General features: G+C 42.3%; 6 protein-coding genes across 9 annotated transcripts; 3 read left to right on the top strand and 3 right to left on the bottom strand.

Moving 5' to 3' along the window:
- Positions 1-59307: 59307 nt before the first annotated feature.
- On the bottom strand, positions 59308-78560 carry LOC120800646 (homeobox protein unc-4 homolog). Its single transcript, XM_040146896.1, has 4 exons — positions 78462-78560; positions 64119-64437; positions 63224-63399; positions 59308-60441 (listed from the first exon to the last, which is right to left on the bottom strand). The coding sequence occupies exons 2-4, from the start codon at positions 64381-64383 to the stop codon at positions 59308-59310; spliced, it is 1575 nt and encodes a 524-aa protein (XP_040002830.1). The 5' UTR covers positions 64384-64437; positions 78462-78560.
- A 2510-nt stretch (positions 78561-81070) lies between these two features.
- LOC120799832 (ubinuclein-1-like) lies at positions 81071-99462 on the top strand. 3 transcript variants are annotated; one of them, XR_005708896.1, is made up of 16 exons: positions 81071-81352; positions 81571-81600; positions 82111-82209; positions 82447-82548; positions 83015-83155; positions 83383-83474; positions 83594-84188; positions 84327-84397; positions 85473-85602; positions 85710-85834; positions 86326-86448; positions 86617-86760; positions 86897-86944; positions 87112-87741; positions 98501-98774; positions 98897-99462. XR_005708896.1 is itself a non-coding variant. In XM_040145243.1 (15 exons), the coding sequence occupies exons 1-14, from the start codon at positions 81125-81127 to the stop codon at positions 87713-87715; spliced, it is 2532 nt and encodes an 843-aa protein (XP_040001177.1). In that variant the 5' UTR covers positions 81071-81124; the 3' UTR covers positions 87716-87741; positions 88417-88876. The 3 variants fall into 3 exon arrangements, 2 of the variants coding, with proteins under 2 accessions (XP_040001177.1, XP_040001178.1); XM_040145243.1 differs by lacking the exons at positions 98501-98774; positions 98897-99462 and adding an exon at positions 88417-88876; XM_040145244.1 differs by lacking the exons at positions 81571-81600; positions 98501-98774; positions 98897-99462 and adding an exon at positions 88417-88876.
- On the bottom strand, positions 89034-95688 carry LOC120799834. Of its 2 annotated transcripts, none has more exons than XM_040145247.1 (7): positions 95477-95688; positions 93592-93799; positions 93029-93104; positions 90809-90947; positions 90393-90722; positions 89951-90178; positions 89034-89757 (listed from the first exon to the last, which is right to left on the bottom strand). In XM_040145247.1, the coding sequence occupies exons 1-7, from the start codon at positions 95529-95531 to the stop codon at positions 89687-89689; spliced, it is 1107 nt and encodes a 368-aa protein (XP_040001181.1). In that variant the 5' UTR covers positions 95532-95688; the 3' UTR covers positions 89034-89686. The 2 variants fall into 2 exon arrangements, with proteins under 2 accessions (XP_040001181.1, XP_040001182.1); XM_040145248.1 differs by lacking the exon at positions 95477-95688 and adding an exon at positions 95354-95450 and having other exon boundaries at positions 89035-89757.
- A 1186-nt stretch (positions 99463-100648) lies between the features above and the next one.
- LOC120799833 (protein GPR108) lies at positions 100649-112890 on the top strand. Its single transcript, XM_040145246.1, has 18 exons — positions 100649-101336; positions 101663-101785; positions 103528-103578; positions 103785-103876; positions 103990-104060; positions 104189-104379; positions 104458-104520; positions 104613-104714; positions 104791-104924; positions 106716-106791; positions 106959-107032; positions 107117-107234; positions 107329-107459; positions 108364-108407; positions 108500-108549; positions 109078-109161; positions 109687-109808; positions 111146-112890. Exons 1-18 carry the CDS (start codon positions 101241-101243, stop codon positions 111231-111233), a joined length of 1710 nt encoding a protein of 569 aa, XP_040001180.1. The 5' UTR covers positions 100649-101240; the 3' UTR covers positions 111234-112890.
- A 1152-nt stretch (positions 112891-114042) lies between these two features.
- On the top strand, positions 114043-119926 carry soul5l (heme-binding protein soul5, like). The gene is made up of 7 exons (XM_040146532.1): positions 114043-114148; positions 115229-115288; positions 116634-116715; positions 116834-116954; positions 117045-117184; positions 118155-118318; positions 118727-119926. Coding segments are annotated over exons 1-7 (1059 nt in total). The 5' UTR covers positions 114043-114146; the 3' UTR covers positions 119217-119926.
- A 2584-nt stretch (positions 119927-122510) lies between these two features.
- On the bottom strand, positions 122511-141755 carry LOC120800277 (calmodulin-regulated spectrin-associated protein 3-like). Its single transcript, XM_040146266.1, has 19 exons — positions 141620-141755; positions 135593-135870; positions 134591-134731; positions 133504-133590; positions 133301-133336; positions 132723-132770; positions 131514-131652; positions 130975-131114; positions 130359-130452; positions 130191-130242; positions 129524-129585; positions 129401-129431; positions 126748-129226; positions 126518-126639; positions 126105-126391; positions 125905-126004; positions 124691-124806; positions 124453-124571; positions 122511-124227 (listed from the first exon to the last, which is right to left on the bottom strand). The coding sequence occupies exons 1-19, from the start codon at positions 141753-141755 to the stop codon at positions 123898-123900; spliced, it is 4797 nt and encodes a 1598-aa protein (XP_040002200.1). The 3' UTR covers positions 122511-123897.
- Positions 141756-143712: the final 1957 nt, after the last annotated feature.

The raw sequence follows: 143712 nt of genomic DNA, 5'->3' as shown, positions 1-143712 counted from the left end.
CCAGTAGCACGTAACTCAGCACTAAAATCCAGTTGCAGGGCTGCTGGAGACCCAGACAGACCAAGTCAGAAAGAGACGAAAGAAACTCCACACAGGCTTTTGGATGAAAGAAACCAAAACTTTTATTTTGTACGAGGTAACAACGCCACTTTCTTTGTTTTTGGTTACCTTTTTTTGTTTTCATGCATAGCTTGTAAGATTTCAAAAATTCCTCTGTCCATGCAGTTGTGTAAGTTGATTACAGTTATCAGTGATTCTTCTGCTTGCTATTTTTAATGTAATGTTTATATGTTCATTTGGCAGATTCTTTTGTCCAAAGTGACGTACAATTGTTTTTCCATATACAGGAATTGGGAGCAACTTGGGTTTCAGTATTTCCTGAAGAACGCTTTGACATGTGGACAGGAGGAGCCAGGGACCGAACCACCAAAGGACACCATCTACCAGCATTATCATTTTGTGCTCTCAAGGGAACAATATCTGTTCAATGAGCATAAACTAAGGGATATCTTCTAAATGGGACATCTGAGGTCTCTTTGCATCTCCCACACTTACATTTCTTAATGTAATGTAGTGCTGCACTTTCAGTTTGGGCTCTTTTTTTTTTTTAATTGAAAAACAACCATAAACATTAATTCATTTCAGTTCAGTTCAATATAACTTAAATATACGTGTAACAGTTCAAAATAACTAATTTTCACAATAAATAGGAGGAAAAACAGTGTTAATCACACAGCTAAAACCGTCAAAGGTTATAAGATTTAAAAAATGTCTTTAGCTGTGTAAAAAAAGATAAATTACCATGACCTATCCATCATGCTAACAGGATTTTAGATGGATTTTAAAAGTAACATATTATTTGTAAATAGCTGATTAATTTTTTCAGTTTTTCCAGTTGTTTCTGCAACTTGAGTGACAAAACTACGATTTTCACAGCTGGTTTTCAAGTGCGATATTTTTCTGTAATGCATCCTCACCCGATACTGCTAATCATCATCTAGCATCTTAACTTATTCCGATTCACCCATTTTTGTTACCATCGCTCAGAGGAGATTCGTATGTGAACATCAAGTAGTCAAACAGTATCATTCATCTGTATTGACAGTGAATTTGGAAAATGAGAGCATATTATGCACTATTCTCTGCTCTGGTGCCCTTATTTGACATTTTCCCTCCAGCTTTGATTTGGCTGCAGGATTATTTTCTGCAAGTTGATTATCCGCCTAAAGAGGATATTTGTGCATGTGCGGAAGTGATCAGGATAATAAATGTGACAGATTATTCGTGGAGGGTTGTCGGCCAGGTGAGACAACATGCAGGCCTTATTTTGTTAGTTTGCTGACAATGAATGTGTTATATTATTAGAGAAACGTTATTATTCTGCAGCTCTGGCTCCAGCCTGATGGCCTGCATCTTCTGCCTTTTATGGACATGTTTTCTAGTTAATTAATGGTCATGTTGGCCATTACCAAGATGCTTTAAATCTTAAGTATTTGGTATTTTACTTTCTTACTTTACTTCTGTTTATCCTGCCTCAAATATCTGACCATAAAATATACCTCTTAACAGCTTTTGGCCATTTTGTTAATAAGTGAGTCATGACAGCAGTCAGTTCAGCTACAGACTGAAAATCACTTGTGACTGTCACTGAATGGGGCCTTTGAAACCATAAGATGGAATTTTCTCATGTGCGTTCCTTCCCGCTCATGTGTTTGCAGTGTTTGTACAGTTCTGTATGTTTTTACAGAAAGTGCGTGTGTGTGTCGCGTGTGGCCCGTGTGTGTTATGGTTGGACGATCGTCACAGGCTCATGAACTGGCCGTGATCCATGCTGGTGCGTACAGTATGTTTACGTACGGTACAGTATGTGTCTGCATGCGAGTGTGACCGTTTGTGTGTTAGTGTAATTGTGTGTGTATATTCACAATGACCCATAATGTTTTTTTTGTTTTTTTTCTCTCCAGAAAACGAGGGGAGGTGAGCTGAGAGTCAAGCCCTGGTTTGGGGCTCCACTGCTGGGGTGGCCGGGTGTCCCATAGGGCCTGTGGGTCCGGGTCTGACCCGAAGAACGTTACAGATCTGTGAAGATGCATCAACCATAGAGGACAGGTTTGTGTGTGTGTGTGTGTGTGTGTGTGTATGTCTGTGTGTGTGTGTGTGTGTGTGTGTGTGTGTGTGTGTGTGTGTGTGTGTGTGTGTGTGTGTGTGTGCATCTCACTGATTAGCCTGACAATCTGCTTATTGATGTACTGGTTAATGTTGTTGACACAGACAGAAAGACAGATGAAGAAGAGGAGGAAGGGGGAGGAGGAGGAGGGGGAGGGTGGTTCATGACTTTAATAATCTACTATAGATGGAGAGAAAAAGAGCACAGACATCCTTGTAACTTCATCACCCAAAAGCAAAGTAATTTTTTTTTTGGTTTTTATTACTTAGTTTCTTTGGGCAACAAACAGTGACTTTGTTTTTAACTGACCACTCAGTTTTGTAATTATGAGCCTGGCTGCCAAACTGTTAAGATGGTGAGTGCATATCTAGTAAACATGTCAACTGAACGTAAAAGCTTCTTTTCAACACTGCAATGATTTACCTTTATTAAATTAAATAAAAGACCTTTTTCGATTATTAATCTTACTTCTCTGTCAAAATAAATGTCAATAAGCCCAAGAAATAGATTTACATATTACAAATTTACATATAAGATAAACATTTACATTTTTTAAAGATGAACGAATAAAAGAAACAACTAAAGGTCATGTAAAAATAACCAGAATTCATACAGTATGCAGTGCAGTCCTTTCAGAACTCAATCAGACCTGCTCATCTGTGTGTTGATACAACAGCACAACAGTTTTTTTGGGCAAATAATCCTCTTCTTGCTGTGCTCTACAATGCATTGTGCGCCTGGATTCAACACAAGAAAACACAGTATTTCATGCACAGTTCAGGCTGAACATACATTTTGGGCAGAAGTCTCACTTGCCCCAGAGTGAAGAAGTCAATATCCTCAACAGTTATTATGCCTAAATTTGGTTTTGTTTAATTACAAGCCTTTTTTTCCCAGCCGACATTTTGACCGCTCATATCAGGAAAAACACAAGTGTAATTAATAATATTAATTGAGGCTACATTCCATTAAAGTTTTCCAGTTTCAAGGCCCACATATTAGGCCATAAATACCGGCTCAACATGGCTTATTAAGACACTTTAATGGAAATGAGTCATTGTTGGTTTCATTAGTTTCACCTCTGCTTTTCTTGTTATGACAAAACTACATGTGTCCCGTGAAAAAGGTCTTTTATTACGAGTATTGGCCATATATCCCTGGATCCACCTAATGAGTCATTCAAAAACAACTAAATGACAAATAGCTAAACTAAAAATGTCCAAAAAAAAAAAACATCATACTGATATAATAGAGTCACTAAATATCCAGTTCAAATAACATTTTATTTATCATATTTGACAGCAGTTCATAATAAACATACAACTGACTGGCAGTGGTGGAATAGTAGCAAATCAACACTGTAAAAATACTCTCTTACGGGTTAGTTATAGTGCACAACTGCTGATTGATTGGGCATGTTTTTAGAGCTTCGACGACTAGTCGATTACTAATTACTAATTCATCGGCAACTATTCAATCCATATCAATCAATTCTTTCAGCAATTTTTCAAGTAAAAATGCCGCTGGTTACAGATTCTCAAATGTGAGGATTTGCCGCTTTTATTTGTTTAAGTTTAAACCCATTGAGTTTTGGATTGTTGGTCGAATAAAACTTGAATTCTTCCCCTTGGGGTTTTTTTGGATACTAAAATGGGTGTTTTGCCTCTGAGATTCTGAGATTCTGTAGACAAAATGTTTGAGAAAATAATCTGCAGATTAAGTGATAATGGAAATGGTTGTGATTTGCAGCCCTACGTGTTTTTAGAAAATTACTACGAAGTCATCAGACTTTCTCTTTGCCATGCAGTTACATCATTAGGTTCAGTAAAAGTTAAGGACAGTAAACTACAGTTACCCACGAAAACATCAGCAAAAACATGCTGCTACCTTTCTAAGGAAGCCAGATTTTGAGGGATTTATTTTTAGGCCTAACATACTTCATCAGAGTTACAGACGTGGCTCAATCACCAAGATTAAAGGGACATTCCTGCTACGTGTGTTTACTATATTTACATCTGTCTGTGTCTTGCAGTTTGGAGACTATGCTGTCTTTGATTGTATGTTACCTCATATTGTTTAAATCCTCCCGGGCACAATAATCCACTGTGTGTGTTTACATGTTTGTCTGTCTACATGGGTTTGTATCAGTGGGTACATGTGTTGTGCGTTCATGTATGCAGCCGTGTGCGTGTGCGTGTGTGTGTGTGTGTGTGTGTGTGTGTGCTGTTGGTGTATAGTCCCTCGGTGGCTGTTCCCCTGCTGTAGACGCCTGTTCTGGCGATAGCATTGTCTCCATGTCCAAAGACCTGCTGGCTGCCCTATTCCACCACGTCTTTATCATGCTAATACAGAGAAAGAAGGAACGAGGGAGGAGGGAAAGGGGAGGAGAGAGAAGGGAGAGGGAATGATAGCTAGACAAACAGAGAGAAGGGGTAATCTTTCCCCTCCTCGCTCCGTCCTCGTCTCTTCATTCTCACTACCTCCTCCGTTCTCTCTATCCCCCTCTACTTCCCTTTCTTCTTGTCCCCGCACCCTCTTCATCTGCCGCTTTCTTATCTTCCCCCTTACTTCTTTGATAATCCCTCCGAACATTGTCTTCATAATTACACACAACAATGATTCCCATCCTTGCAAGAGAAAAGTGCGCTGTGCATGGAGAATATTTCATAGATGAAGACTAGTGTGTGAATTAATAACTTGGGTCTCTCATATAGGCTGGTTTCTGTGTGTGTGTGTGTGTGTGTGTGTGTGTGTGTGTGTGTGTGTGTGTGTGTGTGTGTGTGTGTGTGTGTGTGTGTGTGTGGGAGCACACGTGTGTCTGCGTGTTTGAAGGGGGAGCACATAGAGCCCAGTGTTGTTTTAACACGACTGTTACATTATGCATGCTGACAGCCCTGCCTGTCCCCATTAAAGGCCCATCTTGTTTCCCCATTATATCTGGTTTCTCTGTTAATAGAGCTCTTTGTGTAGCACTTCCCTTTATACTGGGGGTGTTACAACAGAAAGGTCAGCGCCGGTACAACCTGCCACACTGCTGTGGCTCACACCAGACCCTGAATGACTACAACTGCATAGTACTCCCACCTCTCACAATCCAGCTCTGGTTTTTGGAGGAGGTGTGTTACACTACTTTCACTCATTCGCCATTTTTTCTTGTGTTTTGCGCACATATTAACTTTCTTTCTTTCTTTCTTATGTTACATTATATTACATTGCATTATGGGGCTTGCAAGCTGTAACTAACGGCTCTATTAATGGTTAATAAATAACTGATGAATGCTTTGCAGATTACTAGCAACCAGAAAATAAGAACAACTTCTGTTTGTGAAAAATCCACTTGGCTGGTGAATATCTTCCTCCAGCGTGAGTTACTACTTCATCAGAAAGACCTCATAAAGGGCAACTGTGTCTTCAATAGATGTGTATAAACTGATTTGGTTTGCTAAATAAATGGCTGTCGGAGCATACAAATCCTGGTACTCTGATGCCGGAGACTGGGGATAGATTATTTTGATCGATTCATTCATTCAATTTGTAAAAAAAAAAAAAAAAAAAAATGTTCAAAAACAAATGCAAGAGGCTTGAACTGAAGGAGTGGGATGAATTTTTTTCCTCGTGCACTGACACTGCTGAAATCGAGCTCTGCATGCAAAAAAAAAAAACGCAGCCCTCTCATTTATTTCAATGTGACACAGCAGGGATGCCAATTCAGGGGGGCTCCCACAAAAACTAAAACACACACACAGAAAAAGTTGAACCTGGCCCAACTTTTGCTACAAACTAATGCGTTGTCTTCTGGCACGGTGCTCCGCTGGCCAATCGCACACATGCAGCTGCACATTTGCGGTGGATTACTTTGTAATGTGGACCGAGTGTTTCTCTTGTCTACCTCACGATCGTTGCAACGCAAGGTAAAAGAAGCAGGTTTTATCTCAGTGTATTATAAACAACTCTGCGGTGTTTTACCACCTATTAAGCCTTCAAACGGACATTTCTGTCAAACCGAATTTCCTGGCTCACATTTCGTCATTGCACTGGTACCTGAAGATACACACCATTGCAGCCCCTTGCGTTGTTTTAATGCGGCGCTGATATCAGTCTGAATGCACGCCTAAGGTGAGGAAAAGACCATAGGATTGGGGTTTTGTTCAAAAATCACAGTAAGGTCAGCGTTTGGATAAAATAAAAGTCAACCTGTCCTTCTTTTTGCTTTAAATCAGTTACTTAACCTTTAAGTGCTTTGAGAGCCTAAACAAAACCACAAAAAACGTAGTCATTTAGTTGCCAGGAGCGGATGCTGCAGGAGGAATAAATTAAATATGCTGACAAGCGGAAAGTGCGGAAATGTGTTTGGTATATACGTGTCCTCGTTGTCTTGGCAAAAACAAAACAAACAAATAAAAAAGCCCAACATAATTCAGGTGGTGTTATGTTTTCTACAAAACGCATTTACTGTTGAAAATGAGTCTTATATGAAGATCCTTTTTTTTGGAGTCAGGGTTTCCCAATGGTCAGTTCAACCACCTTCTGGAAAAGAGCTGCATAACGTCCAGACCAAAATCCATTTATTATGATGTGCATGTGCAGACGTGATGGAAATCACCAACATTCCTCACTACAGGTCTAATGTGAAAATACTGTGACCCTCTATTGACGACTCCCTTTCTAATAGCACATCAAGCCTGCTCTCATAAATGTTTTCTTCATCCATCCGTCTATTTAATCAGTCAGAAGCTCAACAGATAAAATATGAAACGTAACATCTGGTGTCAAGCTGAACTCCCAAATGAAATAAAGGCCAAATCCATGAATCTTTCCTTATTTTTGGGCGCATAATTCTGTGGCTCTGAGGCATGTTTGGACACGTTTTCGTCCAACTCCTGTCACAACTAGAAAGATGCAGCAAGTATGTGTGTGTGTGTGTGTGATTATATTTGCAAATCGAATCCATCAAGCGGTTTAACATAGCTGCTACTTAGAAGTCCTCCATCATTACAAACGCTGTGGAATGACTTCATTATAATAACTGCATAAAATAATATCCTGCTCCTGCTGCCATCTCTCCTCTTCATTCTCTTCTCCTTCCTCCCTCCCTTTTTTTTCCTTCCCTGGTACCTCTTTGACCTCCTCGTCGTTCCTTCCCTCTCTCATCTGAGCCCACTGTGTGCCGGCCTCGCCCAGTGATCCATGGACGGTAATGGCCATTCCTGCTGCTCCCACAGCACACGCCATTACTGCCGGAACACCCAGACGGACGGCGACAGGCGGAGAAGGACGGAGAGGAAGAGACCGAGAAACCGAAAGAAACAGAGACTCGGAGAAAGAGACGGACCGACAGAATATAAGGGAATATTTTTGTAATGAAACCAGGAGCATAACAGCATGTGTGGATGGTGAATGGATGTGTGACTGTGTGTGTGTGTGTGAGAGAGAGAGAGAGTATAGATCATTTCATGGTGAGGATTAGAGAGGGCCAGGTAAGATATCTTGTTTCCTGTGACCTGCTCAGTGCAAGGTTTCCCACACTCATCACTTCACTCTATCACATCCCTCTTGCTGAGATATAAAACATATAGGCATTGTTCCCTCGGACACCCAAAACACACATGCAAGGACACACATACACACACACACACACACACACACACGCCGTTACATCACACACTTCCCATATCTTTATATGCTGCTCAGCTGTAAATCCAAATTATCTGCAAATAGCTCATTCATACTCTCACTTTCAGTCTATCCTTCTGTGTGTGTGTGTGTGTGTGTGTGTGTGTGTGTGTGTGTGTGTGTGTGTGTGTGTGTGTGTGTGTGTGTGTGTGCGCAAAGCTATATTCCTGTCACACTGCAAACTTGAGAGATGTGTGTGTTTCCTGTAACTCACTGTGGGTTATGATAACAACCGTTTCTCCTGTCAACAGCCTATAATGTCAGATTTACAGGGTCGCCCCCAGTAACCAGCCGGGCTGGCGTGGCTGAGTGATTCTACAGCATCTGTCAGAGCTAGAGAGGCCATCTATCACACACACACACACACACACACACACACACACACACACACACACACACACACACTTAAACACTCACACACACAAAAACACGCACACTGGCACTCACATACACATATCTAACGTGTCTCTCGCACAAATTTTCAGTATAAGGGGGATATGACGTCAGCATAAATTACCCGACACTCTCTTTCTCTCGCCTGAGACGGTCCTCTCCAGAAAAACGTCAACATCGGTGCCGTTGTTAGCGAGCGATTTCCTCGCTAAACTTCTCCGATGGTTTAATTGAATCAACTCTTAAACGCTCAAAGAGGTAAAGCGGTCAAACATTTCACAAAGAGGATGAGAGAAAAAAGTCTAGAAAACAAACTGAAAGGCCCCTGAGATTTATCTGGTGACTCTTTGAAGGGGCCTGACCCAGAGATTGGGAACCACTGCACTACAGTAGATAACTGTATATAAAGTAGTGAAAGTTAGCTCCTCAACCACCTGCAACAGTAAAATTTTGGGTATACACTGATGTATCGGTATCAACTATCTAATTGAATATATGATCATATATCAGAGACAGAGGCCATTTTTCTGCCTAATTAGTACTTTTACTCTTGATACTTCAAGTATAATTTGATGATAATACTTGCATACTTTACTAAAGTATACTTTCTATAGTATATAGCATACTTAAGTAAGATTTTGAATGCAGGACCTTTACATTGTTGTGTTGGTGCTGAAGTAAAGGATGTGAATTCCTCCTCCACCACTGTCTGAAACACTGCCCACATCCCAAGTTTGTGTGCTGTTTCTAATGGATCTGTTGTTGTGCTCTCTGACGGCTGTTTCCCCAATCTGAAAAACAACCAAGTCGGTCAGAGCTTTGGCAGGCAGGGCTGAGAATAGGGACGTCATCTTGTGTGTTACAAAAATGGCAGCAAGAATTGCAGCAAAGCAACACTGTGTAAATGAGAGTAAAACAGCTGTACAGTTTTTGTAGGTTAACTTGCAAATGTAACAACTTTTGAATTGGCAAATATCTCTGATCAACATGGGGAAACTTTAAGTTAACTGCTACTGCAACTTCTAAGACGACATGACTGAAGAATGAAGTGGAAACAAAAAAGACCGATTCAGTCTGATTATCAGCCTGTCCGGAGCTCATCCTGATACTCAATGAAGCTTCAGCAGAAGTTCTCTTTCTCTGGCATTTGGCCTTTATTGCTCTTTTGGTGAACTTTCTATTCCTTCCCGCGCCATCTTTCTACGTTACATCCATTTAAACCCTAACCTTGTCAGAGCTCCTCTCTTCTCTCCCTCTGACCAATCCGCTCTCTACCTCTTGAGCCACCCGGTTGTTGCTAGTCATTGGGTTTCTATCATCAATACGACGCATCAGCGACATAATGTCCAGATTTTTCTTGGCGATCCAGTTTCCATATTCCACCCATTGGCTCTGATCCGCCACCACAACCGGCAGCATTTAGACTGTACAGGGATCCTGTCCAGTCTCCTTGCATTTAATGAAGATGTGGGTGAAGATCATGTTGGTGGTGCCCAGATGCCAAAGTCTTGATTTCTCCATATTGAGCTATCACTTGATGTTGTTTTCCATGATGGCGGTCGTTCCCTAACCTATACTAAGTACTTTTAGTTGTCTAAGCTCAACCACAACCCTGAATGAAAATACTATCTGTCTTTTGAGTGTAAAACTCTCACCGCCTATATGCTTTAAAGTTGGCTATGAAAAGTTGTTTTCTGTTGCAGCTTCTACTTTCAAAGCGAATGGCAACTGTGGGCAGATTGGATTCGCAACAGTTACGACGGATTCCAAACATGAACCAGAGTGGAAAAGTGTCAAAATGTATGAAAATGTCCACAGGAGCTTCTCCAACAACCCCTGCAGCACAGTCCAGTTCTCTGTTACTTGGTATGTTCAGTATGATCAATAATATCTCCACGACATATTTGAATACTTCTGTATTAATGTCGCTTCCTCGTGGGTTTGGGTCTCGGCTGGAAGTATCATACTTATGGATTTTTTTTTTTTGTCATGAACACATGAGTGTTTGGAACATACTGAACATATGAACAGCAGGGAAGTGGACTATGTTGCACGAGTGATTTAAGTGGTTTCGGACCTGCTGTGAATCCAGCCGGTCTACAGCTGCCATCCTCAGTGAAGGAGCGAGACTTGAACTTCTTAGATTCACCTTTTTCAGTCTACTGTGTTTGAGTATTCTGAGGCTCAAAAGCTACATTGCTGTGAAGTAATCCTTCAATCATAGGGGCTGCGGATCAGAAAGACAATTCGTATGAGTTGTCTTTGAAATGTCAATGTGGGTCGCTTTTTTGGAACAACCTACTTAGTTAAGTTATGCTCAGACTGTCCTCCCACTTTTTCCTGCTTCTCTCTCTCTTTGCTGGAGTGAAAGTAGCGCACACTAAGAAAACAGTAAAACTTATGCCTTTCTTCTCAGCTAATATGATCAAAGCTGTGCTTTAACTGGTTTAAATGGGACTCGCTGGCAGGCGTTTCCACCAATGTGAAACCCGGGGGACATATCAGAGGGTGCGATTGTGTACCGCATTCACATTCTGCCTGTTTAGTTCTTATCACACAGCACTATTCTAGATCTGATCTTGATAGACTATTTTAATTCTTATCATAATAGACTATTTCATGCACTGATGCCTTTTCACTCCCGTGCAGCTGTGATGAGGTATAATTGGTTTGCTATGCACATATTCTCAGTCTGCCTCACCGTGCAGCGGACAGAATTGTATTGTGTTTTCTCTTGTTGCTTTTTCTTCTCTTTTGTACTTTCACTTTTGTTGAAACAGCGGCGCTGCCCTACTTCTCTCTTGCTACGTTTTCAAACACACTTGTACATGCAGACACAGACAGATCCAAACATGCACACACACACACACACACACACACACACACACACACACACACACACACACACACACACACACACTATAAAGGTTAATAGTTGTTGCAGCAGTGACAATCACTGATTCTCCACTGAAGCACAACTGCTGTCTCTTCTAATCTTATGCACACTTGCAGTGAGATGATGTCCACTGGGCTTTCTGTCGATTCATCTGTCAGCCAGTAATTTCTCACTCAGTTAAAAGGTGGACAGAGGCTGGAAGGAAATTACAGAAGGTATTAAACAAAGCTTCAAAGGTCATAGAGTAAGAAGTGTAGTGGCCATCTTCTGGCCCAGTGTTTGCCCCTGCTTTAACTTTCACTTCTTCAGCCTCTCTCTCAGCTCGTCTCTGTCTCGGTGTGAGAGTGATTCTCGGCGGTGTTTTGATGCCCTGGTAAGCCTCACTGATCGGCAGGAGTCGAACTGTACCCCTGCACTGCCATTATGGTTCCACTTTTACTTCTCTGCCACCTCAACCTTTCCTGTTCCCGTTCCTCCTCGCCTTCATTCTCTGTGTTAAATTCGACCTCAGACACCCTCAGATTTTAGTCTCTAGAGATATTTGTCTGGAAAGCATCTTGCTGTCACCGAGAATCAGGCCAATTAGTGAAGTACACTCAACGGCCAGTTTATCAGGTACACCAAGCTACCGCAGGTGTTTCTGTTATTTGGCCTATCCTCATTTATATAGATGGGGAGGGAGACAAAATAAGAGACACACTTGTCGGCTTGACACAATTCAGTTTAGCACTACAAACTAAAGCCTCCACAATGATCACACAGTTAAAACAACACCTCTCTAAAACAGTCTATACAAAACTGAATATTATAACCTTCATGAAGGGAGGATTTATTGCAGAATTGTAACTCTGTATTACAGCAGACCTGGAGACCTGAAGACTCGAGACTTTAGACTTGATTGCCTAAAGACTTCAAGTGTCTTTCCCAGAAAGAGACAGTGTCACGCAGTGTTCATATGGACTTGTCTTGAGCTGGGACCTGACTTGGACCCGAACCGAAACGCTTTAAAACTGCTCTGCTCTGCAGCAACTTCATGGCCTATTTCTTACCTGAGTCTTACTAAGAAACCCTCGGTGAACGTTTTCATTCTCCTGATAGCTTGGGAGGAGTTTGACAGCGCCTCCAGAGCACTGATCATGTTGATCTAGTTTGAAGCAGAACCCAAGGACAGCCCAGAGAGCGGCACGTTCATCCACTCAGATGCAGGAATGGTTGAAGTTTGGTGATCTTTGAAGGAAGGGGAGCAATCGTGAGTCATCTAATGAAACTGATCGACTGTAGTTTTGCTCTAGCTAAAGTAATGTCTCTTGCCAGAACACAATCAGTGAAGTGAAACGTTTGTGGTGAATGAATCATTTTTGACTCATGAATAAATTAATGAGTAAAAGGACAAAAAAAAAAAATCTATTTTCATGCAAACTAATTACATCTGGTATACATGTCATTCATAGCCAGACAGATTATTACACCATGTGTAGCAACATGAACAACACCAACAGCTAACACCTCACAAAACCACTGACTGAAACTCACATACCCTACAGGTAAGTCACCACCAGTGTGTGTGTGTGTGTGTGTGTGTGTGTGTGTGTGTGGGGGGGGGGGGGGGGGGTCACTATACACATGCAGTACATATAAACACATCACTTGGTCAAACAAATATCTATAGTTTGTACTATTTTGCCCACAGATCAATACACGATTTCAGATCAAATATCTGTGTGAGCACCAGCTTCGAGAAGACACCTTTTGTCACGACAGACACACACTCACCCCCCCTCTGCTCCTCAAACATGGTAGAACCAGGAAGTATAAATAAACATGAGTTGCTCAAAGACTCTTTTGCTTGAATACCAGAGAGCAGGTGAGTTGTGAAAAATAGATAACACACAGTTATTTTTATTGCGTTAGCAGTGCTTAGTGTACCATCAAACAATAGACAGTCAGCACTACTTCTTGTTAATGTTTCATACAATATATAATGTTGTCATCCTGATTGTCCATTCACTGTAAATCCACTATGTTGTTCTATTTTGTACACACAACCTCTAATGCAGGTCTGTCCGTCCGGGTTCTGTTAATCTTTCTGAGGTTTTTTTCCTGTGAAAAGGATTTTTTTGGGGATATTTTCCTTATATGATTTGAGAGTCTATGGACAGACGGTGTCGCATGCTGTACGGCAGATTGATAAGCCCCGGAAGGCAAGTCTGTGAATTGTGATATTCGACTATATAAATAAAATGTGACTTGACTGACTTTGACACACTTTGAGTAGGACTGACTTCCATGGCTGCCGAGCACCGCTACCGACCAATTCTCCCATGTTGCATAAGCATTAGCACACACAGAGCACGATTACAATTAGCTGCATCATTAATGTTGTTTGTGAAATTTACAAACGCTTTAGTGCTAACACCAGCCCACTATTCTGTATCGAAAACGCCACAACTGAGAGCGAGCTAGCTAGCTGGCTTGCTAACTGACTTAGTAAACCAGCTAGCTTGGAGAGCTACTGTGATTGACCTAGCATGTGACTTGCTGGCTAGCTCATCTTGGTCACTTGCCAGTTTAAGCTAGTTTGTCAACGAGCCCTGCGAGTATCGCTGTCACCAAGCTTCTAGCACTGCTCACTGTATTTTGTCAGGACATGCGCATGAACTTTGTTATGCCACTTTCTGGTGTGGCCGGGCCTTAAAGGATAAGGTTCGCAGTTTTTCAGGTCTGTCTTAAAACAATAGTCTGAGACTGCTGAGACCACCAAAGGACGAAAGTGGTCTCAGACTTTTTGGACAGACAAGTAAATTGGACACTTGTTTCATGCACCGTATGTATGTACTGTTTATTACTGAACCTTGGTCCAACTGTTGTTAACTCTTGTTGGTTTTTTTTTGTTTTTTCTGTCAGGAGGTCATCATCATGTTTTCTAGTCTGCACGTGTCTGAGTTACATTCTTTTTAGTGTGAAAATCCCTCTTTTATCATCCCTCCACTACAGTTTAGCAAGGAAACAATGTCTGTGAAAACAAAGAGGGAAATTTCGTATTATAAAGACCAGAACTTTGAACGATACCCATTTATCTAACTCAGACAACTGAAGCCTCATGTTAACTTCAGATAAACACTGGAACCATATTAAGAGGAGATTTTTTTTTTTCTTTTAATTGGTCAGTGTAAACAGGAGGAATAATGAGAAAAAAAATAAAAACTGCTTCAGTGTACATATTGGCACATGGCTGATGTTTTAAGACGGACGTTTTACAGCAGTATAGCGATAGCATGCTAGTTCCACCTTTTGTGTTAGAGATAGAACGGTCATTATTCACAAGGGGTTGCGTGACAAGAAAATGAAAGCGTAGGTCGCTTTAAGTGGTTAAACAAACCAAATACCACGATGTTTTTCGGGTGAACAGAAGCATAAGACTAAACTTCAATTTTACGAATTGGTAATCAAAATCGTACAGTGTTTCTTTACAGATCCAAGGATCTTATAAATTTAGGCCTTCATACTCAATCCTACTTAAAGTACAACTGTTACGTCTTAACGCGTCCAAATCTTTGGATCACAAGAGGTTAGCGCCTAATGGCAGAACAATAATAACCCATAACAATGTATGTGCACTGTAGTCACCACCTGGGTGTGTGGGATATGTCATGGTGTGTTATGTTAGTCACTGCCCCTCTGACAGCTCATGTCAATAGGTGGGTGATACAGCTGTCATCATATTGTGGTGTGAATGAGCTTGGCTGTGTGAGTCTGTAATTTTGCTGTGTGTGTCTTCGTGCGTGTGTGTCTGCAGTCCCAGACGGAAGCCCAGAGGACAGATGGTGGGTTCAGACGCAGACTGACACACCATAACCAAGCGATTACACACTCAATGACTCCCACTGAAGGGAGAGGGGGAGAAAGGGAGGGGAGGAGAAGATGGAGAGAAAAAGAAGTGGGGAAAGAGATGGGGGGGGGGAGGAAAAGTGAGGAGGGTGAGGGTGGATCAATGCGTGGAAAGTAAAGAGAGAAGATGGAAAAGTGGAGGGCGCCAGTCTTTCGTTTACAATGGAAAATGTGTGGATTTAAAAATGTGAAAAAGAGAAGGGAATGATGGAGAGATTAAGATAAAAGAATGATACAACTTCAGATAAAGGCAGCAAGTGGAGTGGCGTTTAGAGAAGGTGGGTGAAGGGCCCTGCACCAGTAGTGAGGCAAAAGAAGAGATGGTGAAAGAGGTGAGTGAGAAAGAGGGAGCGAGGGATGAATAGAAAGAAAGAGGTCCTTAGGGACACCGGATTACATGATAGCCAATTAGAGCGAAGGATGTTGGAAACTCCCCCGATGAAATTGATATGTGATTGGTTTAGGGTTTATTATGCTCATCGAGCTATCTTTGCCTCTTTAACGCACACACATGCACACATACACAGAGACAGATTAGATATCGTATTAAACTTCTTTTTTTTTTTTTTTTGTCTGGCGCATGATTCTGTTGTGAAGCTGATTATAAACAGGATTTATCTATATATTCAGCTTTTTTACAGATCCTGTATTTCCCATCTAATTTCCTGGAAACTTTCGTCATGATTTCTTAAAAATTTAGCTGGTATTTAGCTACTCGGATATTTCCAGGAAAGACAAACAAAAATTCTTAATTCCAATTCTTCGTGATACATTACAGATCCACTTGGTAATTGGTAAATATGAATTTAATTGACGTTTATGCTGCACACTGGTCGAAGTGCATGTTTACCTGTGGTTTTTCGGCTGCACAGGCAAGCCCTTAGTTTTGTGTTTCCAACCGATGATGATCAACAAATAATACACACTAAGCAGTTACACACATTGCTTCCTACTTTCCACAGACCATACCGTTAAAGGGATTCAGTGTGGCACATTTTCTTTCTAATCGAAATTAAGAATTTTTGTTACACCTTCATGGAAACTGTATCAATGAACTTTCTTTTTTTCCCCACATACTTTCTACACAATTTCCTAGTTTTTTCCTAAAAATTTCTTTATAATTGGTACCAAATTGTGTGTGCCTTTCTTGGGAATCTCCTAGTAATTAAAAACTAAATACCAGCTAATTTGTAGGAAATTATGAGGAAAGTTTCCAGGAAATTAGCTGGAAAATACATATATATACATATATATAAATATACATAATTTATATAAAATTTTAAAAAAAAGCGTTTTCCAATTATGTGATGTGTCAAAGCTAGTATGTGCGCACATGTGAGGGAAGACAACTGATTTTAAGGTGGATTCTAACCTCTGCCCACGAGAAACACTGTTTACATGAGTGAGCCAGACCAAAAACTAACACCCCCAACACACACACACACACACACACACACACACACACACACAAACACTACAGCCACAGCCACAGCCACCACCGCCCGAGTCTAGCCCGGCCCAGGTCAGGTCAAGCGGGATCATGGGAAACCATTCCTGTGGCCCTTCTCACCTTTTTCATCTCAGAGCGTCTCAAAAACATCCCAGACATCATGCTCTCTGCTCTCCCGCTCTTCCTCTCTGTTCACAAGCACACACACAGACACACACACTTTTTTAAGTGCGACCTCTCTCTCTTCCCAGCTTTGAAACAACAGTAGCCCCAGAGGAAATTTCATGGTACTGTGTAGTGGCTTCATTATTTGAGAACTGAAAGAATCAAGTAAAATATGTGTTTTCATTGAGTAAAACGACTTCATTTCCCATGCTTTTCTCTGACTAAGATAAAAATAAAATGTTTGACTGAAAACCTGAAGGGTGAAGTTGACTAAATCTGACAAAGTGCGGTAAAAGCATCTTATATTGCCGTCCTATTTCCCTGTGCGGACTCTCCAGAAAAGTAGCAATTTTATCACATTTGCCTCCAGGATTGGCACATCCCAGTTGTCATGTCTTCTGCGGCTCTGAAGGGAGCTTTCCAATGTAAAGAAGAAAAAAAAAAAGAATTTATCTCAGATTATCTTGGATTGGATTTGAGACTTGAAATTTTTAGTGGAGAGCCTGCATTAAAAACTGGGGGTGTGGATTTTGAAAGGCATTGACATTTACCAAGCAGGGAGGATCTAACAGAGCACACTGGTGAGTTGCATTGTGGGAAGTGTCAGCTTGGTGCTAGACCCATACTAGAGAATAAAATTCAGGATATTTCGGTCTCTGTTGCACCAGTTTTGATTCTTTTGAATATCTGTTTCTCAGTTCGTCAGTTTCATGAGAGTGCAATACTAAATTGCTGGAGTACGCAATCTAATTAAGCACATTTACATTTAAAGATAAAGGGTGTTTGTACTTTGTTTTATTTTCCCATTAAACTGTTTGGCATACATTTATTAAAATTAGCTTGCACATGGTATTGTATAGAGCAGTGATAGTTTTTTCCATAATACCACAGCGCCACTGAGCTCTTTTGCAATTGAAATATAGTGTCATGGCCATTTGGTCATTACTATGATGGTACAGTGCCACGGTACTGGTAAGCAGCAATACCAGTAAGATAGTAAGAACTCCATTTTAACCCACTTGACAAGACGTCGTTTGACCTCCAACTCAACAAATCCATGCCTACTGAGCTGCCATGTTACTGACCGGACCATTTCTACGCTATTTTCATGGCACTTCTTTGTAAATTTGTAAATGAATCTGCAATGAATGCAGATTCATTGTGAAACTTTAAATCCAGCCCTGCGCGGACTTTTGAAGCCGCCGGTGCAGATATTTACAGATTGAGGGATTAGGAAGATGACTCTTATTAAAACTGAGTCCTCATCATTTGACTGTCATTCTGTTTAATCATTACTAAATGGACTCATTAAATTCCTCCCCCAAAGTGTTTCCCTTCAAACTCTGTGGCTTTGATGCGCTGCGCAGGACACACACACACGCACACACACTTATATACACAGAAACACTGCAATGACCTAGTCTATTGAGGAGACGTTTATCAAATGTAATTTATCAACTTTCTAATGCGACCAGGACTTGTGATGCAGTTAATTCTCCAAGAAGGATTAGTTGTGTGTGTTTCTGGGTGTACAGTATATACGTGTGTGTGTGTGTGTGTGTGTGTGTGTGGACTGGACTGCTGTTGTGGGCTCTAGTGAAAAGGGCACGTTCCTTTGGTGTGCAACCGTAGTTTTATGAAATGTCTTTTTCCCCCTAAACCTATTTAATGAATTGAATTTTACACACCAGAGAGCACATGTATGTGCCAAAACTGAATTTTTGGACGGCATGCACTTGCAGTCTAAAAATGTCTTGCATACATTTTTTGTGTTAATAGAAATTCCAAGACAGACTTGTGATTCTCAAATATAACTGGTCTCAAATCCAGTGACAGTTCAAATGAAGTTTTTCAAATTTGTGTTATATCAAAACATTTGGGATTTCCAGCTATTGTGTGTCTCTATGGCGATGTCTGTACCTGTATGACTGTCAGTCCACCGCTTTGGCCCAGACTGAAAAATCTCAACCACTATCATAGGGAGGATGTAGACTATAAATACTTTGGTGATCCCTTGATCCCCCCCCCGTAGCACCACCATAAGGTTGACATTTTTGTTGGTTGACAGTAAATTGTCTCAACAGCTACTGGATGGATTGCATTACATTTTGATGCAGACGACCGTCTCCCCCTCAGGATGAACTGCAGTAATTGTGATGATTCCTCAAGCACCACCATCAGGTCAAAATTCAATTTGTCCAATACTTTGGTTTATGTTAATTATAAATGACATTTGCTGGAATTGAACTTTTTCGTTGGATATTTCTCCAGCCAATGTTTTGCTGGGTACCCTGCATATTAAAGTATCTGATGGAAAGTCGTGTGTAGAACAGCGTCACCTGACCATTGCCTTGCAGGTTGTACTTATCCCTTCCCATTGTGAGAATGGTCAACCTGCTAAATATCAGCGGGTTAACATTGCCACTGTAAGCTTGTTAGCATGCAGCAGAGGAAACAGCTGCAAGCACGGCTTTAGACGGAGTCCTGTTGATGCATAAATGCCATAGCTTGGATTCAAGTGCTTTTTAAAGTACGTTATGAAATGGCTGTCCATATTACAGTAAATATAGTTAAACAGTATATTTTAATAACAAAGGCCTCTCGTCCTCTTCCTCAGCTCTCCTGTCAAATTTTTACCTCTCCTCCCATCGTCCCCTGCTCTACTCATCCTCACCCATCGTCTCTTTTGTATCGCAGCCGAAACGGGTCATTGATGGTTAATAGATTTAGCCACTATACTGGTGGAGAGACAATGAGAGAACCATCAATTTATCTGCCGTTTAACTGCTCCAATCTAACCTCCGTAAACTCACCCGGTGAAACTCATTTCTGTGTTTCCTCGCCAATCTGAAAAGCTATCATCTCGCTAATCTTGGGCTTTCAATTCGCCGGGGGAACACGGGGAGTCAGACCAATCCCAGATCTCGGAGATGATCTGTTAGCCCGGCGTAAATGTTTATAACACGGGCCAATCTCCAGGGTTTATACGTTGATGCACATGCACACACGCATGTCCAGTCATACACACACACTTCCCTCTTTTTTTTCTTTCTTCTTTCCTTCGTGTGTCTGTCTCTCTCTCTCGCTCTCGCTCTCTTGCTCTCTCCGGGGCATTTATAGGGATGTGAAAGCTGTTATTGGGCAGGTCAGTGGAGTGGAACTGTCAGATAATAGGCTAGTTACCGTGGCAGCACATGAATGAGGGATGGAACGGAGGAGGAAGACAGAGAGAATAGAAACGCTCAACTCACTCCTTAATCAGAAGGTAAACTGGAAATCTGGGGGGTTAGGACTCCCTGCTGAAACAGATAGAGGGGGAGGGGGGAGGGGGGAGGAGAGAAAAGCGGGAAGACAGTGAGTGAGACAGAGGATGGACAAGGACAGAGGAAATGTGAATGGTGCATGGAGAAGAGAGGAAGATACAGAGAGAGAGAGAGAGAAAGAGAGAGCTTATTACCATTCCCTGGGAGCCAGGTGTTTATTTCTCTATTTGCAGACGCGGGCTTCATTACCCAGAGTTCAACAGGAGCAGGCTGAGCTGCGGCTGCATCAAGGTCAGACTAATCAGACAGTGAATGGGAAGAAAGACAGAACAGGGAACACAAATTATGTAATGTATCCTCTCTGCTGCTCTTGCCCCCTCCATCCTTGCCATTTCCTATCTGCCTCTGGTCCTCCTCCCTCTGCCTCCCCTCCCTCCCCTCTCCGCTCAGCCTACTCCTCCCCACATGTCCCTCGCTCCTTGGTCCACAGGGAACAACACTCTTCAGACTGTCTCCCACTTTCTCTGATGGAGACTGACAAAGTCTGCTTTGTAGAATGACACTTGTTTTTTGTTTTTTTTTGTGTGTGTACATATATCCTCAGTTTGTCCTGAGGCACTAGCCATCACTCTGGAAAACCCTGTCGTTGCATATTTATTTTCTTTGGTCAGAGCCATAAAGAAAAAGCTTACCATGTTGTGTTTCTGTGTTTGGGCAGATTAAAAGGTTAATATTAGTTTCCGCTACGTCCATTATTTAACTTTTTGAAGAGCCAAACTAACAGTAAGTTACGAATGCAGATAGATGTATTAGTTATCAAATAAGTTAGAAATTTCAGAAATAACTAGGATTACCACCTTGCGGTTGTATGCCTCCGCCAACCAGACAAGTTGCAGTTTATATCTATATTATATTATGTCTGTCCAGACTCATATAATATATGTGGTGATGACTTTGAAGTAATTTGATTTGACTTGAATTTGTTAAACTTTGTTGTTCTTGTTCAGCTGTACGTCTTCTGTATCAGTAGGGAGTTCGTTGAGAGAAACAAAAAAACACTCAAATTCCTTGTATGTGTTCACATGTCTGCTGTCTATTGTCTACTGTCATTACCCTAATGACAGTAGGATACGCTTCAAATATGGATGCAAATGCCACAGTTTCAAGTTGGGCCCACAAGATTGGTGTCATTAATTCAGTATCGGAACACATGTCCCGTTCTGTTTCTGAGTTATGGTGTTGAAAAACGGCCAGAAAAGACTTCACAATATCTTCGCTCAAACATTGACCTTTGCCCTTTTGGAAATAAAATACCATCACTTCATGATTTTATCCTTTTAGGTATTTTTGTCTCATAAGTAGCGTATGAACTCTTGAGTTATGGCCAAAAAGGTGTTTTGTGAGGTCACAGTGACCTTGACCTTTGACCTTTGACCACCAATTTCTAATGGATTCATACTTGAGTCCAAGGTAATGTTTGTGCCAAGTTTGAAGAAATTCCCTCAGGGCGTTCCAGAGATATCACATTCACGAGAATGGGATGGTCCAACAAACATCCCGGTAACATAACGCCTCTGGCCACAGATGTCGCTGGTCCGGAGGCATAAAAACCACATCAATTTCTTTATATTCATCAGAAAAGTTAGCTAGCTTACTGGCTAAACAGCCAGTAGCTACCTTAGACTAGTTTCTGGAAGACATGTAGATGGGTTAAGTATTTGTACTTCTTACCTTAATCACTAAACTCTTAGCTAGCCCCACAAATGCAGATCAAAACAGAGAATGTACTTACAACAGTGTACCCAAGTTTAACCCTTATTGCTAAACAAGCATTTTAGTGTACTTTTATGCCTTAATCCTTATTGGCCCGTCAAAAGACTATTTCATCATTTCAAGTGAATTTCTTTAAAATGTGAAACCAGGGATGGCCATGGATTCTTGAAGTTCATTGGATTTTGTTTTAATGCTTATATGATGTACATTCTGGTAAAACAAGAGCAGAGCTGGGATGTTTGGGCTCTTTTGTTAGTTCCCAACTTTAAAGGGTGGGGGGTGGGTGTGAAAACTAACTGAACGCTCTGCATCTTTTGCTAACAATAAACCTGATGGATTCACCTGTGCTCTTAGCTGTTATTTAATGTATTTACTGTTTGCAACTTAGAGCAGATGAAGAACTACCTGCACATTTCCTTTTTATGTACTTGGTGGAATGTTCTGGTGTTATTTTCACTCGGATATGTATCAGGTGTGGAACTCTGAATGTATCGAGTATTTTGAGTAGTGCGTGTTGTGCAACTTTCAGGACACAAGCGTGCAGGACACACTACCATGATATGCCAGTATGGAGTGGAAATAAAACAATACCCTTCATCATCCTCCCCAAAATATTAAGCTTTTGGGAGGATACCAACTCATGTGTATATTGTATTATGACATTAGCAGATAAAAGAAATAACCTGGGGATGAAAAGAGTATTTTAATTCAAATGTAAAACAATTATTAACACTAACAGGCACTAAAAGTTGTGTAACTCAACCAAACTGCAGCAGCGAGTCTCTCCAAAGTCCACAGGCAACGGGAATCGGGAGTAATATCCACAGGACAACCGGCACTGAGTCTACTGTCTGACTTTGGTACACGAATGAATCTCACGAGCCCCGAAGCTCCCAAGCGGTCTCTCCGGCATTCTTCAGCATACGGGCCACAGTTCGGCGTGTCCTGGAAGTTGGGGGGCGGCAACTATGTGCGAGAATTGGTATCGGCAGCAGCCAAGTTGAGTTGAGTTTGTACGAGTTTGTTTGGGTTTTTAGTACTGAACGGTCTCTGCAGCGAGCGCATACATGTACCATAAGCCCTGGGGGGGGGTCACACAGTACTCAGGTGAGTTAGTAATGATATTTAAGGTTGTAATGCTTTCATTTACATTGCTGATAGTTAATTTAGTAACACATAAAAGTCGAGTAGCAGGGGACTAAAGCTTTTGTCGCTGTTGGACTTTAGCCTATGAGCATATGGCTTTTTCCTGGAGGCAGTACATACCAGTGTGACCTCAATTCATTTCAAACTCGCATAAATAACAGTAGAAAATATTTGGTGATTCATTTTGGGCCTGCACTAATCGCAGTTTGCTTGTAAGAGCATAAACGATCGCACCAATGCAGATAAATCAGGAAATGCTTTGTGACCATCAGGGGTTCCACCAATGCGTGCGTTTTCAGATTCTTTTTTAAAAAAAGTTTGTTATCCAAGCTGAAAATCCACGAATTAAAAAAAAAAAAAAAAAAAAGACTAAAGCTCTTCTTCCTTGTCTTTCGGATGATAAACATAAAAAATTGTGCATTACCACAATCATCTGGTAAACATTGTGGCTAAACGGATAAATTGTATAGACAGACATAGTCGGATACTCCACTTGGTCTCGGCAGATAAAACGTTAACTCTGTAACATTGTCACCACTTCTGTATTTCAGTGTATCTGACCACACAGCACAAGTGTTCTCCCTTGCACATCTTGATGTTTCTGTTATCGGACAACTGCAAAAGTATAGAATAGTGACATAATTGCAGGTTATTATGATACTTATTAATGAAGCCATATTTAGACACACAATCTTTCCAGAGCTCGAACAAACCACTCAAAACATGCTTGGTGTGATTGCACCCTGGAGTGTGAATTATGGTTGGTATGTGAGGGTATCTGTATGCATGTGGGTGTGTATTAAGATAAGAAAAGCTGAAAAGCCTTTTTTTTTTTTTTTTTTTTTTGACGCACACTTGACTCTACGTGGTATTGTAATAATCACAGATTCTTTTGATGTCCCAGACTTGAAAAAGGCTCTCAACAGGGCTGTTCTTCAAACTGCTAATCTTTCAAAGGTAGTGAAGAGGAGGAGGAGGAGGAGGAGGAGGAGGAAGAAAGAAACAAGTAGAGGCGAGGAAGCAATTGGAGAAAGAGAGGGGAAGAAGGAGGAAGAGGATGGAGAGTGGAGCATGGACGAGGAGATCAGTGAGAAGGAGGCCAGAGAGATGGAGGGAGAAGAGGGCAGAAATGGGAAAATGAATGAGAGGAAAAGCGATAAGAACTCTTGCTTTTGAACTTGAAGAGCTTAATTTGAAATGTCAGGGCTACCGTACCCCCCCCCCCCCCACACACACACACACACACACACAGACAGACACACACACACACACAATAACCCTGCACCCCCTGCACCCCCTGCCTCACTCCGTCTCCTCAGGAGTCCCTGTTGTGCAGTAGTGTGGATTAAAATAATTAAACAGGCTCTGTTTTAATTAAGACAATAAAGCCGGGAGTCTCTAGGTAAGACCGGAGAGAGAGCGCGAGTGAGCGAGGGAAGGAGGGAGATGATAAAGAAGTCGAACGAGAGAGGCGGGATGATAGGAGGTACAGAGGGAGATACATTATCTTCATTACCTATCTATCTTGTCTATTTCCAAGCCTGAGATTTCATTATCAGTCTACATACGTATGTTTGCACTGGTCCCTACATGCACCAAAACCCGTGTGTGTCTGTGTGTGTGTGTAGGATAGGCGTTGAGGGCTGCTTGTGTAACGACTGAGGCCTGTATGTGAGGATGAATGTGTAAATGCGTTTCTATTGCCTTTCCCTTCGCCTCTACAGCGTGCATGTTTGTGTGTTCCTGTGTAGCACGCTCGCATCTTTATGTCGTCTCCCTCTCAGCCTGCTAATGAAATATTTATTTATTTCTCAGAGCGAGGGCGGCGGGTGGCGAGAAACTCAAATGAAATGTCATATCTCATTGTGTCTCCTCGTGAGGAGAAGGGGGGGACAGAGGGGAACAGAGGAACCGAATTGCCGCTGCATTATATACGGAGGATTCAGAGGGGAGTGATTACAGGACAAAGAGGGAGGGGATATAGAGAGTAAGACGGTGAGAGACAGCGAGGAGGTGGGAGAAACAAGTCATTCATCTCACATCACTTATTGTTTGATGTGTCGTGTTGCTTCTCTGTCACATCATCAGCCTGCGGTTCTGAGCTTCAGAGGTTGAACTCTTATTGTTATGCCCTCAGTTTACTGTAGTACTCATGCATGCGCACACACACACACACACACACACACACACACACACACACACACACACACACACACACACACACACACACACACACACTCTTAAAAAGTGAGCCACAACAGTGTTTTAACACAGCCCATTTAGACCTACCAGAGGGACCAGCTTCTGCTTATCTAGTAGTAGCTGTTATCATTGCATATAGAACACACACAAACACACACTGGGTCTTGCCACTAACCAAGGGGAGATTAGAACTTCCTAATCTTCTCTCAACCCTACTTGTGTTGCACAAAAATGCACAAACACGCACTCAAACACACAGTGCTGGTTCTTAATGCGAGTCTTTTAAGGGACCGCTATGACCTGCAACAGATGGCGTCACGCGACAGACGGAGGGTTTCAGTACCTTACTCTCCGGTAGCCTTGCTAGGTTGTCCGCTTGTAATGTAAAAAGAAAATCACTGAAGAAAAGGCCTGACACAACTGTCCTCAAATGATTTGTAAAACTTGCGACAGCGTAGCACAAGATCACAACATTTTTTTTATCATTATTATTATTATTATTGATGTAGGATGTATTTCCGTATAGTGTGCGTACCAATCATGACAGGAAAGGAAATGACACTTAAAAAGCTGCAACCTAATTCAGGGCATCATTCGGAAGCAGCAGGTTTGACTGCAAAGAGGAATTGTTTCGGATTTTTTTGGATGACAGCACAAGCGAAAGTATTTGGCAAAAACGGGCTGGAAATTGGTCCGACGGCGAGACCGGAGAGATGCTCTCCTTTCGCGCAGAGGATGAGATAACCAAGCACTTTAACAGGACAACAAGGGGTTTCATACATTATATGTAACTTCCTGTACTGTCTAGTCTTGCGTGATAGATGCCAAATATTGCGCGCGTACTGTGGCTCTTTCCATAACTCCCTTGGTATGTCTGAATAAAGCTGTAAGGAACATTAACATTAAAGTCACCCATGTCTGAGTGACACAAAGCCATTACTTTGACAGCCTGATAAAGCCAGCAATATTCATTCAACTGCCTGTATTTAGTTTTCGCAAAGCAATTATCACTGTGATTTAAATGCCATCAGTGCAAAAAAATAGACATAAATAAAGACTTGCACACGTCCGTCCACAACATTGCATATGTATGCTAACAAGACTTCTAAGCGGATTTTGAAAAACACGCTCAGGAATACCTTCAGTATAAGATACTTTTCGATTTGTAGCGATGCTATCGACACGGCTCTAGGGATGGCAGTGTCGGTTGATACGCCACTAGTTCTGGGTCCCAGAGGATGAATCCCTAGCAACTTTTCTGATCACCTGACTTTTGCTTTGGTGCCAGCATGACGTTGACATTTCTGGTTGGGAGTGAAAGGTCTCAAACAACAGTTGGATGGATTGTCATGAAATTCGGTGCACGCGTTCATGTCCCCTTCAAAGTGAAACTGAGAAAATGTATTGTTAATAAATTTCAAAGGCAGTAATGGCAAGCCAGCAGTGAACATGCTAGCGGATTAGCTTGCTAGCCCGAGTGCTAGCTCCGCACCCCCATCATGTGACCTTCGACTTTCAGGTCTTAGCGGTCTCTGTTCCCTTGAGAGTTTGTTAAGATGACCATGTCCTCCCCCTGAGCCTTTCTCACGACCCTACATGTCAGCCGCAGGTGCAAAAATACACCAATAAACAAACAAACTGTGAAAACAAACACAGGCTAATGACGGGACAGCTGTGCTCTGCTCACCAGGGTTCTCTCCATTATGAGATAAATGCTTCTTTATGACTTTCCCTTAAGGAGTTAAAGTGTCAGGAAGCGAGAGTGAAGGTGTGTCTTTAACACCTTTGGCTTCAATAGGGCACAAGTCTGAGTCAGTTCTCCATCTGTTTGGAAGATTTCCATAGATCAACACACTTAAACCTGCACTAAAAGAGGGAATAAGACATCAAGCAACGTGAACAGTTGTCACCTGCAGGCATGCATTTTAAAACTGTTGCAGAATAGAATATCATTTATTTATTTAATCCATTTTTGTACTTTTTTTTTTGCTTGCTGTTTTCCATTCAAGATTTGTTTTCTGTATCTGCTTTTCATACATTGTGAATAATAGAAACAGAATAATTTACTTTTTTTCATCCTCTCATCACACAGTATTTTTAAGTTAAAATGCATAGAGAAAGATGCATGAAATCGTAAGTAATTTCCACACAGCTCTGCAACAAACCACTAACTGAAACCTATAAATATTCAGACCCCTGGTAGCACGAGAGCATGACCAAAGAAACCATTTGCAACAACAGACTGAACCGTCACATTCTCACCTTTGTTCAGGATCAGGAGAGAGGAGCTGATTTAGACAAAACTGTGGGATATACGGGTGGGGTAGTACAGCGAACTGATACACTGATCTGTTATCTTCTCTATTAGCGGTTGAAAAACACTCCACCCTCTAGGATGTTATTCTAGAGGGTGTTCTATTTTAGTCTGGGATCACCAATAAAATACAGGGGCCACATTTGAGGGTGGAACGTCGGTCTGAAATGAATTTTGCGGGTGAGAATATTGCTGCACCGTACTCAGGCCGGGGGCAAGAAATGAGACTGTCACACGGACAATATTCAATAACAAAATCCCATCATTTTCCACTGCAGGCCTGCCCTAAAACTATGCCAGTCAGCTACTGTCACTTCCTGAAGTTCAAGAAATTATTTGCAGAGGGGTGAAGTCTTTCAATTATTTGGTGAGGTCGGACCGTATCCTATTTACGTTATGCATTTTATGTTATTCATGCTGTTAAACTAGCACGGATTTTTAGTATTTGTGAGACCAAAGACCAACTGTGAGCTAAAATAAGACAAGTCACTACTATACAGTACATACATGACAAAATAGTTCCACTGAAAACCGGACGTAAGCACTCCGCTAGAGAGTTGTCTGATACGCAATTAGAAAGCTCACCTGCCAAATCTAATACATAAACACAGTAAAGACACATTCTTTTTAGTCTGATGCAGGATTAGCATTTTCAACCAGCACTTAAATAACCTTATTGTGTTTGCCATTAAAGCATGTGAAGATATGTTAGTCAAATATACCTGTGACGTTTGGTACTTTGAATAATAGTAATTCTGTGACCATTAACAATAATCTAACATTTACTTAATGATTTACTATGTCAAAAAAGAAAATTCTATGTACTTTTGACCCGTAGCAACATTTGAAGGCGGGATAACTGCTCGTCATAGTAAGGTGGTAGTACAAATCTTAATAGTACATTTTTTTACAGTATTTTCTGTATGTGTTGCAAACCAATTCTTCGCATATTTGAAAGATGATTAGTGGAGTCTGTCTCGGCTGATGATAACAACTCGCTCCAGATTATGTTTGCACTCCTTCCATCTCTTCTCTGAAATCACAGTGCCTCTCTATTGCCTCCAAATGTCTGACCCAGTTGGTACAGCTCGTCACTGAACACGGACAAAGGCGGAGAATGCGAGATCCGAAGAATGTGGAGAAAAGAGCTCACTGACAATGCATATCATTTTTCTTCCCTACAATACCCGTTCATGGCAACTAAAGCATGATTAATAGTTATGTTCAGGCGGCTCAGAGAACTTGGTTAAAGTTATATAATGATTGTGGTCTTGTCTGGACGGTTTGAAAAGTTGCTGTCTGGAGAACAGACCTGTTTGCTTTTTTAGTATTAAACCGAAACCACAGTCTTTCCTCAACAAAGTGATGTAGGGGCCTAAACCTAAGAATATGGGCCGCAAGACACGAATCCCACTCTCAGGTGTCAAGCCCCGAACTCTGTAAGTCCACCACCCATCCTGACCCTGGTCCCCCCTCCGAACACCAGACCACTATTATAATAAAAATCCTAACCATCCTATGATAGATGTCCTATTGTTATAGATGAAAAATTTAATTTAGAGTGATTAGATATAAGAACGTCATGATTGACCGTATCAAATGCTTCATGCAAATCTAAGAATTCCCCTCTAACTACTTCTCCCATATCAAGCCTAGATTTTACTTGCTCGGTTAGGTGTAATGTATTGGCTCTTCCTGGAAAGAAACTTTGGCAGTGAACATAATTGTGGCATAAACAAGTTGTTATTATGTAAACTATTAATTCAGAAGATGGGACTGACTATTTATTTGGAATTTTGGGAAATTTACACAAAATTTGGCTACGAAAGTAATTTCATTGCAAACCGTCTTAACCCTTCTTGGAGTGTATATGAGCGCTGAGACCTACATAAAGTTTTTAATACACTGAATAAAATCCAAATTCTGATGAATGAGTAGCCACTGTACAGCCAGCCTGGGTATAGAGATTAGCTTCTCCACAACGTCATTTCAAAAGAATAAAGAAAAAAGGAATCTTTATTCTTGTGCTGGGAAGGATGTGAGATTGAAATGTTCAGTCCCGCTGTTTGGTAAAACACAGTGCAGCGTGTTGTTTTCTATTTGTTGACAAGTGCTGGTGTCTGTGCTTATCTCATGAATAAAGTGAGGTTATAATAAAGCTACGCAGAGAGCTGGCCTCAGTCTGGCGTGTATGGAAAAGGCTGCAGAGCTAGTAATAGCAGCAGGCATGTGGGAGTGTTTAATGGAGAGTGGAGTAATTTGCGCTTTTTAATGATGATTAGAGGAGGAAATTGGCTCAGATTTACAGTGTCACTCACCACTGAGACAGAGGAGGGAGAAAATAGAATAAAGGCCTCTAAATTGTCTGATACTCATGTGTGCGTGTTTGCATTTGTGTGAGTGTGTGTGTGTGTGTGTGTGTGTGTGTGTGTGTTTCAGTGCACAGGTGTGAGACAGCCAGAGAGACCCGTAACGTACGACTGACCCACCTCACAACACCCACCCACACACCTCCACGTCCAGAGGAAATGTATCACTTAAACCAACTGCAGCTCAGCTCACAGAACCTAATGAATCTGGACTCAATTTTACGCCTAGCTGCCCTTCCAACTGACACACGCACGCACAGACACACACACGCACACACACACACTCTTGTTCACACACATACACACACACGCAAACGCTTAAATACTGGGGCAGTCTTGCCTATAGCTCGGTGGTAGTCTTAACGTAAAGAGGAAATTGGAAAAGTGTGGTGATGGCACTGATTAGCAAAAGAGTCTTTTCTCAGTCTTTTCTGCCTTCTCATCAACACTGTATTCTCCTTTTGATCTATCCATTATCCAAAGACAACCCCAAAACTTACAACTTTGGCTCTTCATGGCCATTTATCTTTCTTCTACACCTCTTGGTCCCACACCTTTTCTCCAATGACGGCGCTGTTTGCTAAATTAATAGAGTATAGGAAAGTGCAATGGAGGGAAAAAAGGACTTTTGCTTGAATTTGGTTTATATATTTATTAAATGCACAGGATTTTGTACGTGGTAATGTTTCGAATGCAGGACAGTTAGCTTGATGTTCAGACTGAAAAGCCTTTGTGTTTGCAACAAAATCATGCAGTCTGACACTGACTTTTTGTTTGTTGGTTGTGGGGGGGAATATTTAATTTTTTTCCCAAAAGAATCAGGGAAACATATCCAGCTGCTGACATGTCATTTTCAGTCGTCAAGGAAGCTGTGTAACCTAGCTTTCGGTTAGCATAGTGGATGGCAGTTGATGTTGTTTCTACCAAAACAGTTTGCTGATTGATTATTGTGTGACGAGATGTTCTAATTTGTACGACATCGCCCCCACCACTTCTCACTCGCCGCTGTGGACCCTTCAAAGTGTGAGAGCTAGGGATCAACATTAGCTTGCTCATTAGCAAACATTAGGCCTCTCTCATACTGCGATATTTTCTGTACTTGTGTTCCTGTGGACTTGTGAAGTCACGGCCCAAGTACTGTCCCAAGTCCAAATCTAGCCAGGCACAGATCATATATCCAGAAGTGTTCTCGCTCCGCCTGTTTTCTAGAGGACACTTTGGGAGCTGACTTGTGTGGACCTGGGGCAGCTAAGTGTCCCAGAATAACAATGGCAGAGAAATTCTATTCGTAAGAACAGGCATTCAATTAAGGACTTTTTAGTGATAATGTGGAGAAAAATCATTTGGTCTGGACAGGAGCAGGATTTGCTAGCTAACTTTTAAGCTAACATACGTCGCACATGCAAAGGTAAGCGAGCCAACATAGTGAGTCTGTGTATGCCTTTGTCTACTAATACTACATAATAAACTCACTCGCATAGAACAATAAGTAAATACTTGATTATATTTTAAAAAAAAAAAAAATGTCCAGCATGATGATCGGACTGAATGGTCACATTTGATTCCATTGTTCAGGCTGACTTTGTGTTTATGTTGGGTAATTTTTATGTTGACACAGATGTTGCAGAAGCAGTTACAAAGAGTAGTTAACAAATTGTATAAATATGCTAATTTAATAGTTATTTCTGCAAGTTCAGTTACAACAACTTGTACAGCTGCATCAATCTCATCGAAGCCTGTAGCCATTTTTGTGGCCATCTTCTGTTATTTTTCTAGCTCTGGCAAACTGGATGATGAAGAACCAGGCTAGTTGAGATTTCCCTGACTTGGACACAGCTTGTTAACGTCACCAAATTAAGTCAACTAAGGTTCTGCTGGTTCTTTCTCCAACCAGGGAAACAGCCAGTCACCAGAGCAAAACCAAACGTTTTTGAATCACTGCCAAAATTTGAGATGTGGGCAGCGACTGAGAGGGTCTGGAAACGAGGTACTCACAAGTCTCTTCAAAAGCATTGTGAAATTTTTAAAGCTGGATGTCATCTTTTATATGTTAATTGTGAATATTTAAAAAAAAAAAAAAATCTTCAGTTTGGTGAAAACAAGCTGGGACGACGCTGAACTGGTCTCCCACTTCCACTGAGGTCACTGAGTTTTGAGTGAAAAGCTCTTCAAAATGGTTATAAAAAAATGACATTTAGTGTAAAATCACTCAAACAATTTTGATTAAAGATAACGACTTGAGAGGAGAGCAACACTAAAATACAGGTCTGTTATGGTTCACACAAACCACCCAAAATATCCCCATCAGACCAACACACACACACACACACACACACACACACACACACACACACACACACACACACACACACACACACACACACAAATCATGTCATATACATTCTGTAATTCTGAAGATGAGCTGTGCAGCTTCTTTTTTTTGTGTGGAGAGCCGTAGCATGCATTTCTCCATTAAGATATGTAAATTCATAATCTCTCAAAAGCCAAGCCCATTTTTACATCCATTTCTGTCTGTCATTCAAACAGTCTTCATTCTCTCCTTCTATCGGGCTTTTTCCCTCTTTTTTCTCCCCCCGTCTCGTGGTTTGTATGTCTGTCTCTCTGCTCTGTCAACCTCTCCCCTCTACCTCCATCCAAACAGCAAAACGCCAATGAAGGAGACTTGTCTCGTCCCTAAAGGCCAATTGTCAGGCATAATTACCATCAGAGAATTAGAGGTTGAAAAAGCAGATTAGATAAGAGAGCGTGTGTTTCATTTTTTTCCCCCCTCCTTTTCTTTTTGCATTGTTCCTCTACACTCTTTATTTTTCTCATTATTATAGCATTAGAGAAGAAAGAAATAGAAAATTAAGAGTGCTTAAAAACAATGTAGAAAAATGTGCAAGAGAAAAAATAGTAGTTTGCGTTAGGGCTGCAACTAACGATTAGTTTTATAATCGATTAATCTGTCCATTATTTTTTACCACTAATTGTTTAGTGTAAAAAAAAAAAAAAAAAAAAAATATCATAAAATAGCTAAAAATGCCTCTTAACACTTTCCCAGAGCTCAAGGTGATGTCTGTAAATGTTGTCTTTTGTCCCTCTAACAAGCCGAAAGAATTCAATTCAATTTAGAAATATACATAACAGAGAAAAGCAGCAGACCCACACATTTAAGAAGGAAAATACAGAAAATGTTTGGAATTTTTGCTTGATAAATGAGTTGATATTTTTATAACAATATATCAAACGACAATGTGAGCCCTACACGGAATTATCCCTTGAATTTGCAGCTTCTCTCGACTCTATGGAGCCTTATAACGACCTTCAGCTCATTGTTTAGCCTTCTGGCCCACAATTCTACTGTTTTGGTTCAGTCTCTCCACTAGCTTGTTTTCAGCCACAGCAGGCAGCTGTTTTTTGAGAATAAGCTCTAAAAACTGACTTTGGACTACCTGCTCAGCATCAAACAGCAGACACACACCTTTTAGCAACTAGCTGGTGAACATAGGGGAGCATTTAGCAGCTGAAAGGCCAGATATTTCCCTCAGGAGTTGGTAGAGACCAAAAACAGAGATAAAAGGGAACGAATATTGAACTTCAGCCGTGGACAGAAACACGACTCCAAATGAATAATGTTGCTCTGCAACTGTTGGATGTGCAAACAGGACGCTGTGTCCTAACAGGTTTCTCCATATCAGCTTTAAAAGATGAAATGTCAATGTTGCCCTCACGTCTTGTTTACACTCCCCCCGATTGGCCAAAAAAACAGTTATTGCAGGTTCAATAAATGACAAAACATGCTGACAATTAATTTTGGTTCCAACAACTAATGGGCAAATGGCAGATCAACTAATCATTTCTTCATTTGCATTAAAGTTAGATGTTGTTCAAACCTGCGCTTTTATGGTCTAAGAATAGAAACTCATGTGCATGCATACAGACACACACACTTATTGATTGACTGGGCAAACCTTCAATAAAGCTCCCCCCGCTGCAGCCGTTTGCCCACCTCCAACAAACACACAGACACGCAAACTGCATACTCACAAGTGTACACACACACACACACACACACACACACACACACACACACACACACACACACACACACACACACACACACACACACACACACACACACACACACACACACACACCTCCTAGAATCAACACAATAATTGAAATATTTTCAACCTGATTAGGTCTGGCCTGCTGGCTGGGTCGGTTGCTAGGGCTGTGCTCCCTGGTTGCTAGGGGGAGTAAATCATCTGGCATTATTTGATTTCTGTTCCAGATATGAAACCGTTACCGCGGCGATTAAATGTCTCACAGCTTAGACACCTTGAGGGTGGAAAAGACTGAGGAAGAGAAAACGGAGAGAGACCGAGAGAGATTAAGTTGAGGAGGGAGGGAGGGGAGGCGAGGGAGGGTGGGAGAGAGAAACCCCTCGTGAGAAAGAAATATGTGAAAAGGTGAGGATGATAATGCCTAAATACAGAAATACAGAGAGTGTGTGTGTGTGGGTGAGAGAGAGAGAATAACAAGGTAATAAGGAGGAAATGTTTTCCTGCACTTCCATGTCTCCGTTGGCTGTTCTTTCCTCCTGACGACTGACAGGTTAGTGTGTGTGTGCGCACGTGTGACCATAACTCAAAAAATGCTTGCATGCATGCACAGTTTCCGACGGGTGTGTGTGTGTGTGTGTGTGTGTGTGCGTGCGTGCGTGCGTGCGTGCTCTGGAGTTGTTTGCACTGTGTTGATATAGCGATGTCTACAGAGTCACGGTGAGGGCACAGGGATCCGCCTACCAGTGGGAGCTTTGGGCGTTCTCAAATGTTTATAAAACACAAACTGAACCAAGTACCCCCACTGGAACATGTGTTGTTCACAGAGAAGAGGGAGACGAGCAGAGAAACAAGAAAAGACGGCATGAAGGGGAATGACTGCTATTTTACTTTTTTTTTTAAATGTAATTATTCAGTAAATAGTTTCATGCAAGCACAGCCACTTATATTATTATCTTTAGTATGTATTAGTTAATAAGCTATAAGCTATCATTTCAATGTTTTACATGTGAACTGACTTCAAAAAATATGCTTATAATATGCTGTATGTATGCATTACAGCATACATACAGCATACATACATTATATTATTTACATTATATACATCAGCCACCATCAGTGTACTGTATACAGTATACATTATATAATATACAATATACAGTGGGTACCAACTATAGATATACACGCATCAGCCACAACGTTAAAACTGGTGACCGGTTATTATGTTGTGGCTGATGCGTGTATATACTGTATGTCCTAACTAGTACAGTGTAAGACATACAGTATATGTATTAGGCAAAAGAGCTAGACTGAGGATAATGTGCTGTTTGGTGATCTGCAGAAAAATGGCAATAATTTGACAAAATATACATACATGTGTTCATATGTACGGCTGAGTATCAAACCTAAACGCCATTTGCGTAACGGCCAAAATGTGTGTTCGACTCTGGATCAAGATTACTGTATGGTGACGATCCTTTTAACCTGCATTGAAACAGTTGCAAGGTTAACAGCAGAACTGCTCTGTTCATGTTACAAAGTGATGTGCACATCTACGCATTGATTGGCCGATTGCAATCGTGTTGCAGTTGATGCTTCAAAAGTTGGAGCCTCTTTGCCGTAGCCCTGCATCACGCCGGTCACATGCTTAATGTGCGACGGCAAATAGTTTGTGCGAGGTCGAGTGCAGAAGGAAGAGCAGCAGACGATCGGAACAAAGCACCCAACCAGACGTTGTGAACTGCATCGGAATGTAAACAATCACAATAGTAATTTAATTTTCTGTCTGTATCTCTGCCCTCTCTGATATTTTCTGTCGTGTTTGAGATCCAAGCCGTGCAATAATTGGAAAATACAGTTGCGGAGGTTTGTGATGTCAGAGATGCACAAAATGAACTTTTCCAGCATTCGTCCCTGTTATAGCTCTCATAATTGCCGCCGTCCATCAATGCCAAAACGCCATTGCCATGCACATTGTGGAAGTCTACCTATTTGTGGTCAAAGTTCAATTTAGTGTAATTTTGTCTGCTAAACCTGACAGAAAATGATTTTAGTGCTTGCAGCCGCAGCTTACACACTGCTCTTTATGCAAAATAATGGCTTTGCAGTGTTAAACTCAATGTATTCAGCAAGTGGCAAAAATGCTTTTGGTGTGAATGCCTGTTCAGGAGCACCTAAGCCAACACATTGGTCCAATATAAATGAATGAAGAAGCAGTCTGAACGTGGCTTTAGTCTTGTTATCGCCGCTAAGGACATCATGTTGTCACCCGTGTCTGTTTGTTTGTTGGTTTGTGTGTCTGTCAGCAGGATTACGCAAGAAGCACTAAACCGAATTGCACCGAACATGGTGGAGAGACGGGGCATGGGCCAGGGAAGAACCTATTAAGTTTTGGGGCAGATCCAGATCATTAACTATGAATTTCCATTTTTTCCTCTAAGGTCTGGTGTATGTTTTTTCACATTGGCCTTGGCAGAGGTCTGCGCTCTGCTGAGCGCATTTTCTAGCTGGCTTGTTTGTTTGTTGGTTTGCTTATTTGTCAGCAGGATTACGCAAAAAGTACTGAACCGATTTGCATCAAACTTGGTGGAGGGATGGGGCATGGACCAGGGAAGAACCCATTACATTCTCATGCGGATCCGGTTAAAGTGGTGGATCCGGTAATTTATTTCATAACTTTCCAACATTGTTTGATGGAGTATTTTTCTACTTTGCGTTGGTATGTGCTCTTTTTGAAGTTTTGAACCAACTCTGTCTCCTAGAAACGATGTTTATATACAGAAAATGTGCGGCAGCAAATACGTTTCGAAGGAAACATAATGCAGACTGGATTACATTTGTCACAACAAAGTAACTGCTAAATCAATTTAGTACTATATAAATGTCATTCGTAGGATACAGGTCTGGTTTTCATATTCAAAGCAAACACACTGTACATTTTTACAGAGAAATTTTTAAATTCTTGGAGTTATTATAATTTTTATTGAGCATCAGAACAGCTGCTGTAACCATTTTCTCCTCCACTGTGTATTCTGACCTCTCACAGACCACATGAAGCCAGCAAGCCCTGTCTGATAGGATTACAGCAGTAAGCGCTTGTATTTGTATGTAGCTGTCTATGGCTGGCTCTCTGTCCTCTTCTCCCTCTCCCTCCCTCTGTGTGTGTGTGTGTGTGTGTGTGTGTGTGTGTGTGTGTGTGTGTGTGTGCGTGCGTGTGTGTGTGTGTGTGTGTGTGTGTGTGTGTGTGTGTGTGTGTGTGTGTGTGTGTGTGTGTGTGTGTGTGTGCACACAGCAAAGTGTTTGTAACGGCAGTGAACATCGTTGACTAACATAAAGCTGCTTGAACTCTCTGACAGATGGAGAGATGAAAATGAAAGAGGAAGAGAAACGATTGTGTACAACTCGCAGCACTCCACATGAAGAGCCCCCACACCGTTTTATGTCAAGCACCCCCAAACAGTTCTGTATTTGATCACAGACCCCCTTTTTGATAAGTTTTGCGTGCCTACCCCACATTCACAATGTCAGCAGCCTGGTTGATGGGTTGCTCTGGTCTGTAGCTGGTTTGAGCAGCTCTGATGTTAACGGTGTGGTGGTCGAGTGCGGTTCAGTGTTTTTACAGCCGTAGTACAGCCTTACACAATGATACAGCCTTCTTTGGCCAGCTGTAATTATCGAAAATGTAGATAAAAATTCCTGCATGCATCTGTTCCTGACAGTTCTTCAAGACTCTTCAAGACTCTTATTCCTGGAAAATGTATAAATTTGAATGGGTAGAACTTGTTCATAAAGTAAAATCACAGAAACAAGGAAGCGTGAATATCTGATTTGTTGTTGATGCCCAGCGACTGCAAAACTTTCCTCAGCCAACAAGGTTGTTAACCCACTGACCTTACAAACAACAGTTGCTCAGCTCAATTGGAAATTAATGGACTTGTAGCGACTTGTTGATCGGGTTGGTTGCAGTTTACACATAGGGATCCGAATTGGGGAAAGGTTGCTTTGTTGTCTTTTGTCGTTTGTGATTTAAATGTCATGCAATATGAGTTACAGTAGCCAAATTACTATCCTGTTTTTAAGTTATTTTCTTTATTTACATTTTATTTGCTTGTTATATACCTTGGATTTACCACTTGCCTCATGATAAATTTCCTACTCTTGATATAAAATGAATTAATAAGCAAGTATTCGCTATCTTCATAAAAAATTGTTTTCGTTCTTCCACCTCACCTACTGACTGAGAAGGAGGGTACAAGTTTGAATGCCACGGAAACCAAATAATAAACTGAAATGCCATTTTCTTCATCCGGTGCATTTACATACCATTGGTCATCTTTCCCCCATTAAGCTAACTTCTTAACTGTCATGTAAACAAGAAACATGGTTTCTGTATTTGTGGTAGGGGATTACAGGAACCCGATTTCTCTGATGTGTACACAGGAAACTGGGAAAATCCAATTGATGCGTCCTCATATTTAAAAAAATGATTCTGTCCAAAGTCCGACTCAACTGAAATGAAACACGAGGTATCCTGTAGAAGCCTAAATCAGTCTGTTTCCACCACTGAACGTTTACTACTTGTAAGATACAGACACTTTGCCCCCATAAGGAAAGTCTCCGCTCCGTCTGCTGTACGCCTTCTCACTGCGCTGTCGTTCTGCTGCCACAGACACACACAAAACACGTGTGGAAGCAGCATCATGGCATCGACCACTACAGTCAAAAGAAGAGAGCCGTGCTTCCAAAAGAGCTGGGGTAAGGGAGAAAATCTGATTACTGATGCTACATGTTTACATGTGTTTACAGTTACCAGGTTAGAACGGTACAGGTGCGTCGTCTGATTACCCTTGTAACCTGTTTTTCTCTGTGTAAACTGGTTTCTTAATTGTCTGTAAACGCACTGATTGTTTGTCAAGCTGAGCCTGCTGAACTAACTCCCCAATCATAGTACTCAGGTGGGAGAACGGCAGGTTCATTTCCTCAAGGAAAACTTCCCGAATGGTTCAAAAAGTAACTGCCCAAAAAAATGCTTTACCTGCCCAATTAAGTAAAAAGTCGCCACATTGTGTGGAAACACATCCAATCTGGCAACACTGATATAATAAATGCAACCTTGCCTTTTAGAAATTATGGTTTCATCATACTGCAGTAAACTGACTCAACTCACCTGTGAATTTGCAGTTAATTGAAGATAGTGGTTGGCTCTGAAAAACAGCACATGGGTTTGCAAAAGCACAACTTTGTGCCTTCACAACCACCAAGCAATAGACACAGGAGTAGTACACAACAGGCATGACAAACGCTGTACCACAGCCAGCGTCGAAAGACGATTTTAGATGAAATTGGTGAGTGTTTGTACATGTGTTTGTTTTGTACTTCACTTGATCTCTAGGAAGAGGTTGTAAACCTTTACTTTTCTTGTGAGTTGCAGGTCTGATAATTGTATTGATGCAAGTGCTGTGTTCAACAAAGTGGCTTGTTTTACTTTCTTCCATTGATGCAATATTAGTCACACTTTGGAGGTAGTTGGCTAACTGCGGTGAAAAGGATCATAGTGGGTTTCTGGCGGAAAGTACACTACTCTAATTGCCTTAAACCTGTTTCACCCTTCAACCGGTCAATATGCCCACTGTGTGTGTGTGTGTGTGTGTGTGTGTTCCACTGGTCAATAAAGCGTGTGCTAAGAGGCAATTGGTTGTTTTTCCTCAACTTGACACGTTAAATGCAGTCACACTTCAGGTAAACACACACACACGCTCTTACACACACACACACACATACACACACAGACAATGCGCGCAGACATGCTCCGAGGTGATTGGGTAAATGGTATTGATTATGTCCTGTTTTCAACTTATTTTCTCTTATAACCCCTTGGAGCTCAATCACACTCACTGATGAGCATGGAGAGTCTCTTAAATCACACCCACATGCAAACACAAACATTTATTCATAAGTGCAAATGCACCAACAGAGAGAGACAAAGCGCTGTCGTAAATGCCATTTGTTGACCCAAATGGAAAACAAAAATTTCCACTGATAACTTGAATCATTTTAAAAACCACTCTTACTCAGTCATTGTATTGTCTTTTGCTTCCAGTCGATTGTGTTGTGTCAGCCCGATTTAATTGGTTTAGGTTTGAGCTGCTTGAATTGAACCACCCAGTCAAGTGGTGTTTGTATCAGTGGAAAAGAACGACTGGTCACACGGCATGTGCCAGTGTGTGTTCGGTAAAACTTTATTGCCAGACAAAATGGTGATGCTAGAGGATCCTCTAAAAGCTTGATTACAATAATTGACAAGGTTTTTTGAACATTCAGTACCAACATTTTTTTATAATTATTTATTCATATACAACTAAACTGTTTTCCCAGTTAAGGTTTTGTTGGCCAAGTAATCGCTGGCTGGATTAAGCTCAGAGGCAACCTTGTTTTTTTCTTTTTAATAAATAAACTCTACATTTATTAACGGCCGGCAGGTTGCAGGGACGGGGGTTGGGGTTGATGGCGGGTGTACAAAGTGCCTGCCTGTCACACCAGAGATTGGTGTTTGCACCCAGGGTCCTGTCTTTTGTTAGGTTTGGGCAACAAAAGCACTTTGGTTGATGTTAGTGAAAGATGGTGGTTTGGGTTAAATGTAAGTGAACATGTTGTGTGTCAAGTACTGTGAGCTTTTTCTGTATTTAACCACGATCTTTCCCTAACCTTAGCCGAGTGCTACCAGTGCCTAACCATAACAGATATTGCACTGGAAGGTCAGATATTTTCGGTGGAAAACAAACGCGCTGTCTGTGAACATTTTACTGATACGTTCAGTATCAGCGTATTTGCAACTTGCCAAATATGTAAATTAACAACATTTTCCTCATTACGTTAATAGAAAACCCAATCCGGTTGCAAATGCGTTTCCTTCAAAATGAATTCACTGTTGCAAATTAGTTGAACATTAAAGTAACTTCTGGGAGACAGGGTTGCGATTACAGTATGGTATGGTTTAGGTAAGGGAGAGATTGTGGTTATAGTGAATAAACTATGTTTAAGGTATGGGCAACTAAAACACTAGATCAGGGAAAGATTATGCTTAATCGCACTCCAGTGCCCAGCATGAAATCCGGACGCAAAACGTGCTAGTCCACCACCCCCACCACCACACCCTGACGTCTCTACATAAGGGGCACACTTCTTGTAGGACTGGCACTGAAGGTAAATCTTTTAAATGTGAGTATATATTGGCTCTTAGAGAAACTGGGCTGGTTTCATTCTTACTGTTACACCCAGTAAGTGTTTATATTTAGATTTTATTTTTGTAGTGTGGGCCAACATTCCTATCATCAACATTTTTACCTAACAAGTTAATTGCTGAGATTTTTTCCATTGAATTTTAAATTAAAGGAAATTTAAGGTGTTTTGTTTTGTTTTTTACAACCTGGGTCTAATTTTAATACATCATGCCCTTTTTATAATATACAGTATAATTGAGAGATCTGATGTTACAACCTTTCACAGCCTTACCCAGTTGGCTTCCCTTCCAGCAATGTAACTGCATTCCCAGGTCTCACCAATTAACTTGTGTGTAAAACGTTATTATCGGCGATACGAATTAGGGTAAAAACTAAAAAAATAAGACCCAGGTTGGACTTTTTTTTCCCCGCCTCAATAAGATTCCAGTGGGACCAGATGAAAGACACATATAACAACAACATAGGTTATATCTGATGTTTTAAGGCTCTCAAATATGCAACCTGAGCAGGATATTGTACTTTAACTATGTCACTCACCTTAGAGTCACCTGTGTATTCATTTCCATATTGGTAGATATATGTAAGTAAATCTGTTATATTTAATAACTAAAAAAAAATCTGCACTCCAACAGGCAGAGATACAGACAGGAACGGTCATTTTCATGTGCACGTGATAAAAATTCTCATTCTAAAAGAGAGAAAACGACAAAGAGACAGAAATAAATGCCAGAATTTTAATTGTGATTTTTAAGGATTGGTTCACCCAAATTACAAAAAAAATGTTCTGTATAATTCTCACCAAGGTGGTATTTGGCCAAGCAGATAGTTTATGCTTTACCAGCTGAGATGTCTGAGATATCTGCCTCCGCCCCAAAACAATGGAGGTAACAATGGAAGTTCTCATTGGAACTTCTTACCTGCTAACGCTGTTTCTAGAGAGACATGTTGCTGCAGAGTTTTTTTGACATGTATTTTGTCAACGTTGATCACACAGCAAACCAAATTTCATTCACCCTCATTGTGTTGTGCTGGCAGCAGAAATCTCAAAACCTGCGCAAATCAAATAAAACTATCAGTTTCGATGGATAGTACTTGGGACAAGTGAGAATATGTTTTTGTAATTTTGATGAACCTTTTAGGATGCAAGATGACAGTCACACCATACACAGACACTACTACTACTCCAAGCTGGCGCTCATGCAGCAAGGACCAGCGCTGGGATGGGAACGCTGTTTTTTTTTTTTTTTTTTTTTTTTTTTAGAAGCAGGAGTGTGAGCTTTGACACCCTCGCAGCATCCAAGAATAAATAATTAGCGGAGTTGGCACCGGAGAAGACGGCAGACATAGATGTCATTATTTACGCCAGATTATGGACACATACACACACTGACTCACACATGCGTGCATTTACACATTCACACACACATTCTTGCAGATGAGCAGTGGGTGATCAGCTTTTTCATTTGGCAGGTGCCTCTAGGGGCGTCAGATGTAGATTTACATTGTAACGCATCCCAAACTGTAGATTTTTACTGATCTGGTTAAGGTTTGCTTTTCAATTTTTTTGCTCCATTTTTAGTCAAACTCGTGCTGTAGCTCTAGTTGTGGATATTTTGGTTGATCGGCTGGTCCTCCACTTTGGTCCAGAACGAAATATCTTTCCGGCGAATTGCCGTGAAATTTTGTACAGACATCTGTGGTCCCAAGAGGATGAATCCTGCCGACTCTGATGATCCCCTGACTTTTTTCAAGCACCACCATGAGGTCAAAACTTTAATCTGATTAATGATCAAATATCTGCAAAACTAACAACATTCCCATCAGCCTCAACTGTAGTTTGTGTTTAGTGGTAATTAGCAGACATTAGCATGCTAACAAGATAAAATGAAATAGTAAACATGGTAAACATTATACCTTCTAAACATCAGCATGTTAGCATTGTCCTAATGAGCATTTAGCTCACTAGAGCATTTACTAAATACAGCCTCACAGAGCTCCTAGCACGACTGTAGACTCTTAGTCTTGTTATATAAAATCATACATATTAGCATCGCATTAGCTAAATAACTAGTAGAATTGGTTTAAAGGTGATATATATAAGTTTTTGCTATCGCTACATAGCCAACTTTAGCATTAACAGTCGTTTACTTACCAGTGTAGAAGAAACGTTGCAAGTTCAGCATCAAACTTAATTAATTTACGCCTCCCAACTTCTTCTTACTATCTCATGTTTGACTGAGGGCAGACTGGACGCTACAGTTACAAAAGACACGGGCCGGGGCTAGCTGGTTAGCATGCTAACTTCAGTAACAGAAAAGAAGTGATAAAAACAGAAGCAAAAAAGGGATAACGAAGGCGTTGCTTTCCACCGCTGGAGACATTCCTTGGTAAAGGAATGAAGTTGGCTATGTAGCGATAGCAAAAAAACTTGCATATGGCACTTTTAAAATCTCTTTATTTATAGCAGAAAGTTTAAAATTACCTTCATGTTGGAGGTTTAGCAGTCGTCTTTGGTCTGTTTCAGTGATATCGTGGATGTCGTAGGTCCTCTGCAGCTCTTAGCAGCACTGACTTAATGTTGAAATGATCATGTGTTAATAATCCAAAATTTGTCTTTTCATTAAGTGGCTCCTTCAATGAGACAGACTTAAAGACAGAATGCACATGGCCCCGCTAATGTCATCCGTCCCTTTCACTTTCCTTAAAAAAGTGTTTAGTTTTTGAAAGGCTATGAGATCTGTCGTATGCTGTAAGTCTGACAAAAGGAAAAAGACATTTTAATCATTGTTAAAGGAATAAACTCTCCCAGAGCAGCATCATGCTGAATGTACATCCCTTCTTTCATTTGTCACTTGCAGTGGTAGTGACAACTACATATTCAACACAAGTGTTTGACATAGTTTAATGATCCTATAGTCTCTTTGTGTCTTTCAGAATCTCTTTATGCTCACTTTTCTTTTCTCACATTTTCAGACATTTCAATACTCCGATCTTTCTAAATCACTAGCTCTGCCACTCTCTTCGCCTTTTCATCCCCATCTCCCTTCAATCTGCCCCCCCCGTACCTCTCCAACTCATTTCACGCGAACATCCAGACGTCTGTAGAATCACATCTGGAAACAGCATTTAGCTCTGGTTGAGTCTCAGGAAGTTTTCACACTTCACGACTCATTAACCTGCAGACCTGCGGGCCTCCCAAGCAAGAGAGAGGGCAGCGGGGGAAGTGAATGGTGGACGAGGAAGGACAGATAGGGGGATGATGGGTTGGATACAGGAAGGAAAGGGAGATGGAGGAGGAGGGCTGAAACCAAGGAAAATTGAGTGGCCAGGCTCAGGTAATGTGAAAGTTGAATTACCACATTTAGGCACCAAAATGTGCCCGATTCACCTGACTAGTCAAAAACATCTTGGTTTGTTTTAACTGGTAGATGACAGGTGAAAACACTGTCAGTTTTAGCAGCTGAAAGGTAGAAAAACAAAAAAACAAAAAGAGGGATCCTTGAGTAAAAGAAGTCAAAGGACAAGCTGAATATGGAAGACAAACAGGAAGAGGTGCTAAGAAGTCCAGAAAAACAGATCTTACTGCGGACAAGAAAGAGGGGTGATGAATTAAAGACCAGGTGTGTGTGTGTGTGTGTGTGTGTGTGTGTGTGTGTGTGTGTGTGTGTGTTGTCCAGGGTGTCTGTGTCCAGCCCTCTGTGAGTAATGTGTCTGAAAGAGGAGCTTTCCTAATGAAACACTTTTCCCGGAGTGATAATTACACAAGTAGAAAGCAAGAACACCTCCAGTCAATGTGTGAAACTTAGCTTACTAAAACACAAAGCTCCTCCCAGGCTACTCCGTGTGTGTGTGTGTGTGTGTGTGTGTGTGTGTGTGTGTGTGTGTGTGTGTGTGTGTGTGTGTGTGTGTGTGTGTGTGTGTGCGTGTGTGTGTGCGTGTATGTGTGTGCGTGCGTGCCTGTATTAGGGAAAGGCTGTGTATATGGGAGGCTGACATTCTAAGCTTTGCTTAATAATCAGCCCAATAAGTGAGAGCAGACCTTCTCCCAGATGTGTTTGTGTTTTTCTTTTGCGGGGATACACAAGCTGACATTTACATGAGCTGAAGAGGCTGATTTAATGCATCCACTTTCTATAAGCTTATTGTATATCAAGGCTGCTTTCAGTCCCAGGGGGTCAAAAATGATTTTTTTTTTCCCCCCCCTCCCCCTCTCCCTTTGGTTTGTTCTTCCCTTTTCCTTCCGATTTCAATCTGTCTGGCACAGCTGACTGACAGCCTCTGCTTTCACCGCATGTCACAGTGGTTGAAATTTCACTGAGGGGCTCGATGCAGATAAGCAGTGAAGATGTGGATAAGCAGTGACAGAGCCGGGGCTTAGATGGGGAGAGGAGAGGATAGGAAAGATAAAAAAAAATTTCGATATGTACTGGAGATGCACAAATACACAAAAGATACCTGTGCCTTTAATGGATTTTGCAGGAAATCTTGTATCACACTTTGACAGCCAAAGAATTTAGTTAAACAAATCAGACCTAGACCAGCAGAACAATTCAATTATTCTGCGTGGCTTTAATAAATGTTTGATATGCATTACATGGGAACTTTCTAATTCAAATTTTACGATTTAACAGTTAGGGCTTTTCCCATTAATTCTTGACACACAAAGTTACAAGTTTCATTCCAGGCGTTTATTAAATAAATATGAAAAAGTCTAACAAAATTATAGTAGGACCAGGAAAGAGTGGAGATTAGCGCACATGAGTAAAACAAAAGTTTCAACTACCGGTGCATTTATAATACAAACTCCTGGCATGTGCAGCGCTGGAATCTGTCAGATGAAGTATTTAATTCTTTTGTTTAATAGATTTTTCCACCTTTCAGTAAATATGGAAATACCCTTGCTCCTTTGGCACATGCAGACTTTTTATAAAATGGTGTAAGCAAATCTGTCCGTTTGTCCTGTGCTTAGTGTTGATGAGATTTCGAGTCATCTGTAATTCCTATAGACATCCATAATGTTTTCCAACTGGCAGATTTACAAACAGTAGCATCTGGCGACTCTACTTATGGGTGGCTTTAGCTACCTGTTCAAAACTCCCTTAACAAAATTCAAGGATTACCACCCTCTGGGATTTTCTTACCTTGTCCCTTACAGAAATAACGCTTGTCTTTCTTCAGCGCAAGAAGAAGAAATTAAACGCAGAATTCAATGTACCGGCAGCAGTTAATCCAGTATCCCCTCATTCCCTGACTGAAAACACGTGAACACATAACAGACATTTAAAATATGGTCAAATCAGACCAACAAACCTACTCAAAACTGTATTTACAATTCATTTACTCAATTTACATGCGTACTTAATGTCCTTTTTGGGTACATTTACCCTCACAGACTACAGTTTTCCCTCTTTTGCACGTTACCATCAACCCGCCATGTTTCAGTAAGGATTTCACTAAGCACTTTTTATCATGGATAGATTGAATGAGGAGCTCCACCTTAAGTGTCTTCCCTTTAGATAAAGAGAAGTGGGGAGTGACGTGGGCATGGCTGATATAAGCAGTCTGTTGAACCTGAGATCTTTTGCAATTTCATAAAAATTTGAACAGTCTGGAAGGGAAGTGGGTTTGAATGCATGTTGACTATGTTGTTGGTTTTGTTTTCTCGATATAGAACATTTTGTTATATGGACCTGAAAGGACTTTGTCTGCCTATGTGAAACTTTTCTGTTTACACGTGAAAACGCGATTCTTCATATGTGAAATCTCCAAAAAACCCACAAGCTTACGTCTGACTTCATTATGTGAACTCCTGGCTATATATACTTGTCTAACAGATGTTAACTTGTCAACTTCTTACATGTAAAATCAGTTTACATATCACAAATTGACATAACATGCTTTTTTTCTTTTTTTTTTTTTTACCTAGTCACATGTGACTAATTTCATGGGGTATCTAAATCATAAAAACTCAGGACATAGTAGACAGGCAGTAGAAATCGGTGAGATTTCAAGAATATTTGCCAAACAATGTTCCAGAGTGCTTATGGAGGCTGCTGCTTTGGATCATTTCCATACTTAAATTCTAAATTTTAAGACCCTTATAATTTGGGTTGAGGATTTTGACAATTTAGTTTCTACTTAGAAACTGCAGGAAATTACCACATCATTACAAACATTTTGTAAAAGAACACTGCCGGTTGTCCCATTCAGTGTTCAACATTCAGATAAACCAAATATAAAAACAAGTTTAAAATACAGTTTAGAGTTGGGATGCACATGTTGTTCTTTTGAATTCATGAGCAGACCGAATGAAAACCCACTTATCACCTTGCCAATTAGTTGCTCGATGGCTTTCAGCTGAAATTGGCTCATCCACAGCAGCCACTAAATGAAAAGAGATGCTTCAGGTTTCCTGTGTGCCCCCTTGAATGAATCAGATATGAACAAACCACCTCAAAGCTTTTGTCCGTCGAATATTTGATTGCTTGCAAACATGCAGCATGTGAGGAACATGTTACGCCATCTCACCTCTATAGAACAGTGGATAGTAAACTCAGTTAATGGCTCTGGACTCAAAACAACAGTACTGTGGCTTCACAGTAGAGCACAAGGCGTTTCTCCCATTGTATTCGCATTTAACCGTCGACTTTTAATCTTAACTTTGTTGCTGAACATGAAAACGTCTGTTGGGTTGATTAACAATATGTTGTGGCTTCCAGTTACCTTTGCCCTTTATTTTGGGACCTAAAAAAAAAAAAAAAAGGTATAAAAGGTAGTTTATGAACAAGAAATACTGAAGACAAACAGCGCTGGGAGAAAATATGCTCAAATCGTCTGCATACATAAAAGTATTACTCACAAGATGATGGAAAACATGTAGAGTCTGCGGACGAGTCGTCTACAGTGTATACAGGTTAAAGAAGAATGAAGATAATCCCTGCCTAACCCCTTTAACCCCACTATCTTATCTACGAAAATGTGAATGGTCTGGTAGATACACCAGTACACAGATTCCTGGTTAGACATATAGGTAGTCCTCTAAAACACATTTTAGGATTTTTGTTTTTTGTTTTTGTTTGTTTTGTCATGATTAATTCAATCAAAGGCCTCGTTGGCATCTGAAAAACAGGTGGGTATGGTGGAAATGTGACTGTGAGGGATGTACAGTATCTGGGCCCTGTTTGCTTTTAAAGCACAAAAAAAAAAAAATAGACAGACTTTCATTCTAATCTTTCCACTACATTTCTCTCAATCACCCTGACAAGGACGGCAGCAAGCGCCGTTATACTTCTGACTAGTGATAGTCATGTGACTTACTAACTAACTTCATTTAGTGATTTAACTTGGCACAACGTTTATGGCAAAACCTGAAAGCAGTGATATCATAGATTCAGGAAGAATTTCATGAATTTAAAACATGAATATAGTTACTAAGTGGGCACATTTTTGATGCTAAGTAGAAATGTGAAAATGTTTCACATGCCACACATATCATCTTTTTTTAATGGTTTTTAACACTTCACACAGGTCTCGCTATCGTGCCCCGAGAGAAGTCATCAACAGTAAAGACTTAAAAGTAATGCCTCTGCCACCATTTAACTATTTCATCTGTGCCACTTGCACCGTCAGCATTGGGTGGTAAGGGTGCGGCATCGGTGCGCTTTTAAGCGCAAACAAGGGTTTAAGTTTTCCAGCCTTAACCCACAGGATAGAGTTCAGCCACAGGTTCAAGTGAACCGATTTAAACTGCTGAGTTATTGAGTTCTCAGCCCACAATTTGTGTGCGTGGGCAACACAATTTTCGGTTTTGTAATTTAATGCTCGCTGGCACTTGCAGTTACTTCCTAAGGTTTTCACGTACCCACTCTTGCACCTTTGACCTCATCACTTAATCTTTTTTTTTTTTTTTTTTCAACGCACGCTGCTGATAATTCATCTGAGGGAGTTCTCATGTTGATTCGAGCAATGGAAGCGCTCTGAAGCAAGTCACTGAATATCATCGATGCAAAATACAAACAGGGCTTTTACTTCATAAGATCCTGCACCTCACTGTGTTGTTATACGTATGTGCCCTGACACGTTGACAGTCGAGCGGTAAGGAGCAAGTCTCCAAAATCCATTTGAGACATCTCTGTGTAAATGTGTCAGTCTTTTTCCTCGGCACAAAGAACCATAGACAATAAACCTCTGATGAGAAGCAAAAGTGGAATAGAAATATCCATTTTTGCCCCAGTGTAGATCGGATATATTTGGGATGGACTTCCTCACCCCTAAATTTTAAGTGCAGCATTGACACCAAGCAAACTTGCTCCAATTTCACGGGGACACATGGTGTGGGAGTTGTGTTCTTAGTCAGAAATGAAAAAGGAGGCCCTGAAGATGACACAGATACACGTTGCCAAATGCTGTATGTTGGCTGCATATGAAAAGCTGTTGTGCTGCATCTGCTGTGTCTGATGGACAGTGTGAGGTGTCGGCGATCTCCGCCGCTTGAAGCTTGTAATAAAAGAATCGGTGGAGCTGCCCACAATGTCCTGTACCGCCTGCAAACGCTCACGCACAAAGCATCAGGCACACTGTATAACCTGCCAGTGTGACCGGCAACGCGCAAACTAGAGTGGCAGCAGTCTCTCAGTAAAAAATGCGGTGTGTAATATGTTTGGCTGCCTGCGTACTGTGACCCTATAAACAACACAAACCCACAAATTCACATCCTCTCAGCCTTTATGGTGCTGCTTTCGCAGTTCCAAAGAAAAATGTCATGCTCGACAGGAGAGGCTTTTTCTTTCTGAGCGGTTGTAAATGTATATTTTGAGAAGGTGTAAAAACGCCATAGATCTATTCTCCAAGTGTACATGAGGGCCTGTAAAGTCGCTGCTTGTTTTGTCTTACCATGGCTGTCTATTTGTTTTTGGTTTTTTTGGTTGTGGCTGTTTCTTCCTTATACTCACAAAGACAGCTACAGATGTTTAGCCTCGCAGCTGTGCGCGCTGATTTATCCCTCGTTGAAACCGTAAACTCGTAGCAACTTTGCAAATTTGGAATGGGGAATATGGAAATATTGGTCGACTTCCACGGAAAATCACAGAAAACCACAGAATAAAACGTAAAAGTGAGTCTTGCGGCTCGAATGGATGTAATGGAATAGGACACATAGGTGCTTATTATCATACTTATATAATTAGCATGTAATCTGCTAACCAACGTAACTAGCCACGTTGGCAGAGTAGTTAAACTACTTTTTTGTCAGGCAATTTTGCTGTTATCAGGTGTCATGGTTAAGGTTAACAGGTACAGGAATTGCTATTTAGTAAAACACACAACTTTAGGGATATGTACTTCCGACTATACTGCACTCAAAATGATCAGTAAAACATGTAAACCTTTGCTCCCCCGGTGAAATGTTCTTTTTCATCAACAGCATAGAGAAATAATTTGATTTATAGATAATGTGTAATTAAGACAGCCAGGCTTAAAACAGACATTTTTAGCACAAAGACAGTAAGTGTTGGGAACCTAAATGATACAATCAGAGGTTTTCTGTAAAGGCTGCAAAAAAAAAAAAAAAAAAACCCTCAGTGTATTCCTATTTTGACATTGGATCTCTATCCCCAGGTCCATGCCCGCAGTTTGCAACTCTACAGACATCTATATTAGGAGACACTGCCACATCTGACGTACATGCAGCTCACACTGAAGCAAAGTGGGTACCGCAGGAAAATGTTCCATGTGTTAGAATTGTATTTGAAAGTGAGTCTTGAATGTCATGAATTTTGAAATCCAATAACTATTAATCCAGTTTCCAGGTTAGCTGCTATTTCAGCTACAGGCTAATAAGCATATGGGCTGAAAACAACTGAGTCAGCACCTATTGACTGCTGGGTTTTGATTTGCTAATGTTGTTTTTTTTTTGCAACTGAGGACACATAGCCAATTATGCGTTTTAAAACTTTTTTAGTGGGGCTCGATAAATCCCCCCCTTAATGTCAAATATGGCCGCTGTGGTTTCCCAACGATGAGACGAGCAAGTCAGGCTCAGGGAAATAAGTCGGCTTGTTAACTTTAAAGGAGCACTCCACTGATTTTTACATGTGAAGTTGAGTGCACTCGTCACAAGGAGCATGACCCAGAGTGTGAAAACAGTTGTATAATTTCTTCTGTGGCTCTGGAGGAGCTTTCCAAACTCTGAAAAAAAAAAAAAAAAAACCTTTTTGGGCTTGAGGTTTAACCTGTGTCCACAGAAAGCCTGCTAGCTATATATGGGGTTTGAAACAAGCGGGCATTTAGGATGCGGAGGGGATCTAATGAAAGCGGCTGTTGAGTTGCATTGTGGGAAACGTAGGCTCCATTTTTGGAGCTTGACCTTCACATACTAGACACTAAAAGTCAGGATATCTCGGCCTGCGCTGCTGTGATCCCGATCATTCTTCAACGTGCTCTCGTGAGTCTTCCAGGACTTAGTTAAACTGGGCCGCTTGCGCTTACCCGAGTATTTCCGTTTGATGCTACTTTATACCTACACGTTCTCCTCCACTACAGTTTTGACAGCTGTGTTTACGCTACCAATTAAGATTTTACTCACGAAATCTGATTTATGATGAGCTAATAAAATGTGAGGCGCTGTTGTAGATCAAACTGCCCAACAGTATGTATGCTGCTGACACATAATCGGATCTTTATACAAACCTGGTTATGAAGCATTTTAAACAAATTGAATTTATTGGCACTGTTACATGTTTATGTTAAACTGGTGTGATCCACATGGATGGAAATCTCATACGCATTTGAAATACATATATCTTAAATATTAGGCTAAACATTTTTGGAGCGTGTAAAATGGGATATTCTGTGTTGGAAAGTAACGAAGTACCTTTACTCAAGTACTGTAAATAAGAACAGTTTTGAGGTACTTATACTCACTTACTTATACTTTATACTCTACTACATTTCAGAGGGAGATATTGTACTTTTTTTTACTCCGGTAGCTTTACCTGACAGCTTTAGACACTTTGCAGACTCAAACATACGAACAACAGATCAAATGTAAAGTGTTGTTCTCGACCCAGCCATGAATAGAATTGTTCAAATTCGTTCCACGTCGACTAACTACAGCAGTTAAGTGCTGCGTACACGCTGATGTGCCAGTAAGATAATATATATACAGAGCTGGAAAGTACCGTAACTAAGTAAATTTACTCATGTACTGTACTTCAGCAGTTCACCGTTTCTCACGCGTGACATGTGATCATCATGATAAAATAAACTCACAACACAGCAGTTAAAATTAGCTTTAGCAGCACCTTGACCAGCTACAACTGTAAAATTCTGTTAAGACGATAATGCATCAGCAATATTACTCAAATAATATATTGTATAATTACATAACAATCACAGGGGTCCCTTTTTGCTCCTTTTTCTTAATTTTTTGCTAATTTTTTACTTTTAATTTGCTGATTCAAGCTTATTTTTCCTCTACTTTTTGAACGCAGGGCTTTTACCTGTAATGGAGAACTGTCAAAGTGCTGCTTCTCTGCTTTTGCTGAAGCAGAGGCTCTGATTACTTCCTCCACCTCTCGTTATATATATATAAAACGGTCAGGTCCATTTCTCTGCATTGTTTTTACACCGTGCATTTTCGCCAAAGACTTTACCTGCTTCTACCTACGTATCATTTTCAATACAGCAGTTTTACCAGCCGTGGAGTCTTTCTACGTTGTGATAGTGCTAAACTTGCTCTGCCCGGGCAGGGGATCTGACCGCTGCCTCCGCCACTGCTATGGCAGATGCAATGTGAGGCCTTTTTTAAAGGCTGCGGCTAAGCAGTCGAAGGTATAGCCGAGAGAAATATATGGTCAGTATTGATGATCGATATGGGATGAGATTGTTTTGTGTGTGAATCATTTGTCAGGAAATGTATCTCTCACTTTTATGCTTCAGTTAACCCCAATCAGTTAGTGCCAGACCTCTATTGAACAGTTTGTCTCTCTTATACTGTACATAAATAACACATTATTGCTGTGTGTGTGTGTGTGTGTGTGTGTCTGTTTGTCTGTCTGTGTGTTTAACTCTCTGATGCTGAATCAATGCTTCACCTCAGGGATGGCACAGTGGAGGTGGGGGGGGGGGGTGAGGGAGGGTCGGATGCCAGGCTCGTTCTTCACACTTTTTTTTTTTTTTTTATTTCAGGAAGGGTGTGTGCGAAATAATACCCGCTCATTAGGAGCGCGCCGGTCCCCGGTTAATTCATCCTGGACTGTCATGGGCTTGTGTACGACCCCCGGGTAACACATAAATCACACGCGGAACCGACCGGTCGACCGGCGAGCTCCATGCCCCTAACGCGGCTGATTTATCAACCAAATTACTGCCGAGTCCTGCTCGGCACCAACACTTTGCCGAGGAAATCACCGACTAACCCCTGAGCGAACCGATTTATTGAAAAGCTGTCCCCCTCCACTTCCATCTCCCCGCCCTGCCCCGCTTTCTGTGTCACTCCACTCATCTCTCACTGACTTAATTAAAATCTATCCCGTTGGCTCGTTGGCATTTATTACAACCACTGGGCTGACGAAACAAAGAACGCGACAAAAACCAAAGCTGCTTTATGCCCATAAACGTTCATTACACTACAACACACCCCTGCGCGCGCGCGCACACACACACACACACACACACACACACACACACACACATGCGTGCGCTCCTCCAGACTGTACTTATTGGCATTTAAACGAGGTGTGTGTGCCTCAGTCAACATCTAGAAACACCAAATAGGGATTTGGGATTTCGAGAAAGAAAAAAAAAAAAACTACTAGGTGAAAATTAACCCTTGGCCTCCTTCCTCATGCCCCACTTCCGTGTGTGTAAAAAAATGAAAACAATTTCTGCAAAATCCAACACCTTTTTCTTTAAATATATTTTTCCTCTTCCTCTCACCTTATTGAAATCCAAAAATCTAAACAAGCATTGAAGCAGTCGCCCTTCCCTTTGCAACAGACTGAACTTGCACATTTGATAGAGTAAGGAAATGCAAAAAAAAAAAAAAAAGACCATAAAGCCTTGTTATTACACCAAATAAGGAAATGTGTCATGTTTTTTACATGTCATGTGGGCTATAAATGAACAAATATAAACTCACTTTGTTGCCAGAAAGTCATTTGCAGACAACAGTACAGTACGTAATCCAGTGACACTGGGACCCCAGTGAAGTCTTAACTCCCTAGACTTAGAAACTGTTATAAAACTCCAGTAAGAGAGATCCAAATGGACTTAACCTGGATTTGGGAGGGATAATGCTGCATTAAAAAGACCAGTCACGTATCAGAGATCATACGAAAGTTCATTGTGTTTAACCATGTTTTACAGCTGGGGTCTCAGAGACCTCAGACAGAAATAATGGGACTCTTCTGCTGCAGACTCCCGAAACCTGTCACCAGTTCAAGAATCATGCTTAAAAGCAACTCTCGGAAAATTAGGAGAGGTCCTGAAGTAACAGGCGGATAAAACAATGTTAAGCCTGTTTTTTTTTTGTTTGCTTTGTTTGTTTCTTGAGCTGCGAAAGAGGCCTCCAGGAGCCCACACCGAACATCAGGATTAAAAACGAGGTGCAGCTGCACTCAGTTTCAAGAGGAGGAGGCCCTGAACTTGGGCTGAAGGGCCCATAAAGTACTGAACTCATAAGTTTCTCTTATAATTCTAATTAGCTTTCACCTCTAATTAGTTTCGAGAGAATCAAGATTCTCTTTAATGGGTAAGAAGGGTCATTGATTTTGAAATGGCTTAGTGATCAGTCGCTCGTTCGGTAAATTTGGTTTCGGGTAACTCAAAATAAAAATGTCTGATTTAGGGAAAAAGTTAACTTTACTTTTGTTTAATCTGTTTCCTCGTTGGGGCATGAAAGTTGAGTCCGGACCTTGGAAATAGCAGTAGATCTAGTTTCCCGGAGCTTCGATTAGCTGTGGTCAGTGATCCACAGATGAGTAATGAAAATAATAATAATAATAATCATAATAATATCTTTATACATACAGAACCTTTTAAAAAAAACAAAGTCACAAAGTGCTTTACAGTAATGATGAAGACCGTGAGATGTGGTTGAAAGCTCCAGCTTTTTTTTTTTTTTTTTTTGTGACACCCCCTTAATGATTCATTAGATTTAGAGATTTTTATTAGCGCCTACATGGTTGAACTAAAGACATTCAGAGTAAATCTTTCACGCTGAATAAGGTGGAATAAACTCTTAGGCCTATAGCTGTTGTGGCTTTTTAAAATAAATAAATAAAATACCACCTTCAACCATTTTAGCTAGATGGGAGTTTAGGCTCAACATATATCGACGTATCACCGGTTTTGTCAGTCAAGTGGGTCCAACGGAGGATCCACTGACGTCTGACGCTGGCTCTAGGCCCATCCAGTCCGGATCAAGGACGCCTGAACCTAATGAGAAAAGCTGCTAATTGACGTCGTCAGAGTCAGGGAGTGGTAGAGGTTGGTGGGGGGGGGGGGGGGTAGGTTCTTGAAATTACGTCGATAATTAATTGTGCAAATTTGTTTATATTAAATAAAAATAACACGTACTGAAGAACTCAATTAGCGTTAATTAATCCTACTTCTAAATTGCGTCAGAAGAAAAAAAAAAAAAAACCCAACAACCCGGACCGGAGGACTCTCTCTTCTTCTCTGACATTATTTCTGATTCTTTCTAACCTCAGGGCCCCCCCCCCCCACCCCTTCACTCTTGGAGGTTAGGCAGCCATTGGACCTTCTCCTCTCTTCTCCTCTCCTTTTCCCCCCCTGTCTTTCTTTTTTTCCCTTCTCCCTCTTGCCTCCTCTTGAGAATTGGAAATGGGGGAAGGAGACGGGGAATGTGCAAGGTGCTAAATTAGCTGGCTGATCCGCGCTCATCGCCGCATACACATCCCCCTATTACGGCGCCCCAGCGCCGCTTAATATTCCGGGCATGGCGGGCGCGTCTACAGAGCAGATTTATCAAATGGGAAAATGAATGTATGATGATCAGTTAAATTGAAAATCAGCGCCCCGGTGACAGGCCGCACTGACACCTCGGTAATTAGAAAGAAAAATGATGGCGTCCGAATGCATAATAGAGCAAAAACAATTTACACTGTCCCCCCCCACGCCGTAATGATCGCGCGTTCAAATTGAAAATTTCTACCCGGTTGAAATTGAATTCATAAAGTGTGATGCATGAGCGGCACGGTCACAGCGGGAGGGCCTGCCCGGTCCGGGCTCGGCTTGATCGATTGGTTGTTTCTGTTGGTACCACCAAAACGCCCCCCCCCCCCCCTCCCTCGGTCTCTCCCTCCCTCTCTCTCCATCTCTCTCTCACCCACTCAGTCCACTCAGTGTTTTATGTTGTAGCCCTTCAACTAACTAACTAGACAAATAGATCTCTGGCTGCAACTTCATTTTATATTAAAAAACACACACACACACACACACACACACACACACACACACACACACACACACACACACACACACACACACACACACAAAATCTGACATACAGGACTTTTCTCTCCCACATTCGTAGAAAAGTAATGATTCTATTTTGTAGTTTTGACAAGCAGACTGCAGCTCAGTGACATTCATTTCAAATTTCTGAAAAGGAAAATACCAAACAAGTGTACAAAAGCTGGGAAAATCACATAATGTTTTAATAATAGCCTGTGTCTGGATCTTACGTACAGCTGAAACGCAGCGAAGGACTTATCTTGGGGGGGTGATTTCATTATTTCCAAATTAATTAAAGCTACACACACACACACACTTTAATAAAGCGACACACTATTTATATATAGTGAGCTACTTAAAAGTTGAGCTGAGTAAATGTTATGATTTTTACAGTTACATTTTGGTTCCTCGTTTGGAGCTTTAAAGCTGTTCTGCAGTCTGAATGATCCGTTACACCTCCGGTAATGCGGGGGCCCATTTTATGTCCATAGCTTTTAGGCAACAACGTGGTACCTCTCTTTTTTTTTTTTTTTTTTTTTTTTAAAGTTTATCTCTATAATTATTTGAAAAAGTTCATAATTTTACAACAAAGACTCACTTTTCATTCATTATGTCTCCACACACACACACACACACACACACATATTACAAAGGCCTTTGCAGAGGGGAGATCAAACCTATATTTTCTAATTAATCGCACTCTTGAAACTAACCGATTATAACAAAGCACCCCCCACACACACACACACACACACACGCACACACACACCGCTTCCAAAAAAGAGAATAAAAGTAGAAATTTCACACAGCGCACGCGGAATGAACGATTTAATGTGATTGTTTCGGTCGAAGGGGACGTTTCCTGAGGCCTTATGGGAAAATAATGTCCTTATGAATTAAATAATAGGGTTATTACTTTCATTGATTTTAGCTGTCTGGGAATTTAGTGTTCAGCTTCGGTCTTAACCCATCCTCCTCCCGCCGTTTTTCACTCGGGCTCCCTCCTCGCCCCCCTGTCTAATTATTTTCCTATAAGCCCCCCGCTTCCTACAGCGCAAATAGCAGAGTCACTGAGCGAAAATTATGTAAATATTATTAAAGGGACTCAGGCGCGGAAATTCATTTTAGGTCGGCGCGGCAAAAGTAAAGCTCTGTCCCTCGGATCCCCCTCAATTTATTTGCAAATAAAGGCGAGGTGACCGGGAGGGATCGGGGAGAGGCTATTTAGCCGGGCTGTCAGCGCGGCTCCTCCGCGCACCGGCTCGCCAGAATTAATGGTTTTAATAATTGGGATTTTAGTTTCCAGGGAACCGGTGGCGTTTACACTTCATGAGCTAAACGCACTCTTCCCAAAAGAGGGGTGCGCGCGCAGTGGGCGCACACCTGCACGTTTGGGAGAATTCGTCTCGTCTTGTGTGCCTAAACATCTCTAATTCAGCCATTTTTCACTTTCTTCTACTTTGTTTTTTTGGGGTTTTTTTTTCGCGCTCAGCCAACAATTGGTCAAAAATTTTATTTTTGCGAGGCTGGCACATCTCTCGCCTCCTCTCACCCCCCCACCCCCGTATCTTTGGGCTATCTGTCTCCTCCCGAGGGACTCGCAGTCCTATTAGAACAAATGACGAGGGGCCCGGGCGCTTTTGTAGAAAGGCGCAGGCGGGCGGGCGCGCGCCTGTCCTATTATGTGCGACACATGATCAATAGGGCGATAAGGCGGCAACATCAATATAAGCGACAGAACAATGAGGGATATCATCGAACATCTATCTTAATATAGCCGACTACAAGGGCCGTCTGACAACCGCGGCAGCTCATGAAAATTCCGCCCCACGAATCTCCCACCATCTCATCCTCCTCCTCGCGCTCAATACTCTATGCGCACTCTGCGCGCGCGCCCGCACACACACAGACACACACAAACACACGCGCGCGCAGGCACACGGTGCAGCTGGCGCGGCTATTATTTTCTCATTTCAATTTGACACCCCTGCCTTTCATGCTAATTCTATTATTGTAGGAAGTTTATGTGATTCCATATCACTAGAAATCGGTAATGTCTAATAACCCTTTGGGCTGAAAGGAGGGGAGGGAGGGAGGAGAAAAAAAAAAAAAAAAAAAAAACTGCCTCGAGACCCGCGGCAGCCAGTGGGAAAATAATTACTTTCATATCAAAACTCAGCAGGAGGCGCAGGGTCCTATAGCCCGCGGCCACTAACCTCATTCCAGCTCGGCCTTTCAAATGAATAAATTTGTTAAAGCAATAAATACAAACAGCCAGACGGACTTGAGCCCCAGCTCCGGCTCACTACACAGAGAAAAGGGGGATTTATCTGCTGTAACACGACAAAACTCCAGCCGCCATGATCCGAGGTTCTGCCACACAGCGACCCCCCCACCCCCCCTCGAAAGGGCCCTGGAAAGACAGTGATTCAATTTAAACAATAAGTTTATTTATCAAAATGTTTACATATAAATATCATTTTCTCATTTTTTTTTTTTTTTTTACAATATCTGAGGATTTTTGTTGTGTGTAAGATGTTTATTGTAGCCTAGTTTTTGTTACAAGTTGGTCACCAAAAAAAAAAAAAAAAGAGGGAAAAAGAACCTGCCTCTAAAGGTGTTTGGGCCTAAAGCCTGAATATGAGGACAGCCCCAGCTTTTGGGGGCCATCTGGATTGATCACACGTTATGATTAAAAAATAGATGAGAATTAAGTCTCCTGATTCCTGATATGTTTTAGAGTTTCTCAGCAGAGCTTTGGGAATGTTTGAATAGTCTGAGCGGTGTTCCTGGTCCTTTGTTTATGTTTGCTCCTTGCAAGTGTTAGTCCATATCGACATCCTCTCCATCTGTTCCGGGTGTTTCTTGACAGTCTGTGTTTGCCTTGAGACGCTTGGAGAGGTCTGGAGACGCTCGCTCCTCTCTTGCACACAGCTCGGCAGCTTGGCAGCCGTTGGTCGCTGCCTCCGTTTGAACTCTCGGACTCCTCTCCTCGCCGCCGTCGCTGGGCTGTGCGGAGCTCAGCCTGGCCAGAGCTGCCTGAGCCGCACTGTTCGGTGGAGGAGACGCGGGGAACCTTCCCTCGCTGCAGTCGCCGCCACTCTCCTCCACGTCTGCTCCGTCCACTCTATTGCTAACGTGATTGTGGGGATGCTCCGTATGATCCGGGTTTAGAGGCTTAGTGACAAAGCTGGAGAGGTCAGAGGGAGCGGGACTCCCTTCACTTGGCACACACCTCTGTCCCAGGCCGAGCCTGTTAATGTTGTCCTGACACGGTGTGGCTTTCAGGGCTGTTTGGGGCACTAGAAAGCCCAAGGGCTGATGGGTAATGGGGTAAAGCAAGAAGTGACCTTTCCCCACCAGCGTCCTCTGACTGGGCAGCGAAGGGAAGTCCAGCTGAGATTTCCTGCGAGGCGTGGCGTCAGAGAGGAGGCTCTCCACACTGAAAGGGTTTCTTTTCTGCAGGGCAGAGGACCTGGGGCCTCCAGGGCTGGAGCTGTGCGTGCTGCCTGGAGAAACCTGCTCCGGTTCTCCCGCGGTTCTTTGGTTTTGGTGGTTTTGTAGTTGGCTGAAGTCGTGTCTCGTTTGGTCACAGCTGGATTCGGTTTGGTGTCCCCCCGCACCCTTTGTTGCTGGCAGTTCCATGTGAATAGTCCCATTAATGTTTGTAGACTGCTGCTCGCTGTCAGTGAACTGGGAGACCCCGCTGTCACTCTCTGAACCCCCAGGTGTGTGGAAGCTTTCACCCGGGAGAAGTTTGTTCTGTGACTTCAGCAGCTTCCTCTCCTGTTTCCGTTTCTTCTTCTCGGCCCGCTCTCGCTCCCTGCGTGCGATCTCCTCGGGGTCCATGGGCTCGCCGCTGCACGTGGTCGGATGGGAGTTGTGAGCCGGCCGCCCCGGCCCTTTCTTTGTGTTCTCCTTTTTTCTCCATTTAGCACGTCGGTTTTGGAACCAGACCTATGCACGTTGTACACACGTAAACACGCACACACACACACACACACACACACACACATACACACATGAAACACACATATACATGTGTGGGAAATTGGTGAAATCAGATGAGTTTTGCTTGTGTTCTTTTCAGACACTTTAACGTCATACGTTGCTTTCTGCAATTTCGTTGGGACTATTGGTGAAATGATTGGTCGATTAATCAATCAATCGACTGGCAGAAAATGATTTTGATAGTTTATCAGTCATTTGGGTTATTACATGACTTAAATGACTTTAGCTTTTCCAATACTTTGCAGCTTTTCTCTGTTCTATATCTTTGTGGTCTAGACTGTTGGTTGGACCAAAAAAAAAAGAAGCAAATTCAAGACGTCACCTGGGCTCTGGGGAAATGGGTCGAGCATTTTTCAATACTTTCTGACATTTTACACTGTAATACAAAAATAATGGGTCAATTAATGGACAATGATAATAAGTGTTGTTGGCTGCAACAGTTATTGGGACTACAATTATAATATAAATTTGGTAAAACAGTGCGTTCGTTCATCCTGGGCTGCGTGTCATTAACACAGACACCTCTACAATGTAATGCAATCAAAAATAACATCCCTGCAAAAAAATAAAATCGCAGCATTGTGAAGCCTATAATGTTCAGTTTTCACAATTTATCCGAGATGAGTTGATTCAACTCTGTGGTGTTTTTTTAAGGGGCTAGTTTGTGTGTTGTTCCTGATCACTTTCCTGGATTTAGTTCCAAAGCTGTGTCCCTAATATTTAGTCCCCCATCACGACAAACGGAAACATTAGCTGATTCACTGCAGGAGACAAAATGTCATTTATAGTGTGTGTCTGAGACAAACTCAGCCAACAGCAGACCTCACACCTGCCTCAAACCAAACTGATGAGTCAGTGTCAGAGCGGTTATCAGATCAGGGGGACAAAACCAGATTGCCTACAAATCCAAACAACTGCTGGAAAAATCCACAAAGCCCTGAAACGAGTGAAAAGACTGTCCTCTACCTCTCTCTTTCTTTCTTTCTTTCTTTACTGCAGCTTTAAACATCCAAAGGGTACATTAGGTTAATAGGTCACAGCGGTGGACCAGCAGATGCACAGATGTGCCGGTGTTAATCACCAATGAGTCTGCGTAATAGGCAGCTCCGCCAGTAACATTTAATTGCACCGCAGCTAAATCGGCCATATCCCTCCTCTGCATATTCTTTCACACCCGGACCTCCGCTCACATGGGGGCTCTAACAATCGCACGGCAGTCCCCGGCTCTCCGCCCTCCGCGCCGGGCCAAGAGAGGGAGCGTCCCCCGCCTGAGAGCTCTCACCGCCCGGCCTCTGGGCGCGCTCAGGGCCGCATGTTCGGCGCTGATAACGCCAGGAGTTTAGCATGCAGACGCAGGATCCGAGGAACGTTGCATAATAAGGACGGCGCGCATGAATTGTTAATGTTGGTGATATCTTCCCCCCGCAAACCTGGTGATAAAGGAGCGCTAAGCAGCTTGAGGGAACAATAATCTGAGGTTTAGGAGCGAAATCCCCCAACAACATACAGCAACGGCGAGCCGTGCCTCTGTCCCGCGTTCACTCGACCCAGCCATGCATGCAAGCAGTAAGGGGAGAGCACTTAGAAGCACATGAATATCAGGCGACGAAGAAGTGACACAGAACACCATGCTGTTGCATACTTAACAAACAGGCACAAACACTACTGAACCTATTCCTTTCCTTAATTTTCCATTATTATTATTATGATTAAAATTAATGAACCTCTAATGGCGAAAGATTGAATCGTCACCTTTGACAAAATTACATTCGTTTTGTTCCTGTTCTAAATTGCTCAAAGAGACATGATTTTGTTCTGGTACATTGTTAAATAGCAATTATTATACTGCTTATTAGTATTAAGATATTATTATTATTATCTGTTACATTAGATATATGGTGTTGTTATTAACATCTCTACCACTACAAAATAGCATAATCTTAAAGTATCATACTTTTACTATTATCTATTTTGTCTTTAACAACAACATTAAAAATAATAATAATAATAATAATAATAATAATATAACCAATATATAATAATTTAATAATATAACCAATAATAGTGTTATTATTAATAATTATAATGGTGATAATAATGATGATATTAATAATAACCATAATAATAATAACAATAACACCAATAATAATATTATTAATATAATTAATAACAATAATAGTGTTATTATTAATATTAATTATGGTGATAATAATAATAATGATATTAATAATATCAATAATAATAATAATAATAATAATCTAAAATTATCCTAAACCCTATAGTGACCCACCTAAAATTATATAAAACGATTTTTTAAAGGGTAAAATTGTGAATAAATTCAAAAACTTAAAAAAAAAAAAAACTAAGGTAAAGGAAGAATCCTAGTTACCATTTTCACGCCTTGGTTTGCTGAGTAAATAGCCTTGTTTTTATTAACCCATAAATCAATAGGTTGCCTCCATGCATAATTCAAAAGAGACCCTTTAGTGATGCTTTGATAATTGACAAATAGCTATCTCAGTGCGGGGCAGGCCCTCGTGGACCATCACAACACGAGGGCTCCTCTTAATTATTCTTACAATGGAATAATTCTTGCTTTTTTGACGTGGAAGTGAGATTAAAATGTATTGAAATATCAGAATAATATTTAAAAAAAAAAAAGATCAACCTCTCCCTAAAATAAATAACATGATGCTTTTCAGTGTGACCCGTGTCTTCGTGTCTTTACCTGAACCCTGGACTCCACGAGGTCAAGCCTGAGAGCGAGCGCCTCCCGCATGAACACATCCGGATAGTGGCTCTCGTTGAAAGCCTTCTCGAGCTCCTCCAGCTGCCACCCGGTGAAATTCGTCCTCGTGCGTCTCCGTTTACAACCGGGACTGTCCTTATCCGGGTCCCCAGAATCTGCAGTGGTCGACGTGTGCGTGCGTGCGTGTGTTTTTGTAAATGTGTATGTGTGTGTGTTGGGGTGGGTGTGTGTGAGTGTGTTAGTGAGAGGGGAGAGAGAGGGGTTCATGCTACAGGACTGTCATGGCATTATTTGCTCGTAAAGCCGCGGTTTGGTGTAATGCTCACCACTGTCTCACCTTTTTTTTTATTTTATTTTTTTATTTTTATAATATTATGTTGTTGGTGGACTCTGACAAATCACGCCACAGAATCTGGGCCTTTAATAAAAAGCACACACACCTTTATGCTGTATTTTAATTTTTGACAGCCTTCCCAACACTCTGCCCAAATCAGTTTTTACAATGAAATACGCAAGAGTCAGGGCCACAGCATCAATTTCCCATAGCGACAGCTCAACGACAAGTTGTTCTTTTTTTTTTGGCATTCAGTTCAGCTTTTACCAAAACATTGTTACAAATGAACCTGCACATTAACTTTTCTCTTTTTAAACTCCAAAACTTTTAAACAACGTGATTTTCTCGGCACACCTACTTTCTCCTTCAAAATCTTTCCCCGGTGGCTAAAGAAAAGTGTCCTTTAGCCTCAAGGGTCCGGTTAAAACACCTTTATTTGGCCATAAAGAAGCCACTTACATTTATTACACTTCCTGCTCCAACGCATTGTTTCCACGCAGGTCTATACATGAGTCATCGGACGAAAAGACACGGGCTTACCTGAGAGTTTGAACTGCTGGCTGTCGGACGACAGGAGCGGGTTGGAGCTGACCACCGAGGCCGAGCAGGAGCCGTTAAGTAATCCGTCTATAGAGAAGGGCACGGCGGCCGCGGACTGCAGCTGGTGCCCGCTGGCGAGCTCGTAGACGTGCTGGTGGTGGTGGTGGTGGTGGTGGTGGGGGCCGAGCGGGTACGGGAAGCCCACCAGCCCGCCCAAGGAGCCTCCGAACTGGGCGTGAGGATGCTCGAGTACCCGACTGTCCATGCTCGCCCGGGCTGCGGCGGGGCCGAAGTGAAGACGCAGAGGGAGGCAGTGTGGCTGAACATGCAGTCAAGAAAAAAAAAAGTCAGGGAGCGGAGGAAGAGGACGAAGAGGAGGAGGAGGAGGAGGAGGAGGAGGAGGAGGCGAAGGCGGAGGGGGAGGGAAGGGAACCGAGGCGGACGGTCGACTCCCGCGGATCTGTACAGCGAAGCGACGGAGACCGGGGCTGCGCGAGGTATTTCACGTTTACGGTCCGGCCGAGATGTCAACCCTGCTCTTTCTCTCCGCGAGCCAGCTCATTAGGACTCCTCCATCTGCTCGCGGGACCAATGAGAAACGCTAATCGCCCGGTGACGTCAGAGGCGCGGTTAATGGGGTGGGCTAGCGGAAGGCAGAGCGCGAGGGGGGGAAACCAGGGGAGGGAGCGAGCGAGGGAGCGAGGGAGCGAACGAGCGCTTTCCTTCTCCCCGGATCGATCGCTAATTACACCTGGCGCGGTCCCTTAATTCAGCCCTGTCAAAACAATGAGGACGAGGCTAAGCTGGTGCGAGGAAACGGCGAAGTGATTGACAGGCCGACTCCATTAAATTCTCAGGAATATAACCTACAAGGTTTTGTTTCGGTTTTTTTTCCGGCACCACTTTATGATTTAGGCGCCATTCGTGAAGGGCTCGAAGACTGTAATTAGTGGATTTATCAGTTCATGATATATCGGCCGAACATCCTGCGCCGGCTATCGGGCGTTAGTAAGAGCGGCTTTTGGGTTGTGCCAGACTGTGGAATATTCTCCCCGGGTCATGCATGGATAACTTAAAAGGATCTTCACCTGCAAAATGTCCCAGGGAGAGACCCAAAATGACCAGGGTGAGACCCAAACTAACCAGAGACGCGAGAGTAACCACAAAAAGACACAAAACTGCCACGAAGAGACACAAAATGACCACAGAGAGACGAGAAATGTCCTCAAAGAGACGCAGATGTCAACAAAGGACGCGGCCGCGTGGTTTGTGGTCCTTTTGTGTCTCTTTCGGTCTGGCCGTCTTGTTCCTAGGAGGGTTCAGGGGTGTCATGATCCACCCGGGCCTCAAGCACGAGACTCTTCCCTACGTTTTAGCGCTGTACTCCGTGACCGAACCCTCTCCGGTGGACGGTTCGACCGCTTATCCTCTGGAAAACGGCCGCAGAGCATCTGGAGCAAAATGCACACATAAGCCGCTTTTCAACATTTACAACTGCTGAGTTGATGGATTTTACTGATCATTTATTAACCTTCGTAATTGGCTCATTACAAAACTGACAAACCCAAGACACTTTATTAATGTCCTACTAAGAGTTTCAACTGCAAAGCTGATGATTTATTAGAAAGTGTGAAACCCTAAGTATTTATTGAGGGTTTACCAACATTTATAACTGCATTATGACTGAATAGAAACACACAGCCTCGTTATTACCAAAACATTTCATTTAAACAGGGTATGAGGGATGAGAGTCTTTATTCTAACAACAGAATGTGAACTTCTTAACTTAAAAAAAATGTAATAAAACAGCTCTCACCTCCAACATTTCACATTTACTGAATTATTCTCTCTACATTTGAACCATTTTAAGTTTTGCACGCACTATATCTATATCAACAGATATAGTCAAACTTTATGTATAAGTTACTAAATGGTTAAACCGTAGTAGGTCTGGTCTGCAGTTGTAAATCTGAATAAGCAGTATATAAATGGCTTTTGGTCCAGGTGCTCTGCATCTGTTTTTCCAGAGGATGAGTGGTCAAGCAGCCCATTGGACAGGTGTCCCCAGTGCAGTAAAGAGTTAAAAAGAGAGGTTTTGTGATGGAGGAGGATTTTCCACAACCAGGCAACCCAAAAGCTGCTATTAATGGCTTCTAACTTATCTATGAAGCATTTGTAAATTATGTATAACAGCTTATAAACTCTTTATAAATGGTCCCTTGTCAGAAGGTGGTGCCACATTAACTTTAGGAAGCAATGACCACCTTGCCTTTCTCGTCTCTTTTCTTCTCTCTCACATGGGAGTGTGTACCCGCTCCTGCATTTTGTTTGTGTGTGTGTGTGTAAGTGTGTGTAAGTGTAAGTGTTTTACAGGGGCATTCAGGACCAGATTGATCCAATAACAGCGCTTTTATCATCCCCCGTTTTCCTGAGCTGTCACATCGCATTTTAAACAACAAGCCTCTCTCCACCACCCCACCCCCCCCAAAAGAAAAATAAAACACACACACACACACCTTCCATATCCAGTGTGTTAGTCATCCTACCAAAGCCAAATTCCGCATCATTATTTCGATTTTTCACCTGAAGATCTTACACCGACATGTTGTCAAGTGGGTTGTAGCCTACATGATGCGATGATTCAAGAATTCAATACTTGCACATAGAGACCGCAGTCATCTTAAACTGTGCACCTAGCGTTATGGGACAATATCGGGTGGCTTTTTGCATGATTTTAACCATGAGGCTTTACCCCGGAGTCTATTAGTCAGGCAGGAGTTTCAGACCTCTGAATCTTTGCTGTTTTCTCTGAACAAGCCTATATGAAATAAACTATAAGAGAACAAACAACAGACAATTACATGTTTATTCGCTCACTACCCAAGAAATGATTAATTCTCCACCAAAGATGGCCAGTCTTTCAATCATTGCACTAAAACACGTACAATTAATTTGTTATGACAACTTAGTTTGCAGTTATACGCAGTGAATTCCACACAAACCTTAACCTTTGGTTAAGGTTTGGTTTGCAAACAAGAAAAACTTGTGTGCATCAGAAAATTTCAGTCAGGTCAATCAGACTGGAAGGTAAGCTGACATCCATCCATCATCTGCCTTTCTACACTGTTACTTTGCACCTCCTTATTTCCCATTTCAAAAAACTGCCTGTTTGGTCAAGATAGCTGTGCCCTGTTGTACTTGATCCCAATGGCTATAAAAAAAAAAAGTGAAACTTTAATGTGATTACCACTAAGGTGACGCACCAAATTATGTCAAAGTTGGATGTCATTCAATAAACGCGGTACGTTGGAGTGGATGCACTATATAGGACAAATATTACATAAAGATAAAGGTTCTTCAGTGAACCTTCTGCTCCTGATGTTATGCTGGTAGCTGGTTCTTTTCTCAGCTTGCTCCACCTTGGTTAATGGCACTTGCCGTTTGAACTCTGAATTGTCTCTCTAAGCATTGTCTCCCCTTTAAATGGAAAATTAAACACATGATGGACACACAGCATTAGAAACATGGATCTTCCCGGAACATTTCCAAATTTAAGGGGCCAAGTTTGATTGGGTCGATTCTCCGATTTTGCTGAAGGCAGCTAACTAAAAGATGATGACATCCTCGATCTTAGTCCCGTTTGTCAGTTGTTTTCTATGCGGAGTCAGTAGGCCTGGACGGTATTAAGTCACCCACGGTTATTGTTCCACCACGCACAGTTTTAAGACAACTTGCAACAGTCGTCCTGTGTTGCTTCTTGGTCAGAACAAGCATTGAAAATTCTTTTCTGGCTCTGACTCCGGAAATAGACACAAATGAAAAGTATTCTCCATAACAATCTCTGAGAAAGGGCCCAAGAGCACACCTAAGAGCAAACAATGTCAACTGGACGAACCATTAAAGATGACTTTGAATAATATGGGCTCTTGGGTCAAATATTTGGATTTTTAAAAAAAATGTATGAATTGGCCGTCACAGTTACAGGCAATGGGACTCGCATCTGTGGGATCCCAGGATGGGAAAAGCCAAAGATACTACAGTCAACTGAGCTACTGAGGCTCTTCTAAAGGGGATTTGTAACAAAAAAAATCAGTAGTTTTCATGATTTACTTTTGTCTAGAACATTCACGAAGGAAATACAAATCGCAGCTTTTTCAATTTAGAAAAAAACACGTTAATATATATATATAACGTCGCCAGATAGAACATTTAATATTTTTTTTCTATATACATTTACAGAAAAACACGAGCAAACCAACATATGTCATTTGTAGCCATGCATTTTTTTATTTAAGGGGGTATTGACTTGAACTAGACCAATTATACTTTTCCGGGCTGCACATTGGTGACTGTGCACTGGGTTGTTCAGATACTCTGAGTGGCTGTTTATTTTATACTTGTATGTAGTATGTTCACATTTGTTTTCTTCTCCATTTCAAACCCGCCTCCCAAACTCGGGCTGAATCGACCAATAGACTTGCTTGACGCGCACGTCCGCACCGCACTCAACACCTTTCTCTGTTTAGGTTGACGGAGACGTTCACATGTATCTTCGGAGAAGCGGTATTCCAGCACAGGAGTCCAGAGCCGCAGTGGCAGCGCTGTGAGGTTGTAGGCCCGGCGAGCTTTGAGCTAATTGATGGTGTTTCATGCTCGGAGTGACAAGGCTGATTTTTTTTAGCAATTAGTGATTGTTATAATTAGTGATTGCTAATCACCGAAGTTATAATAATTCATCCTATGGGGGACATACATTTCGTGGAAATACACCTCAAAATTGACGCGACATTTGTCAGCCTCATGGTGGCGCTAGAGGAAAAGTCAGTGGAATTCGTCTTCTGGAGACAATGAAAGTCTGTAGAATATATTTGTGCCAATTCAGGCTCTAGATTTTGTAAATATATCGTCCATATTTCAGTGTGGGCCAAGTGGCGGACTGACCGACTGACTGACATCGCCTTCCCTAGAGCCACTCTACTAGCATGGTAAGCCGAAGAATTTATATGCAGTAAAATGAAATTGAAGCGAAATTCGGTTAGCTCTCTCCCAGAAAATGAGTTTAAAACTTGCATCTTTTGGGGTTTGGGCTCTCGTTCATTGAAAACAATAGACACTGCCTCTTCCGATGACCAACAATAGCCATTTTAGTGAAACTGAATACATGAAGAAAATTTGAGCATCCCATGGTGTCTGTCTAGAGGAGGTTAAAAACAGAGAAGATAACTGCAATTACAATTTCAAGTTATCCTGTTGAGTTAAGGGTCTTGTCTAATGCGGGGGAAATGGTGCTCAAATTGAAGTGTGCATTGGAAAATGAAAGGTTTTGAAATTTACAATCATGGCACAGGCCAGGAGCAACTAAGTGTCCAGGTGGACATCATTGGGGAAGCGATGGAAGGAGAGACGGAGAGAGAGAGACGGAGAGAGAGAGAGAGAGAGAGAGAGATTATACATATAAATTGTAAACGGTGTCGCAGGGGCCAGATCTTGCCTGAGGCGGTGACTGCTTCATTTTGTGTTAAATTTCTTGACAGAAAGCCACCCGCGTGCTGGTGAATACTGAATGGTAATCAGAGCTGGTTGAATAAGTGCCTCCCCCTCCCTCTTCCATTACTGTGAATTAATTCGACTTTATTTATCCAATTTCTGGAGCTGACAGAATGTTAATTTGAGTTGAGATTTCTCTCTGCTGTTCTGCCTGTGACCCGTAGCCCTGGGATTGGCGTGTTGTAATAACCTGAATCTTTCACCAGAAGCTCCGATAATTGTTACCTTATTAGCATGTAAATTGTTTAATTAATATTATTATGAAGAACCATATAATCCCTCCGTTACTTGACCCCGAGTCCACACATGAGCAGGCTTTCTGCATTTCAATGTCTCGTTTTTAAAAGGACTCTTTAATGTTGGCTGGTCGTCGAGCTGTTATAAACCCCCTTTCCTCAATCTTAGAGCAACTTTGAACAGCTCGAGAGGCACTTTTGATGTCACCCCGCCTCTATCTCTCCCTTTTGCTCTCTCTATTCCCTTTTTATTTCTTTGCTGCTTTTTCTGATGTGTATTTATTTTCCTGCTGCCATTTTTGAACATCAAAATCCAATGCCTTCTTGTCATTTGCTTATAAAAGCCCTTTAAAAAAAAAAAAAAAAAAAAGGCCCCCTCCCTGTACTTTCCCAGTGGCTGTGTGAGCCAAACACATGCAGTGCTCGTTGAAAAGCAGCCCTTGACATGAGGTCCTAAGAGACTGCAGCATTTAAATTCGCTTTTCTTCCTTCCTCCTCCTTTTTCGCTGGGCACGAGTGACATTGTCAGATGCTAGCTTTAATTAACTTGATAATAAGATGGGCGACTCACATACAGGCCAGGGTTCGGCTTGCCTTGCCTCAAGCCCCCACCCTCCCCTCTCTCCTCTGTCTCTGTGCAGTCAACACAACCAAACCCACACTTAAGGAAGAAGGGGTGAAAAAACAAAACCAAGTATCGGTCCCCGCTGAGGTGACTGCTTCTGAGCTGTCATCTAAGATCTGAGAGGAAAAAGGGTTGAGGAAAAACACTTACATTTATTTTTAATTTGGTTTAGGTACATGCCAGAAACCCTGTGGAGTTACAGGGAATCCCCAAATAAAGAATCACTTTTCTGAGCTAATGTCTGAATGAAGTCAGGTATTTTCTGGGTTTATAACTAAACCATGTTCACGTTTTTACAGCAAAAACACACAATAACACACGACATCCAGTTGACACTTCTCCGCAGAACCTCTCTAGTGGTCCATTTGTGCCTTATTCCATTAGATATTTATAATTAACATCTGTTCTAAATAAAGTGCTTGTATTATTCCTGACTAAAATGCTGGCACATTCACACAGTTATTATTCTAATGTGCTTTCAGCACATGACCTATAGACATCAACTTTATACATAAATTGGAAAAGGAACATATTTATCCTAATGTGTGCAGAGTGAAGCTGTGTGTCTGTGTTGCACTGTCTATCCTAACACTTACGTTCACAATGCTTCAACGCATATTAAAACAAATCCCTCTATGTCCAGTTGAACCTTACATTTCCTTTTTTTAGCCTCAGCTATCAACTGCTAACTTGACTGGTTGCTAAGTCCCAAAGAAACTAAATAAAAACCTGCCCCGTCTAAAGTTTGCAGTAGCCTGTGGCCAGAGTGGCTTCCTAGAAAACGTCACCACAAAGTTTTGTACACCACAAGCACTGGATGTATGTCAGTGAGTTAAAAAGTCTCAATGCACACAACACATTTGCGTGCACGAGCACCTAAAGGTTCAGGTGCATGCATTAAAACCATATTTGCAACAAACATCACAGCCTAATTTTCATCTCACTTCCTCGATTATTTGGGAATTTTAATTCATCTTCATTGTTGGTTCAGGAATTTGGCGAATCTTAATGATTTTCGTGTTCTCTAGTGTCACGCTGAGGTTGACATCTTTGGCTCCAAATAAAATATCACAGCTACCGGATGGATTGTCATGTAATCGAGCACAGAAATAGCTTCTTTGTTACCTTAAATTTTAACCTAGCGCCAACTTTAGGTCATAATTTAAATTTGTCCAGTACTTTATGACCAAATACCTGCAAAATTCAGGACGTTCCCATCAACTTCAGCTTAGTGCTATTTAGCAAACATTTTACCTTTTAAACATCAGCATCTTAGCATTGTCATCGTAAGCATGTTAGCAAGACGATGTTAGTATTTAGCTCAAAGCACTAGTGTGGCTAAATACGGCCAAACAGAGCTGCATAACATGGCTGTGGACTCTGAGTCTTGTTAGATTATCCACAGTGCCAGCTATCAGTCATTTACCAGTTATGGCCTACACCAGGATAGGCCACAGACACATCAGTTTGCTCCCAGAGACTGTGCAGTACAGTCGCACTCTCACACTGTTGGCCACTGAACGGCTCCACTGGAGTTTTTCTGGGAGAAAGTCTTTGCTCAAAAGCACTTCAACTGTGGGCACTGGGGGAGGGATGAGTTTTAGTCTTTTACTCCCTCACCCATTTCTTCTGCCAGTCCAGAAACCCTCCAAACACAACCCCACCTCGCTCGTATTTATAGACCACCACTGCTGCCAGATGACATATATGTCTAAAAACTCAAAGCTACGCCTGTGACCAACCATTGGCAAATAAACTCCCAAAATAAATACATATTGATTTGAATGTCTATTTCAGTGTCTATTGTCAATTTGAGACATGGTTGGTGGAGTACTTAAGGTTTAGTTTAGACTATTTGATTATGATATTTATTTTAAGCGCATTTCAGACTTTTTTTTTTTCACACGTGTTCTTAAGCGAGACTGCCTGCATGTGTCCAGAAAAGGAACGAGGTATAGTGAACAGTTAAAATACCGTACTTTACCTGAGGTCACTGTCCCATGGGGATACATGCTCTTAAACAGTTATATTCACAAAGCCATGTGGACATGGAAACACCGTGCCTCAACATGTAGAAGAACCTCCCCAGGTACCAACAAAACCTTTTTTTCAAACATGGCTCCTGGAGAAAAAAATTAAATCCATGACCATGTAGGGTACTGCTCAGAATAAGAATCTCTTTTGAGCCACAAAACTCCCAATATGCCTCTTGAGAGGCGGAATCAAGTCATATTTATTTTTTAATTACCAAACTAAGGTGAAGCAGTCGAGAGTTAATTACTCAATTACTGAGTGCAAGTTAATTTTTAACCATCTGAAATGAAGTCAGTCATTATTTAGTCGATTGGTTGATAATTAAGAGTCTAATCTAAATTAATTGTTGGGAGGCTGGTGTTTGATCCTGCAGTGCGCTTTGTGCAGCCTAAAACCACGAAACTAGATGCGATTCCAATTAAAAGTGAAGGGCTTTAATGTATTGATGTTTTGGTTTTTTCCACAAATCTTTTTCCTGACACATAATGGAAGCTTTGATAATTTAGAGAAGGCGAGAACCATTTCCAGGCAAGTGCGTTTAGCTCTTTCTCTCCACGCAATTAAAAACTTTTCCTCCTTCTAATTACGAGCGTAATTGTCCCTCTGACAGAATATTTGCAGGGAATGAAAATAGCGTTTCAGTACAAAGTTCTTTTCTTTAATTCACCTCCTGTTTGATAGATTTCAACACGATGCCTTTTAAAAATCTGTGTTGCTCAAAGTCTCCCTGTGTATATATATTTAGAATAAATGTAACCAAAGCCAAACTTCCTCTGGAGCAATACTTTCATTTCAATTAAAACTGACTTATCACCTTTTCGTGAAACGTGCTTAATATGCCAAAAATTTTCAATGCTTGGAAGAGTCCAAAATGCCATTTTAATTGTTATCAGCAAATCGGATCTCCCCCTCTCTCCCTCTCTTTTTCTTTTTCTTCTGCCCCCCCCCCCTTTTTTTCTTGGCTGTCTCGGCACAAGCCGCACGGAAATAGACCTAATTAACCCCCCTACCCCGCAGGGAAATCCTCTATGCAAATTAACATTTTCAAAATATAGTAATGATATAATTTGAGAAATGGTGATGCTTATTTTCTATGCACTCAATTGAAGTATTTGCATATACATTTTAGTGGCCCAATCAATACTTTTCTCCGCATCTCTTGATCTTCTGGAGCACGTGTGTGTGTGTGTGTTTGCGTGCGTGTGTGTGTGCCTGTGTGTGCGTGTTCACGTGTGTGCTCGTGTGTGTTGGGGGTGGAGGTTGAAACAAATGCCCAGATCTGATGGGCACATAGAGGAAGAATGGATCAGCCTATTTGGCTACTGGCTGGCTACTGGAGCCCAACAAAACCATCTGCTAGGAGAGAAATGGTGGAGGGGTGGAAGGAAGGAGGAGAAAGTCCCCCCCCCCACCGACACCCCCACCCACACACCCCTCCTTTCCCCCCAAAGAGCTCAGCTTAAAGCTGCTCTGTAAACGAGGAAAGATGTTTTAATTAGGAAGCAAGTTCATGCAGATCTCATTTAAATCACTTTAATGAATAGCTCAGTATGAATGGCTCGTGCACTCTGAAATAAAAGGATTGATGCTATTTGAAACAAGGGGTTTTCTTCATTGGACTTTGGTTGATGATTTTTTTTACTCCCCTCACCAGGGTCCTCATGTCTCCTAACTCCTTATAATTTTGATTTACAGTATAAACACCATTGCTGCTTGTTCATTTATTACTGGTAATCTGTTGAATGATACATAATTGTGCGATAGAGTCAGTAAGTGCAACACCGACTTTGATCAGTCATATGAAATTTGGTTGGGATTTTACATGTTTTATGAGGCTGTTTGAAGACCTGAGCCACGGTGACAAGTCCAGCTATTCAGCTAACGCACGTTTGCCTTTTGTGGACAGGTTGTATGCTTTTTGCACTGAATCTATGGGCTACATTTGTCCGTAGCTCGGTCTACACCTTGGGGAGCTCAAACAAGGATGATAAAACCATAGGCCCGAGCTGGGCAAAATGACACTTTTGGTGGCATATTCCTGTTCTCAATGCCTCTTTCATAGCTATAGAAGGCAATCTGGTGACATTTTCCTATACAAATATCTCTATTACTTATAGTCAGCTCTTCAGTGATTCTGAGTTTCCATAAGTTTCCAGAGACTTGACTTCACGGGAGCGTCTGTGTTAGTGAGGCTCTTGAATCTCCATAGACTATCAAAAGAACCTTCACAGGAGAGTTTATGTGGAAAGTGTTTCGATTTCACAATTGTGGATTTTTCTTTCTTTAATTTCAGCCTACATCCACAGTCAGGATGTACACCTGACAGCAGCAAACCCAGGATTTCTAAGACTGTTGCCTCTGGAGGTGTAAGATGCTGAGGTGACTCAAAAATGAGAAGGCTATTCTCAAAGCCTCTATTTAAGGGACTAAGATGCTGCAAAACCCTCGAAATGTATCTCTTCATCATCCAAGTTAAAACCTGGTTGATACTGTTTTTTTCACATTTTCTTTTAATAACTTAATTTGGGATTCTTAAAAAAAATTTGTTAGTGTTTTAAATGTTTTTCTAGATCAATTAACGCTCAACTACTTGTGATAATCCTCCACCGATCTACAATATTCCCTCGGATACAGGCAGGTGTGCTCTGCAAGACTGTTAGATTTAGTCGGCGACACTATAACTTGTTGATCAATATTGTAGATGCAACACTCTTGGAGCAATCTACCGCATCAAATCACTCAAAGCACCTTCCCTTTTACTCTGAAATTAATGTTCAGTTCACTTAAATGCAAAACAAGCTCTGATGTTGCTGTTTTCCTTGCGTTCTTTTTTCTACTGCTCAAGACAGCATGCAGCCGATGGCACACAGCCAAAATGACAGGACAGTTTAAGTAATTAATGCTTGAAGATATCAGTCAGCGAGAGCAAATAATTTCACATAAACTGCCAGTCCACTAAGCACAGCCTGATGATACCCTCTGGAATATCCCATCCTAACATATGCCTAATTGTTTACAACTGCTTGTTTACATAAATACAAAATGCTGCAGGGAAGGGGGGAGGGAGGGGGAACAGAGGGGGGAATGGAGGAGGCTTTAGAGTCAGTACACTATCAGACAGAGCTGGAGAATTAATAACAATTTGTGGCAGATAATTACTTATCAATTAAAGCTGTTATCCTGCCTAATTAGGCAACGTTCATTAAATTCAGCCAATTTAAACCGTAATCAAAGTTAGCAGGGCCTGACAGCAGAATCAGAATCAGTGGAGGAGCGCCCCCCAGTGGGGGAGAGGGGAAGGAGTGGATGTGTGTGTGAGAGTGTGTGTGTGTGTGAGAGAGATATTTATTATTATAAGAAGGGGTGGTGGTGGTGTTGGGGATGGCAATGCCACAATGTAAAAGTGCTGTTTCAAGTAAACGTCCCACATTTTAAAAATTTACTGGGGTAAAAGTACAAAAGTATTATCATCAAAATGTACTGGAAGTGTCAAAAGTATAGTACTCATGATACAAAACGACTTCTTTCTGAATAGTTTATTACTAGATATCTTATTATTGATGCATAAATGTGCATGTAGCAAAATGTAGCTTTCTTTTTAACTTATATACCATTTGGTTGATTGATTTATACAAAAGTATCACAACTTATGAGCTACTTATATGTTGTGTTTAGACAGACTAAAAGTCAAATTATCAAGGAGTCAAACAGATGTATTGGTTTAAGAAGCGCAAGAAAATTGCAGTGGAGTATAAATATAAAGTAGTATCAACTGGAAATACTATAGTATTTACTATACTATGTATAGCACATGCATGGCCAGACTAAGCTACTGGGGGGCCAAGCCTTGAGTACAAGCACCTCACAACGAATAAGTATGAGTACATGTACTGAGTTACTTTCCACCAAAGATGGTGGTGCTGGTGGCGGTTATTATCATTATGAGCAGTAGTTGTAGTAATAGTACAAGTTGTGAAAGAAGTACACAAAGACCTCCTTTAATGAAGTGAAAGAAGTAATGCCACGATGTAAAAATACAAGAAACATACAAAATATTATCATTAAAATGTACTTATCAAAATACCAAAAGAAAAAATACTCATTATGCAGCATAGCCCCTTTTCAAAGTATTATATTATTATATATTATTACTGTTGTATGTGCATTAATGTAAGCAGGAAACTGGATCTAATTTTTTATATCCTAATGGATGCTTTGGTCATACAAAAGCAATAATTATAATAATATAATAATAATCTCGTTTCGTATGTAAAATCTTAATCTCCAAAGTAAATATTGCTCTCAAATAAATGAGCAAAAAGTACAATATTTGCCACTGGATGTAGTAGATTAGAAATATAAAGGAGCAGAAAACAGGTATACAGAGGACAAGTGTACTTAGTTCTTTCCACCAGTGATTACTTATTATTTATCTATTCAAAGGCTTTACAAACTACACTCATGCATACAGTGACTTCGCGTATAACACCCTCCTTCACCCTCTGGCCTGTCACCTCTGATTTTAATGCCTTCACTTCCAAGAACTGTTGTGGCAAATTGACAACAAAGCTCAAGCTTCTTGGGGCGTCTCGGCACGAGGAACGAGTTAATTAATATTGGCTCCTGTTTGGTCTAGTTAATGAATGAGTGAATTATGCACCTCTGGGACACCGCCTCCCCAATCGGTTTAAATTATCCCCCACACCCCTCTTCCAACATTGTCCTCCAATTTCCCCACTCTGATCCTGCACTGATGGGGTCCCTGTCACCAACCAGACCACCACACACACACACACACACACACACACACACACACACACACACACACCGAGTCTCCATCTGGCTGTCTTTGTCCTGCTCGTGTGTATTTTAATTCATTGTCTCCAGCACATTTATTGACGCCTTTTTTTTTTTTTTGATTCAATGCTTTTGTTCGACCTCGCATCGTAAGCTCAGGGTGGCAAATAACTTCCATCCCATTAACTCGTTTGAGAGGGGAGGCTTGTCAAACAAAGCTTGGCTGCAATCTGATCCTCTCTCTCTCTCCCCATCTCTCTCTCTCTCTCTCTCTCACTCTCACTCTCTCACACACACATAAATACACACACACTCGCACTCGGTCCTGTTGGTCAGAGAGGGGAAAAAAAGATCCATATTATTTGCATTAAAAACCTTGCACCGTGAAATTCATTTATAATTACAAAGCGGGGAGCAGTGTGTGTTATGCAGATCGGGGACATGTGTGTGGACTGATTTGCACTCGGATTGGTTATTCTGTGATATGCTAACACGAATATATGGTGACAGATTGCAATTATCCCGTTATTGTAATTGTCAAAGTCAATTCACTGCAGGCCGACTGCAGGCTACATGAAAAATACCAGGATTTACACACGACTTTTCTAGATTTGATTGTCTTTTTAACCCCCAAAATACCCTCCTTTAAAGAAACACACTGCCGTCAGGCCGTCACTGTAGATGACATGACACTCTTCATGTTGCTCCCAAATTAGGACTGGAATTTAAGATTGGCCTTGACTTGAGGATTATATAATGACCAATGATGTGCTATGCTTCAATTGTATCTGTTTTGAACTGAACATAAAGTATATGTTGATGAAATTAACATTTCATGACATTCATGTAGAAGAAAATCTATGATAAAGCTGATTGTAAATTACAATAATGACGTACAGTAGTGGTGACATCCAGATTTTAAGATTTACAGTTTTCTGATATTATATTACATTAATTAAATGTAAATAAAATTACATACCCTATTTCATTGTTAAATAAAATATGGGCATACTGAGTAGCATGTATGTGTGTGCTGAGGAGTTCATGGTGAATCTAAGGTAGGCCCAAACTGTCCCTAGAATATCTTACAGCATTTTCACTCACAGTATGCTCTGCTCATCCTTGTGGATCTCCAGCACCTCCTTCTGGTGAACTAGACACCGTGCAGGTCTTCAAACTGTTGTGGCAATCTGCATCTCTCTGTGTACTATGGCAAATCTGTATGCCCCTGCAATCATGGACAAATCTCGATTACGAAATCAGAAGCAAAGGAGATTTTCATTCAAAACACTACAGCAATTCATTTCACTGAGCATCAACATGACCATATTCCCACTATTACTACTATCATTAAATGCACAAAAATACGGTATCTACTGGCTGATTTACAGAAAAAAAAGTTTGTTGGTTTGTTTATTTTTGCCTCTATCCTACTCACACTACCAAAAATAACAGTGCCATGGCCAAATTAACCTGTTTGGAGGCCCTGGCCCCTTGTGCAAAAGTTCTCATTAGGTACATTGCACGAAGCACAATAGATAGATGGAAACTTCGTTATATTTTGCACCGAGATCCAGAAACTAACCAGCACTACTAATTAAGAAGACCTGACCTGTTTTCTATGTGTCAGTTAGTCTGTAGTAGTTTGATTAAACACAACTTTATATAGGAAAATGTAAAATGTGAACACAATATGAAACCAAAATAATAAATTTTTTAGTATTACAGTTTGACATAAGGTTCTTCTATAAGACAGGATCAGAAGATTACTTATTATACATGTAAAAAATTACCATTCACTACACCTGCAAGGCTTTTGGGGACTATGAAGGTTTGTATTGTGGGTAATCCAGACCCTTTGCTGTGGCACACCAAATTGTTGTCAGGTACATCCTGTTTGCTTTAATTATCCTGGCGAAATGTCTAGAACTTGAATGGTGTCCACCTGTGGCAAATTGAATTGAATGGACATCGTTTAGAAAGGTGTGTATATACAGGTATATCCAACAATTCATACCGCATGTCCGGACAAAAACCAAGCTATGAAGTCCCAGGGACTCTCTGTAGACCTCTGCAATAAAACTCTGGCAGGGCATAGACCAGGGCAAGGGTATAAAACTTTTTCTAAAGCTTTGAGTGTTCCCAGGAGCACACTGACCTCAAAAATTGTGAAATGAAAGAAGATGGAAACACCTGGACTCTTCCTAGAGTTGGCCATCCAACCAAACCAAGTAACCAGGCAAGAAGGGCCTTGGTCAGGGAGGTGACCAAGAACCCAACGGTCACTCTAACATACCTTCAGAAGTCCTCTGCAGAGAAGGGAGAACCTGCCAGTGGGACGACGATCTCAGCATCACTCCATCAATCAGGCCTTTATGGTAAAGTGGCAAGACAAAAGCCAGTCTGCCTGGAAAAAGATTCTCTGGTCCAAAATAGACGGACATTTAAGTCTTTATGCAGAACTTCAAGCCCTTTGTCTGGGGAACACCAGGTACTGCTCATCACCTGGCTAATACCATCCTTACGGTGAAGCATGGTGGTGGCAGCATCCTGCTATGGGGGGGGGGGCTTCTCAACCACAGGGATGGGAGACTGGGGGAAGGATGACTGCAGCCAAATACGGAGAGGTCCTTGAGGACCTGCTCCGAAGTGCATGCAACCTGAGAACCGGGCAACAGATTCAGCACGACAATGACCTAAGCATATAGACAATGCTGAAGTTGCTTCGGGACAAGTCACTGACTGTCCTAAAGTGGCCCAGTCAAAGCCCGGACTTAAACTCTACAGAAAATCTCTGTAGAGACCTGAAGATGGCAGTTCACAGATGCTTCCCATCCAGTTTAATGGAGTTTGAGAGGATCTGCCAGGAAGAATTGTATAAACTGCCCAAATCCAGGTGCACTTAATCCAGAAGACTCAAAGCTGCAGTTGCTGCCAAAGGGGCTTTTACAAAGTGCTGACTTAAGGGTCTGAATACTTTTATAAATTAGAGATTTGAGTTTTTGAATTTTTTATTTTCTTTTCTAAAAACATGTTTTCACTTTGTCATTATTGATTATTGAGTGTAGACCGATGGGCAAAAGCAATTTTATCCATTTACAAAGTGTGCAAAAGGTGAAGAGGTCTGAGAAACTGCACCGAAGCTAATGTATTCGCCAAAAACTGCCGGTTAGCTTAGCTTAGTTTAGCATAAAGCCCGCACACAGGGGGAACAACTAGCTAGTCTGGCTCCGTTCAAAGGAAGCAAGATCCATCTGACAGCACATCTGAAGTTGTGTCTGTAATTAATAACAGGTTACATCCCATTTGTTTAATAATAAAAAATATAAAAAAAAAATTAAAAAAAACGCTAATTCACCGTTTTAACGGCGGTTATGTGCCAAGGAAACGGTTGGCGGCGCTGAGCTGTTGCCAGGCAACGAGCGGAAGCCGAGAAAATGCTCAGTTAGCCCCCGTAAAAGGCAAAACTTGTCATTTTCCACTTTTCTTTTCCGCCATTTAAGAAGCATAAAACCTATGAAAATAGGCAGTGTTTGCTTCATGTAATAAAAAACACGGTAAGATGAATGAATAAACACTTATTATAAACGGATATTTGTTTTAAGCTAGGTAGTTTGGCAAATATTCAGCGGAGTTTCGAAGGGGATTGGCTGCGGTCAGTGCAGAGGTGACACAGGTGAGCACACCTGCATCTATTTCTACCTAATGAAAACCCTCCGTGGCTTGTTCAGGCCAAAGCGCGGAGTCCGCTTGTGTCGTCCGTTGTGATGGCTGAATCCCGGAGAGTTCCGTTGACCACTTTGTCCGGCGATGCGCCCTCATCCTCCGAGCAGCCGGCTCCGGCCCGGGGGTCTCCGTCCAGCGCCCCGCAGGGCGAGGAAACCCGTTCGGACCGACCCGCCGACACCAACACGGTCCGACTGGTCCTCACTTTGGTTGAGCCCGATGAGCGGAGCTTTCCGGAGTTCAGCTACGCTCAGCTTGCTGACAACGAGGTGGTAGTTTATTTTGACTTCGGCTGAGAAAACTCGCTCACCGCACATTTGTTGGTCTGAATTTTCCGGTTAGATGAGATTTCAATCTTAACATCCTGCAGCTATAGGACTTTTATAAAAAAAAAAAAAAAACAATCCAAACTCCACGTTTTTACATGAAACCTGTCATTATAAAAAATGTGTCCAGGGGTCATTACTGGATTGTTTTCAATTTGCAGGAAATAATATCTGGCATTGAGCAAAAAATGGTAAGATACACTTGCTCTCTTTTTCCTTTTTCCTGTGTGCATGTCACATCAATGTCATGATTCATCATAAAGTAATACTTGGAACAGGAATTTGTAAGACACACGTTGTGATTGGCGGTGATTACTTTACTTTTTCATATGTGATCAAATTAAAATAAGGCATTCCTGCCATGTACTGCTTTGTTCATGCACTGTGCTGTTTTAAACCTTGTTTGGAAAAAAGTTTTTTTTTTTTTGGGGGGGGGCAACACCCCACACAAATGATTTAATTACGATAGTGGCCTTAATCTTAAGTATTGCACTACTTTAGAAAAAACTGTTCAAATTCAAAGTGGCAACAAATTTTAATGCACGAGAGAGTGACATTTGCAAACATCTCAAAAGGAGATCTTACGCTATAACTGAGCTAAATTTGTGACTCTAGGACACAGAAATATGTTTTTGTGTAATATGTATGGTTGATATGAGACTTTGTTTTTGCTTTTTTTTTGTTTGTTTGTTTGTTTTTAGACCAACCACACTAAAGAAAAAGGCCCACTGAGCAAATCTGAAGAGAAGAGGGAGAACGATGAGGTCGCTGCCATTGCAAGGAAGCTGGAGGAAAAATATGTAAGTGTCTTTTTTTTTGGCAGAGCTGAATCACTCGTAAATAAAACCCGTTTTTGCCAGAGACCCTCTAGTTGAATGAAGACGGGCTTTTCTCCATTTAGGAATTTTTAAGATTTTTTGTGCGATTGAGAAGATATTATTTTACATTGTACAAAATCTCTTTGAGTAAAAGGTAATCATTGTAGTAGTGTCATGGAAATGGGGAAAAAAACAATATATTGCATCCTCTCATTGCAGGGGGGTGGCAAACTCAAGAAAAAGAAGGATCGAATTCAGGACTTGATTGATATTGGATACGGTTACGATGAAGAGGATTCTTTCATCGACAACTCTGAGGCTGTGAGTCCAGTGCTGAGTCACACATTTGAATATCCCTGGAGTTGTTATCAACTCTTATTTCTTTACATTTCTTTAAATCAGCATCTTTGAAGGCCTGTTGCGTTGTGCAAAGACACAGATTTGATATGCTGTATCTAGGCCTTTGTTTTTCCTGTAGTAATTAGGAATTTTTGGCTTTTCATCAGTTTATTTCACTCACCACTTATCAGATATCTTCACACTACATCAACTTTTAAAATCCGAGCACGTTTTTCAAAAGAAAACAAAAAAAAACAGGGTGTGACAAAAGTTCCTCCGCTCAGAAATGTGTTCGTTCTGTTTACCCGTTTCCCTTCCAACTTGTTCCTGATCTTAACATTCAGTGGCCCATCAATCCGTCTCTGTTTTCTCTGGCTGTTTCTAGTCTTTCTTATTGACAAGAACTACTTAACCTTAATATAATATTGCTTTTGGCCGGTCTCTGTAGTATGACGAATTCGTTCCAGCCTCCATCACAACTAAATTTGGTGGATTCTATGTAAATTCGGGCGTGCTGCAGTTCCGCCAGGCTTCTGACACTGAGACCGAGGAGCTCACAACAGAAGAGAAAACACTCGACCCTTCAAAAGTAAGTAGTTCATCAACGTGAGGCATTGAAATGGATGTTTTGTCTATCTCAAGGAACAGACGTAAATTTAAGAAGACCTTTTTCAATGGTCAATTCGAAAGTGACTGCATTCCAAAACTCTTCTTTGCACCAGTGTCACGTGTCTTGGATAAGGTTTTATACATGATACTGTTAGACTTCTGAAACATATATTATAGGATATATCCCCTTCAAACATACATTTCTAGAAACGTAAACTCAACAGTGGACAGGATAAGCCAAAGAAGAAGCAGTGCAGAGCAAGTGGTGAGATGAAAAGGAATATGGATCCTAAGTCAAGGTGAGGATGACCACAGTCATTTTACCTCTTGTTTTAAAGCCAGTTTGACACTGATGCTAGAGCGTTTTATTTGATACGATTCTCAAAGTAATTCTCTCATGAGCACAATGATCTTGTAGCACTTTGTCTGAAATTGGACCGAACGACGAGATGAAGAGGAAAAAGAAGAAGAAGGGTGTTTGCACATTAAGTGTCACAAGCATGCTGAAGAAGTTTCAAAGAGAGAAGGAGAAGGAGCGACAGAAAATGGAAAAAGATAATCAGAGGGCAGCAGGGATCATGGGTGTACCCGCAATCCCTCTATTCCCGGCAGATGCGGCCGGCGGTGGAGGCTCGGGACTGACCGACCCTCTCCTCAGTTTAATTGGATCTACCAATGACCACGCTCTTATCCAAGCAGCCAACGCAGTGGATTTTGATATTGATTTGGTGTCTTTATTAGATGCCAGTGAAGAGACTTTGTCACCAAAATCTGTTCCTCAGCCTGCCACAGAGACGCAGCTTTTCCAACCCCAAACCAATAATCCTAGCCAGTTAAATGCTGCTCTCACTCAAGCCCAGCCTCCAAACACAAAGACTAATTCGCAGCCAAAGACTCATCCTGAACAAATCCAGCTCGTGTCAGAAGCCAGTTCCACCTCACCACATCAGTGTATGTCCCTGCCAGAGGGACTTACCCCAGGACTGGAAGACAGCATTCGGACACTTATGGCGGTAAGCTTAAATTTTGTTTTATTTACGCTGAAGTGACGATGTCTGTGTGCACGTGTTGTCAGATTGGTTGTAAATAGCATCAATCGTAAAGAGACCAATTCACGATGGCCACACAGATGATATAAAATAATTTTCCAGGCTGCCAAGACATCAGAGGGAGAGTCAAAATTCAAGTTCTTCACTCCCGAAATCAACTCAATCCTGCTAGAGTGAGTAAGCCAACAACACAGACAAAGCCAGGAGCACACTGGATGCCTTTTTTAAAAACCCCCATCATCTGCAAAATGCCAGAATCATGTATTTAAGAACTACAGATTACACTTGTGGAGAAGCACATGGTGGTGTCATTAACCAGCTTAAACTACAGATTGGACTGCCCAGAATCCAGCTGTAAATATCAAACGTTGTTACTTCTCGGACTGGTCCCGGTTCAGCAAGATTTAGAAGGCAACATATTTGAATACTAGACTCCTGGACACCCCAAGATAATGTATGCTGATTGTTGTTGATCCCCTGACTTTGCCTCTAGTGTCACCATGAGTTTGACTTTTTTTTGTAATGTGTCTCCAACTATTGAATAGATGGCATTGAAATTTAATACACACACTCGTGTCCCCCACAGGATGAAATGTAATCACTCTGGTTATCCTTTAACCTTTTTGATCTAGCGCCATCATCAGGGCAGAGTGTATCTAGCCATCTTATTTTGACCAAATACCTGCAAAACTGACATTTAGCATGCTTACACACTAAACTAAGACGACGAACAAGGTGGCCATTATACCTGTTAAACATCAGCATGTTAGCATTGTCATTGTGAGCGCGCTAATATGCTGATGTTAGCATTTAAATAAGTACAGCCTCACAGAGCGGCTAGCATGGCTGCAGAACCCTTGTATGTAGATCAATACTGACGCCACAGTCCTGAAAATCAGTTGTCAGTTGGTAAATGGATTGTATTTATATTAGCATCTTAAACGTCAGGACAGTGTAAAAGCTTAATACTACATTCACGTAACCCCACGCTTTCATACATAAGTGATCCCGACCTGCTCATTAGGAGCAGTGCTTTGCTCCAGGGCAACTCAACAAAGAGTTGAGGCAGAGCCGTGGATCAAATCACCAACCCTGTGAATTACTTGACATGTTCCACTCCCTGAGCTGCTCCTCATCCATAAATCTGACCCATCTGGGTTATAATCAGGCTTTGAGTATGGACCCATCCATACTGTTATCGAACATATTATTCAAGTGCATAATTCAACTCTGACTGTCTTGGTCCAGTATTGAGTTGCAGTGTCGGGAACAGGGGGGCCAGTTGCGCTCCAGGGTGTACACACACCTGTCATCTTTCCTGCCCTGCAGCAGAGATACACTCCTCAAACGTGTAAAGAGGCTGTTCCTCACACACATGGTGAGCGTGCTTAAAGTTTGAGTTGTTGTATTTTGCTGACGGATAGAATGGGTTGCTCTAGCATTACATTTGCATGCGACTAACCTCTTGAATCTGACACTGACAAGGAGGAATCCCCTAATGTGGAGGATCCCATGCAGAAACTTGTGGAGGCCATTGGCAAAGTTATGCCCGAACAGATTGCGTGTTACCATGCCGACTGCCAAGCATATGAACAAGTCAAGGCTTCAAAGTAAGTCCATTGGCGCACATAATTGAGTGGGGGGGGGTTCTTCTTATTCACAGGATTTCAGTTTTTCAGATACAAACCATTTATTTAAACAATTCTTACTTAAAAACCAACAAACAATGCAGAGAATTGTTTTCATTCAATTTAATCTGGTTAAATGTCAGAAGTCAACTATGTTCTGAACCTAAAGTTTTGTTTTTGTTTGTTTTTTTGTTTGTTTGTTTTTTTTTTAAAAGGAAACTTTCATAGTTTGAATTTAATGTCACAACGTGGCTGCTGTTGATCACAACAGACTACTTATTCTATCCGTTTTACATAGTTTATATTGAACTAAGTTTCACCCACTTGCCTTGTATGGACGATCATTTTAGAACATCTAATAGCTGAAGACATTTTGTAAATTATGATTTGATGAACAACACACAAAATCTGGCCTCACTGGAAAAAGTTTTTTTTCTCTTTCTTAATTTGAACCTTGCCTGTGTCCACGTCAGGGCAACAGAGGAGGGGAATAAGGGCAAACAGAATGTGAATGTCGGCCCAGAGGACAATGTGGAGGAGAGGGGCGGGAAAAGAGGAGGTCCTAAGAAGTTGTTCAAATGGGATCAGGAGATCAGGTCAGATATAATAAAGATCAGTAGAGTGAAGAATGAGATCATTTCAAACAAACAAGCTGTGTGAAAACATGAGACACAAAGTGGAAATTGAGTAACATGCTCTCTCTTTGAAAATTACACCTGTAGCCTTTTCCCTTGTGTAAAATGATCACGTGCTGTCTCATGCAGGGAGTGCTTGTGCCATGTGTTAAGGCCAAAAATGGACAGGTATAAAAAGGAAAGGAAAGGAAGCCAGGAGATAGAGGAGTACCTCAAGACGCTGCTGGACAGTGAGATCAAACCGCTTTGGCCAAAAGGCTGGATGCAATCTAGGTATGTGACGTATGATATACTGGTGTAAACGCACATACACCTTCATTCATAAAATGTCTTTCATGCTTTCAAAAGTTTTTCATCTAATTGCACATTCAGACATGCCCTTTCTTCTCTTTACTATTTTTTTTTTTAGGACGCTGATAAGGGAGAGCAGGAAATTAGGCTTCTTCACTTCATTACCGTAAGTACAATAATCACTTGTGATACAGCTTCAAGTTTGTTTAATTTTGTAACTGGCATGTGCCAGCAAATGTTATGAAGTCAGATTTTAGTAAAAGATGTCAAAGTACTATAGTTACTTGGCGAGCTTATCAAATATCACTGAAACTGTCTCGCATGTGTGCTCAGAGTAAAGAAGGCCAGATCTGATAAGAAGCAGTCCTCTATCAGTGGGGCCTCCACAATGTCAGACGTTCTCCCGGAAGCGCCGCCACTGAAAGGAGAACTCCCCCACGAAACAGATGATGTGGTTACTGAAGGCTCAAATATTTCCAATTCTGTGTCACTTGATGATGTGAGGAAGGAAGCCGCTGCCTTGAAAAAGTTGGAGGGTAAAAAAGGAGGAGGGGTGACAGCGGAGGCTGGTTCCCCTACACCTGCGGAGTCAGGCGAACATGTGGTCAACGCCGTATCTGCTCCGACTCATTCGCTTCTGGATCTTCTTGCTGATCAAGCGCTGGTTCGAGATCGACCTCTCCCAGTTCCCCAGGAGCTCCTGGCAGCAGCTGTTGCAAAATACAAACGTTCAGGTCAGCACTGGAGCTTTGGGGTGGATAACAAAAGTCCTCGTCTGTCTCCTCCAGCTCCTCATTCCAGCCCAGTCGGTTTCCCAGTGAGCGGGGTATGTCAGGTTGTTTTTCCTGGGTTACTGCAGCCTGGAGACTTGGCCAAGCATGTGGATGCTGGCCAGGTGCACATCATTTCTGATGATTGTGACATTACCATACAGTGACCACTCCCGAAGCAGATTTACACGCAGTAAGTTCTACTTATTTACTTTTTTGTTGTTTAAAACAAGCAAATTCACTCGATCATACATTTCCCATAACGCGACACCGAGAGCATCTTTTCGTTAGACCCTTCCCAGCTCTGTCAAACTCCACAACCCCAGTTTGACAACATAACCTTAAGTCAACGTTCACTTATCAGCTTTCTGTGACACCTAAGAAAACTACATCTGCTGATGAAGACCAAGAGATGTGGCTGAAAGCCCAGGAAAAAGCTTGTCAGTTGATCTTGGCTTGATAGTATTCAGTCAAACTTATATTTCCACGGTCAAGAATGGACTTTTACGCTCATTCACGAACCCCGTTTATGTCACAGGCTTTCTGTTAAAAATCTCAAAGCCCAAGCAGAGAGAACCCCGATGTCGGCATTATGAAATCATCAGGGTAATTTTCTCAGACTTGACACTTTTCACAAAACCCATTTTTAAGATGACCAAATACAGCAACCAAAACAAGCAAAGAATATTATTTTTGCAGAAGTAGTGACCCTAAAATATAGTTGTTGCACTCAATTTTTTGTTTTGTATTATTCAGATCAACTTCACTGCCGATAACACAGCTGTATGATGTTGTGACATAGCTCAGACATTTTGTCAGGTGGATAGAAAATGAAACACATTGTATGTATTTGTCTTTTTCTTTCTAGATGGGAACAGTGTCCTTGGAGATGAGCTGGACACGCGACAGGATTCTAACAAACACAGAGTAGTTACAATACCCAAATCAGCAGTGATATATATGGCTACCCAGAAAAAGTTCATCAGCTAATATTAGTCAAACTTTTTGTGTCTGGCAACAATCTGTAGTTCTCAGCGTTGTCATGTGCTTTCTGTCATCCTTAATTGTGTTTGGATCAGTGTGTCATCTGAGATGGGAAGAAACTAATGAGAGCGATACTTGTGGTTTTCACCCATGACAGGACGAGCTGCACTTTTACCAATGTGTAGGCAAGTGAACTCACGTCCCAGCCTCATCTAAATCTGACAGAACTGACAAACTTGACATCTCCTGACAACTTACTCTTGTATTTGAAAGGTTTTGTTTTGAAAGGAAAATGATTCTTTGAATTAATAAATAATAAAGCGATTATATGCTATATAACCATTTCTTTTTAGCCTAGTGGTCTTAACTTGAGGAACACCAACTGAAGCAATTTTGAACTATAACTTTTAGTAATGATGCACTATACCCATAAAGATGTTTAAATAATCCCCCCCCCCCATCTATTGAAAGTGATGTGTAGTCAAAGTAGGCCAAACCTCACTTGAGTATTGTCCATGTTTTATTATTTACTTGCTAAACAGCAGACATGTAACTACGGTGAAGGAAGACCTGGTGCTTTGCAATGTTAAGTGTGGACACCACACTTGCGCAGCTCTGTGCACTGGAAAAACACTGTTACATTGCAAAAAGGTTCAGACAGCTCATAAACAGGTGTTAAAAAGAAACAGGCAAGGGGGTAAGCATACCCCTGTCACTGACCTATGGCCGTATGATTATTGATTATTAAGTTGTACAAGACTAGAATGTAGATTTGTTTTTGTTTTTTCTGGAAGAATTGAAATTTACCTGTTGTACAGGTAAACTGTTAAGCATCACATGAAGACTTAAGTTTTACAACAGAAAAAAGTGTACCTGGGCAGAAGTTCTCGAGCTGAGAACTTCATTGTGTGTCCCGTCCCCCCCCCCCTTTTTTTTTTTTTTTTTTTGAAAAGTTGAATACAAACATGCACAAAAAGACATGAATTTTTAAAATGGATCCATCTGGACACAAGAGGAGAGAGACAAAGCCTCCCCCGCCAAACACTTCTCACAGCAGGAGCAGTTCAACCAAGCAGCATGGAAAGACAAATCACAGATCACACTGGGTTCCTTTTTTTTTTTTTTTTTTTTTTTTTTTTTTTTTTTAGGAGGTTTTAAAGCCAGTTCATCATCTGAATAGACAGGATGGCCGAAAGGAAATATCTATTACAGCTGTTCGCAGTTCCTAGAAAGAAGAGACAGAAATTAGATTCATTAGATTTGGGAAAGAAGACCCAGAGAGAACAATGACAAGTTTAGACATTTGTAATTCAAATGTCTACATTCATGGAATAATGGGAGTTTAAAATTTAGATTCCAGGTCTTATGTCTGGAAATGGAGTGTTTTCTTTCATTTTATAACAAATACACAAACTTACCACTGCCAGCAAGGACCTCCACCTCCACTGTAAAGTTTTTCTGTCCAAGCCCTTTTGTCCAGATGGTGTATTTCCCAGCATGCTTTCTGCTCGAGTGAGTGGGCAGGGCAACCGCCTGCCCATCTCTGAACCACGTGACTAATGGTTGAGGGTTTCCTCTCACCTCACAGGCGAGGCTCTCTCCCTCTCTCACCTGCAGTTTTGTTGGGCAAATGAGGTGTGGACCGACTGAGAGAGAGAAAAGGAAAAAAATCACATGAGGGAGTGGAGGAAAAGTGATACACAAAGAAATGGGTGTGAGGAAGGGGCATATTGAAAAGGGGAATGGAGATTTTTAAAAAGGTAGAGGGGGAAGAAGTGCGGAGGTTGGCAATAAAAATTCTTATAGGTAAAAATTATGAACTTTAAGCATGTAATAACAAATGTTAGCAGTTTCACTCACAGAGGACTGTGGCATCCAGTTTTTGTGACGTCACCAGTGGAGGATGCTGTGGTCCTTCAGGTCCCAGGTCAAGCATGGCTTCACACCAGTACTGGACTCCGTCGTCGTCTTTACTGGCGACAATGTCCACAGTGAACATCTCAGTCACTGGTTTATTCTCTGTGGTGTTGGACCGTAGTTGACCCAGTGCTGTCTGTCCTCTGTAGAAGGTCGCAGTGAGGTATCCAGCGGGAGCAACGCTCTGTACTTCACACTGCAGAGTGTACTGATGGCCCTCAAACATCGGCCCAGAGTGATTAACAAAGCTGATGGACACACTGTCTGGAGGCTCTGTGGAGACAGGTGTACAGATCAAACACACAGAAAAGGCTTGATGCATATTCTAACATGTCAGAAAGACAAAATTGTTAACTCACTGTAGACTATTACAGGGAGATCAATGTGACACTGTCCTCCCTTATCAGATAGTGCATAGCACATAGCCTTGGTGCTCCACTCGGTCATCCTGTCCACACTCCAGACGAGAAAACGATCCATAGTGGGTTGAGGAACTGCCTAGAGTTGCAAAAAGTCACAAATTACAAAGCTATTGAGATTCTGTTGACTATAATAGAGCATTACTATCTGTGTGGTACTAGTTTATTAGGATCACCTTAACAATGTAATACAATACCACAGTCCTCCAATAAATCCTATCTTTGCAGATGATCAGAGTATTGGCTGTTCAAAGGGTCCAGGGTCTTTAAAAGACTCCACTTCTTGGAGTCTTTTAGAGGTTCCAGATAGGGCCAATTCATAGTTTTGCTAAAGCATCAAGGGAAGCTGGAACCTGGTCTGCTTGATGTGAGTTTGAAAGGTGTTCTTTTGTTGGCCTTGTAAATCAGTTATTAACTGTCAACAATAGACAAAGTCATTCATAAGTGTATCTGGTACAAGAGGACCTTAAGCTAAAAATAAAAGATTGACTTTGTACAGTTGCTGTATAATTACATCTGCAGCCATAGGTCTTCGACACTTTGGTGAAGAGAGAGAAAAGACCTGTCAACTGAACATATTCTGGTGGTGAGCTGGATCTAGTGGCAGGGGAAATCTGCACACATCCCCTAAACCTAAATATTTGGTGAGGGTGAACTATAAATGTCTGGTTGAGGCCCCTGTCCACAATTCATGCCTCTGGACTACTTTTTTTCTGTATCCTTGAGGAGCCTATCAACCCCTTGTTGTGGCAATTTAAGAACTCACTGGTGGGCACCAGGGTGAAGGAGCCCATCCAGCCCCATCATCTTGGGCTTCACTAGAAGGGACGCCTGAAGCAGGAGGCGAGAAGGACTGCAGCAAACCGAGGCTCTGGGGAGAGTTTGGGGAGGCCATGGAGAAGGATTTCCAGTTGGCCTGAATGAGGTTATAAAACGATCCAGGAAGGGGAAGGCAAGGTCTTCTTCCGGCTGTTTTCAGCAGAACAGGAGAACTGCTGACCTTTTCTGAGGATATTGTTGGACAGTGGATGACTAGAGGGAATCCTTAACCATGTCCCTGCTAGAGGTTCGTGAAATGGTCAGAAAGCTCAGAGGCAGCAGGGCATGGGGTTGAATGAGATTCACCATGAGATGCTGAAGGCTCTGGATAATGTTTGGGCTGTTTTGTTGCATCTTCAGTGCTGTGTGGAACTCTGCGACTGTGCTTGTGGACTGGTAGACAGGGATGGTGGTTCAAATTTTTATAAAAGGGGATCAAAGGGTGTGGAATCTGGAAAAGACAGACCTGAGCCCTGAGGCAAAAGCTGTCAATTGACTTGTCTCTTTATGTTCCAGCCCTAACCTATGGTCACGAGCTTTGGCTAGCGACCAAACAGATTAGGTCACAGAATAAGAGCAGGGATCAGATCAGGATGCCTCACAGACAACTCCCTCTGGAGGTATTCTGTCTAACTGGGAGGAGACCTGGGACAACCCAGATCACTTAGAGACTATACAGTATATCCCAGCTGGCCAGGAAATGCCTCCCACTTGGGGCTATTACACTTAGAGCATTTCAGTGTATTACAGTCCAATACACCATCAGTAACCACAGTGTGAAAAATTAGAGTTCAATTAGCGCATCTGACTCAATGTCAACATAAGTTAAACGATCGGCTTAAATAGAATAGGTTTTGCTGCAGGGCTGTTGCATTGGATTACATTACATGTACAGGTGGCACAGGTGTACCTGATAAACTGGTAACTCAGTGTATGAATCAGTGTATGAACCTGAAAATCTGTCTTCGAAAGAGAATATGCCACAGCGCTTCTATGAGAAACTATAAGTGACAGGAAGTCCAAAAATTTTTGCAGGATAATGTTTCTGTTTCTGTGAGTATGTGGAAAGTTAGAGTAACTAACAGAAAGCTCAAAAGCAGTGTGTCACTGTCCTCTGTAATTGAAAGTTTCGCACTCTGCCCACTTCGAGCAGACCAGGGATCACTGCTGGGAGTGGTCAGCGTGCGCTTCGTTGCACCCGTAACCACACGCAAAAGTCATGTCACATTGGTTTTGACGTACACCTGTACGTCACTTTGGCAAGGTGAGAAGTTAAATTAGATTCCTCCCTTAGCTAACAGGGTTTTCAAGGCATACGTTCGACAATAAAGATTCCCCTACCAGCGAGACTTCCCAACCCAGAAGAGAGAATCCCATCTGTGGTACAGAGCAGTTAGCTGTGACTGGATCCTCAAACCTGTGATGGGAGAGTTTACAAACAAATTTAGTTGTCACAAGTTTTCACAGAAACAGGTAAAGAGTACACTTCCCAAACAGGTCAGTGGTGACACTGATATGGAAAAGGAGAATCGTTCGAAGCAGAGAAGTGAGAAAAGCTGCCTAAGGAAGAGCAACAAATGTCTTTCAACCAGAGTTGCTGCTACTCCAAGCCTCTTTGTTTTTGTTTGACTTTCAGTGCCTGCATTTATGCATAAATTGGGCAAATAATTTTTTTTCTCATTTTTCTCCATTGAACGGCTCCCCTCCTTTTTCTTAATCACTACTTTAAATAGGCATCAGCTGCTAAACAAGTATAGATAATTGTAAGACTAGAAGATCATTGGTAAAAAAAAAAAAAAAAAAAAGGGGCTGGGGGAAAAAGGTTTAGATTAGTATGTCTAAGCAGACCCTTTAATCACTGAGCCAGTGTGCCACTCTGAAATAATCGGTTATTCCTGCCATACCTGACCACCAGAATGGAGGGTGACATTGTCAGAGGGCAGTGTGCTCTTTCTGCTGACTCTCCAAAGCTGCTGATGAAGGGAGGGATGGGGGGTGGGATGCTCAGAGAAGAAGGGGGAGAGTGGACATTTGTTGGAAAGTGTGAGGGAGGTGAGATTTGTGATGGAAGAGGTGGAGCAGGTGTGTAAATGGAAACAGGGGATGAGGTAACTGAGGTCACAGGAGTGGTCAGGGAGTGGGAAAGGAACAAAGACACAGTAAGTCACTTAAGTATGTAAACATATAAATTAATACAGTAGAATAGATCTTAAAATTCCCTCCAAATCATTGTAGATTAGTGGAGTTTCACTATAATAATGCTCAAGATGTTACCCCAGTAGAAATCCGTTGAGCAGAGCAGGATTCATAAAGGTATACAGTATGTATGTCTTAACAGTACATGTTGAAGTATTTGTGGTGTTATGCCAAATTACAGAAATACAATAATGTGTCTCTTCAAATGTTTATCCTGGTGCTCTGAGTTGTACAAACTTATGAGTCATTTTCCCCTGTCTTAACATAACACAGACAAGGGTCAATTGAATTTTGCCATCTCGTGAAATAATACTCTTTTTAGCTGATCTGTTGTGAACCATTGTTTCGTAGCACTCTGAATACACCCAGTGTGTTCCTCTGAGGAAGGAAGGACACCCTGCCCAAGTCAAAAGAACTCCCTTCTCTTTTCTGTGACCATTGTTCCACTGAATCCTGGGGTTGTTCTCCTGCCTATTAGATCATCTCAGTCACAGTAGCCCCACATGCCATCCCGCAAAATGAGTGAAATGAGACAGCTACCGGGTTATGACCATTCAGAGAGTCTCCTCTATGGAGCAAGAAACTGTCAAAAACTGTCATGATTGAATATCATCTATGTCAGATCTTTTACTTTCTTAAAAATTCAAATTATGATAGTTTAAAACTAACATTAATACAATGTGAAATACTCAATTATGAGGAAAAAAATTTTTTTTAAGTGAAAGTATGGAACTGACTCCAGCAAAATACACTTAAAATATCAAAATTAACAGTCATTTTGCAGGATGCAACATGTCAGAGGTTAATATTGCTGGGAAATTTAATCTATGACAATACATTGAATTTTATAAGATGACATTTTTTTAAACTGCAAAGTAACTATAGTTGTCGGATTTTGCTCTCTGAAATTGAGGTATAAAGTGACATAAAATGGAAATACTCAAGTACAATTAACTCAAAATTGTAATAAAGTGCAGTACTATAGTAATGTACTTATTTACTTTGCACCGCTAGTACTGTCATTCATCGGTTAGGACACACATCTGCACGCATCTGATAAAATGCCGTTTTTGTGCTGTATTTGTCTGTGCGATCTTTCAAAGTGGTTCTCAACCCCCCATAGGGTCAGTAAGATAAATCTGAGGTATGAGATGATGCCAGATCATTTCAGATTTCTCTCGTCAAGTCAGGTTTATATATCCCAGGATTTCATATTTGCCTGCGAGGGCTTTACTGTAGACTCTTCAACATACTCATAATCTCTCTGCTAGTGTCTGTGCTTCTTTTTCTTGTGAGTTTTACCTCTTTAATCTTATAGAAAATGACTAAAATAACACAGTCTGAAAGAAAAAAAAAATCACACTCTGGTTGAACCGCTCAATAATGTTGACATCCACAATCTGTGACGAAGGGTAGCAAATACTGTACATCCCTCACATTGAGATCGCAAGCCAAAAAAAGTTTACTGACTTTATACCAGTCTGTATCCTCTTCTCTACCCCGACTGTTTCCACATCGAGCTAGCTGCCTTGTGGCATTTGGTCTTGCTATTACACCTGCCCATAGCGCTCATCAAGCCTTCATTTCACTCACCTGAGCCAAACAGGCAAAACAGCAGAAGCGTGATTGGCCAACCAGAAACAAACATCCTTATTCGGTTTCCCCGGCTCCAAATGTTGGCTGCTGATTTGACGTCCCTCTCAAGCACACGTTACTGGCTCTGTGATGCTGGCAGAGACACGGCCTGAGACTTCTGAGAAAACACTGAGTGCTTCTGGTTTTTATGTGAATGTGGGTGTGTATGTATGTGTTTTGTGTGTGTGTCTGAAACTAATAATCAGCAATTCCTTTGCTTTGGCCTCTGAAACCCACCATGGGCGTTCTCTGTTGGTATATCAAGACAGGAAGGAAGGGAGGGTCAAGAATAATGTAGTGTAGTGTCGAAGCATGGAGGGCAAGAATAAGTGTGTGTGTGTGTGAGTGTGTGTGTGTGAGTGAGTGTGAGTGAGTGAGTGAGAGTGTGTGTGTGTGTGAGCACATAGACAGCAATGGAGTACTGTAGAGCTTTTGAGAATACAAAACAATAAACTTAAAGATGAAGTGTTGCCACACAAAACTCACCAAAGTCTATATAATGACAGCTGTTGAAATTCTCAGTGGGTCTTTTCAGTGTTACTTCCATCATTTTGCCAAAAACAACATATGTATCATTGCTGTCCAGTTAAAAAGCATGCATCATTTTCCTTTTCATACACACGTAGGTACATAAGTATTTGGACACAATTTTGGACGCAATTTTGCCTCTGCCCATCACCGCATTGGATTTGAAACGAAGCCATCGAGACGGGATTGAAGTGTAGACCTTCAGCTTTAATTCAAGGGGGGTTTTAAAAAATATATATCACATTCAGGTCCAGGTCGAGGACACTCTAGAGGAGGTAGGCGTGTCGCTGTCAAAGTCTACAATCGAGACACGCCAGTGATGCAAAATGACCACAAAAAGTGATGCAAAACGACCACAAAGGAGCCCAAAATTACTACAAACAGAAAAATGATTACCAAGAGATGGAAAATATAACACAGACAAAAATTGACCAAAAAGAGATGCAATATGACCACAAAACGTGCAAAATGACTACAAAAAGACACACAACATTTTGTTAACAACACATATCTAGTTTTACTTAAGTAACATCCTAAATGTAATGGAGTGTTTTTACAGTGTGGTGTTGCTCAAACTGAATATTTCCTCCACCGCTGAACATGAGATAAAAATTCGAAAAAACACACAGGAAATTGTGCTGCCTAATATGATTGTTCGGTTCTTTAAGATGTGATATGGATGTAGAGAGCTGTCTGTCCCACTTCCACATGTGATTTGGTGTGGATCAGGTTGCTAATTGAGTTTTACTTGATTTATTTTTTCATTTCTGTAAGAGGTGATAATATCGCGTAGAGCTACCTTATGTACTACAGGCTTCGAGTCATCACAGTGTTGTCTTTGTCTTAAGTATTGTCAAGTCTCACTGTGAGCGCAGGTGTTAAATATGTGTCCGTTTTTGTTCTTAAAGTATCTTAAAAGATATTTATATGGACCCCAGGAAGAGTATCTACTGTTACCAAACAGTTGCATCATCTAAATAAACCAACAGATAAATCACACTCGTTGATTTATCAGTTAATTTATTTGGGTGAAATGTAATGGTCTTTTCAATGGGTGACTTTTAAGAGAAGGAAACGAATGTGACTCTGTCTCTTACACCACTTGAACGTCCGTACTTCCGTTATTTTTTTTTTTCCAGCAATACTCTGACTTTTTTGCAATCTTCCTGTTAGACTGGTTGAAAGTGAAAGTAAACTGTATATTTGCGTCATTTTCTTAACATTTTCTGTCGGTGGTTTATCTGTAGGCTGACACGGTAAGTCCTTTTGGGTTTATAGTGCTCGTTAAAAGGCAGTTTTTGCACTTTGGCTCAGGTGTGATGCAGCCTGCTGCTGCGCTGGTTCAGCTGGTGCCACACTTATTAGAATTAAGGCAGAAGTGTGTAGACATTGAGCCTGTTGACTCTGATTATGTTGTTCCCGTCCATTATGACTAGTCCAATGGGCTCGCGTTAGCTGCTCTCCGTGCTTCATAATCTGCGGCCTGACATGTCTACTCCCATTAGATCCTCAGGGCGAAGGGCTAATGATGCCTGTATCAGTGTATTGTAAGAGCTTAAGCCAAACAGTTTGGAGTTTTGTTTAATTGTCTGTTGGTTGGCAGGATGTCTTGAAAAAAAAGATTCCAGTAAAATGTGGAAGTCTAGGCCACAGGCCAAGGAAGAAGTGATTCCTGATTATGTGTATCCACATCCAGATCTGAATCTATGTTATAAAGGATTTCTGGTACCACTTCCTCATAAGTCACCTTTTATAAAGGATGTGTATAATATAATGAATAGCTTTATTAATGTTAATAAATAATATACTGGTTGCAAGGTGGTGAAAACACCTCTTTTAAAAGGAGCTCTTTAAAGGGCCACTCCACTGATTTTACCCATGAAGTTCAGTTTAGTCATCATCACGGGGAGTGTTCAGTCCGTTCAGTCTGAGAAAAGTTATGTCTTCTCTTTTCAAAAGTTTGAAAAAATAACCCTGATAAGGTAATCAGATTGTTAAATTTAAGATGCTATCAACTTGCATGATGGGAAATGTAGGATCCAGTGTTATTGGAGCTCGACTCGAAACCACAGACTTAAAGTCAGGATAACTCGGCCTCTGCTGCTTCAATATTGAGTCCCCCAACAAAAACGGTGCGGTATTAAATCGCAGTAGCCTTTCAGTTCATCAGGCGGACCCCTCCAAACGATCCCATTATGTGGATGAAAAGACTGACCAATTAACCAAAAAAATAATCCGTAGATTATTCTATTACAAAAAATAATTGTTAGTTGCAGCCCTAGTCTAACACACAAACCCCTGTAAAACCAAAAACATAGAGAGATACGAGAGTGGTATCAGCCTTCTCATCTAACTTCAACAGCAAAGCAAACGAGAGTATTGTTGAACTCTTCCTTTAACACTGAAGGTTTATCTGGTGAATGAAAACTAACTCCCCATCTTCTGCCTCTTCAGTGAGCAGAAATGCTGGTTCCTCAGCTTCTCTTGGAGACCCTGGAAGGGCTGCTCAGTGACAACTTCCAAACGTTTAAGTGGTACCTCTCGCTGGATGTCTTGGACGGCTGCAAGCCAATTCCTAAGTCCCTTCTGGAGAAGGCATCCCGGGCCGAGACTGTGAGTAAGATGATGGAGCGCTACCACGAGAAGTCGGCCGTGAACGTCACTGTTGAGATCCTGAAGAAGATAAGCGTCAACGATGCCGCAGAGAGGCTGAGGAACGCATACGCAGGTGCGGCGGATGATGAGTTTCTTAAACCCACCTGTGAATCACAGTAACCAAAATCTGTTTCTCTCACCTTTGTTTACATGTCTCTTTATTGAGTCTCTGCATCTGTATCTTTTCACCTCCAGAGGGAAAAACAGCTGCACCCTCCACCAGCTCATCTGCTTCGGCACCTCCTGCTGCTCCTGCCACAATGTCTGCTCAGCAAGGAGGTGTGATCATCGCCCCGACAGTCACTGGTTCCACCTGTGGATCATGGAATATAACCATCAGAAAGTCTTGATTTGTTGATTATTTCTTAATCACGGAACTAAACTGAAACTGTTCAAATTACCGCAAACCAGACAAACCTGGGGTCCCGAGCGTCCAGGGCCTTGGAGTGATTCCCCACTTCTCCCAGTTGGCAATCCGGGAAGCAGGTTTTCCTCAGGGAATTGGTCAAATTGTTTTTAAATATGGTAATTGTGTCCATTAAAAGACAAATCAGTGATCTTTTATATCATGTATTTGAGAGTTTCTTGTTGTCTCAGTCTGGAAAATTCACATCTGAAGCTGTTTTTAGATCTCTCAGAGCAAGTCCAAGTCTAACGAGGACCGTGTTTTTGGACCAAGTACCCTTAGTACATATTAATGGAAATTGTATGTAAAACTGTGCCAGAAAATACTTTCTACTAAATAAAAAATGGTAAAACGAGTAGTGTAGCCTGTACTGTTTTTTTTTTTTTTTAAACCTTTCATTATGGTTTTTACACTACTGTAGATAGTTGTTAAATACATTTCTATATTCATCGCACCCTTTCCGTTCACAGAGTTTACATAGAGCACTTATGTTTGAAGTTATAATCCGTAAGAGTTCAGTCCTGTGTATAGAGAGACAATTACAAAGTTTGAATACATTGAAGTGCCATAAAAAATGTAATAAATGTAAATCATTGATTCTCGTTCGCACCTGTGCTTTCCCTACTGTGACATGTCCAAATGTCTTTTTTAAAAAAAAGTAATCTACTATTCACACAAACATTTACTAAGATTTGAGAAAACAGTTTGTAGTTACTGTCTGGTCAAAGTTACCACAAGAATGCTTACACATTATAAAACATGACTATATGAACCACAAAAATGCTGCGGAGAAGTTAAAGAAAACGTGCAGGTGCAGTGGATCATGAGGTTCTAGATAATGTTAGGAAGTTTTTTTTTAACCACCAATTCGATTGTCGCTTCCTCTAAGGCTGATCTGAGTCAAAGCCTCCACCCTCTGCTGAATTCTGAAAAAAAAACTTCTGTTTAGTTTTCTTGTTTGCACACACATACAGTGCAAAGGCGTGAAACCACATAACAGAAATAAAAACGAATGTGACAGGAGACGTCGAGAAGCCACAGATTTATGCAGCGGACGTCCCCTCAACTCAATTTAAGAGAAGGAAACAGAGAACAAAGGGAAAGTACTGACTTACTTTGTCTGAAAAACAGTCAAAAACCCAAAGATGCTGAATTTACTATTCTAGCAAACTGGGAGACTAGCAAATATTCACATCAGAGTGGCTGGTACCAGTGATTTTTTTTTTTTTTTTGGGGGGGAGGGGGGCATTGATGCTTAAAAATTTAATTAAACTGTTAATCATTCATCAACCCGTAGGAAGTTAATCCGACCGCGGTTAGTGTTTTGCTGGAGGAGGATTTTCCACTGGCAGCAAAAAAGGTTGCTCTTATTAATGGATTACAACTGATCAATAAAGCAATAGTTAATGATTTATTAACCATTTTGTCATTACCTTCATTTCACGAAAAATAAATGAATAAACACTTAAGTTCCACGTGTCAAATATGTTTGATGTCTGATGGCAGATTTTATACGACGTGGAGGGCAAGTCACGTGAACACTTTCAACCGGAAGCTCGAGAACCACGTGGCCAAATCTAGGGCAACTAGCACAAGGTGTAGTCAGGATCTTACAAGTAAAAAAAAAAAAAAAAAACCTCGATTGTTTGACATAAAAGTAGCACAAGACTATGGACTGTGCATGTGAAGAGATTTCCTAACTCACCTCCGACTTTTACAATTTATGTTTACAACCCACTTATTCTACTTTCATAGCTTCTGACGGACGGTGCCGCCCGATGCATCCCGTCTGTGGCGGTGTAACGGACGTAAGCCCGCCGCAGGTGACGCTGTTGTCCGCACCTTGCTCGATGATTCGTTCTTGAGTCAGGACCAGGAAGCGAGTTCTTGCCTTCTGTACGCTAGGCGTTATCTTACGCGATGAAAGCGCAAACGACTTGGAAAACATAACGTTATTGGTTATGATTTGATAACAGACGACGTGACATAAGAGCCGATACACTGAATTAAAAAATTAACTCACCTCGTACACTGCTGAGACCGACGTCTAGCTCGCTCTTCAGCCATTGGCAGGATTGTCGCTCGCTAACGTTAGCAGTTAGTCACCGTTAGCAGGGTGGTTACTGCCCGGTGATGGCTGTGGCACAGAGAGGCTGTGTTGTGGCTGGTTATTTACTCCTACTGCTGCTCGCTGGGTGCAAAGCAAGGATACACAAGCTCACCCTGACGGTAAGGCGGGTATCTGTCAAGCTACAATGATGTTAGCCCGGGAGCTAACGTAGAATGTTAGGGTGCTCGCAGTCGTTTTATTAGCCGGCCAGTGTGCTTTAATTAGCATTAGTGACGGAGGGCGATCTAACCGCAAATGTCGTGTTGTTGTTGTTGTTGACAGTGTAAAAGTTGGTTAGAAGTAAAGCAATAAATCGTGCAAGTTAGGAGGATGACCGGAGGGGGGGGGTGTATCCGTGAACTGAAATTGTAACTGTGTAATGAGTGAAGAGTTTTCCACAGCTGCTCAGCTTTCCCATTTTTTGTTCGTTCTTCTGTCCTCACAGAATGAAACTCGGTCTTCCGTCGACCTCAACAACTTTGGTTTCTATGCTAATGGGACTCTGGATGTCAACCTGACTTTTCTGCGCCTCCCAAATGAACAGCTGGTTAACTACAGCGCCCAGCCGGTAAGAAGTGTTTTGTTTTGGGGGTGGGGGGGCACAATAACTATGACTTCAATGCTTAAAACATATACATGACTTAACACCTCGATGACAGTGTCAACAAAAACTAAACATTACATGTAGAGTAAATATGAGTGGTAAAGAATAAGGCTGGTGGTATTCTCTAATTTTCTTGCTGTCAACTGATCCCGTGAAAAGATCAAGGACATGAGTTGATCCTGCTACGTACTGTGCATCAAAGGGAGAAAGTTTTATGTCAGACTTGGAGATCGTGTGTCTGAGATACATGACATGTGCTTTGGGGTTGCACAACGCCAGCTGCCTTGGTCCATTATTCTTCTCAGTGTACATGCTGCCACTTGGTGACATCATCTCTGCTGAACCAAATGATGCTGCAGCTATAAACTCCGTTCCTACCTGTCTTTTGATGATAAATAAATGGATGAGCAATAATTTCTTAAAAGTTAAATAGAGGACAAAACTGAAATCCTACTAGTCGGCCCTAAAAAGAGATATGCTTTTCAATAATCTGGGGAAATTAACTCCCTGGATTAAATCTGAGGTTACCAGTCCCGGTTTTATTTTAGATTAAGATCTAAGATTCAAGTCCCACATATACAATGTGCTGAAAACTTGATTATTCCAGCTTAGAAACCTAGTTAAAATGCGACCATATATAAATCGGAAAAAGATTCTGAAAAACTCTTTCATGCCTTTAATTCAAGAGGACTCGATTACTGTAATGCACTTTTTACTGGCCCACTGAAAAAAAAAACCCACTGAGGCTTCAGCTCATTCAAAACTCTGCAGCTCAGCTTTTAACCAGAACGAGGAGAAATGATTTGAACTGATTTTAAGGTCGCTAACTCCCTTGTTAACTATTTGCCTTCAAGAACACTGCGATCATCCGCTGCTGGTTTTTTGAGGTTTCCCGGCATCAAAGCAAAAAGCTATGGAACCCACTACCTATAGATATCACCTATGGTGATAAGTAGCACCATTGCACTCGGTGACATGTTACTTAATTACAATGAACATGGGCAGAGTAGTTTAGTTTTAGTCAATCCCACATACACCAGCCAGCCAATGTAAATATGCACTAGTTCAATTCCAGTGACAAAAGCTGTGTGTTAGGAAATTACTGATCTTGCTACAGGGCAGGGTAGTGAGGTCGGAAAGTATTGAGAGATGGACTAACTAATACTTTGGTATTGTGGGTTTTGGTTCTTTAGTGGGATTTGTTGACAACAAGGAAAACAGAGACAAACAACAACTTTGTTCAACTTTGTTCTTTACATAACACCACAGGAACTTATTATCTATGCAGTTTTGCTTTAGACAGTGAATCTGCTGTTTAATAGATTTGAAAATGTGCATGAAATTGTAGAGTATGCAGAGATGTAGAGATCCAGTGATTAGTCGATTAATGGATGAGTGGATCGTGGATTAGTGGGGTGAAATGTCATGCGAACTAAACTTGTAAACTCATTTGTTTGTTTATTCTAGCTTGTGGGATGAGTGGTTTCACCTGGTATTGTTTTGACTGCTAATTGTACAGTTAAAACACTACAGTAGTAGATGGTTTGAAACATTGGGAGCTCTTCGGTGGAGCCAGATTTTTGATATATGGAGTGTTGAATGACACTCAGTTGTGAATGAGCCATGGTGAGCGAAATATACTATATATACTGGAAATCATATGCTTTACACCCATTAACTGACCACATTTATAACACTCTGTTTAGGTCGGTTTCAGCCTCTCCAGGTCACGTGTGAATGGAGTCTTGTCCTACACAGTGAGTAAATCCAATCGCTTTTTTTTTTTTTTAATTACTCAAGCTATTATGCCTTCAAGGGAAACTTTTGTCATGTGTCATAAGATATTGATACATCAGATTAATCATGTTACAGGTTAGGTTTAGCGATGAGATGTGCACGGGGTTGTTTAAAGGTGATTATTTGGCAGTGATTTTATTTTTTGTTTTTTGTTTTTTTTCTACAGGCAGAGGAGACATCGACATGCCCGCTAACTCTGACAGAAACGACCAACGGCGAGCCTCTCATTCTTTTCCTTATCAATAACAACAACCTCAGGTGTGTTTGATTCAGCGCTAGTGTTGAGAAGTGTGTATTACTGTGCCTTGACAGCCTAATGTGAGGATTGACTGACTGATTGACACTATAATATGTGTGGTGTGTTTGTGTAGTGTCACTGTGAAATCCATGGGTGAGCAAGACAACCTCTTGACAGCAAAGCCAAAGGCTGAAGCTCCTAAAGGTCTGTGTTGATTACACCTTACACCTCCTGCAAAATTATTCAGCGTTTTACTTCCTTTTACAGCCATATTTAAGCACCAGAGTGATTGACAGAATCAGACTGTACTTTGAACATTTTGTGTCCTGTAGGTCAGAGGAAAACCAGGGAGGCTCCTGACGTTAAACCAGATGAGAATAAACAAGACAAAAGTGCAGTCAAGCCAGGCGATAAATTGAATCAGGACAAAATGGACGAGGAGTCTGTGGATCAGAAGAAAGAGGATCAGAAAGAACCAAAAGCTCCAGTCGAAGCTAAAAAAGTGGACGAAAATACTTTCAATGTAAGCTGTGTTTCTTTGTCTGTTGGTGTCTGAGTGATCTTTTCATGAATTCAATTTTCAATCTGTGTTTGCTTTTAGCTGGGGAAGAACAAGCAATTCACTTTAGCTTTGGACAAAGTTAACGACTACTACAACTTTAGTGTAAGTACACATTTCTTAATCATTATGTGTGATGTGAAGCAATATGTGATTTGGTTTAGAGGTGCGTGAAATTCTCTGTCCCCCCTCCACAGTTCCACATGGTGGTGGGCTTGGTGGCGCAGGGTCTGTACAGCCTCAAGTTCCACTACTGTCACAACAAGATGACTGGAAACAAACTGCCCTACTCATTCACTGTAAGTTGAGTGTGTATGTGTCACTATGTTTATGCTCAGGTGTGTGATTGTGTTAACTTGAATGTACCGCCTTCAGGTGGAAGTGATTGAGGAGAATCCAGGCGGGTACCTGTCTGCAGCAGAAATTCCTCTGTCTCGCCTTTACATTTGCATGGCTGGAGTCTTCTTCACCGCCGCCATGGTCTGGGTGTACACACTCATGAAACACAGGTACACACACACACACACACACAGGCACGATGACATGGATGCTGACAGTGCTGTGTAACAGAATCTTACAGCTTCCTCATTTAAAGATGCTAAATCACTTTGCAGAGTGTGTGGTAGGACTGTGTTGCAGGGTCATGTTTTTGCATATCCTGTCAAGTTGCGACAGCATCGACACTGTAACAAGACTACGGGTCTACGGCCACGCTAGCCCCTCTGTGAGGCTGTAGTTAGGCACAGTGTTGCTTTGAGCTAAATGCGAACAGCAGCATACTAACGAGCTCCCAATGACAATACTAACATGTTGTTGTTCAGCAGGTACAATGTTTGCCATGTTCACCATCTTCGTTTAGTGTATTACGGGCCTGGATCTAGGGGGGGTTCGTGTTGTGGCCCGCCAGACCAGAGCTCTGCCCCAGCCAAACTACTATCTGACTAGCCGATCAGGGAATATAAAAATCTGAGGGAGCTGCTCCACAAATCTTTTCACTGCCCTCTCATTGGCTGCGCAGTCTATGTTTGACTGCAGCACAGCTTTAGCGCTTGTTTTACGTGTGTGCGTGTGTGGGCTTGCTAGTGCTGCACCGATGCTACAGTGTGCTTCATTTGGCGAATGTCACCTCAGTGTCTTTGCTGTGTTACGCCTGCACTTTAGTATCGTTTTCTAGTTCGCAAACCACATACCGCCCCCAGTTGGAAAGGTGCATTGAAAAGGACAGAAGACTCAGCCTGCAAGCATGTAGCCAGTATGAGAGGGAGGAAACTGATGGAAATGTAGCCCACCTGCTTAGGACCAAATTAGACTAAGAAGAACTGACTGTATTTTTTGATGTGGTTAAAAAATTTAAATGGAAAAATGGTTACAAGGTGACACAAGGAAATGGCGAGGGCAGTTTAGGGTAAAATGAGAAAAAAACAATCAGTTAAAACTATTCAGAATTAGAAAAAAAGCTTGTGTGGTTTAAGTGACCAAGATTTTACTGTTCACTCGTAAAACTCTTATTTAGAGTGGCAGTGGGGAGATAAAATAACCACATGTTAAATTACACATATGTAGAGTAATGTTCCGTACAAGCATGTTAAAGTTCACTGCCTTTTGTATTTAGAGAACACATGAATTGAAATATATGTAGACTACTAGGCTGACAAAGAGCTAGTTAAGAAAGGAAGACGGTTTAAATCAACAAATGTCCACACACCTAAAGCAAGGATAAAGTGATAATGATAAGTACGTGTTGACCATAACGTCTTTTTAACTGCGGTACTAGCATGTTAATATTTAAGTACAGCTGAGGTTGATGGGAATGTCGTTATTTTTGCAGACAAAATTAAAATTTTGACTTGATGAAGGTGCTAGATGAAAGGTTAAGGGATTTCCAGCCAGTAGCTGCTGAGATATTCCAGTATGGACCAAAGCGGTGGACCGACCTACCAACCAACTGATGCTCCTCATTCGAACTGTACAGTAAATATAAGAAAACACTAGTGACTCTTGTTGTTTTTTGGTTGATGTTTTCCATTTTAGTTTTTTCAGTCGCCAAAATGAGAAAATCTGAAAATGCTCTCAGACATAACTGTAGGGTGCCAAAAACTCTCCACCCTGTGTGTGCTGCGAGCGCTACGGTTTTGTTTTGTTAATGTACAACGCACTTGGACCAAACTTGGTGGGAAAAAAAAAACCAAGGGCCATATGGAAACTTGGGCAGGGCGAATGATTACATCGATCACCCTAGTGATGCAGATGCATTGTTAAATAGAATATTTAAACATCTTCCCCTGTGCGCTTGTTTGCAGGTACAGTGTGTTTAAGATCCACTGGTTGATGGCAGCACTGGCCTTCACCAAGTCCACGTCATTGGTTTTCCATAGTGTAAGTGCAGCATCACCACAGAGCAAACTGTCGTCTCTACTCTTATATCTCATATTTGTATTTGGCTTTTATTTTGAGGTCTGTTTATTCTGTCTGGACTGCTTACTGTGCGCCCAGTGCCTGGATTCTTTGTCTGTGTATGAAACCTCTCTCGTTGTGTCTCTCAGATCAACTACCACTTCATCAACACTGAGGGGCATCCTATCGAAGGCTGGGCCGTCATGTATTACATCACTCACCTGTAAGTACAGTTTCTCCGGGATATGGAGTTTAGTCCATTTTGTGTTTAGATTTTTGTGTGAGTTTGTGTTGATGTGCTTTCCAGGCTCAAAGGGGCTCTCCTGTTCATCACACTGGCACTGATTGGCACCGGCTGGGCTTTTGTGAAATACATCCTGTCTGACAAGGAAAAGAAGATCTTCATGATTGTCATCCCCCTGCAGGTGTGTGTGCTTGAGAAACAGTGGTTGTGTGTGATTGCGATTGTTCACACTCGGCGAATTTGTTTTGGTGACCGACTCACCTGTCACCCTCTAGGTCCTGGCCAATGTTGCCTACATCATCATCGAGTCCACAGAGGAAGGCTCCAGTGAATACTATCTGTGGAAGGAGATCCTCTTCCTGGTTGACCTCATCTGCTGCGGAGCCATCCTTTTCCCTGTTGTCTGGTCAGTGTGTGTGTGTGTGTGTGTGTGTATATGTGTGTGTGTATGTGTGCATCCTTCTAGTGTGTATCAGCGGCTGGCTGTTTCCACCAAGGCTGGTTGAGATAAGGGGATCTGTATGGCAAAACATAGTAAAACGTGGCAAACGCAGTAAGAAGGTGTTGGTTGCCAGGAGGCCAACAGTAATGCCAGAGTTGCAGGTGTGATGATGGGCTGGATGAGCAGCACCACCATCCAGTAAGAGGCAAGTCGAGCCGTGGCTTGTGGTGCGCGCAGACCAAAATTCGCTTCCCAATCAATACGACGCGGAATGGGGCGAGACACGTTAGCTTCCAGTCACGAATTGACCCGACTCAACAGCAGAGAAGAAAGGATGTTGCTCGGTTGCAGCTAGTTTAAGGACAAGGTTTTCCTCTTCTCAGCCAACCCACATAAGAGGGGATAATAGGTGTTACATGGACCATTCATGCAAGTTAATGCATGATGGTAACTAATATTTTGTGTGTGCACAGTAGGGTTGCAACTAACAATTATTTCCATTTTTTTATTAATCTGGTGAATATTTTCATGATTATTCAATTAGTCATAAAGAATGTCAGAAAGGAGTGAAAAGTGCCTCTCGCAGTTTCCAAAACCCCCAGGTGACGTCTTCAGATGCGTTTTTTTTTTTTTTTTTTAATCCAGGCGACAGTCCAGTAGACCTTTTTCAAAGCACTGCCATGAAAACGGTCAATACCCAAAGACATTCAGTTTGCAGTGACATAATCCATAGTCAAGCAGAAAAATCTTGACAGATTGACAGGAGTTTGATTTATTTTCTGACGATCGACTAATCAATAGATTATTCGTCTTAGCTCTAGTGCACATGTATTTGTCGTTCTCAAACAACAAAAAACTGTCTTTATAGGTCTATCCGTCATCTGCAGGAGGCTTCTAGCACTGATGGCAAAGGTGAGAATTCTTATCAGTTACAGCCATAAATCCATAAGGTTTTATGTAGAGTTGGTGACTTATTTATTACATTTGGTTCGTGTCTCTTTCAGCTGCCATGAATTTGGAGAAACTCAAGCTGTTCCGGCATTATTATGTGATGGTAAGAGGGACTTTAACTCAGCGGTATTTTAATTTTGTCATCGACCCGCCGCACATCCATCAGCAAGATCTGACCATTACTAGATTGAAATTGAAATTGCCAACCACCCCAACACCTTGACAGCTTAATCACCTCAGACTGCAAACATTTAATACGGAAGTTTTTGTTGATGTTTCAGAAGTTTACTTGAATATTGTTTTTTTTTTCATTAGAAATGTTTTTATTACCTATTATCAAGCATTATTCCTTCATTAATTTATGCTCAGTCACAGTGTTTGGCAAGGCCACTTGCAGTCACTCATTCAGCAGAGTCACTGCCGCAGAGCCGGAACAAAAGCTTTGCAAACAACCACCCACATTGTTTGACCTTTTCGATAACATATATCACCATACTCGGTTCACAAAGCAACTTTGACCAACTTTGAGCCAGACGCTAATTGGAAGATTCAGTTTAGATTAAAAACCACATGGGTTTAAGCGTCCAACTCTCAATTTTTGTGTGATTTCTGTAATTTTTCTCCTCTTCAGATTGTGTGTTACATCTACTTTACAAGGATCATAGCCATTCTGCTCAAGGTCACTATGCCTTTCCAGTGGCAGTGGTGCTATGAGGTAAGACAAGGACACCGATGTACAATAACAATCTGACTTTATTACTTTAAAGAGCACTTGTTTGCAAAGGTCATGACTTCCTGTACCTTAGTCTGACTCAGCAATGACTGGTAATAATTGGCTGAAAGGTTTGCTTGTATGTATGCCACTTTGATGTTTGCAAATACATTACATATTTAAAGCCCTTAATTGCTTAGCAAGTGGTCAAGAACAGCAACCCCCCCCAGAGAATATTAGCTTTACGGGAAGGAGAAAATGTTGCAGGCTACACTCATTAAATCATGCAGCCTTTTGTATATCCCATCAGCTTTATAAATGAGTCTTATGCTGCTAATATGAAGCTCATTTGCATACTGGTTGGGAAGAAGCTTGTTGATTCTGACAAAATATGTGCAGGTAGCGCGAGGACGTTGGGAGCTACAAGCCAAATGAGCAGTAATCATCTTTTCTAATTGGTGCACACATCTTAATAATCTTTCTACCGTCTGTCATTAAACACCCGCACACCTTTTTATTTTACTTCAGTTTCTGGTGGAGGTGTCTACTCTGATCTTTTTTGTGTTGACGGGCTACAAGTTCCGACCAGCGTCCAATAACCCGTACCTCCAGCTTCCCCAGGACGAGGAGGACGTTGAGATGGATGAAGTGTAAGCATACCCATCCGTATGAGCCCACACCTTCCATTTAACCATTTGAACTCTACACTGTTTCTGCTCCGTTTTTTACTCCCTTTATTTTTACAGACATTACGTTACCACGTTACCAGAGAAGCAGCAGAGTTAAAACAGGATGCGTTCAGGGCCACCCTAGTGAGTGTTGGTCACTTGTGCTTTGGCAGAGCCCAGAGCCCGACACACAACGACTGTAGTTACGCATGTGAAATGGAGGAAAGTAGACTTGACGCGTAAAAATATTCTACTGGCATGAGCCATTACACAGCCTGCGTAGACAACTGGATGGAATAAGATAGAAGTGTATCTGTTCCGACGCGTGTGAGACGGACGACTGAAAAAGCTGCTGAGACACTTTCCGTGTAAACACATTGTTAACAAAGCATGTCATTTATTGTTATCACCAATTATGAGTCCTTGACTTTGTCACTCAGTTATGTTTGTTTAGAGATATTTTCCCTTTAGCTCTGTTTTATTTTGGCCTCTATTTCTTTACATGGAAGGGTATCTGAATTACTTGCATGACTGAGGAAAACATCTGAACACGCGCAATAAACAGGTTTCTGTCCAAATGTAGAGCAAATTTTACTTCCCTCTTCCTCAAAATCAGCCAAAAAAAGTGTGCAAATCACTACTGTGATGTGAATATTAGAAGTTGGTGCATCGAGGAAAAACAGCTGATGGCGCTATTTTCCCCGTCGGGTATCACCAAACTGTTACAGAACAGGTGGACACAACAAGATGACGTGTTCAAAAGAGCGCCAGTCAAACCTCAATCAAAAAAAAAAAGTGGAACACACGATGGAAATACAACATTTAATTTTTTTCGTATATTCATTTGAGGAATGTCTCCTCATCGCTCCACAAAGATCTGATGTTTTCGTCCGTTTCTGTTTTTCGTCTGCCCAGCGGAAGATTGAATGACTAATAAGTCGCATGCTTAATGTACGTCATGATTTATTTGCTAAGCCTGTTTCCATTGCATTTCGTAGCATTTTGCGCTTTACCATTCAAGGTGATAGTTTAATAATTTTTTTTTTTTTTTTTTTGTTTGTTTTTTTTTACCCCTCTAATTTTTTGCGGTTCCCCACACTTCATAATTAGGCTAGATATTAAGTTTTAAGGAGTTTTTTTTTTTTTCTAATCACTTAGTGATTTCTAAGTGGTTTTATGGACGTTTATCTGTGATGGATATCAGAGATACCACTATGGCTGGAAAGATTATGCCACACTGACCGATTGATAAAAATGAAATAACGTCATTTCTCTTTAAATAATTGTCGTCGCTCCTCTCCGTTTCTCCCTGCGTCCAGAGTGACTGAGTCGGGTGCCCTGGAGGGTATTTCCAAAGTGAAGAAGACGTCCAACGGACGTGAGCGCCAGAAAGAGTCCACCTTGTGAGCAGGAAGCTGCATCTTCGGGAGGGACCCGCTAAACACCCCCAGGCCAGCGGGTATAAAGGGGTGCACATGGACCAAGGCTCCCCACCCACATTGACGGCTATCATTTTCAGACTCTTGTGGTTGCAAGAGTTTCAAAAGGTCGCGCTTCCGGAGAGGAGGCGCGACCACTGTCTGGCTATGCAAAAAGAGAAAAAAAGGAAAAAAAAAAAAAAAAGTAACTTTGTTGGACCCTCTCCAATTCTTCAAAACAGTCCACCTAGACTCTGAAAGGCTTCAGGAGGAGACGGGCTCCTGTTAAATGGATGTGGTGGAGATATGGAAAGGAGCTCTGATGTTCTTTACGGTTTTCATCCCCCTCTCTCTCTCTCTCTCTCCCTCTCTCCCTCTGCCTACTCTCCAAAGATAATTATCATTTTAGAGAAAGACTGTGTTTATATCGGCTATTTAAAACGGAACTTCTGCGAGCCTCTTAGCTGTACCCTTTCGTGCGTGATGTGAGTACACGTGTGTGAATGTGAGGCGACGGCAAGATTTCAAGACAGCTGTTTTTCTTTTCCCCTTCCTTTGGAGACAGTAGCCCGTACTCAGGTAAAAGGCTAACCAGTATATGTGAAAAATTTAGGCAACAATCGTCACATATTGTTCCTCTGTCCCACTATTCAGTGCGCAGTAATGTCCCATCACTAAATCTACAATTTCACCACCAACACAATACAGAATATGTTACTTTTTACTTATATATTGAAATATATGTATGGGTGTGAGAGGTTGTATATTTCAATATATTGATTACTGCATATTGAAATGTTATATTTCAGTATTATTGTTTATGTTGGAGACGTTAAGAGTTCCTCCCAGTCCGTCACATGGACCGCTGCTGTAATTTAGTGCTTTGGTGGATTAGGTCAGTTCACATCTCTGTGAATTCAGCCCATATGGTGGCATGTAGACCTCTCAGTGAATAAGCAGGGTTTTGGATCAGTCTCTCAAATAACCAGAGCAGTGGCCCTACTTGTATTCAACGACGGCTTTGTTTTCTGTTTGGGGGGGGGGGGGGGTTGTTTTTGTTTTCCTTTTTGGCCACGCTGTGCCAATCTGGGAGAAGACGCAACCTAACGGATCATTTTTTGAAATTCATCTGCTTACGGTTTTACCTTTTTGCTCTTGATGTGAAAGCTTGTTTTATTAATTATTGATGACTTTGGTTTATGACAAGATCCAGAAACACGTGCAGCCGGGTAGGGTAGATTGCCATTTGTAAATAATTTACAGAAGACGACTGTTGATACAAAAGGAGGTACATAACATTTTCATAAGAATTGCATAGAAGCTTTATAGACAGTGTTTCGGACAGTAATGACACAGGTTCAGTTTCAATTAGATTTTTTTGACTCCTTTAATAAACAGAGGGGAAGAGTTCATGTGAGGAATCAATGAAAGACTACTGAGATTTAACCACAGACACTCCGACACGGGGAGGAGAGAGCTGCACAGTGTTTACGGTCTGCTGGCGTGTCTCCAGGCCCCGGGTCGCCGGGTCCCTGGGAGGACAAGAGTTAACAGACGGTAAACCAGTAAGTGTGGAAGGTTTTGTGCCTGTTACAGAGAGCTGTCTGTGTGAACTGTCACAATAAAGCTGGTGTTCTGGAAAGGTCTCAAATGAAGCTCGTATGTATATTTGTCTTTAAGCAAATGTTTTGTCTCCTTTCTTTCTTTCTTTCTTTTTTTACGTCTGTTCCAAGGATTAGTTCCACATTTTGGAAAATCCATCCATTCGCTCTCATGCGGAGGGTTAGATGAGGGAATTGATACCGCCCATCAGTGTAGAGGGGATTGTGTGCTGGAGTGTTCAGCGTCTCCAGGAAGTCAGTGTGCCCGACAAGGAAGTGGCCCAGCACACAAAATGGACTCGAGGGTGAATTGATCGACAGGTCAATCAACATGAAATTATTCTGCAACAATTTTGATGATTGGTTAATTGTTTCAGTAATTTTTCAAGTAAAAATGGCAAAAAATTCAGGAGTTCTAGCTTGAACATTTTCGGGTTTTGGATTTTGAAGATGTCACATTGGACTGTTGTGATGGGCGTTCTTCCTATTTGCTGATATTTTACAGACCCTACAGTCAAGGCATTTATGGAGAGAAGTAACTGGTTGATTAATAGATAATGAAAAGAATTTTTGGTTGCATCTCTGTTCCCGCGTCCACTGATTCATTTGCACAGGCGGAAACCAATGGCTACTTAAAATGGTAAATACGGTCTGAAAAAGCCACGGAAAAATACACACTTTTCCTTTTTTTCAGAAAAAACTGATAAGAATCTATTCGACCATGATCAGCAGAAAAAATGTGAAATATCTATAATATTTAGTCAAGAGGTAGGAGAAGTCAAACACAGGTGTGGTCCACTACACTATTAGTCTGCAATTACAACTCAAACTACAGCCCAGCTTTGCTTTATTATCTTATCTATGCAAAAAAAAAAAATCATGTAGATCATAAACTGCCCACATCAGGAGAGCATTCAACCTGGGACTTCCTCATCTTTATCCCCTCGTGTTCGTCCGTTACGGTGGATCGCTGACGGCCGAGGCTGGACCAGACTTCCTGGTCTCACCGCTGCAGCGCTGGAGGTGAACTCCCAGTAATAACTGGCACATTATCCATCTGTCCAGCGCCGGTCCAGTCTCTGGCAGGCTGGTGCCAACTCAGCCCCTCCCTCCTCCCTCCCCTCCCCTCCCCTCCCCTCCCTCCCTCCCTAAGAGCTGCAGGCGGACGCCGGTCCTCACTGCAGTCCGCATCGAGTCCACCGGCAGCCGTCAGAGCGCAGCGGACTGCAGTCTCCATCACACTCCACCGTGCGCTCCACCCCCCTTTGGCAGGTGGAAAGGACACACACGGGGCCGGGACAATGTGAGTATCAGCGCCTATATGTTATACTTTAAATAAACGGCACCCGGGTAGATCGTGGGAATTTGTTACGTTTTTTTCCAGAGATGTTTGAACGTAGCTGATGCTTCGTTTTTAGCGACTTTTCTGCGGCGTCACGGACAGGTAAAGTTTTTTTTTTTTTGCGTCGTTTGATCGGTTAAGCCTGCATGCAAATCTGACTCTTTTTTATTTTTATATATTTATTTTTTTTACTCCGTGTTTTACAGGCTGCTTTAATTCCTGTGCACAAAAAAAACTCCCATAAATATCGCAGATGGATTTGAACCGGGGGTGGTGATTGTCTTTTTGAAGCATCTTGTCCATTCTCAGTAAAACCTCAATTTTCCCATCTTCGGTCTCAGCCTTTAACCAGGTATTGGGTTAAGTCAAACCGTGGAGACGGTTATGATGGTGGGGGGGTGTAACGAGTTAGTGGACGCCTTTTCTTCCGTGACCTCGAAACGCCTTTGATTTTGAGAAGACATAGAGCCGGATGATGCAGCAGATCTCTCTCTCTCTCTCTCTCTCTCCTCTTTGCGGCGCACTGAGAGCAGGAAGACGTGTCCCATTTCATGGCTGCAGTGCAAAAACACCGGATTGCGGCACACCGCTGCGCCGACAGCCACATACACGAAATCCAAATTCCTCCACTCCAGATTTTTCTAGATTTGAAGGTTTTTCTTTGTTTGTTTGTTTTTTTTTATCCTTTTTTTTTTCTACAATAGCCTCCAGTAGGTCTCTTATTGGTTCCTACAGAGGGGCAATACAATTGAAAATATTATTCCCAAAGCATATGCTCACAGTATAGACCTTTTTAATATAAAATAAATACTGGCATTTTTCCTCCATTAGAGCCCGTTAACTTTATAGCAACTTCTTCCTCCTGTTCAGTCTTGTATCTTGAGCATAAGGTAATTAATTGTCTAATTTCTCATTAAATAGGATTTTTTGGGGATTTTTAAAATATTTTTTATTTCTTGGTACTACTGGACAATTGTACAGTAAGTGCAGTTTAAATAAAGGTGTGTGATTATATATATGTGTGTGTGTGTTCTTCCTCAGGGCTTTCATCTCAGTCTTGGCGATTTTGGCCCTAGTGGTTGCAGCTGAAGGGAGTGTTGGGTAAGCTGATTGTTTGAGATCGATGGGCAAATGGCCAAAGGTATGTGGACACCCAAAAGTAAATCACGCCGTTACACATCAATTTGGGCCAAAGCGACTTACGTTTTTCTCCCCTTGCCACACTGGGAGGTTCCCTAACACCTAAACATGTAAACAGAGAGGCTTGGCCATTAATCGTAGGATTGGTGGTTCAGCTCATGACTGCTCCTGGGATTGTTGAAAACAGTTGGCATTAATCTGCTGCTGTAAAAGCCTCCACTCTTCGAGGGAGGCTTTTAACACCATCTTGGAACCTGGGTGCAAAAGTTTTCACCCATTCAGCCGCAAGAGCATTAGCGAGGCCGGGCTCTAATACGGTTACCAGATGTTACTTTCAACAAACAAGGCAATGCATTGTCATGCCCCTCTGCATTTGAAGGAGCTGTTGTGCCCTCTGACCACTGGGAGGAGCCTCCGGCCTTCAGAACAGGGGCCCTCTGCTTGTTCCAAGCTCAAGGTTGAAAACAAAAGGTTGCTGTTGTTGCTGCTGGCGGACTCCGGAGCAGCCTCCAAGTGTCGGAGAAGCCGTATCAGCGCACATCTTTAAAAAGCACGTTGAAGTCCAATTGGCTCTTCTTGATTTCATGATTTTTGGCACTGGCAATGTCGGTCAGTCACTTCACCACTTTGGTCCAGACTGAAATATCTCAACGACTACTGAGTGGATTTCTTTGAAATTTGTGCAGACATTCATGGTCCCAAGAGGCTGGACCCCAATGACATTGGTGATCCCCTGACAGTTAGAATTTTAAGTAAAATATGAAAAAACATATATTCAAGTTAATTAGAGGATGAATTTTAACAACTCTGATGATCCTGTAGCTTTTCTTTTGGTTGCCACCAGCAGGTCGAGCTTTTGTGATTTATTTCAACCTCTATTCGATGCATCGGCACCAGATTTCGTACAGACATTCGTGGCTCCCAGGGGATGTATCCTTAGGCCGTCTATTGACTTTACCTCTACCGTGAGGTTGACATTTCTGGACAACTAGGCAATGGAGTCCTATGAAATTGGGTAATGGCATTCATTTTCCCTTTGGGAATAAATTGCAATAACTTGATCTTCTGACTGTTGATATCCTGATCCGAACCCGTCATCAGGTCAAAAATTTTCTGTATGTCCAGTACTTGGTTTTTTGACCAAATTATCACTGCATGCTGTAGCATCAAGATCGCTCTTAATTTGAACTGACGGGCCAAGTGAAACACATCCCCAGACTTCAAGTTGCAACATGGGTGTCCACAGACTTTGGCCATGTTCTGTTGCTTAATGATAAGAGTTAATTCTATTACCACTCTGTTATAGACCGAGTACCAACACCAGCTTCTGCACAGAGTCAAAGGAATGTCTGGAGTATGAGCTAGTCTGCAAAACAGACGAATATGAGGTGAGAGAAACCCTACATGTCAACCAGCAGCATACACATTATTACCTGCCCATCAAGACGTTACTTCTCACAAAATTTTTGTTCTCTCTTTCCCCATTTTGTGTGCGCGTGTGTTCAGGTGCGACACTACAGCCCCACTCGCTGGGTGTCGACAGACGCCGAGGCCTACTTCATGGGAGTGGGTGCGGCCATGGCCTTCAGGAGACTTTTCCAGTACATCACCGGAGCCAACGAAGGAGGTGAGGACAGCGCCGGAGAGTCAAATCAGCCTCGGCGGAGTGTGCTTGTTTCCTGTGCCTTATTCTGTCTGTGCGCGTGTGTGTCGACAGGGATCCAGATGGAGATGACCGCCCCTGTCCTGGTCAAGATCCCGGAGGAGACCAAGATGTGGGAGCCGGCCATCTACACGCTGAACTTCCCGCTGCCGGCCGCCTATCAGGACAAGCCGCCCGCACCCACCAATGACAAGGTGAGCTCAGCCTGGCAGGTGACGAGGGGACGGGGCAGATGGGGGGAGGTGAGGTAGCTGCCCTTGCCGGTCATGAAGTCACAGGCTTTTGCCCTCCTGCCATCTGCGTGTAAATTGATCAGTGGTTTTAGCTTTTCGATCGATGGAGAGCATTGATGGATGCACAGTATTTAGTGCAGCCGGCAGCAGTGCGCTGCTCCTCACTCAGCAGAATAGAAATAGATATCGCTGCCTCGTAAATAAAACATTTGCCCAATAGACTATTTCTAATAATTGCACTAATAGCGCGTTACGTGTCATACATTAATACTTCAGCTCAATGACTAATTATTTTAAGTCAACATATACTTTTACAAAGTTAAAGGAAACCGTTTTCCCCTCTGGAAATTTTAGTTTTGTATATCTCTTTACGCTCATGCTCATGTACTTTGGTTGCTGGCAATGAATTGTGAAATGCATCAATTAATAAATAAGTAAATAAAATGCTGAAATAAATTGAGAAATAAGAAAAATATCTACTTTTGTAATAAATTCATACCACTTTGGTCAATGTTTCCCGGGAGCTGGGGATTTACTTTTCCATCTCAAGAGTTTATTTTTACATCTGTCAATTATTTACAAAACTTATTCTCTTTATACAGTTCTCACAAATAGCATTAAGCACCCACTCCTCAGTTCAACGCATTTTAGGTTTACATGGTTTAATTAGTGTCATTTAAGTTTTCAAATACTGCACAGTAATCTGATCTTCCACTACTTTCCTTTAAGTTTACTTAAATGTTTCAAAACTTCCTGCAGTAACGGCCACGATATCCTACTGAAGTGTATTTTAAAAATCCCAACGTTTCTCTGTGGTCACTGAGACAATGGACTTTTCTACAAGCCTGTATGGCTTTGATAGTTAATTCCGCTCCTTTTAACCCGACGTGGCTTGTTGTCCGCGGATGTTGTGCCCGTGTCTCTGTCGCAGCTGTACTTCACTGAGATGCCAGAGATGGACGTGTATGTGAGGAGTTACGGAGGCTGGATGCTGTCGGTCACCTCCAGGCTCCACGCCCACCTGCTGACTAAAGAACTGGAGAGAGTTCGAGCCTCCTACAACCACAGTTACCACTACGGAGTTGGCTACGACAGGTGTCACTACTACCTTATCATTTCTAAAGTTCTTCTTTGTTTCCTGTGGGATCAGTCGTGACTATTTCACATTCTAGTTCTTTGTTGTCCTCCAAGTTTTGTGCGAAGAATATTAGGAAAAATTCTGGCTAAAAGTTATTACTTTTATATTGCTGTATTGTTTTCCTACAGTTGGATGCCAAACTCTTTTAGGCGTTGCCTAATTGACATAAAAGGCCTGAAGTCTTAAACACATCGCAGAGTCGATATCACTTCACACATCACTAACTGTTGTGTTCATCTTTCTCATGCTTTCTTTGTGTGTGTGTGTGTGTGTGTGTGTGTGTGTGTGTGTGTGCGTGTGCGTGTGCGTGTGCGTGTGCGTGTGTGTGTGCGTGTGCGTGTGCGTGCGTGCGTGCGTGTGCGCAGTCCCTTGAAGCTGTTGAACAGGCACAATGAGGTGTGGTATGTGGCCGAGGGGGAGCCAGTCTGCTCAGATCCAAAGGAGCCGACCCCTGCACACACACCCAGGCCGACTCTGACCAACTCACCCACGGACTCTCCGTCTGACCCTCTCCCACACACACTCTCTGATTCACCCTCACGCACTCCCTCCAACTTGTCCTCGTACCCAACGTCCAACTCCTCCTCACCAGCGCCATCTGACACACCCGCTCTCCCCCCATCTAACGCTCCTCCCAGTCCTTCTTCCCACCTGCCTGCCGAAGTCACGTTCGGCCACCCTCCGACCTCCGCGCAGACCCCGCTGGACCCGACAACCAACTCCACCGATCCCGTCTCTGTGAACCCGTCTCTGGAGCCCCGGTCCGACGCCGTCCCGTGGAACAGCACGGCCCACAGCTCCGTGGATTCACAAGCTGACAGTAACCCTGTGGTCGAGCCAGACGACGCTCATTAACAACCTTCACGTTTTCTTTAAGCAGCGATTCCAGGCATATTAACATGGGATCCAAATAGAAAGGAAACAGTGGAGGTGTGGCAGAAAGGCGAGTGAACGTGAGAGATAGATGGACACGCTGGTCTCTTCCCCCTTATCTCTCTATTTCCCAGTATTACACCGACTCCTCCTTATGGCACTTAGTGATCCACTATATGTTCTGTCACAGCTTGGCACTTATATCAACAAACACATGCGTGTACGCTTTGTTATTCTGAGGTTCTCATACAGCTGCATTTAGAATTAAATAAGATGTGTGTATTAGTTAGAAAGTTAGAATTCAAAGTTACTGTGTTAAATCTAAAGGAGGCGAGAGATGCCTTTTTCAACATCAGTTTAACCCAAAAACTAATTTAGTAACTAACAGGACTTCAGTGGAAACCTGTGGGTAATTGATAAAATAAAAGGCTGGGATTAACCACGGTAGGTCATTATATCAGAGGAACACTTCATTTTACTGTGGAATGGAATTTGATGCTGTTATTATTACTCTTATTATTATTATTATTAATAAGCTTCTACTCTCTGTTTAGCTTCTTGTCAGTTACTTTCATGATTTGTGGAAACCTATTGGTAAATCATTATAAATTCAGTATGCACATTCATTGGGATCTTTGGTGCAGCCTTAAACCTAAGTACTAATACTGTATGGCTCTATTTAATATTGCATTGCTTCTTAAATTCCCCAAATTATAATAACTATTATTAATATATTTATTTATTTATTTATTTATTTTTACCACAGATCAAGGTAAAACATTTTTTTTTTTAAATTTAAATCAGTTTTCAGGTGATTAAGCAATTTGATCAGATTTTGTGATGGATTTTTTTGGCTCCCAGAATTTAATGAATATATTTATTACAATAATATAAACTTTGATCACGACACAAGGCATATTAATGACATACAGCATGCTGTATACCCGAAACAGCTTGAAATAGCTTGTTATCAGATTCTCCCTTAACCTCCCGTCAAAGGCTTAGCGGCGCTGTAGAGCAGCGTAGTGAGGAGCAGGTTTTTGCGTCGCTTTGCATCCAGTGTTATTCCAGCATGTGGAAGACGCACATACTGTGTACGGCACCATGTCAGTGGTGATGTGACACACTATATTTCAACTGACTACCAGTGGCGGTAACAGTTGGTGGCGATAATGGTCCGCGAGGGATAGAAATCTACCAATGAAAAGTTTATCCAAACACCGCAGGTTTCAAAAAGCTTTTAAAAAGGCTTTCCAGGTGTTTTAAGCAGTAGGAAAGATGAGTTTCGGAGGGAGATGTTGAATTATAACAAAACTGTGTTTCCAATGTAAACTTCACAGGTTACCATTCGCTCATCTGTTTTGTTCACACAGTAGAAAAAAAGGCCCAAAAATCAATTCTGCCTAATCTCTTCTTCCGTCATTATTATACGTAACGATGAATCCACATCACTTTTTAATCTTACGATCTGCAGACTGTTTGCTAAGCCACCATGCAGTCACATGTGTAAACACTAAGGTTAAAACCTGACTCTAGTCCAACTGCGGCAGGACTGTCCCGAAGATCCCAAAGAACCACGGCTGATCAACCCGATGCAATAAGCGTTATATCAGTTAATAAATTCTCTATGCGTCTCTAAGCTACATACTGTATGTTCTGAGGAAGGTGCAATAAAAACCCATAACAAAAAATCTTGTCGGGCTCATTGTATTATTGGTTGGCTTTGGAGTTGATTAACCAAGAGAGAGGGAAGGGGGCTACAGTGCACTCAGAAAATGTTCAGACCCCTTCGCTCTTTTCACAGGTTAAGTTACAGCCTTAGGCTAAAATCCATTAAATTCATTTTTTACCCTCATCAGTCTTCACTCAATACTCCATAAAGACAAAGAGAAAACAGAATTTTAGAATTTTTCACAAACGTATTAAAAAGGAAAAACTGGAATATTACATTGACGTAAGTTTTCAGACCCCTTTAATCAATACTTAGTTGAAGCACCTCTGGCAGCGATTACAGCCTCGAGTCTTCTTGGGTGTGAAGCGACAAGCATTCCACACCTGGATTTGGGGATTTTCTGCCATTCTTCTCCGCAGATCCTCTCAAGCTCTGTCAGGTTGGATGGGGACCGTCGGTGGACAGCCATTTTTGGGTCTCTCCAGAGATGTTCGATTGGGTCCGAGTCAGGGCTCTGCACTGGGCTTCAGTCGTCCTAAGCCACATTCCCACTCCCTGCGTTGCCTTGGCTGTTGTTGCCTGTTGGAAGGTGAACCTTTGGCCCAGTCTGAGGTCCTCAGAAGTCTGGACCAGGTTTTCATTAAGGAGATCTCTGTACTTTCCTCCCTTCAGCTTTCACTCAACCCTGACCAGTCTCCTTGTTCCACATTTCAAGCATCATAACTAAAAGGTCTGCATACTTATGTCAATGTGACACTTCAGTCTTTCCTATATAAAAAAATTCTGAAATGTTCCTAAAATTCTGTTTTCTCTTTGTCATTCTGGGGTATTGAGTGTAGACTGACGAGGGGAAAAAAATGACCTTAAACGATTTCAGCATAAGGCTGCAATATAACAAAATGCTGCAAAAAGTGAAGGGGGCTCAATAGTTTCTGAATGCAATGTATGTCCTCACTTTGGTGTTATGTGGTGGTCGCATCAACAAACCTTCTCTCTCGTGAAGTGACCTTCCTCTATGGATCTTGGCTGGTGGCTCCAGACAGGCACTTGGTATAATAAGGTAATAATATGTCAGTATTGTATTGTCAGCTTGTTGTGCTGCCCCCATGTGGACCAAAAAAAAAATTCTTTGAAATTCTCTGAACTTAAAATGCGCAGCGCCGACCTTTCCCACCCCCCAACCCTGATTCTCCTGCCGAAACCGAAGCTGCCCCCTGACCCCTCAATTGTCCTCGGCAGTGGCAAACATGTGGCTCCTAAATCTGTAAAAAGAAGCTGCCTGAGAGCTCCTGTTTACAGGTCCAGTCATAAATGGTATCAGGATTGTCTGACCTGCTCTCGAGGTTTGATTCATCAGTGCGAGGAGAAACGACAGGCCACGTGGGTGAAACGGACAACTAGGAAGAAGTGAATAATATACTAAGAGAGAGGGAGGACAAAGAGTGAGGGGGGAAAAAAGAATGAAAGAGAAAAAGCTTGATCAGTGGAGTTTAATCCAGTCTGTTATTTCATACATGAATGCTGGTCTGAAAAACACCAGTTTAATTGTGTGCACTCTACCAAGAGTAGGGATCGGGTTCAATAGCATTTTATCGAATCTGAGTGTTTTCCAATCCTCTATCAAATCTTGTTAGGAAATGAAGACATCTTAGTTTTTATTTCTCTAAAACCTAAACCAACAAAATGAAAGATTTCTCTACATACACGATGCATTTAGTGTTACCAGACAGCAGACTCGCTGCTGCTCTGCTACAAGTTGCGTTGACTTTGGAACATTTATGTTAAGTTGGTCCACCATGTTCAGTCATGCAGTCTTGTCTTCAACTCGGTCACTGAGTTAGAACTCGTTTGTATACGTCACCAGTTTTTTTTTTCTTTTCAAAAGAGACAAAGACGTTGTGAATGAAAGATTTGATAAGGGATTCATTTGCCGCAGATCCTAACAAATCCAGGTATTTTACCAACTTAGAACCAGATCCGAAATGGAACCGACTATCAGAACCCATCCCTAACCAAGAGTGCACCAATGCAGATACTTCTAAATGTAAGCTTGGCATGACACACCATCCTCATTATGCTATTCATTGTACAAAAGTTGTGTAATTGACATCTGTTGCATACGTATACCCATTATCAACATAGTTTCGTCAAACCACAAGCTCGCGCTGCAGTATTATTTTGAAATAAGCTTATGCCACATACAGTAAATAACCATTCATGCTGTGGTAATCATCGCTGAAAACCGCTGACACATTTACAGATCTTTGACTCAGTCAAAAAAAAAACGCTGCTCTCTGCATCATATGGCTATGGCTATCTTAATTTTGCAAAACAAATGTGCTCTGATCCACTCGCTGACAGTTGTGGGTAGAATTTAACTTGAGAGTCGTACAAAATAAAAGTCCTGCCAGTCAACTCTGACATGGGAAGGCATTTTCTCCGTTGTTTGGCTTAATGTATAAAAACTGGTATTCTACTTCAGGACTTTAGTCCACAGAACCAGAGAGGGATCAGACACTAATCTAATGCTTTGTGAAAGTCAGTGTTTTTCACTGAACAACTTAATAAAGTTTCCTTTTCTTCTGAAAGAAAAAAGTCGTTTTTCGAACAATGAAAGTATAGGTAAGGAGACTTTTTAAAAGTAACTCTTCCCTGTGCAATTAACCTAAGATTTTACAAAACCTTCGTCTGTACATTCTGGATATGAGTGTGTCTCTGTTTTCTGTGTAGGGGAAATAAAGTTGCACTGTTGGTGTTTTCATGCACATGAAGGGGGAGTAGAAATATTTTTTTTTAATATTTTGCTTTCTATTAAAATCCAAGGGCAGGACAGGTAAGGTGTATGTATGCACACATATGCCTGAAGGCTTATATCTGTGCATATAAATAACTTTTTCATGTTCGACTACAGCTTTCACTATAATTACAGTGTGATTATAGTGTTTTCTTTAATTGGGTCACTTTGATGTGGTGTTGAAGTGGCGATGTGCCTCACTTGGAAATAACTGCCTTCTTTGTAATGCTTGCTCTCCTGCTTCCTCCTCCCCCTGCTCCCCCTCCTCCTTGCCAAAGATGGCTGGGGATGGTGAAGGCATCTACACTCATGCCCATGGTTTTAGAGGGGATGGCACTAAACTGCTTCCTGTCTGAACTGTATTTGTAGATGGACTCCACCTGGGTGGAGCTAATCGTCCGGGGACCCACGCCAGCCAGTCGCACAAGCTCCTGGGCGTCGGGGTTCATGGTGTAAACGCCCCTGAACTGGCAGCTGGAGTCGCGGAAGAGGATGAGGAAGTGGTTCGCGGGACTCTTCTCCATCTCCTGAGGTTGGTAGAAGGTGGAAGTAAGAGAAAGAAAAAGGCAACAAGTCATATTGGAGTTCTAGTTTTCATTTTCATCTTCAAACATGCAAATAACCCAATTTGGTGCTTAAAAATGCACAAGTAACAGAATTCATTATAAGATTTAATTAATTAGCGTCATATATCTTAATAAAAGAGTTAACACAGACTACAGAGATAACGAATCAGAAAATGAGTCCTCTACCTCAACTATCTTGTTTTTCTGTGTCTCGTTGACCTTTCCAGCCAGGCAGCAGCGAGAGAGTGCGTTATGAATGATAAATTTGTTGGACTTGAAGCTTGGTTCTTTGAAGAGCTTTGGACCTGAAAATAAAACAACAGGCACGCTTGTTTATGCAAACCCATGTGTATAATTGTAAGCATTTCGCAATGCATAGGAGTCCTCAAGAACGGAGAGATAGTGTACCGTTGTAGTACTGTACCTGTGTATTCTGGGGCAGGTGACGTTCCATTGGAACCACTCTCCCAGTCCTTATCTCCATTCTGATTGGCCAGTCTACTTGGTGTCACACATCCGGCTGGAGAATCAGGACGGCTGCTGGAGGGAGGTCAAACAATGAGCCAACAGGCCATCACCTCATATCTGCGCTAGCTACCTGATGACAGAACGATTCATACCTGGATCATCAATAAGACCCTAGTCTTTTCTGCCCAACTTGGAGAGGTTTAGTGGCGATTAGGGGTATAAAGCAACTAAGAACTGTACAAATGCCCTTGTTAATAAGCAACGCTTGAGCTGTTGTCACATGACAAGCATCAAGCTGAGTGGATGGTGATCTTGATATCCATCCAGGAAGACAGTTTAACAGTTATGTAAACATGTTGTGACACTGAAACAAAAAAGGTGTTAGCTGTGTTGATAGTTACAAAAACTGAAGACCCTGGTGGTCTGAAAGGGTTTGGATACTTGACAGAGTGTCAACTCTCCCTCCTCAAAAATAAAACCCGAATTATAAAAATGGATATAAGGTAAGATTCCAACGGCCTTTGCAAACACCAGTTCTTTGGTTGTGACATATTTTTATGTGAGAAATGAGTCAAGTAACAGGACTTCTACTGGGGGCTAGTCTAGTCCTCTTTTTACCCCTTGTTGTGACACCAAGTATCACCCAGACCTAGCGGTTAGAACTATTTAGCATGTTTTCAGCTCCTGGACGTTAGCATGCTGAAGTTTAACCTGTAACATCTAACTTACTGTTATGCTAATATTAGCAAATAAGTATATTAGCATTTTAACATTGGCATTTAGCTCTAACTCAGCTAGTTCAGCTAATGTTAGCAAGCTTACATTCAACTTTCAGCATGTTACTGTAACATGGCAACTTTAGCATGTTAGCATTAATCTCAGAGTAATTTGGTCTTTAATTTTTGGGGTACTCTACCAGGAAGTGAACTATTGGACAAGTGGAAATTTCGACCTTTTGATCACCAAAGTTATCCAGCTGCATCCTTGGGGAAACATGAATTTCTGTACCAAATTTCATGGCAATCGATCCAATAGCTGGCAAGATATTTCACTCTATAAAAAAAAATTTGACTAAAAAGACCAGAGAACCAGAACCACCATTTCTTGAGCCATGCAACCATTGTGGCTAGAAACCTAATACAAATATAAATGACCTGTGCAGCAGTGTACCTGTGGGGTTTCTTAGCGATGTCACTACCACGGTTTCCTGGATCATCCGTTGCTGCCAGGTTGAGGGAGGAGTGAGAGTAGACTTTCGTCAACTTAGAGGCTAGAGAAACATGATGACAAGAAAACGCTTTAGTCATTTAAATCATCTACAGACTTGATATACTTAATTTGTTGATAACTTTTTTCACTTTTGACTTTACCAGTTGTTCCCTTGGCTGGACTCCGAGACAGCGGTGTTTCCTCCCTAGTCATGCTGCGAGGCCGAGAGCGAGCTTTCTTAGCCGAAGATCGTCCGTGATTGGATGATTTCTGCCGCAGTACTTTGTCCAGATCATCCATGAGCCTGAGCTGATGCCGCCGGGCGTACTCCCCTCGTGTGAAATCTCCCCGACGGGCGGGAGTAGCAGGAGGTGTGGGGGATGGGGAGGTGGTGCCTACAGGAGGTGTATTGGAGGGAGACGCCACTCTCTTGTCTGAAGATGCTGGTCTGAGAGCAGGAGAAAAAAGGTTACTTTGACATGGGCACAGATAAGCTTTGGAGTCGATGAAATGACAAACTGAAGCATTGCAAACTTGGGTCCAGGATGCTAAGATTCATGTGGGTGTGTTATACCTGTTTTCCCTTTCTTGCTCATGCCACTGTCTCCTCTTCTTCAGCTCCTCCGTTCTCTTATGCTGTCTTTCCAACAGGAGAGCTCTACGCTGGGCCATCTCCCCCTCACTGTGTACCTCCTCCTACAACCACACAAGCACATGATCAAATACCCAACTGTCATGACAGAATTAATGTGCATGCAAAACAAGCTCCTATTTCCCCCTCCATTCTCTTTAACAAACACTAACCTTAAAGAAGAATCCTATTCCTCCTCTGGGTTCTAGCTCATTCTGCTCTTCACTTGGTTCCAAAGTTTCTGTCTGTCTTGTGTGTTCTTTGGATTCATTTTGTTGCTCTAGAAAATCCGTGGCTTCTGCTGTAGCCAGATTCAGTTGCTCTATAGGATCGAGGGGTTGTGTGGCAAGTCCTCTTGCAGGTTCCGCAGCAGATTCAGTGTGATCACTCATAGAATCAGAGGAAAACTCCTGCCCTTCATCAGTTGGTTCATCACTGCCTCCGTTTGGCCCTCCAAGAGATGATAGTGAAACCTCAATCAGACTACAGCGCTTCCCTGCACCTCCATCCCTCCCTCCTTCACCTCCTGGGATGTACACAGCAGAAAGGGACAAAGTTTCGCTTTCAAATGAGCACTCTGAAGCAGCACCAGAGCTGCTGCCACCAGCAGCCCCAGGACGATCCTGTGTAGGCTGTGACAAAACCGGCAGCCCTCCGACAGCTTCTACGTCGTCGTGCTCCAGCTCCAGGCTGAACTGAGTGGGTGTCTCACTAGAGCCTGTGTCTGAGTTGTTCTCATCAGGCTGTGGCTGCTGGGTAGGCTTAGGAGATTCCTGAGGAGTCCGGGGACCACCAATACGGAAGGAAGAGGAGGTCTGAACCTGACACTTGCTGGGGGAGACACGGCGCAAGTGGGGGAGCGTGTCCACATTCTGGGTTGGTGTCAAGACGCGATTGAGTGGGGGGAACTTGAGTTCAGAAGGCCGTGGGTGGGGGCGCTGATGTTGGGGGCGTGGGTGGTGTTTGGGGCTGCGTGGCGTGGAGGAGGAGTGAATCTTAGTGCGAGGAGCGGGGCAGGAGGAGGAGACAATAGTTTTTGGAGAGGTGGACAAGGAAAGAACATGAGAACGCCGTGATGGAGATGAGGCAGAAGGGAGATTGGGACTGGCAGGGATCATCCAAGCTTTACTGTTGTTCCTGGTAGGAGTCTTTGTCGGGGTTCTTGGTGGTGTCTTTGTTGGTGTGTGGGGAGGGGTTTTGGGTGGTGTTTTGACATTACTTCTAGGTGTTGATTTTTGAGTGGTTTTGGGTGTATTTCTGGGTCTTTGGTTGCTCATGAGCTGCTGTTGCTGTTCGGTAAGTTTCTGCATGTCCTTCTGTAGTGACTGCAGAGCTTCACTCAGTTTCTGCACCACTTCATTACATTCGACAAAGACTGCTTCACCTGCCTTCTCTTTTTCTGCCCCTTTCTTACTTTCAATAGAGAATGTGACCTGTTTCTCTAACCGAGGAGGATTGGAAACAGATAGCTTCTCTTTCTCCTTATCTCCATCTTTTTGTTTCTCCTTTTCTTTCTCTTCCTTCTCCTCCGCCTGTTTCAGTAGCCCCTCCATGCGGGTGAGGCGCTCCTCCAGGGAGAGATAATCCTCCTCTGTTCCCTCCCCACCTCCATCTCTTTGCTCTCTTTTCAGTTGAAGGAAAGCGGTTTTTCCAAGCCTCTGTCTGTGTTTGGCAAAGATGGCTTCAATGCGTCTTTTCTGGGCTTCAATGCTTTTGCGTTTTTCCTCCAGACGAGCCCCTAACTCCCAGGCCTCAGAGCCTGGTTCAGGGCCTCTGGGACCTGGGCTGTCCTGGCGGCCAGGGGCTCCGGCTGGGGTTGAGGGTGTATTTGGAGTTCCTGGAGTTGTTGGGGTTGGAGCAGAGGCTGACTCTTCTCCGGGAGCAGCAGAATGTCTTCTTCTGATGTCTCGTCGCTCAGCAAAGCTTGTCATTCGTGGACTATTGCTGGAGCTGTGGTTTCCCTGGCGACCGTTACCGGGTCGAATATTACCAGGGGCGTTTCTAGGGTTATCATCCGATGCTTCAGAGGAGTCAATGCTGCCGTCTCGTAGAACGGAGTCATCGTCACGTGACATATCAGAGCTCCGTTCTTGTCTCTCCCTCCTCTCACCCCTTCCTTGCCTTTCAGTATCACCCAGTTCTTCTCCAACAGGCCGGTAGAGGATTCCAGAGCGACAGGGGGCAGAGCTACTCAGCTGGGGATTGTCCTTCTCGTGGGAATGCAGGAAGAAACCAGCAGGGGCTCCCTCGGGACATAACCTGGGCTCCGGCCTTCCTCCCAACACCGCTCTTCCATCTTTCTCCGGTGTCCTACCATTCTTTCGATCTTTGCTGTTGGGAGTATGAACCACCTGTAGCGCCTCCTCGATAGTTGGCAGCTCTCCTAGTGGTGCTGTGTGCGCGTAAGGGCCCCAGGAAGACCGCTGCGATGGGGCTGAAGCGCTGACCAGGTGGCTGAGGTCCTCTGGAGGGCTGTACGGGACACAAGCCTTCCCTGCTGAAGTTGGCGGTGAGGTCATTGCAGGGATGCCGGTGGTTAGGCTGTCAGTGCTGACAGAGCGAAAGACAGAATCTATTGGGTTTCCCATGACAATGTCAACATCACTGTCCAGCCCAAATGGGATGCTGAAAGTCACTGCTGACAGAGGACGACTGCAGAGAGGTGGGTGATGATGGAAGGATTTACCAAAGGATGGGTTGTGCCAGACAGTATGGAAAAGCAGAGACCACAGAAGCCAAAGTAAGAAGATTAAAAAATTAAGATAAAATATGAATGCAACACAACATTTACTATAGAAATCAAACAAAGCTTTTAAGTGTATCTACCCGATTTGTTTCTTTGTCCAACTTTTGTTTTCTGAAAGGACAGATACAAAAACAAAGGAGTCTGTAAGTTTTAGTTTGGTTAATTAATTTCAAAGAAAAATTTCTGTGCTTTGTATTTCTCACCTGGTGACACTGGGGACGAGATGGGCACAAAGGGTTGTTTGAAGATAAAGGAAGGAGAACCACTGAAACAGGACACAAAAAATTAAGATGCTGTTCATTCCAAACTTTCTTTTCTTTTTTTTAAATAAAAACACACTTAAAATGTAATGCTACACAACTGAGTGTTGCAACTTTGAGTCTAAGCTCAAAACATGATGGGTCTATGTCAGGTATTTCTTATTACTTCTTGGCTCGATCAGATCCTACCTTATTGTTTTTGTAAGGGTTTTTTAATTTTATTTGGGTTTGGCTACTCCATAAATGCTGCAGTAGTTCATGTTCAGGGTCTGTAGTTAACAGATCCTTTTAGCACACTGTTCTTCCAGCACTACGTAGAACATTCACAGACTGCAAGTACTATGAAAAATGACAGGTCTATAAACATGTGATGTATGTATTTAAAACAACAACAAACAACTAACTGTCGTAAAAAAAAAATAATCCAGGTACTTTGCACAACCGAGCATACAACTGAAAACTTAAAAATATGGTGTCGCCATCGCTTCACAGCACTCTGGCAGGTGGTTGTTGAAGGATTAAAAAAAAGACAGGTGTGATAAATGCCTGATTTGTTTTGTTTTATGCCTGACTGATTCTGTGTGTGGTGTTCAAAGGATGCTTCTAATACCTGTTGCTGTTTCCACCGACAGGACTTCTACAGTCAAGTAACCCTGAGACATCTGAAAGACATAGAAGCACTGCGGATTCAGAGGCTGGTGTTTATTTAACAAACACTCTGACAGCCGGTGCATCAATATTGCAGGAAGGTATTTGAAACGAACTGTATGTCACAGACCTGTGAGGTCGATGGGTTGTGCGGGCTGCACAAAATCAGGCTTCTTGACCTCAAACCACTCCAGCAGCTCTGCTATGAAGCTCATGATGTTCAGCTGAGGGGGGGACAGAGCACATTAGGTAACCGAGAAGATGACAGACTCAAACAGGAGGTCAGATTTCAGAGGCAGAATCAGCAAACTGTCGCGAACACTTTGTTCCAGAGGCACCGCAACAGCTCGCAGTCTGTTAATGCAGCTGAGCACATGACAGAGCTGCAACATCACAAAGTGCAAACAGACGTTGCACAGATATTAGACCGTCAACACGGTCAGCAGTTGTGTGCTTGTCTGTAAGTCCCCCTTACACACTTCTGGGCAGTTGGCAGTTGTTGGGTTATAGGGAGACACTGCCCTCAATCAAATCTGATCAAACCACACCCACACAACCTCGATGGAGCAGATTTGATTGTTAAACTCTAACGATTGTTGTTGTTTTTTTGTCTAACTTTAACTTTGATCGATGCCTATTTAGTAACAAATGTTTAATTTTAAGGCAAAATACATACATTTAAAAAAAAACAACACATTTTCAGGTGCTTGAACTACAGTGAAAACGCAGGAGGTGGTGATGCTTACGTGAAGAAGTGGCGGAGCGTAGAGCAGGTCCTCCACAGCGAGGGGGCAGCAGCTCTGTAAACTGCTCCCACAAAACTCTTTAATCAGCTGCAGGTTGTAGAGACTGTCAGCCACTGACATAGTGTCCTTCAGACACACATCTGGAGGAAGAGAAGAGAAAGGAATACATAAACACGTGTGTTCGTTTCTGTCAGGGAGTAGTGACCGAATATACTGGCTTCAACTTCATACACTACTCTAACAGATGCTTGTTGACACGTGAAATGTTTTGACAAAAGATGTTCACTGAATTCCAGCAGGAACTCGGTGAACGTCTTCCGGTGGAAGAACATCTTCCAATGGAACCTATAATGCACGTTTGATGAGGGGAAAGCAGAAGTTCTTTTCCAGTGAATTTAGCGTTCAATACCACACTTACTGGAAATCCTTTTTTAAATGATGGGCCCATCATTTAAGCTGTTGAGAGTTTGGAAGCAAACATCAGCCAAATATGAATATTTCATCAACATGTGTGTTAGAGTCTGAGTTCATGTGTGTACCCTCCAGAGGCAGCAAGCTGGGGCAGTAGTAGTGCAACACAGCAGCTATAGCACAGCCATTAGACAGATCTTTGACCGCAGACAGCAGATGGAAAGTAGGAGTCAGCTTAGACTGCACTTTGTCCTTCCTATAGCGGATCTAGAGAAGGGAGAGAGAGGTAGGGGGGAGGAGGAAGATAAGAAAGAGAAGAGGGTAAAAAGAGGAAGAGTTGTGCAAAGACAAGTAGGAAACAGAGACAGGAAATAGGCATGTGAGGGAAAAAGAGGAGAGATCACATGGCAGATACATTAAAAAATACAGATATAAAGATAGATTAAGGTTCACATCAAGTTCTAGAGAGTAGCGACAAAAGAAATGCAAAAGTAGCCAGGATTGTCCTCCTTTGAGACAATAAATAAAACCATCGACCCAAACTGTGAAGCCAGCCAAACTCCAGGAAAATTGCAAAGAGAGGAAAACCCACAGAAACAAAGCGCAAGACCAGTGATGCCTCAATTAAGAAACAAATGCACACATAAACACACACACACACACACACACACACACCAACCAGAAGGTGCAGTGCAAAGGTTAAAAAAGGCAATACAAAAAAAGTGAAAGAAAACTATGGGTGGAAAAAAAATGCCCGTGATTAGAATTGAAAATGAGGATGTTTTCCTCCGGTGTCCATGCAGCAGAGACAGGCACTGACGACACTGTGAGCCGCCACTTCTGATCAGGTAAAAACTAAGTAATCAGATGGGTTTTAAAAAAACGAATTGTACAGCTCAGATGCTGTAATACTCTTTTAAATGTGTGCTCGAGATAAAATACACCCAAAAACAAGACAAACAGTGCATGTCTAAGTGCATCAGCTGTAACTTATACTAAATGATGTTGTGCAGCCTTGTTGCAGGAGTACAAAGATTAACACCCAGTCTTATTGTGCCTCCTATAACATGGCTTTGTAACACAGACTGTAAAGAAAAGTAGTAAAACATAAAAAAAATATGGATAAATAGTGTTAAAAGCGAATGGGTTTCAACTGATCCATCCAACCTCGGGGTTGGAGTGGCGATTAGTTTGCAGTCAGTCAGTCAGTCAGTCAGACATTGGTCAACAGCGTGGGGGGAGGTGTGGCGATTGGTCAGTCTGTCAGTCTGTCAAGTGCGTCGCTACGGGAGACTTGGAAGATGAGGGTGAGATAAGAGCGAGGCGTTATACGTTACCACTGGCGGCTTATTCCCCGACTCCTTCAAACAAAAAGCGATAGCATGCTGGATGGGGGGGATGGCAGAGAGAGGGAAACAAGCATAAATGACAAGGGGGCCGATCATCACGGGAACCGCCACACCACAAAGTCACATGGCACTGCTCAGGGGGAGAGGAGCGACGGGGGAGGAGGAGGAGGAGGACGAGGAGAGGAAGGGGGCAAACAAAGGGGGCGCAGAGGTTGTTTAATAATCAGCGAGGAAGTGATTTCACCTCCCTCCCTCCCTCCTCTCCAACGTCTCCTTCTCTCCCTCCACTCCGATATTCTGGGCAGTTTGAGATGAAACGGATGACTGAATGTAACAAAGTCAGAAACACCCTCAGTGTCCGAAACATCATCAGTTAGCAATAATTACCACCTACAGGACATTTCGGTGGCATCTAATTAGTCAGCTGAAAAGGTCATACACAGAGGAACCTTTCATAACGGGACAGATAAGAGGGATGTCGGGCGTTTCCAGCAGGCACAGTAATGTCAGCCATAGCAGATGGACAGACCCAGACAGAAGGAAAGACAGGAGAAGAGTAGACTTACGGGGACTAGTTTCCAGTACCACCGGCTGGACTGACACTGCCAGAGGGCAAGGCACAGCAGAGAAAGACCAGGGGCGGAAAACAGAGAAGCAGAGCGTGGGTCGATGTTAGAAGCTTCAGCAGCACAACAATGAGAGACAGTTGCTTCAGTGCAAATCATCATGCATGTGAGTATGTATGTGTGTGTGCTGCAGGTATTCTTACCGTGTCCTGAGCAGGCTGCAGGTCTGTACACGTCTGCGACTTGAGGGGCTCCTCCTCCTCTGTGCTTTCTCTCAACTTCTGGTTCAGCTGCAGGCACAAGACAGCGACTGTTAAAGGACAAGTTCGCTGTTTTCATCCACATGACACGACACATGAAAAAAACAAAAACAAACGGCTGTCAACTACACACACCATCATCTTCGAAGTCAAACAGTTACAAACAGGAACATTAATCCTATTAACGGCAAAAACATGAGAAATATCCAGCTTCCCCCTTGTTGCATCTGACACAACTCAATGAATGAGTTGTATCAGAGGGATAAGATAAAAGCATAAGAACGCAAAGTATATACAGTATATATATGAATATAAATTAAAATGATAGGAACAACAGCAACCAAAGACTGAAAAAGGGGGGAAAAAAAACAATAAAATGACTAAAAAAATAATAAAATGAAATATATAAATAAACTATGGAATGCGCTCAGTTGATATTAACAAAATAATAGCGTTTCATTACTTCCATATCCAAGTACTGCTTCCGCTATTGTTTCCACTGAGGAAAATGTTGCTTCTCCTGGCACAACCTCACCAAGATTTCGTTTCAAGAAACTCAAAAAACTTGGACAATAATTAAGACCTTAAAAAACCAAGCAAAAAAAAAAAAAAATGTCGGAAATGTCTGTGTGTTCTTGTGATAGAAAAGACGTTACACTATCAGGTATAATTGACTGTTAATTGATCATAAACAGAAAGCTATAGAAAATAAAGTCAATAGCACCCAGAGGGGGCATGTTTAGTGGCCCTTTATCGCTAAGAGATGGTAAGACATGTCTGAGTCTGCTGATAACTTCCAGTTTCTCAAGTTTATATTTATGCTAGTGTTTGAAGAGCCAGCAAACTCAGTTATGAGCTGCTGCAGAGTGGTCAGATTCTCAAGACCAAAGATGTCAGTGATGGTGTGTTTTGCAATTATGTTATAATGGTAAACAATATTTTAATTAAGGTTTAAATAGAAAAAACGTGAATCTGTCTCTTAATCAAATACCTGCATTCATGAATAAGGAGGGAAACAACATGGCCTCACCCGGTTGACCCAGAAGAGCAGGGCGTTCTCCCACGGAGCCCCGACGCCCATCTGCTCCGCCTCCACCGCCATCTTCACCCGGCCCACCGTCTCTTTAGCAGCCAGTGACATCAGAGCGTCAATCAGGGCCAGGTGGGATTTCTGCACCAATCGGGGACAAAAGGGAAAATTTAACCACCTGAGCCTGTTTGGCACACACTGGCAGATTTAATCAAGAATGAAATATGCAGAGATGGAAAGTGCACTTGCAAAAGCACTGTCCTAGTATATATATACTAGTACAGTTTTCACTGTTGGTAATTTACTTTAGTATTTCCATTGTTGGAGGCTTTCTACTTTTACTCCAGTACATTTCAGACCAAATATTGTACTTTTTACAACATCTCATTTATTTGGCAGCTGTAAAGTTTCAGGTCCTACTTTACGGATAGGCGTGGATGGATTACTAAACGGCCCCACTGGGCACAGGCTGAGAGGCCCCCGGGGCCCCAGAGGCAATGGGGAGTCTCTATGAATATTTCTTGTTTGAAACTCAAAGCAAACAAAGAAACAAAACGACCACAAAGTTGATGCAAAACGACCGATGTCTGTGCCCAGTGTCCCGTTTTCTCATAACCCATCCATACAAATAAGGCTTTAATATTATATATTACCTGGAAACGCAAGGTTTTCACTTGACATTGAAGCTAAACTTGACTAAGCTAAAATTAATACTTTCACTGTCTAAACTTGGGTAGATTTTAGTTTTTTAGTTAAATTAAAATGGTGAATACGGGAACTTGAGCATTTTTTCCATTGGGCTATTATTACTTTGCCTTCAACAAAGAATGTAAGTACTTCTTCCACCACTGCAAATCAAACCGAGCAGACTGAGATCAAAATAAAAACAACAGAACACACACACACACACACACACACACACACACACACACACACACACACACATACACACACACACACACAGACAAACACAGACACACACACAGACACACAAAAACGTACTGTCTTGATGGGAACGTTGCCGAGATCCTCCTGGGTGACATCTACATCCTGGACCTTCGGAGTGAAACCTTTCTTACTGAGGAACTGCAACAGGGCAGAGTTGTCGGCCGGGGACCCCTGCGATGCTGGCAAAGAGAGCCCGTGTGCCTGGGCCAGCAGGGCCTGAGCTCTGCAGTAGATCTCCGGGGAGAGAAGCACCTTGGACACGGCCGGCTTGAGGTGCTCTTGTTCATACTGGTCCTTGTAAAGCGGCTCCCGCAACTCCACGGGAACATTTTCTGGAGAGAGAGAAGACGACTCAAGTGAGGTTTTTAGTCACACTAGAAGCATGGCTGTGGGTGGTCAGTTAGCTGGTCCACGGCTTCAGTCCAGACTCAACTATCTAAACAACTATACGGACAGCCATGAAATTTTGTACAGACATTCGTGGTTCCCAGAGGATGAATCCTACTGACTCCGCTGATCCCCTGACTTCTCCTCTAGTGACACCATGACGCAGACATTTCAGGATTTTAGTGAAATGTCTTGACAGCTTTTGGATGGATTGGCATGAAACTATTTTTACATATTCATGGTCCCCAGAGGATGAATCTTACTACCTTTGGTGCAGGTCAAAGTTTTCACTTATTTTGTGAAATATCTCAACATCTAGTTGACCTTCACGGTTCCCACATGATAATTCATACTGACTTTAATGATCGCGACTTTTCCTCTAACACCATCATGCGGTTCCCATTTGTGGTTTTGAGGGTGGTTTGATGAATGCCTTGAAATTTGGTACAGATATTCATGTCCATTCAGGATGATTTTTATCGACTATGGTGATCCTATGACTACTGTCAAAAGTTCAATGCCTGTCCCGTTCTTTAGTTTATGACCAAATAACCTGCAAAACTAATGGCATTCCCATCAGCCTCAGCTGTGCTATGTATTTGGTGCTAATTAGCAAATATTAGCAAGGTAAGATGCTAAAATAGGATGGTGATCAAGTTAAGAAATACACCTGCTTAGCATGTTAGCATTATCACTGTGATGTGAGCATTTTAGCATCATAGATGCTCTTAGAATGCTTAATTAAGAAAGAAAGAGCTGCAAGCATAGCTGTAGCGTCTTAATGTTGTCAACGTATACAAGTAAAGACACAACTGTGGGGTCAGAATTTATATTTCAGTGGACGGATGGTGCGAGTTGAAAGAGTCCTCTCAGTGATTATCTTCAAGCGGAGACGTTTGAGTGGGGGCACTCATTCATCTAATAGAGGACATTCTCTGACGTGAGGGGAAACAGAACCACGAAGCAGGTGATGGTGCAGCTATAAGACATTTCTTGCCTTCCTGCAGATCTACTGTAAGAGATGGGAAAAATGAGTCAGCTTTCCCTGCATTGGTCTCTGAGAAAGACAGCGGCGCCCACTGTATCTCCAGTGCATAGAACTGCTTTGTCAAGTCATTGTCCCGTGTGGAAAAGGTTACAGAGGTCACACAGGCTGCTGCCAAGAGACCGCAGCTCCACCGCGCTGTCTGTTCTGGCAAGAGAAAACTAAACAAGTACTGGAAAAAAAGTGAAAAAAAAGTTGCCCCACATTGGAAATTAGGCGAGAGTAAGTAACAGTGTCTGACTGTGGGGAGCCTGCAGGAGAGGATAATGTCATCATCTGCATGAATAGCTCAGCTCAGCGAGGTTACCCAGACGAGAGTGTGTGTGTGTGTGTGTGTGTGTGTGTGGGTGTATGTGTGTGTGCATGTCAAGTAATCTATGATGTACAACTCAGACTATGATGAGTGGGTCATTTCACTCTCACACACACACACACAGGACACACAGTAATGCACACTTTCCTGGCTGACCTATATTCCAACTCTGCAGCCTCTGGACAGCTGCACGAGTCGGTATAATCCTGAAGATTGAAGTGGACTTCTTAAAGGGAATATCAGAGTCTACATCTCTTCCATTTACTCTTCCAGTCAATCCCTTTTCCCCTTTAAGCCATTGCCATTTATTTTCTCCTCCTCAACTCCTTCATCTGTCCATTCACATTAAACTATGGCTCGTCATGAGGGCTGCAACTCCTCGTCTTTTCTTTCTGTCTGTAACCTACTGTTGTAAAGCTTTCTTATGAAACTGAAACTCCTTCTTCGCATCGTCTGATCCCTCTCTCTCTACTGCTGAAGAGAAGAGAAGAGAAGTGTCACTACATAAACAACAGTTTGAACACGCACTCCACTGCAGCGTGACACACACTGTTTGGGGTTAAACCGTCGCCTTTCACACTCTGCAGCACTGGAAGGAAGGAGGACTGCCATCACTATAGGAACGGCGGAAAGCGGCCATTCTGTCCCTATCGAAGCAGTGGGGAAATGAGACTGGACTGCAGAGTAGGACCCAGCTAACCCACTTAACATAATACTAATTTAATCAGGAAGAAACAGAAACAGACCCGTGGAGCTAAAACAGCACAACAGTGCTACATGGTCTGGAATTCATGAGCATGATCAGGTGCTAGAAACCCCCAAAGATATACACGTTACTGACAATATAATACATGACGCTCATTCAGTGTTTTTCAGTATGAATTAATGTGCCGATTTCTTTCTCCATTAGGCCAGCTGATCAATGTTTTTGTCGATAAAATGTCATAAAACAGTGAAAAAACGCTCGGTCTGATTTTCCAGGGCCCAAGCTGGAGTCTTCTGTTTCCTTGTTTTCTGCAACCATCAGTACAAAACCCAAAGATATTGGTTTTACTCTCCTATATAGCAAAGAAAAGTGGCAAGCCCTCTTATTTCAGAAGTGGGAATCAGAGAACATTTGACATTTGTGTTTGAAAAATGACTGAAACCATTAGTCGATTATCAAAATAGTTGCCGGTCAGTTTTCTGTTATCGATTAATTATTCCACATTTCTCTGGCCCCTTTGGGGGCAGCAGAAACAAGACACGAACACGTCATTGAGATACAGTATTTTCACCATTTAAGTCGGTATCGGGAACTTGTTAGCAAACAGTTGCTTATTTACACATCCGGCACGCATGGAGCAACATAGCATTCATCTGGAGTCGTGTGTCTGGCCACATGAAGAGCGTAAGTCCAATATTGGTTCTCCGTTAGCTCTACTTTTGGTCTCCGCAAGTTCCAGAGGGAAATATCTGGCTGCTAAATGCTCCATTAAACTCAGATGCTAATTTTGTCTTTTGTCTGTCGCTTTGCGCTTTTGCGGGAAGCAAACGGTGACTTTTTTAGAGTTTTTTCAGTGCAAACCGCTGCACGCTGCAGCCAAGAACAACACCAATAGAGCGGTGAGAGGGAACAAAACCGTGTAGCTGTGGAAGGGAAAACAAAAACAATGAGCTAAAAGTGGCTAAAAGAGCTCTGTAGAGTTGAGGGGAACTGCGAAATTGGGTGATAATGGAAAAATGGGCCTTTATCAATACAAGTGACTCCTTGCATACCTAAGTACTAATGCGATCCAATATTAAAATATCGATTGTAGCCGATTTAAAGATAAATTAGTATAAACATATTTTCTCACTTGCGTCTAGTGGTTTAAACCATGCAGACAGTTTTGTTTTTTTGCCCAGATTTTGAGATATCCGCCCATTTGCGCATCAACCCCGATACAATAGAGGCGAGTGGAATTTCGTCTGCGGTGCTAACTGCCTTGAAATATCCCACGGTTACCAATACTTTGATCGGGTGCCATTGGAATTACTTTTCTATCATAGAAATAGACCCTATAGAATGTTTTTCGTAATTTGGATTGGTGACCCTTTAAAGTAGACAGAGACTAAGAAGTAGAAATCGTGCAACCGTGCTAACTTTTTTAGCACCCCCCCCAGATTACATATTTATTTTTAAGAAGTATATTTATTGCTCTCATTTTGTCAGTGGTACATTATGCTTCTGATCCAACCTGTTTTGTGATGCTATTATGCTCTTTCCACACTTTATCTAATTCATTACAAGTCTGTCTTTTGTGTTTCGTGAACTCTAGGATTTTATGTTCTATCTGTGCCACTTACAGCATCTTGATAAAAGAGATCTTTAATCTCAGTGAGGTAATTTCCTGGTTAATTAAAAAGGTAGAATATATAGAGCAGGCCTTTGAGTTAAATCTCCCCTCATTTGACTGGGTTAAAGCCTATCACTGACATCATAAAAAGCCTCGGGAGAAAGAAACGCCAGTAACAAAGTTATTTTATGTAGAAGACGTCCTTTGACCATGTCAGATATAATAAATCTTAACAGCAGCAGGAGTGAATGAATCCCATGTGTGGCTTTTTTTTTTAGTGCTATTTTCTTCCGGGCCTCCATTAAATTTGTATGAGACACCCACTGGGCATTTCCAGCAGTTGACAGACAACAATGGAGCCTCCCCGCTGAGAGGTTTTCAGCTCATTTCGCCTCCTGTCTCCACTGACTCGTAGACTGGACACAGATACGACACGAACTTCTGTCTAGAGCGACTGCTAAGGCCAAAAAAAAAAACGTGGACTATCACAGAAAAGGGAAACTGCGTGAGTTGGCCATCGCATCACTGTGTTGGTCAGCAGAGCCTGAACCTACACACAGACCCGATGTTTGACCGGGACATTGCCATTTGCAACCCTGTGTTTGACAACCAGCTGGTGTGGACAAAATAACTGAAAACAGCACCGAGACAATTAGTTGAACCACAAAGAGAAAAAAACAAACAAACATAATTTTGATCAATTATTCCTGTAGGTCTCTGGTCCCGGCATCTCAAACGGGATTTGCTGATTTTCTCTGTTTTTTGTGTCGTTATGAACTGAGTCAAGTTGGGCTTTGAACTGTCAGCTGGACAAAATGAGCGATGGGGGATGACTTCACCCTTGTGACAGGCAGCTGTCACTATTTTCCTCTCTCTCCTTGTGGAGATCACGGAGGGCCACGACAGGTGCGTTGCTCCGTGATGAAAGCAACCACCGACTGCAGCCCCCCAGAACTAGGAGCATCTTTGCAGCATGATGTCATCCGACACAACGGCCATCCCAGACTGCAGAAACACCACGGAGACGAATCGATCTCTCGGGCACGATGTCAAAACCGGAGCAAACGACATTTTTAAGCTTCACGAACGCGCGGGTTCTCTCAGCGAGATCCGACGGGATTGCATCAGATTGTGCAGCCGTTACTCGCCTCGAGTCCGTCCTGTCTATTCCCACACCGGGTTTGACCGTTGACATAAACATCGTGCATATGTTGAAAAACAACGCGCGCTTCCGCACTTCTGTCGGGGCCGTGTTTTTTTCAGAGATAACCTCCGAAACGTTCCTTGAGTGACCGGCGAATTGGATGCACCTGCGGCAGCTGCCACCGAAGAAGCAGCAGCCCCACCGTCTCGGAAGACCCACTGTGTCACCTTCACCATCCCGCCACGCGCTGTAGCCCGGCGTGCGTGCGTGCGTGCGTAACACTGACACATATATTGTGCGGTCTTGACCCATTTACAGGCGGCCCGCACATAAGTTATAACCCTACACCCCCGAACCCCCCCCCCCCCCCGCGCACACACACACACACACACACACACACAATCGTTTCTTAAAAACGAATCTAATTAAGAGACAAGCCATTTTGTGCCCAGGCTACATTTTGCCCGGTGAACCCCATCCCCAGGCCCTGATGTAGCGGCTCTGACAAAGGGCTTTGTTGCACTGCAGCGATGGCAGCCTCCAGCTCCTCCGTGCATCACGCAGCACTGAGGAGATTCCTCCTGACAAGCCTCAGATTCATGGCACGTTAATGGGCCGAAAAAAACAAACCCCTTCCTCGGTGATCCGGTAACCTACATGCGGTAGTGGAGCTGCGCAGGGTTAATTGCAAGCATCGGTGGACGAGGACGGATGCTGAGCGCTTGGATGCTGGAGGTCCCCCACCCCCACACCCCCCAACCAGACGCCAAATAAAACGAGAAAAACTCCGAGCTCCATATATAGCAGGATCAATTATTAAGCGCCCCACCCAAAGCGGCGCCTCGGCCAGTGATGTTGACGGTCTGGAGTCTACCTGCGGAGCCGTACGATTTCGACAGCAGCCAGCGGACGCTGGCGCAGATCTTGGCCCGGTGGAAGTCGTACCGGTCCAGCGGTTTGATCTCCGGCACCGAGAAGGTCCTCCTCATCGCGCTGGGAGAGTCCACCATGGCCGCGCTGGGTGCCGCACGGAGGACGCGGAGGCAACAGCGGCAGCGGCAGCAGGGGCAGCGGCGGCACCGGGAGAGTGTGAGGAGGAGGGATGGAGGATGGAGGAGGAGGAGGAGGAGGAGGACCCTGTGATGCGGACGCAGACTGAAAACAAAAAAAAAAATCAATGACAAGGCTACAAAACAGTTTCACACAAAAAGGGAATTTAAGAAACAAAGCTGGTCTATTAAGAGCCTCGTTGATGAATCACAAATCTGTCATATGCAGAATCAAATGCGTCACCTCTGCCATCAACCGGCTCCACGCCCCCATAAACGTCACACGTCGGGCCCGCGGGGGGTGTCACAGAAAACCCGCTCTCCCCTCTTTGATTCGCGTGAGAGAGTCCGCTCTGGGGACCCGCAGCCTGCGAGACCCGTCCGGACTGGGGAGACGAATTCGGCGAGTCAGCGTCCCCCGTCCTCCGGGCGGAGGTGCCCTCGAGCGAGGCACCGATTTTACCCCATCGAGTCGAGCTGGCAGAGGACAGTTCAGAGACCAAAGATCCCGCATCCCGGTTAGATTCAGCTGATTTAGTCCACTAGGAAGTCTCCCCTGCAGGACTGGGTTAATCAAATCCCCAAATCCCCAACACTGAGTATTTTTTTTAAGTAGAGTACAAAGTAAACTTAGAGAGACCTTATCAAGCCTGATACTATATTTGACCATAGATGCATACATATGGTTTGGGGGGGGTCGTCTAAGATCGTCTCTCGTGTATATGGATATTTCTGTGGAGAAATGTTAACGTCTCTATTCTACCTTGTACTCGGGCTGAAACCTCCGAGGGGAGCCAACTTGATATCTGTCGTCAATTAGAAAGCAGACCACGTTTTAACTCATGTAGGACCGATGGCTGGGGGCTTTTGGTGATGAAGGCCAGGTTCACGTCTTTTCAAGTCTGTCCCGAGTACTGGGGAAAGGTTTTTGGCTCGGAAAAGCTTCGGCCGATCCGAACTGTAAAAGTACAAAATCCCTCCTTTTCACACCCTCCTTCCGTTGCAGCTCAACTGGGACAAACTGCTGAAGCCTTTTTCTTTTAAAACAGATTGAGCTTTGTGCATCCTGCCCCCCCCCCCCCAATCCCATCCCATCCCATCCCATCCCTTCCCCTGGAAGCAGCTTAGGAAGGAATGTCTGTTCATGTTTAGTCTGAACAGGAAAAAAAACGATTGCAGCCTCCAAAAAGCTGTTTGTATAACGTTCATATGGTCCCGACTCTTGTTTAAAGACAGTTTTCTTTCCCCACAAGTGGAGAAATAAACATCTATAGAGAGCAGCTCAATAGGCACATTTCCAGTTCAGCAATAAACAAATTTAGACACTAATGTTCTCCTTCTTTTAATAAAACGTTACTTCCAACAAGATTTGGGGGGGGGTGCTTTGGCCAATAAGAAACCATTCAACAACATTTGAGAAACTGTCTTTTCTCAAGGTTTTGCGGCATTAAATAAAATAGGAATGTGCAGCCCGTGCCCTCCGGTTGTCACGGCCCTCGTGCAAGAAAGTCTGCAAACTGCAGTAAATAGAATTTCTAAATTCTGAGCACGTATAAGATATAAAGGCACGAGCAGGTGGGTTTCTGTGCTCGCGATGAGGGTTTTGTCCCTGTATTAAAAAAAAAACCTGTATCCACGAATTATACAGACTAAACAAAAATAAGAGATGAAAGAGAAGAGGAGCAGCACCGGGCAGAGAATTTCACCATGAGAGAGGGACAGAGTTACCTTCTAGATCAGCGAGGTCCACAGTTACCGGGGCTCGGGCACGTTCTCACACCGGGCCCCTCGTGAGAACCTGCCACCGGGTTCCGCCACGAGGCGAAGTTAGCGCAGGGGCAGATCTGCGCGAGTGCAGAAAGCACCGAACAAACAACTGAATAAAGACACAGAAAGGACGTGGAATCGGAGACCATTA

This window comes from Xiphias gladius, chromosome 15 (assembly GCF_016859285.1).
Source record: "Xiphias gladius isolate SHS-SW01 ecotype Sanya breed wild chromosome 15, ASM1685928v1, whole genome shotgun sequence".
NCBI classification, from domain to species: Eukaryota; Metazoa; Chordata; class Actinopteri; order Istiophoriformes; family Xiphiidae; genus Xiphias; species Xiphias gladius.
The sequence above is the reverse complement of the archived record's forward strand: the minus strand, read 5'-3'. Positions and strand labels throughout refer to the sequence as shown.

What these genes read in the sequence shown, in the direction of transcription:
- LOC120800646 (XM_040146896.1), bottom strand. Translation starts at nt 64,383, where the DNA reads ATGGACAGTCGGGTACTCGAGCATCCTCACGCCCAGTTCGGAGGCTCC. An exon ending in CCAGCAGTTCAAACTCTCAG is followed by an intron (nt 63,400 to 64,118) that starts GTAAGCCCGTGT and finishes CGACCACTGCAG; the next exon opens with ATTCTGGGGACCCGGATAAG. An exon ending in TCGTGGAGTCCAGGGTTCAG is followed by an intron (nt 60,442 to 63,223) that starts GTAAAGACACGA and finishes CAACGTGCATAG; the next exon opens with GTCTGGTTCCAAAACCGACG.
- LOC120799832 (XM_040145243.1), top strand. Translation starts at nt 81,125, where the DNA reads ATGGCTGAATCCCGGAGAGTTCCGTTGACCACTTTGTCCGGCGATGCG. An exon ending in GGAAGCTGGAGGAAAAATAT is followed by an intron (nt 82,210 to 82,446) that starts GTAAGTGTCTTT and finishes CTCTCATTGCAG; the next exon opens with GGGGGTGGCAAACTCAAGAA. An exon ending in AAAGGCTGGATGCAATCTAG is followed by an intron (nt 86,761 to 86,896) that starts GTATGTGACGTA and finishes TTTTTTTTTTAG; the next exon opens with GACGCTGATAAGGGAGAGCA.
- LOC120799834 (XM_040145247.1), bottom strand. Translation starts at nt 95,531, where the DNA reads ATGTTTGTTTCTGGTTGGCCAATCACGCTTCTGCTGTTTTGCCTGTTT. An exon ending in TCTCCCTGTAATAGTCTACA is followed by an intron (nt 90,723 to 90,808) that starts GTGAGTTAACAA and finishes CTGTCTCCACAG; the next exon opens with AGCCTCCAGACAGTGTGTCC. An exon ending in ACTGGATGCCACAGTCCTCT is followed by an intron (nt 90,179 to 90,392) that starts GTGAGTGAAACT and finishes TCTCTCTCTCAG; the next exon opens with TCGGTCCACACCTCATTTGC.
- LOC120799833 (XM_040145246.1), top strand. Translation starts at nt 101,241, where the DNA reads ATGGCTGTGGCACAGAGAGGCTGTGTTGTGGCTGGTTATTTACTCCTA. An exon ending in TACACAAGCTCACCCTGACG is followed by an intron (nt 101,337 to 101,662) that starts GTAAGGCGGGTA and finishes CTGTCCTCACAG; the next exon opens with AATGAAACTCGGTCTTCCGT. An exon ending in TTCTAGCACTGATGGCAAAG is followed by an intron (nt 108,408 to 108,499) that starts GTGAGAATTCTT and finishes TGTCTCTTTCAG; the next exon opens with CTGCCATGAATTTGGAGAAA.
- soul5l (XM_040146532.1), top strand. An exon ending in CACCGGAGCCAACGAAGGAG is followed by an intron (nt 116,955 to 117,044) that starts GTGAGGACAGCG and finishes GTGTGTCGACAG; the next exon opens with GGATCCAGATGGAGATGACC. An exon ending in TACGGAGTTGGCTACGACAG is followed by an intron (nt 118,319 to 118,726) that starts GTGTCACTACTA and finishes GCGTGTGCGCAG; the next exon opens with TCCCTTGAAGCTGTTGAACA.
- LOC120800277 (XM_040146266.1), bottom strand. Translation starts at nt 141,755, where the DNA reads ATGGTGGACTCTCCCAGCGCGATGAGGAGGACCTTCTCGGTGCCGGAG. An exon ending in TGCAGCCTGCTCAGGACACG is followed by an intron (nt 133,337 to 133,503) that starts GTAAGAATACCT and finishes GCCCTCTGGCAG; the next exon opens with TGTCAGTCCAGCCGGTGGTA. An exon ending in TGGACAAAGAAACAAATCGG is followed by an intron (nt 129,227 to 129,400) that starts GTAGATACACTT and finishes ACCTCTCTGCAG; the next exon opens with TCGTCCTCTGTCAGCAGTGA.